The 144179-nt window shown below is 44.5% G+C and overlaps 2 protein-coding genes across 5 annotated transcripts; both read right to left on the minus strand.

Annotated features, from left to right (window-relative positions):
* Positions 1-10789: 10789 nt before the first annotated feature.
* CABLES2 (Cdk5 and Abl enzyme substrate 2) lies at positions 10790-34320 on the minus strand. The gene is made up of 10 exons (XM_044298154.1): positions 33900-34320; positions 23647-23718; positions 22295-22387; positions 22137-22214; positions 19927-20035; positions 19312-19468; positions 18456-18556; positions 16873-16979; positions 16551-16755; positions 10790-14281 (listed from the first exon to the last, which is right to left on the minus strand). Exons 1-10 carry the CDS (start codon positions 34280-34282, stop codon positions 14141-14143), a joined length of 1446 nt encoding a protein of 481 aa, XP_044154089.1. The 5' UTR covers positions 34283-34320; the 3' UTR covers positions 10790-14140.
* Positions 34321-50153: 15833 nt separating this feature from the next.
* Positions 50154-93588, minus strand: RBBP8NL (RBBP8 N-terminal like). 4 transcript variants are annotated; one of them, XM_044298153.1, is made up of 14 exons: positions 93452-93588; positions 79139-79270; positions 68691-68733; positions 67382-67477; positions 66792-66904; positions 65013-65091; positions 62333-62490; positions 60253-60332; positions 59708-59871; positions 57349-58156; positions 55523-55607; positions 54914-54993; positions 52176-52281; positions 50154-51362 (listed from the first exon to the last, which is right to left on the minus strand). In XM_044298153.1, exons 2-14 carry the CDS (start codon positions 79224-79226, stop codon positions 51265-51267), a joined length of 1998 nt encoding a protein of 665 aa, XP_044154088.1. In that variant the 5' UTR covers positions 79227-79270; positions 93452-93588; the 3' UTR covers positions 50154-51264. The 4 variants fall into 4 exon arrangements, with proteins under 4 accessions (XP_044154088.1, XP_044154085.1, XP_044154086.1 ...); XM_044298150.1 differs by having other exon boundaries at positions 60253-60335; XM_044298151.1 differs by having other exon boundaries at positions 60253-60335; positions 93351-93477.
* Between the last annotated feature and the right edge of the window lie 50591 nt (positions 93589-144179).

Genomic DNA, 144179 nt, shown 5'->3' on the forward strand with positions numbered 1-144179 from the left:
GTCCCCCCAAAAATGCCACCTTATCCCCGTAGTTTCCAAAATGGGGTCACTTTTATGCCCCGCTGTGTGGCCGTACAGTAGTTTACGGCCACATATTGGGTGTTTCTGTAAACAGCAGAGTCAGGGCAATAAAGATACTGTCTTGTTTGGCTGTTAACCCTTGCTTTCATCCCCATTTGCCAATAACTCTTGTGCAACACCTAAAGGGTTAACGACGTATGTAAAATCAGTTTTGAATACCTTTAGGGGTGTAGTTTCTTAGATGGGGTCACTTTTAGGGAGTTTCTGCTCTAGGGGTGCATCAGGGGGCTTCAAATGGGACATGGTGTAAATAAACCGGTCCAAAAAATCAGCCCTCCAAAAACCAAACGGCGCACCTTTCACTCTACGCCCCGCTGTGTGGCCGTACAGTAGTTTACGGCCACATATTGGATGTTTCTGTAAACGGCAGAGTCAGGGCAATAAAGATAGTCTTGTTTGACTGTTAACCCTTGCTTTATTAGTGGAAAAAATTGGTTAAAATGAAAAATTAGGCAAAAAAAAAAAAATGACATTCTCAAATTACATCCCCATTTGCCAATAACGCTTGTGCAACGCCTAAAGGGTTAACAACGTATGTAAAATCAGTTTTGAATACCTTGAGGGGTGTAGTTTCTTAGATGGGGTAATTTTTTGGTGGTTTCAATTATGTAAGCCTCGCAAAGTGACTTCAGACCTGAACTGGTCCCTAAAAATTGAGTTTTGCTTCTAAACTTCTAAGCCTTGTAACATCCCCAAAAAATAAAATATCATTCCCAAATAATTCAAACATGAAGTAGACATATGGGGAATGTAAAGTCATCACAATTTTTTGGGGTATTACTATGTATTACAGAAGTAGAGAAACTGAAACTTTGAAATTTGCAAATTTTTCAAAATCTTTGGTAAATTAGGTAATTTTTTTGTGCAAAAATATTTTTTTGACTTCATTTTACCAGTGTCATGAAGTACAATATGTGACGAAAAAACAATCTCAGAATGGCCTGGATAAGTCAAAGCGTTTTAAAGTTATCAGCACTTAATGTGACACTGGTCAGATTTGCAAAAAATGGCCTGGTCCTTAAGGTGAAATAAGGCTGTGTCCCTAAGGGGTTAAAGAGCTTAAAGTGGATTTTACTTAGTCTCTTATTAATGACTTAATTTCCTCCAACATAGATGGTTGTTCCTCTCTTAAGAAATACAATCTTTACATAAAAATTTTTGGGCTGATCGCATACATGTGCTGCAGGTCTCTGCTATTTAAAATAGCAGAAACCCGGCGGCATTGGCGCCCGCTGCACGTGTATGTACGGTGGAGGTCCTTAACCTCCTAAGGACACAGGTACAGATGAATGTTTTAAATTACAAAAAATAAAAAACGGTGCCAAAACTTCTATTTCATGTTAGCTTGCCTCACAAAAAGTGTAATATAGAGCAACCAAAAATCGGATGTACCCTAAAATAGTAACAACAAAACTGCTACCTTATCCCATAGTTTCCAAAACGGGGTCACTTTTTTGGAGTTTCTACTCTAGGGGTGCATCAGGAGGGGCTTCAAATGGGACATGGTATCAAAAAACCAGTCCAGCAAAATCTGCCTTCCAAAAACCGTATGGCGTTCCTTTCCTTCTGCGCCCTGCCGTGTGCCCCGTACAGCAGTTTACGACCACATATGGCGTGTTTCTGTAAACTACAGAATCAGGGCCATAAATATTGAGTTTTGTTGGGCGGTTAACCCTTGCTTTGTAACTGGAAAAAATTGATTCAAATGGAAAATCTGCCAATAAAGTGAAATTTTCTCTATTTCACATTAATTCTTATGGAACACCTAAAAGGGTTAAAGTTTGTAAAATCAGTTTTGAATACCTTAACGGGTGTAGTTTCTAAAATGGGGTAATTTGTCGGCGGTTTCTATTATGTAAGCCTCAAAGTGACTTCAGACCTGAACTGGTCCTGAAAAAGTGGGTTTTAGAAATTTCTAGATTTGCTTCTAAACTTCTAAGCCTTGTAACGTCCCCAAAAAATAAAATGGCATTCACAAAATGATCCAAATATGAAGTAGACATATGGGGAATGTAAAGTAATAACTATTTTTGGAGGTATTACTATTATAAAAGTAGAGAAATTGAAATTTTCTAATTTTTCAAAATTTTGGTTAAATTTGAATTTTTTTTTTTAAATAAAAATTTTTGACTCAATTTTACCACTGTCATGAAGTACAATATGTGATGAGAAAACAATCTCAGAATGGCCTGTATAAGTAAAAGTGTTTTAAAGTTATTCACACATAAAGAGACATGTCAGATTTGCAAAAAATGGTCTGGTCCTTAAGGTGAAAAATGACCCGGTCCTTAACCCCTTAGGGACACAGCCTTTTTACACCTTAGGACCAGGCCATTTTTTGAAAATCTGACCAGTGTCACTTTAAGTGCTGATAACTTTAAAACGCTTTGACTTATCCAGGCCATTCTGAGATTGTTTTTTCGTCACATATTGTACTTCATGACACTGGTAAAATAAAGTTAAAAAAATATTTTTTTTTGCATAAAAAAAAGTCAAATTTACCAAAAATTGGGAAAAATTTGCAAATTTCAAAGTTTCAGTTTCTCTACTTCTGTAATACATAGTAATACCCCCAAAAATTGTGATGACTTAACATTCCCCATATGTCTACTTCATGTTTGAATTATTTTGGGAATGATATTTTATTTTTTGGGGATGTTACAAGGCTTAGAAGTTTAGAAGCAAATCTTGAAATTTTTCAGAAATTTACAAAAACCCAATTTTTAGGGACGAGTTCAGGTCTGAAGTCACTTTGCGAGGCTTACATAATAGAAACCACCCAAAAATGACCCCATTCTATAAACTACACCCCTCAAGGTATTCAAAACTGATTTTACAAACTTTGTTAACCCTTTAGGTGTTGCACAAGAGTTATTGGCAAATGGGGATGAAATTTGAGAATTTCCTTTTATTGCCTAATTTTCCATTTTAACCCATTTTTTCCACTAACAAAGCAAGGGTTAACAGTCAAACAAGACTGTATCTTTATTGCCCTGACTCTGCCGTTTACAGAAACACCCCATATGTGGCCGTAAACTACTGTACGGCCACACAGCGGGGCGTAGAGTGAAAGGTGCGCCGTATGGTTTTTGGAAGCCAGATTTTGCTGGACTGGTTTTTTGACACCATGTCCCATTTGAAGCCCCCTGATGCACCCCTAGAGTAGAAACTCCATAAAAGTGACCCCATCTAAGAAACTACACCCCTCAAGGTATTCAAAACTGATTTTACAAACTTTGTTAACCCTTTAGGTGTTGCACAAGAGTTATTGGCAAATGGGGATGAAATTTGAGAATTTCATTTTTTTGCCTAATTTTCCATTTTAACCCATTTTTTCCACTAACAAAGCAAGGGTTAACAGCCAAACAAGACTGTATCTTTATTGCCCTGACTCTGCCGTTTACAGAAACACGCCATATGTGGCCGTAAACTACTGTACGGCCACACAGCGGGGCGTAGAGTGAAAGGTGCGCCGTTTGGTTTTTGGAAGGCATGTTTTGCTGGACAGTTTCTTTGACACCATGTCCCATTTGAAGCCCCCTGATGCACCCCTAGAGTAGAAACTCCATAAAAGTGACCCCATCTAAGAAACTACACCCCTCAAGGTATTCAAAACTGATTTTACAAACTTTGTTAACCCTTTAGGTGTTGCACAAGATTTAATAGAAAATAGAGATACAATTTCAAAATTTCGCTTTTTTGGCAGATTTTCCATTTTAATATTTTTTTTCCAGTTACAAAGCAAGGGTTAACAGCCAAACAAAGCTCATTATTTCTGGCCCTGATTCTGTAGTTTACAGAAACACCCCATATGTGGTTGTAAACTGCTGTACGGGCACACGGCAGGGCGCAGAAGGAAAGGAATGCCATACGGTTTTTGGAAGGCAGATTTTGCTGGACTGGTTTTTTTGACACCATGTCCCATTTGAAGCCCCCCTGATGCACCCCTAGAGTAGAAACTCCATAAAAGTGACCCCATCTAAGAAACTACACCCCTCAAGGTATTCAAAACTGATTTTACAAACTTTGTTAACCCTTTAGGTGTTGCACAAGATTTAATAGAGATACAATTTCAAAATTTCACTTTTTTGGCAGATTTTCCATTTTAATATTTTTTTTCCAGTTACAAAGCAAGGGTTAACAGCCAAACAAAACTCATTATTTATGGCCCTGATTCTGTAGTTTACAGAAACACCCCATATGTGGTCGTAAACTGCTGTACGGGCACACGGCAGGGCGCAGAAGGAAAGGAATGCCATACGGTTTTTGGAAGGCAGATTTTGCTGGACTGGTTTTTTTGACACCATGTCCCATTTGAAGCCCCCCTGATGCACCCCTAGAGTAGAAACTCCAAAAAAGTGACCCCATTTTAGAAACTACGGGATAGGGTGGCAGTTTTGTTGGTACAAGTTTAGGGTACATATGATTTTTGGTTGCTCTATATTACACTTTGTGCGGCAAGGTAACAAGAAATAGCTTTTTTGGCACCGTTTTTTTTTTTTTTGTTATTTACACCATTCATCTGACAGGTTAGATCATGTGGTAATTTTATAGAGCAGGTTGTCACGGACGCGGTGATACCCAATATGTATACAATTTTTTTTATTTATGTACGTTTTACACAATAATTTCATTTTTAAAACAAAAAAAAGTTTTAGTGTCTCCATAGTCTAAGAGCCATAGTTTTTTAAATTTTTGGGCGATTATCTTAAGTAGGGTCTCATTTTTTGTGGGATGAGATGACGGTTTGATTGGCACTATTTTGGGGTGCACATGACTTTTTGATTGCTTGCTATTACACTTTTTGTGACGGAAGATGACAAAAAATGGCTTTTTTTACACCGTTTTTATTTTTATTTTTTTACGGTGGTCATCTGAGGGGTTAGGTCATGTGATATTTTTATAGAGCCGGTGAATACGGACGCGGCGATACCTAATATGTATACTTTTTTTTTATTTATGTAAGTTTTACACAATGATTTCATTTTTGAAACAAAAGAAATCATGTTTTAGTGTTTCCATAGTGTAAGAGCCATAACTTTTTCAGTTTTTGGGCGATTATCTTGGGTAGGGTATGATTTTTGCGGGATGAGATAATGGTTTGATTGTTACAATTTTGGCATAGATGCGACTTTTTTGATCACTTTTATTACCTTTTTTGGGAAGTAAGGTGGGCAAAATTCCAATTTCATCATAGTTTTTAATTTTTTATTTTTATGGCGTTCACCGTTCGGGTAAAGTAACATTACCGTTTTATAGATCAGGTCGTTACGGACGCGGCGATACCAAACATGTGTAGGGAATTTTATTTCTTTCATTTTTAATCAGTGATAAATGTGTTTTTTGATTTTTACTTTATTTTTCACTTTTTTCACTTTTTTTTGGACCCAGACCCACTTGGTTCTTGAAGATCCAGTGGGTCTGATGTCTACATAATACAGTACAGTACAATATATAGTACTATACTGTATTTTACACTTTGTCTGAACAGATCTATGCCTTTCAGCACAGATCTGTTCAGAACCATGGACAGCAGGACGCCTGAGAAGGCGTCCTGTTGTCATGGGAACCTTCCCCGTCTGCTCAGTTATGGTCAGAACTGCGCAGACGGGGAAGGGTAAGGACGGGGCTTGGGGGGGCTGCCTGGGAGCTCTCTCCCTCTCCATTCGGGGGACTGCAAAGGCACAGCAGCCCCCCGATGGGAGAGGGAGGGAGCTCCCTCTTACTGTTAACCTTTTCCATACAGCGGTCCGTACGGACCGCTGTATGGAAAGGGTTAAACGGCTGACATCGCATCACCGATGTCAGCCGTTTATACCAGGGTGCCAGCAATGTGCTGGCACCCTGGTATACCCACTAGACGCCAACGATTACGCAATGGGAGGCGGGCGGGGGATCGCGATCCCGCCTACCGCACCGCCCGCCTCCCGCACCGCCCGCAACCCTCCCCCTGCACCTCCCACCGTGCCCAAATAACTCAGGGGTGCAGGGGGAGGAATACTGGACAAAGTTTTGAATCCTAAAGTTTCTGACCGCGGGGATCATAAACTGCAGATATCGCAGCAAACCGCAGGTCTGAATTGACCTGCGGTTTGCCGCGATCGCCGACATGGGGGGGTCACGGGACCCCCCCGCGCATTTAGCCTAGGTGCCTGCTCAATGATTTGAGCAGGCACCGGGTTCCGATCACTGCCAGCCGCACGGCAGTGATCGAAAATGCACAGGGCGTACATGTACGCCCTGTGTCCTTAAGTACCAGGGCACAAGGGCGTACCTGTACGCCCTGTGTCCTTAAGGGGTTAAAGGGAACCTGTCATGTGGATATTTGATTATAACCTAACTAATTATATACAATCATTAACTACTAAAAAATACCTTCGATGTATTCACTTACTGGTGTGACAGATGGTTATCTCAAGATATACACACAAAGATGCCGCATGCTAATGAGCTGATTGGAGTCCAGCGTGATGTCATTGAGTCCAGAGTATATTTAATTCAGAGCTAGAGCCACTCCCCTGCTGCTGATTCATATGGAAACAAACTGTCATTCAGCAGCAGGTGGGCGGGGAGAGTCAGGAGCTCATGAATATTCACGACTCATCATTATCAGCTGGAGCTTTTCAATACAAGATGTTGCCAGATTGTCAATTAAAGAAAGTGACCCAGCATTTTGCTCAGAGAATCAGTCACTTATTTATGTTGCCCTTAGTTAGGACACCATAAAACTGGTGACAGGTTCCCTTTAAGGGGCCGTGTCACTTAAGCAAGTGGCATTTATCATGTAAAGAAAGTTAATACAAGGCACTATGTATTGTGATTGTCCATATTGTCTCCTTTGCTAGCTTGATTCATTTTTCCATCACACTATGCACTGCTCGTTTCCATGGTTACAGATCACCCTGCAATCCAGCAGTGGTGCTCATGCTTGCACATAAAAAAAAAAAAAAAAAAAGGTTTTAATTTTTTTTAAAAATTGCTGGCCTCTCTGGTGGCCGGGACTGTGGAAGCATGCATAGGCTAGTGCTTTTTCCTACAGTATACAAGCACAACCACCATTGATGGATTGCAGGGTGGTCATAACCATGGAAACCAGCAGTGTAAAATATGATGGAAAAAGGAGTCCAGCCAGCAAAGGAAGCAATATGGGCAATAACAATGCATTAGTAAGTGGCTTGTATTAACCTACTCTACATAAATGCTGTTTGCAACACAACCCATTTAAGCAAATGTGTTGAAGAATAAATAAGGGGGAAAATGAAATGCATCAAGGGCTTAGATTAGCAGAATATGCAAGTGTCTTTCTGAAAGTCCCCTTTAAACACAAATTCAGTTTGTTGAAGGGGTTGCCCTCTTTGTAGGTAAATCAAGGGGTTCATTCTTCAGGACCCTCCTTCTCTAATACCCCAAGTGTGACATAAATGGGCCATTGATCTCTATGGGTTCTGCGTAATGCTTCAGAGAGTACAGAAAAGGAAGAAAACTTAAATCACTTTATTCACATCAATGTTGTCACAAATGCATCATCCATAGGAACACACTGGAATGAAATTACAAACAAGGTGCTTCGTATTCATTTGCTGGAAAACGCGTACAATTATACGTGAGATACAAAGTCAACAAGGATTTCATTGGCATTATGAAGGACCCGTCGCCTGCCCAGGGAGGAGGTGGCGGAATTATGGGCAAAAGCCATAATGTCTTTGCAATTCTCATAAACACCCCCGATAAGGCCACGGGTCACTCTTCATCAGATTTTCACACACAAAAACAAACAAACAAAAAACAAAAAACAAAAAAAAAAACCACACAGACGCAGCAAATTGGCAACAGGAAAATAAAAATTATACATTTACCTGAATATCAAAAAATATCATCTGTTCCTGGTTTCACCCAGAAGTAACTACACGCGCACAGCCTACATAAATGACAACTATGAAAGGTCTACAGTAATAGGCATCTCCAGCCTCCACCGCCAGAAATTACCTCGTTAGCGCACAGCCGACCAATCAGGAAGAGGAGACGCTCAATGCTTTATTGCTGGGAACAGTGGCTGATACAGTTGTTATTATCCTCACGTTCACCGTGGCACAGTCTGGTCCAGGCAGGAACAACGACACAGCTTATGCCATTTGAAAAGTCAAGTTTGCAAAAAACATTAAAGCTCATCTTTAAAAAAAGAAATCCATGGCTGGTGGAAAAATTTTTATAAATTACTGCTTTATAATACAAACATGAAAATTGTTCCATAAATAACGGGTACGGTCTACATTTGGTCTGGCTGGGTGCAACACACCAATTCTACCACACGATGGCAGTATTCCACCAGTAAACGTTACACCAGACAATGAGAAGAAAGCTGTAATACTTCTGCTGATCTAAGGTAGGATGGAAATCAAAACGGCAACTTGACTGGGTAAGTTTTATACAACTGCCCCTATGTAAGCTGTAGAGATTGTGACAATAATAATAATAAAAAAAAAAAAAATTGACATAAAAAGGTAATATTGCTGCGCTACTATTATGAGCTATGGCAATATACAGAAGGGTAGAGAAGGCGGGCACTACTACTTCTTGTGCTAGTAAATAGCACCTATATATGAATTACATTTAAAAAAAAAAATTTCAAAGAAGTGCATGCTTGCCGCAAGGAGCTGTAATAGACCAGCTGTAAGTGGTGGCCAATTATGTCCCCACAAACACAGATTTTTTTAATTTTATGAATTTAAAGGGAAATAACCTAGCAAAGAAGAGTGTGTGCAAATAAAATGCCATATTGCATGGCAAATAATACTTATCACAGTGATGATAAATATGGACGTTTACCTGCACAAGATCTAGGCACCCATTCTGCACAATGAGAACTAGAACCATTACTGTGCCATGAGCTTGCTGTGTCACTGGGATACACTTCTAACTATCTGGGAGGGTGGGCAGCCAGCGATCATCATCCACACTACTCAATGCATACAGCACACATGTGCTGAAATAATTCTCTAATATAGAGGTTTCCTTTCATACAAACTGTGCAGCAATGCCAGCTTCATCATGAGGGGCCATCACAGTGGTTACAAGGCGGGAGTAACTTCATATGCCTCCCGCTGTGAAAGTATACTTGGAGTTGTAGTCTCCCAACAGCGCAGACCTATAGGTAGATTGTTTATCTGTACGACCTCCAGGGATAATGAAGGGTCACCAGCCAGCAGGCTGTTTGGTAACAGCAGAATGTGGCCACACGCACACGGATCTAATGGTGACGGGTTGTCCAGGAGGTCACCTGCACATCATCATCATCAATGAGAAATGTGGACACGGGGGAGGAGAAGGTGAACAGCAGTCACCTTATGTCCTGCTAATAAAAATGCACACGTCTATAAGGCCTCATGCACACAACCAAATGTATTTTCAAAAAAAAATACAGATGACGTCCATGTTACAGCCAGTTTTTTTTTTTTGCAGACCCATTGCTTCAATAGGTCCGTGGGCTGCATTTTGTGGACAAGAATAGGACATGTTGTATCCTTTGCAGAACGGACATTCAGATCCGTGTGTCCATTCTGCAAGACAGAACATTACCTATTCTCGGCTGAGAAATGCAGACTATGGACCCTTTGAAGATGTCGTCTGCATTTCCCACATCGCAAAATATACAGGATCATGCCCTTGAGGCCTAAATCACATTGGTGTGGATCTACACCAGTCCAGATCCAGTGCTGTGGGCTGAACATGGCCCACTCACTGTGGAAGAGACCACTGCGATGACTTCAGGTCGTAACATCCTTTCTATCACTGCTGCTGATTTATATATAAGAAAAAAAAAGAAAAAAAAAAAAAAAGCATAAAGAACATTCCGTTATAGTGCATCCATCACGTACCGCAAAGGCGGGCAGCCTCAGTTGTGGCCTAGTGTAGACAGCCATGTTTACCATTTGGCACTACACTCACGGCAGCTCTACAAAGTTGTATATATTTTTTTAATATACCTTTACTGTTTCCACAATCTCCGCTTGCAGCCAGTGAATGGGAACATCCTGATCATGCCTAGCTGAAGCAGGGCTTTGCAGAGTTTGTTCCATGTGGATGTCCCTTTAAGCTACTGTAAAATAAGGAGCTAGTTGACACCTTTCTACCCCTGTCTTGCTTCTTTCTTATGAAGGTATGTGACTCCTTCTGCTATCTCCTTTGGCTTCTTATTGTCTGTGTAGGAGGGACCTAAAACAACCCTGTCTTTTCATTCTTCACACTCATACAGCTAAAAGAACTAAAAAAGTGTGCATGGACCTGTACAATGGAGTCTATATTACCTACCCATAAGCACTCCAGGAGCCATGTTGGGTGCCTCTGCAAGACACCGTAATCCCTAAGGCTACTTTCACACTAGCGTTCGTCGGTCCACTCGTGAGCTCCGTTTGAAGGAGCTCACGAGCGGACCCGAACGCAGCCGTCCAGCCCTGATGCAGTCTGAATGGAGCGGATCCGCTCAGACTGCATCAGTCTGGCGGCGTTCAGCCTCCGCTCCGCTTGCCTCCGCACGGACAGGCGGACAGCTGAAGGCGTGCGGATCCGTCCAGACTTACAATGTAAGTCAATGGGGACGGATCCGTTTGAAGATGCCACAATATGGCTCAATCTTCAGGCGGATCCGTCCCCCATTGACTTTACATTAAAAGTCTGGACGGATCCGTACGAGGCTATTTTCACACTTAGCTTTTATATGCCAAAATAATGCAGACGGATCCGTTCTGAACGGGGCCTCCGTCTGCATTATTATGAGCGGATCCGTTCAGAACGGATCCGATCGAACGCTAGTGTGAAAGTAGCCTAAAATTAATGCTTCCAATGACGTACTACAAACCTGCATGCTATGAAAACCTCTGCTGCCTCTGTAAAACACAGACACAGAATTCTAGCTATGAGCGTCATACTATAGATTTGTAGGACACCAATCCACAATACGCCCATGTGTCTGATGTCTGAATGTGACCACTGTTGGATGTAGAGCTCCATGTACTCCAATGGTAGTCACCCAGGCTAAATGTAAAGGGACTGCTAAGCAACTCGCTCTCATGATCAGCAGAGTTAGGCCGAATGAACACGGCTGTGTGCATTCTCTAAATCTGTGCAAGATGAGTTTGTACCTTCACAGTGCGGCTGCTTCCAATGTGAGCAGGTGATGGGTGCACTTTAACAGATTAGAAACCTAATGAAATAAATAAAATAAATCCTGATACCAGATCAGGGTAAATTCAGGCACATCTCTCTAAAAACAAAGTATGCATATTATGTTAAAAAGTTGTTGTTTTTTCCTTTTTGGATTGAGACTACTTGGAAGCTATAGATATGTGCACTTAATCTTAGAAATCCCCGAGCACTGGCTCCACGCAGAAGGACCCGAGGAGCACTGCTCCTTATTGCCTACCACGTCTAAGCTTTAGATTGTATCTTGGCTCATGTACATTGCTATGCACATATTCAGCATCTTTGAGATGAAAAAATCCTCATGGAGAATTTCCACTCAAAACCAGACATCTCCACTTTGTCGTCCATTTGTGACTGAAGTTATGTCTGTTAATGGGAAAGCCAATATGGCTGCCTTTACAGCTCATATAAGCTTCGTCACTCAGCTTTTTCAGACTCTTGAATCCACTTATGTGCACACAAAAGGATACCGCGATGGGGGTGGATCAATGATCCCAGAATAATTTCCATCCGTAAGCGTGACGGATTAGGTCCGGATGCGTTCAGTGAAACTCGCACCATTTTGCAAGCAAGTTCGGTCAGTTTCGTCTGCGATTACATGTTGTTCAGTTTTTTCCGTGCGAGTGCAATGCGTTTTTCACGCGCGTGATTAAAAAAAAACCTGAAGGTTTACAAATAACATCTCCTAGCAACAATCAGTGTAAAATGAATTGCATCCGCACGTGAAAAACGCAGATGATAGAACATGCTGTGTTTTTCGCGCAACGCAGAACTGTTGCCTTGAAAGAAAAAGAAAAAACGCTCATGTACACAGACCTATTGAAATGAATGAGTCAGGATTTAGTGCGGATGCAATGCGTTCTCTTCACGCATTGCACCCGCGCGCGGAAAACGAGCTCGTGTGAAAGAGGCCCAAGTCTGGTCAAGCTGGGTGACAGCACCTACAACTGTAGCAAAGCAGCCATGTTGTAAGAACTAAGAACTGGAGGATCCCACTGCAAAGGCTGGGACCAGACATAGCTCTGATCCCAGATGGTTTCGATGCTGCAATAGATAGATGTGCAATTACTAAGACGGTTGATAGCACGACTGACACCCTTCATCCCAGCAAATGTTGGGTGTTGATAGATTGTAATGACAACCTGAGGCCTAAAAAACAAGCTCAAGACCTGCTATCTATGGAAGCCAATTAGGCCATGAAATGTTTAAAGGGGTTTTATGAGATTTTTACACTGATGACCTATCCTTTGGATGGCTCATCAGTATCCGATTGGCGGGAGTCTGACACCCAGGACCCCTGTCAATCAGCTGTTTGAGAAGGCACCGTTGCGCACAGTAGTGCCGCAGCGTTCTCACAGCTTCCCCTAGGCCATCTGAACGTCACATTCATCTGTCACATGGCCTAGGAGCAGCACTGCCCCATTGAATTGAATGGGGCTGAGCTGCGATACCCTGCACAGCCGCTATATTATGTACGGCACTGTGCTTGGTGAGCTGAGAGAAGCAGGACTTCTGTCTCTGCAGTTGTAGAAGCACCTGCGGAGACAGACAGGGCTGGATATTTAGCCCTGCCACTACAATTTCATGCCTGCCCAATTAACAGAGAAAGGGCAGCAGCTCCGCTTTGGAGCAGTAACTGCACAGACGCCGCTACCCAGAAGTGTAGTTGCTGCTCCACAGCGGAAGCAGAGCTTTTGCCCTCGCTCGACTAATCAGAGCAGTGGTGCAGGCAGGAAATTGTCAAAGCCGGGCTAGGGCTACACAGTGACTGCTGTCGTGGCCAGGAACATCGCTACTCCGCAATCCTGGCTGTGACAGCTGTCACGTGACCAGTGTCACCATGTAGCCCTAGCTCAAATGCTAATTTCTGGAATGTGTTATGGAGGAGAGTGTGAGTAAGAAGGTTACCCCACAATAGGATGCATTCATTTAAAGTGCCATATGGGCATCATGTGCAATGCCACAATGCAATTACGTCAGCACTACTCCTACTAACCCCTTCTGATGCAGGTAGTTGTAGAATGGAAAAATAAATAAATATATGGTTGACAGTAGTGGAGCCCCCCTGTGATGTCCATGCGGATTGAGGTTTCTAGATAGGACAACCTCTTCAACCCCCTTAAAGAATGACAAATACATCATCTATATCATTCTGATTATGCAGCTAGGACCGTGCCATCACCGCGGAACCCGCTGCAATGGCTGGGACCAGACATGGCTCTGATCCCAGATGGTTTAGATGCTGCAATCGATAGCTACTCACGGGTGTATATTCACTGACAAATCCTGGTTATAGGGCGTAATGCTCTGTAACATGGTCACTCGCCTTAACATCCTCAATGCCAGAGTGATTTGTGAGACATTACAAAGGCACTGAAGGGTTAATTGTGCTTGTTTCTGATCTCTCAGAATAATAAAGCCCCTCTTTACTGACACTAAACCTCCCTTCCCTGTCCTTTTGAGGTGTCACAAAACACTTCATGTATAGGAAACCAATCCTATTTATCCAAGTCACCCAGATCATATATATATAAAAAAAAAAAAAAAACACTATCTGAATTTAATATTCAGAATTAAATGGGTTAAAAAAATAAAAAAATCTGGACTGGTATAAAGGAAGAGCGGTTCTACAATGTGCAACTATGCAAAAATCTGACGTATATATCAGATCCGGATCCTTTGCTCTGGTAGCCACTACTCCCGGCTACGGCTGTGCTTTCCATGGTGCAATACATACGCTGTAGTAACGTATTGCCCCGCTTCAGTGGTAAAAGAACGCTGAGCTTCACAGATGCATTTCCGAGATTTAACAAGAGAGGGCAGGAGGTCCCGGACAACGTGTTTGAACCCTGGATTTCATCTACTGCTGCTTGGTCAAGCGCCGGTAATGAGGCAATACTTGGGCCTCGGGGAGGTAGAGTGCTAGCTCCATGGCCACTAGCACAGTCAGCTCAAATGCAACCAGGTCCCGTCTGTTAGATCGAAAGCGTTCTTCTAATTTCTGGAATGTGTTAAAGGAGGAGAGAGTGTGAGTAAGATGGTTACCCCACAATAGGATGCATTCATTTAAAGTGCCATATGGGCATCATGTGCAATTCCACAATGCACTTACATCAGCACTACTCCTACTAACCCCTTCTGCCGAAGGTAGTTGTAGAATGGAAAAAAATAAATAAATGGTTGACAGTAGTGGGGGGGCCCCCTGTGATGTCCATGTGGATTGGGGTTTCTAGAAAAGGACAAACTCTTTAACCCCCTTAAAGAATGACATCCATCATCTATATAATTCTGATTATGCAGCTGGGCCCGTGCTATCACCGCGGAACCTGCTGCAATGGCTGGGACCAGACATGGCTCTGATGGTTTAGATGCTGCAATCGATAGATGTGCAATTACTAAGAAGGCTGATGGCACGATTGACACCCTTCATCCCAGCAAATGTTGGGTGTTGATGGATTGTAATGACAACCTGAGGCCTAAAAAACAAGCTCAAGACCTGCTATCTATGGAAGCCAATTAGGCCATGAAATGTTTAAAGGGGTTTTCTGAGAGTTTTACACTGATGACCTATCCTTTGGATGGTTCATCAGTATCTGATTGGCGGGAGTCTGACACCCAGGACCCCTGTCAATCAGCCGTTTAAGAAGGCACCGGTGCGCACAGTAGTGCCGCAGCGTTCTCACAGCTTCCCCTAGGCCATCTGAACGTCACATTCATCTGTCACATGGCCTAGGAGCAGCACTGCCCCATTGAATTGAATGGGGCTGAGCTGTGATACCCTGCACAGCCGCTATATTACATACGGCACTGTGCTTGGTGAGCTGAGAGAAGCAGGACTTCTGTCTCTGCAGTTGTAGAAGCACCTGCGGAGACAGACAGGGCTGGATATTTAGCCCTGCCACTACAATTTCATGCCTGCAAAATTAACAGAGAAAGGGCAGCAGCTCTGCTTTGGAGCAGTAACTGCACAGACACCGCTACCCAGAAGTGTAGTTGCTGCTCCACAGCGGAAGCAGAGCTTTTGCCCTCGCTCGACTAATCAGAGCAGTGGTGCAGGCAGGAAACGGTCAAAGCCGGGCTAGGGCTACACAGTGACCAGGGGCGTAACTATAGGGGAAGCGGCTGCTTTGGGGCCCTGACCCCGATGGGGCACATCCAGGAGGAGGACTAAAAGATTTTGTCAGGGCCCCCTCAACAGTATTACACAATGCAATTATATACAGTGACAGTATAGACAGTGTATAAAAACGGATGGAACAGCTGCCGGGCCTGGTCTGAGAGAGCGATCTTTACTAGCCACAGGAATGGGGGCTGCATGAAAGAAGGGGGTTGTGAAAAAATTACTGGGGGAGGGGGGCCCTATTCAAAAATATGTTGTGGGGCCCAGTCATTTCTAGCTACACCACTGACAGTGACTGCTGTCGTGGCCAGGAACATCGCAACTCCGCAATCCTGGCTGTGACAGCTGTCACATGACCAGTGTCACCATGTAGCCCTAGCCTAAATCTTGTCAATCCTGCAGGCACTTCTTCACCTGAAACAGCTGCCAACCTGTGAAGTCGTGCTGAGGAGATAAATCAGTTCGTTAAAGGGGTTGTCCCATTTTTAGCAATAGCATTTGTTATGTAGAGGAAGTTAATACAAGACACTTACTAATGTATTGTGATTATCCATATTGCCTCCTTTGCTGGCTGGATTAATTTTTCCATCACATTATAAACTGCTAATTTCCATGGTTACGACAATCCTGCAAACCATCACGAAAAAGTGCTGGCATTTGCGCACTCCCACTGTGCCTTTTCCTATAGTGTGCAAGCATGACCACCACTGATGTGGTCCTAACTATGGCCGTGTATAATGTGTTGGAAAAATGAATCCAGCCGGCAAAGGAGGCAATATGGAAAATCACAATACATTAGTAAGTGCATTGTATTAACTTCCTCTGCATAACAAATGCTATTTGCTGAAGTGAGACAACCCCTTTAAAAATCAATTTGCTGATCTCTTAACTATATATAAAAATAAAAGCATTTTGAGAACTGTGGCTTGTCTTGTTCTCAAAAAAAAAAAGAGCTGGTCCTAGGGATGGGATCTGCACCTATTGGACAGTCATAGCGTATCTTGTGGCTATGCCATAAGCGCCCAGATGGAACAACCCATTTAAGGGAAGCTCTAACAACAGAAGAGTACAAAGGTGACCAATTAAGTCTGAATCAGAGCTAGACACGTCCATCCATCCCGGAGGCCCAATATGACCCCTCTATACTTACGTCTAGAAGATGCTTCAGCTCAGGCTTCTTGAAGTCACTACTGATTTTGGCAGCCAAGAGTACACAGGCTCCTGCACACAGTTTGCGGTTCTGCTTGTTTACCCTCCTTTGCAGGACTAGCTTTTCAAAGTAAGCATAGGACATGGCCACTGTGACTGGCTCCATGTTACACTCCTGTGCCACATTCCTCATTTCACGTTTCAAGCTGGAGACAGAGAAAAGTGGGGGGAAATAAATAAATCTATAAAGTCATGGAATATGTAACGATGGCAGCAGCAGAACTCTGGCAGATAGGAGCTTACAATCTAATGCATCACCTCACCTTCTGATCTTGCTCAGAGTCAGCTTTACATTAGGAAACTTCTCCTTAAACATCTCGTTCATGTCTTTCTTCAAGTCACACGGTTTCACATATTCAATAATTGTTGTCTGAAAAAGAAGACATATTATAATACAGAGAGATAGGACAGGTGTACTATGGGGCATGTAGTAAAGACAAGATTTCATGGAACACAGCCCCTTACACTGCACAAGCATATCCAAGTGTAGTGTTTCTCAATTTGTGGTACCCATACCCAAGGCGGTATGTGCCACTGTTCCAGGAGGTTTGCAGCAGGTCCCCAATGAGGAGTTAGACCTTCAAGGCTTTATCAACCTTTTGCTGCTATTTTGTGGGGGCGGCAGCATTCCTTTTCCACTAAATTGCTGCTTTAATTGTATTGTAGATAGTGGTATAAAGTAAGCATTGAATGGCAGTGTACGGCATTAACTGGACACTGAATGGCGACATTCATTACTCTAATAACCATGTCAGGGCTTAAAGGGCTTTTGTCACCCCACTAAAGTCTTTTTTTGGGCTACTTATAATCCCTATACTGCGATATATCAATACATAATGTTATTAATCATTTTGGTTCACTAGTTAATTTAAAAAAACTGACTTTTATCATATGCAAATTACCTGTCTACCAGCAAGTAGGGCGGCTACTTGCTGGTAGCAGCCGCATCCTCCTTTCATAAAGACGCCCCCTCCTCGTGTTGATTGACAGGGCCAGCGAACGCTCTCGTCCTCTGCTGGCCCTGTCTGCATTCAAAATCTGGCACCTGTCTTCAGTCGGCGCAGGCGCACTGAGAGGACGCCATCGGCGCATTGAGGATGGAGCGGCCGAGCGAGCGTCCTCCTCTCAGTGCGCCTGCGCCAACTGAAGACAGGTACGGCGCAGGCGCCAGATTTTGAATGCAGACAGGGCCAGCAGAGGACAAGAGCGTTTGCTGGCCCTGTCAATCAACATGAGGAGAGGGCGTCTTTATGAAAGGAGGATGCGGCTGCTACCAGCAAGTAGCTGCCCTACTTGCTGGTAGACAGGTAATTTGCATATGATAAAAGTCCGTTTTTTAAATTAACTAGTGAACCAAAATTATTAACAACATTATGTATTGATATATCGCAGTATAGGGATTATAAGTAGCCAAAAAAAAATAAAAAATAAGACTTTAGTGGGGTGACAGAAGCCCTTTAAACAGATCTCTGTATTGGGGGTACTAGGTAGATATTGTGGGGGAAAACTGTTAAGGGTGACATCAACTTTCTCTTGCTTATGTTGATTGATTCATGGCTGCGGTGGAATACTTATGCTCAAGTTCTAGGGGTAATTTGATAAAATTCCTTTGACTAGGTAGTACACAGCTTGGAAAGGCTTCTTGCACCCATCCATCAAAAAGTCTCTGACCAGTAATTGGGAGCGCTGCTACTCATCGGCTCAGTCTCTTACATGCAATCTAATGGGTAGTAGGAAGATGCCAGCTGCCTTTAAGGTGGCAGTGCCCCCCCCCCCCCCCAATCTACTGGTCCCTGCACAGATTGCACATGTGACATGCCCACCCCTGGATATGAAGGAAAATTACCATATAGGAAGCAAAAATGAGAACACGCTTGTGTTTTCCACAGGACCACTGAGGATCATCCAGGATATCAGGATTGTATTCGGTGCTGTCCGTCTCTGTGCCTAAAATAATAAAAAATATAAAGACACTGAGTGCGGGAGGAAAACTAGGACTCACTAAAGTTCATTGTTCATTATTCAGTATATGACACGGGATGTACATAAAAGGAAAAAAAAAAAAAAATAATGAAATCTGAGGAAAGACAGATTTGATATGCCTGGCAAGCAATGGAATTACATAAACAGGAACCTATAGTGATTGGCCAGTATATTAGCTAGGCAACTGTGCTCTTTAATACAAGGGAATTTATATATATATTATATTATATACACACACACACATATATATATAATTTAATCTCAAAACTAGGGTAAAGGGAAACTGGCTTAATTACATGTAGCAACCAGAGCTCCTTTGGAAAATGAAAGGTGGAATCTGATTGGTTGCTATGGGCAACTAAGCCAGTTTTTCTTTATACCAGTTTTGATAAATCTCCCCTATAAATTTTACTTTACAATGGTGGTCAAATTCAGCACTATGCAACTCTCTCAAGCAATATAGTCTGAGCATATATAGGTAAGTGGCTGCTTCTCCTTTAGAAAAATACATAGAAAAGCTAAAAAAAAAGCATAACTAAAAGGACCCCTGGCCCAGGACGTGGCTCTCTAGGAACATGTATGTGCATGGGGTACAGGGTAAGAGTATAGGACTCTAAGACTTGTCCCAAATATAATAACCTTCCTAATAATAGCTGCTTGGGCTGTGAGTCCATGATGGAAAGACTGTAACCTGCACTGCAGGCAGCAGAGGCATTTACCATGGTCGACTCCTGAGGACACTGGAGTAAATCGGGCATTTGCGAAGGTCCGTTTAGAAGGGTCAGGGGGAACCAGCTTGACCTGTGATGGTTGGCTGTCTTCTTTTTGGCTGACAAGGGCGTTTGTTGGGTATAAAAATTTTGCATAAGAAACAACCTAAAAACAAAACAAAAAACAAAACATTAAAGAGCTGAAACAAACAAATCCTGAACAGTGAAATAGCCTATGAACTCTTCCCAAACAGTGGTGGATGCAAAGCGCCCCACGGATAACTGTGCCCACGTACAACGATCTCATCCAGCAAATATCTACAACCAGCTCGAAGCAGGTCCTTTATTATACTGCCAGCAGGTATCTTCCTTCACTTTACACTGGCCATGTTGGAATTCAGCAGTGTATTCTCATCTTAGTCCACTGATGATAAGCAGTGCCATGTATGTATGGCAGCCACTCATCCCTCATGGTTCCATTCAGAGAACATTTTATAGTTGGTCAGATTAGATATGTGAGTTACAAGGGGGAGAGGGATATTAACTTTTGTCTGTAGTTACTTAATAGGTTTTAGGGATGGTACTGCTGAGACTATTGACAGTCCTCAAAAATTCAATCCTTACCTCGCCCTCGACCCCCAGCTCCACACCTTCCATTCCAAACTCTGGGTCTGTGATGGAGGGGGCCCCCCCAGATGGGTGTCGCTGCTTTGTCCCTTCCACTCGCAGATCACTGTAACAAAGCATAAAGCAGCATTAAAACCATCTACATCCCCTACAAGCTGCATACACCAGACTAACCCATTAGCAGGCTGGATCCTGTGCGGTCTGACAGTGCAGCCGTCATCCCCATCTCCTGACAATAGCTTTGTTATGAGGCATAATGCAGTCTCCACTGCCACAAACACCCCCTTCCTTCCTGCCCTTCCACTAATTATGGACAGGAAGTAATACACAAAGGCCAAAGTTTAAATATAAAAGGCTTTCAAGTCCATACACAGTAGGAACATTTCACAAGTGACAGGTAAATGCTGTAAACATACAGGGGGCTGGATCTCGCAGGCTGTCACGGAAGGCAGCCACGATGCCTAAGGCAGGCATTGGGATGCCTTCCCTGCCATCTAGTCCCCGTCACAGCAGCGCGGGGACCCGATGGCCGCTTCCTCCCTGCACGGACACCGCAAGTGCCGCGGTCAGCGCTGACTGCAGCACATCAAGGGTTAATGCACAGCCAGCCATCGGTGATGCCACCGATGCCGGCGCATGCAGCAGGGGTCCGGCTATCAGTGACTGCTGGACCCCTGCCGCGGATCAGGAGGGCGCATCGCCTGCACCCGCCCGATCACCGCGCCGTACAAGTACGGTGTTGGTCCTTAAGTCACGGACATCTGCGCCGTACATGTATGGCGCGGGTCCTTAAGGGGTTAAAAATTTACAATATGAGGACCTTCTCAAGATGGCTCCTCTGCCAGGTCTCTTGAGACCAAAACTACTTTCCCCTCACTTCTCACACACAAACTTGCTGTAGCCAGCAGCTCCCTGACAGCCAATCAGATTGGATTACAGAGAGACACGCCTCCTCACTCTGAAGCCTAATGCAAGCATGCAGTGTGAAGGACCGCCCCTCTGTTTTCTTAGCCAGAGACAGACAGACAGTCTTTTAAGGGAGAAGTGGAAAGGGACAGGGGACATCAATGAAAGATCTTTAGGCAAACATTGACAGACTAACTCAGGTATACATGCCTAGCTCTAATAAACTAGCAAATAAATATGACAGTTACACTTTAAATGAGAGGACCGAAATCCTCTGTTCAGCTAAGATTCTTTTCTTTGTTCGAAGGCTACTTTCAGACTAGAGTTTTTTGCGAATCAGTCATGGATCTGCAAAAACGCTTCAGATACAATAATACAACCGCATGAATCTGTTATGATCCGATTGCATTATGTCTTATATAGTCATGATGGATCCGTCATGGATCTGCAAAAACACTTCAGATACAATAATACAACCGCATGAATCAGTCATGATCCGGTTGTATTATGTCTTATATAGCCATGATGGATCAGTCATGAACTCCATTGAAATCCAAGGGGGGATGGATGCATCCCAATAGACTTACATTGTGTCAGGACAGATCCGTCTTGCTCTGCACCACAACGCAGACAGAAAAATGCTGCTTGCAACCAAACGGAACACATTTTGGTACACTCCGTTTCAGTTCAGTTTCGTTCCCATTGACAATGAATGGGGACAAAACTGAAGTGTTTTCTTCTGCTATTGAGATCCTATGAAAGATGTCAATAGTGGAATTGAAAATGCTAATGTGTAAGTAGCCTTATTTACTTATTATTACTAAGGCTCTGTTCATACTGGTGTCATGGTTTGATGGGCGCCAATTGTTCTTCACGGACTTCACCGACTTATTACGAGGTCAGTCAGGATTTCGTCGGTTTTGATGGAAAGAATAGCAATGCATGCTGAACTGCAGCTTCTGACAGAAGTGTGAACCCAACCTTATAATACAGTTGCATGACCACACAACCCCCATTGCTATCTGGAGGGCATCTGACATTCATTTGTGTAACATGTCAGGATGAAAGCACTGGCTTTCATTTGTAACAACTCCATCTACAAATATAGGTGCCATATATAGTGTGTGTAATATTACTGTAATATAGTGTGTAAAACTATATATAAGATATGTAATAGAAGAACTACTATAGTGTCTGTCACATAACTGTATATAGTGTGTGTAATATATCTGTATATAGCCAATATAATATAACTAATACAATGTGTAATATAACTGCCAATGCACTATAGAAGCCGTTACCTCATCCGCAGGCTCTCCCCATATGGAAGAATGGAGAACGCAGCACACAGGGATCTCTTGGAGCAGATTAGGACAATTCTAGGAAAGATACAGGTCACAGGTAAGATGACAGTGACATCATACAGATCTTCTAAAGGCAGTGCCCGTGTCACAAATACCTGCTGTTGCGGGTGTCATAGTGCCTCATGCTTTTGATGAAGTGTGTCTTCTTTAAGACGGACGGTAGGGGGGACTCCGGGACATGCTTGGACCTGCAAAGACAACACAACCGTGAGCCGCACTGCTTGTATAGGCCGGTTGGGCTACTTTCACACTTGCGGCAGTGTGATCCGGTGGGCAGTTCCGTTGTCGGAACTGCCTGCCAGATCCGCCGATCTGGATGTGAAAAAGCATTTGTGAGACGCATCCGGATGCGGATCAGTCTCACATATGCTTTGCAAGAACGGATCCGTCTCTCAGCTTGTCATGCGGACCGACGGATCCGTCTTGTATCATTTTTCACATGCGCAGACCCGATGGACGGATCCAGCATTGCGGTATTTTGAATGCCGGATCCGGCACTAATACATTCCAATGGGGGAAAATGCCGGATCCAGCATTCAAGCAAGTCTTCAGTTTTTTTTCGCCAGAGATAAAACCGTAGCATGCTACGGTTTTATCTTTTGCCTGATCAGTCAAAAAGACTGAACTGAAGACATCCTGAACAGATTACTCTCCATTCAGAATGCATGGGGATATGCCTGATCAGTTATTTTCCGGGATAGAGCCCCTAGGACGGAACTCTATGCTGGAAAAGAAAACCGCTAGTGTGAAAGTGCCCTTACTGTGATGGTAGATGAGAGAAGAAGGATCCTGCAGATAAGCAGAGCAGCTAATAGCACACAGCGCTGTGCAGGGGGTAAGACACAACATAACCTGAAATGCCAGGCAAAGAAGTCTGCAGCTCGGGAGACTGGACAATAAAATGCAAATGGGGGACCGTTTGCCAGGCAGTTATCACGAGCAGCCTAAAGGCGGCGAACACAGTAGTATAACGTTCATCAAAAAGGACGATTTCAACCAAAACCAGCGCTCATGAGCTGAAATTCAGCAACGAACGATCGTTTAACCGACTGATGATAGACCATTATCGTTAGAAAAGAAGTCGGCCACGTTTAACATGTTCATACGATAGTCGGACAAAAGATCTTTCTTTGAATGAACATTCCCAGGAAGATCTTTTGTCCATCGCCCGATTTCATTGAACATGGATGGGCCGCCTGAACAACTGGAACCGCCAACATGGACTGCCTCCAAAGAAAGCTCCTCGGAGCACTGCCTGGCTGTGATCTAGGGGTAGAATTCTGGAAATCTCCATAGGTTCAGCATTTGAAGGGGGTCATGGAGGGGTTACCCCCTGCACATGTATTAGTCTGGAGTTCCTTAGTAATAAAATATTAGTGAGGTGTTAGCATGCTGAGGAACACATTCATTAGTGGTGTTAGGCTGGAGTCCTGAGACGCAGCACTACCTCTGCACTGGTGTAAACTCTGTAATATCCTGGAGAAGCTCTAGGGAGCAGCGCTGAGACAGGTGACGTCGCCTGCAAGATGGAGGCAGTTATCAGAAGGGCACATTTATCACCACAGCAGCACAAGAACAGATGAGCGCACAGTGTCTCTGAAGCCTGGCAGTAGTGCACCCGTATTAGGCCTTTACCCATTACACATCAATGAGCAGAGGTCCTCAAAACATCCAATGCATCTGTTAGAAATGTAGGGTGACAACCAGTATTGCCGTCACCCGCGATACTAGGAAGGCTCGTCACCGCCTGCCTTTGGCTGAAATCCCCCAACACTGGATGTTTTCATCCATCCACGGGGAGAAGCAGCAGCAGCCGTGCAGGGAGCCAGGTAAGTAGAATCAGTGTGAGGGGCCCGGGCATTTCCAGGCTCGGATAACCCCTTTAAGGCCACTTTCACACTAGCGGCAGGACGGATCCGACAGGCTGTTCACCCCGTCCGTTCCGTCCTGCCACTATTTTGCCATGCCGCCGCTCCATCGCTAAAAGTCCGACTTTTTAGTGCGGCCTCACACGGTACACTGCCATGCTGCGCCGGAGCTCCGCCCCCGTCCCCATTATAGTCCATGGGGATGGAGCGGTGGTCGGACGGCACAGCAAGATAGCGTCAGGACGGATCAGACAGGGTGAACAGCCTGTCGGATCTATCCTGCCGCTAGTGTGAAAGTACCCTAAGCATGTTCCACTCCAGAGCATCTGAAGAGAATGCAAAATAAAACTGGCAGCCATTACCTGTCAATACCATTGCTTGCTGCATGATGGACCACATGGCAAATAATTAAATTCTGCCCAGGATTGGGGGAAAAAGATTTTTTTTTTCCCACCCAGAAATGGTGTCACTTTTTAATGCAATATTTAAGTGAAGTGGAACAAGCCAATTTGCCTTTGCCAGGATTTTCACATACCGTAAGTTGCTAGGGCAGCAACCAAAACTTTGCTCAGGGTGAAGGAAAGCAGCGCTGCGCCCCTGGTAGTGACTCAGAGTTCCTTCTCCCAGAGTTAAAGGTCCCAGACTTTGCATAATAACGTCATAAATTACCGGTAATTTCTACTGTAAAAAAACATTTCCCAAACTTGGGTTCGGTTCTACGGTACCACTTAGAACCAAACCGGAGTTCGGGAAATGTTTTTTTACAGTAGAAATTTATTTCTGAAGTTATTATGCGAAGTCTTGCATTTTGTCTAGGGATCAATCATTAGGAGAAATAAAACGGCTGCCGTCCTAATCACACAGGAGAACAAGTTACTTCACACCACTGAGGTCTCATCGGAGCCAATACATTCTAATACTGTACGGAGCAACCGCTCCGTACAGTATTCAAAAAAGTATTATGCAAATTGACTTCGGATGTTTCATCCAAAGTCGATTCGCTCATCCCTAGTGAAGTGGGATGTGATCAATCTAGCCACCCCACACACTGTGACATTATTGTATATAACCCCGTCAGGACAATGATACGTCGTCTGCCCCGTTTACAAGCGATCATGCAGGTCTATGAAGGAGCAGGTGGCTGGAGATTTATCTAACCCAGATTAATTATCCATTTACTCTGAGCTTATAAAACATGACCCTCGTCAGCTGCTCCCACAGAGCCATTAGCAGCTGCTTTCATGGACTGCCTCGCACTTTGATGAGCTGCAGCTCCACTGGGAATTAGACCTGATCGTTCATCACTTTCATGGCACTGAGAAGGACACAGGGCAGAGGAGCAGCTTGTATACAGCCCCCTTTTCCTCCTCACAGGCACTGTGGTCCGTAGTGTTGGCACAGTTACACCATGGTGGTATATTTTGAGCAGCTTAGAGTAGTATAATTTGGGCACTGTATACTGGTAGTATTACCGTATATGGTTCTGAACAGCGTTAAAATAAATATCTACTGCATAGTGGTATTAGCTAGGACGTCCTTGGTTTTATTTTTGTATTGAACGTCATGCTCTCTCCACTAGAAAAAAAACAAACGTATAGCAGACCACACACAAAAAAAAAAAAAAGTGTAGAAGGATGCAGCGTATCGCCCCCACAAACCCTTCCCTACTGAGGCTCTGTATATACCGTAAGTATTGTATAAGAAGAGAAATTCCTTACAGGCTATGGACACCGTTTACATGGAAGAAAATAAAAATTTTTACAAATATCAGCAGAAGCGCTGAGCAATTTAATCATTAATTAGTTTGCCCTTTTAGCTCTAGGTGATGCTGTTTATTTGAAAACGGAATAATGTACATTTTTTTGGCCTGGAGCAGTATATCAGCGCGGCCGGTGTAGTCTGTCCAGTCCCTGCCATCTGTGCCATTAATCCTGGTGTGCGGGCCAGGGACTGAAGAGACACTGCAATATGCTGGAGCTGGCACTGACAGAAGCCTGGCTGCGTATTTAACAACCAGGATCGAAGATAACCGAGATCCTGGCTCCTCAACCCTCTAGAGTCGCAGTCAGCAGCTTGTAGCTACCCCTGCCACGCTGATATACTGCTCCAAGCCCCAAAAAAGTACATTATTCAGTTTTCAAATAAACAGCATCACCTAGAGCTAAAAGGGCAAACTAATTAATGATTAAATTGCTCAGCGCTTCTGCTGACATTTGTGAAACATTTTATTTTCTTCCATGTAAAAGGTGTCTATAGCCTGTAAGGAATTTCTAGTTAGCAGTTAAAAGTTTAAAAAGTTGTACAAAAGTTATTCCTTCAGTTTTTGTCCCCTGATGTTTAGTTTGCAGCCTGCGCCTAGTTTTAAACTCTTCTCATGTGGATGTCCCCCCCCCCCCCCCCCCCAGTTATACATGCGGAATGTAAGGTCTGTGTGCCCAGGATGCTGCTGTCCTCACCAGCTCTTATGTATCAGGACAGCTTCATCCCTGGGCTGCTTTCTCCATCTACAGCTGATATGTAATGATGGTCACTGATGCTGAGGAGATTGCGATTTCCCTCCCTCTGCAATGGGTGCACCGTTTTTCTCTACACTTAGGGTCCATTCACACGTCCGTTGTTTCTTTCCTGATCGGTTCTGTTTTTTGCGGAACAGATCTGGACCAGATCTGTACCCATTCATTTTCAATGGACCCTTATACATGGCCTATTTGATTCCCCCTTTGCAAACTGTCTTGTGTCATCTGCTGCCCGCCTTGGATACACCCAGCAGGTCACCTACAGGTAGTCATTGGGCCCACCTGCATACACTCAATGTATTACCCCACTGTGCTTTATTGTACTCATCTTTAAAGGGGTTCTCCAGGAATTAAGAAAATTTAAATACTTAAATATTAGTTTATTATAAATATATTCCCAAATACCTTTTGTTAGTTACAATGGCTTATTTTGTCTAGGGAGTAGTCATTAGGAGAAATAAAAACGGCTGCCGTCCTATTGGTACACACACCACTGAGGTAAACAGCCGCCTCATCCTCCTCTCTGCTCTGCTTGTCAAGGATTATAATCCTGAATACAGCTGATAATATCTTCAGATTAATCTCTGTAGGAATGGAGTTTATGAGGAGACATGAAGTGCAGAGAGGAGAGTGAGGATGTGGTAATGAGCAGCAGCACTTGTATGTAGTTTCCATTACCAGTGTGTCCTGTCCATCCTCTCTGTACTTATGTCTCCTCAAAACCTCTTCAGCTGAAGCTATGGAGGTTATCAGCTGTGTTCAGGATCATGATCCCTGACAAGTAGAGCAGAGAGGAAGATGAGGCAGCTCTTTAACTCAGTGTTCTGAAGTAACTTGTCCTCCTGGGTGATGAGGACAGGTTTTTTGTGTACTAATAGTACAGCAGCCATTTTATTTCTCCTGATGATTGCTCCCTACACAAAACAAGCCATTATAACTAATGAAAGGTATTTATTTTAGGGATGAAAAAAGTATTTAAAGGGCTCTGTCACCCAGATCAAGTCTACCCTACCAGGCATATGCAGACAAAAATACAAAACCAAACATAGCATATTTTTTTAAAAAGTGGCTTTTTCTGCCTAACTGGACCACAGACATGAGAAATAAAGGTAACAAGGAATTCGAGCACTCTGAGGTGGGCTTATGCCTTCCAAGCACTGGTTCTACGATGCCTCCATTCATTGCTAATGTTGTCCTTCTGCACCTAATCACGCATGATTGAGATCCCGCACCTGTGCACTTACGCACCCATTTTCCGATCTTCCAGGCTTGTGTGTATGTCTAGTGCGCACGCGCAGTCACACACAAGCCTGGAAGAACGGAAAATATCCAGGAAGCGAGTGCGAAGGATCTCAGTGCTAGACCGATGGGTCTAGCGCTGTCAATCAAAAGACATGGGGGCGCGATTAGGTGCAGAAGGCCAGCATTAGCAATGAACGGGATAGTTGCAGAAGCAGTGCTCGGAAGGCATAAACCCGCCTCCAAAGTGCTCGAATTCCTCGTTAGCTTATTTTTTAAAGTTGCTTTTTCTGCCTAAATGGACTGCTGACATGAGAAAACCATATTACTTACCGGTAATTTCCTTTACATGAATCCTCCATGACAGCATGCCATGAGAGATGACCCATCCAGGAAGAATAAATTAGACCCTCCACCGGATCCTCCTCAGTGTCTTTCTGAACTGACAGCCTAGAGAGGAAGCAACACGCGAAACGCGCGTCGGGGTGTGGACTGGTGGTGCATTTCTGTGGTGGGAATCTCTTCTCGGGTCAGTACAGTGCTTATGATTAGGACTTACTTACACGCTAGTCAGGAATTTCATTTAGTGTTGTGACTTACACATCATCTGTGTACTCAGCTTGGTGAATTTCTGTTTGCCATTTATACAGCCTTTGTGGTGATTCTATTATATGGTATCTATGTGTTTGGTCTTGTTATCTATTAATTGTTCACTGGTGTGATTTATTCTTTTACTATGGATGGATGTAGCTTGGCTATCTATTAGGTACTAAACTTGGCTGCAGATATAGAAAAACAGCATTTTCTGAGCTAGCTATATATTATATTATATTATATTATGAGTAGCTTATTTACCGACCATGATAACTTGCACTAGCACTTTATTATCCTGTCGACAGTCATGTACCATCAGTCATTTTAAATGTTGTGTATTGTCAATCATGTGAACAGATATTATGAAGTGATGTACTAATAAAATATATTTTTTGATATGTATATGGTGTTGATACAGTTCTTTATGTGGAGGCTCGTGTATCTTTGTAGGTTGTATAGCTGAGTGATACAAGTGTCGCTTAATGTATAACTCCTTTTGGGAAATAATCTTTTGGTTGCGACAGCCAGCCCTAGAAAGTCCCTTTTTTTTCTTTTTTTGGGGGAGGGCCCGAGATCCATCCATGACGGAGTGCTTCTGTGGTGTTCCATTCCGCAAAAAGATAGAACATGTCCTTTCTTTTTGCAGAACGGACGAATGCAGACCCATTCAAGTACAGAGGTTGCCTGTGCATTGGGGACCGCAAATTGCAGCATCCCCCCAAGAGAAAGTAACTTACAACAGTAGGCCCCAGAGAGCTCTCCTTCTGGCTTGTCCCCAGTTCAGACATACAGTTAGGCCTCTGTAAAACCTCAGTCCCCTTTAAATACCTCTTACCTGCAGACCTCAGATCAGAGGACGATTTCCGCCTTGATCCGTGCGCCAAACTAAGCTCCGCCCCCTCTACGCGTCACACACACCGAAAGTTCTTGCTGGAACGCATCCAACTTCCTGTGACATCATCGCAAGAGCCAAAAGTATCGGGTTGTGACATGGAAGCGCGCACAAGACCGGAGGAAGACCACATGGACCTCCACGCCCAACGCGCAGAGCGGAAGGTAAGGAGCAGAGTCCCCTACCTGCAGACTCCCCCGCACCTCAGAAACCCAACTAGGGAACGGGTGCTGCCTGCTCCCTCATGTGGTCAAGGCATAAGGTAAAATAAAAAACAGCCTTCACAGAAGCGGACCCAAAGCAACTGCCATGAGGAATAACTCGTCTCCCACCTGGAAGACACAGGAAGACACTGGGGAGGAGCTGGTGGAGCCTGTCCCTACCTGGATGGAGGCGGGTCATCTCTCATGGTATGCCGTCATGGAGGATGAAAGTGAAAATAAAAAGGTATGTTCTTTGTCTCCATCGTCGGCCCTACCCGGCTATATGCCTGGTAGGGTAGACTTGATCTGGGTGACAGAGCCTTTAAGAAAATTAAAATTATTGAAAATACTTAAAGCAATTGTCTCACTTCACCAAATGACATTTATCATGGAGAGAAAGTTACTACAAGGCACTTACTAATGTATTGTGATTGTCCACATTGCTTCCTTAGCTGGCTGGATTAATTTTTCATCACATTATACTGCTTGTTTCCATGGTTACAACCACCCTGAAATTCAGGAAAGGTGGACACGCTTCCACACCACAGGAAAAAGCACCAGCCTAAGGCTGAGTTCACACGAGCGTGACAGATTTGGTCCGGATGCGTTCAGGGTGCGTTCAGTTAAACTCGCACCATTTTGCAAGCAAGTTCAGTCAGTTTTGGCTGCAATTGCGTTTAGTTGTTCAGTTTTTTCCGCACGGGTGCAATGCGTTTTGATGCTTTTTTCACGCGCGTGATAAAAAACTGAAGGTTTACAAACAACATCTCCTAGCAACCATCAGTGAAAAACGCATTGCATCCGCACTTGCTTGCAGATGCAATGCGTTATTAACGCAGCCCCATTCACTTCTATGGAGCCAGGGCTGCGTGAAAAACGCAGAATATAGAACATGCTGCGATTTTAAAGCATTGCAGAAGTGATGCATGAAAAAAAATGCTCATGTGCACAGCCCCATTGAAATGAATGGGTCAGGATTCAGTGCAGGTGCAATGCGTTCACCTACTGCATTGCACCCGCGCGGGAATCTCGCCCGTGTGAACTCAGCCTAAGTGCGCTTCCATAGTCCCAGCTATCAGAGAGGCCAGGGTATTTTTCTATAGTGTGCATGCATGGCCACCGCTAATCGATTGCAAGGTGGTCGTAACTAGGGTTGTTTCAATACCAAAATTTTGATTCAGTTTCGATACCATAAAGTATTGCGATACTAGATACCATGAGAAAAAAATAAGACGCCAAAAAAGCCGCGTGGATTCCGCATTTTATGGAACGTCCGTCCCATAATTGAACAGTCCGATCCTATATTTTTTTTGGGGGGGCAAGGTGAAAAAAAAAAATCGCGTTATCGCGTTCACCGCATAGGAGTTTTTTTTAAAATATATTTTAATACGTGGCGATATGTAATACGTTTATTTATTGTTTATATATTTTACATGTAAAATTGGGAAAAGGGGGTGATTTATACTTAATAATTTTGATAATTTTTTTTTTTACTTTTTTATTTTATAACTATTAGCCCACCTTAGGGGCTAGAACCTGGCATCTTTTAATCCCTTGTCGTATTCACCCTGATAGGTCTCTATTAGGGCTCGTTCACACGAACGTGTGCTGCCCGTTGCCGTATTGCGGCGGATTCGCAATACACGGGCACCGTTCCGTGTGCATTCCGCATCATAGATGTGGACCCATTCACTTTAATGGGTCCGCAAATCTGGAGATGCGGAACGGAACACTACGCAAGCACTATGGAATGCTTTCTGGGGTTCCGTTACGTGCCCCCGCATCGCAAAAGGATAGAACATGCTCTTTTTGCGGAACGGAGGGATTGCGGACCCATTCAAGTGAATGCGTCCACGATCCCCATGCGGCTGTCCCACGGTTCGTGCCCATGCATTGCAGACCGCAATTTGCGGTCCACAGCATGGGCTTCACACGGTCGTGTGAACAAGCCCTTAGGGTTAATAGGACTTCACGCTCTCCCTGCTGCCCTGTACATAGTACACACAGCAGCAGAGAGCTGACCATGGCAGCCAGGGCTTCAGTAGCACCCTGGCTGCCATGGTAACCGATCGGAGCCGCAGGATTACACTGCTAGGGCTCCGATCACAAGCTGCCACTGCCACACCAATGAGAAGGGGGGGGGGGGGGACCCTGTGGCCACTGCCACCAATGATTTTAATACTGGTTAATACCCGCCTCCTGTATTTCCTTTAAAGGTTATCATTGGTGGCACAGGGGCCATGCACCTGCTATGCTCTGACTCTGGGGAGGACACTTAGGAGGAGGAAGCTGCTGCCGTTCGCAGAGCTCACTAGCTCAGACGGCGCAGCAGTATATTCCCTCCCCCGTCCCGCCTCCTACTTTAATTAATAGTGGCACATTCATTGGTGGCAGTGGTGCGGGCAGCTTCAGAGCCCGCTCATTTCATTGAGCTCAGCGCGGCTGCGTCATAGGAGGGAAGGACTCTCTCCCTTCTCCACTGTCTGCGCGCGTGCCGAGCGCCATAAGAGGAGGGTCTAGTATCGAAAAAATAAACATCCTGATACCGAATCGATACTGGCAAAAAAGTATCGATTGGGTATCAAAAGTTTGATACCTGAAACAACCCTCATCGTAACCATGGAAAGGAGCAGTATATAATGCGATGGAAAAATAAATCCAGCCAGCAAAGGAAGCAATATGGACAATCACAATACATTAGTAAGTGCCTTGTATTAACTTTCTTCTACATAATAAATGCCACTTGCTGAAGTGAGACACCCCCTTTAATTCCCAGAGAACCCCTTTAAGCCATGGGCCAGGTTTAGTTACTGGAAGGAAGCAGCACACATACATGGAGAGGACTGAGGGAATCCATGGCACGGCCACCTTCACAGGCTGCAATTTTACTCTGAAAAAAGTCTGATGTGCATCAATATGCACTGGCTTCCCCTGCACACGGAGCCCTCTAACCACAGGATAGAAGATAATTGTCTGACGGCTGGGACCCCCACTGATCACAAGCAGTGATGTTACTCCGGATCCCCCTGTGTGAATGGAGTGATAGTATGTGTGACACCGCTCCATGGGACTGCCAGAGACCGCCGTGATCCTGATCGGTGGGGGTCCTTGTGATCGTATCAGCTATCCTGTGGATAGCTGATAAATGTGCTGGGAAACCCCCCTTAAGGGCTCATGCACACAAACGTATTTTCTTTCCATGTCCATTTTTTTTTTGTGAACAGTATGCGGAACCATTCACTTCAACGGGTCCGTAAAAACAACACAAGGCACTCCGTGTGCTTTCCGTTTCCATATTTCCGTTCCGCAAAAAAGTAGTGCATGTCCTATTATTGTCCGCAAATCACGGTCCAAGGGTCATGTCAATGGGTCCGCAAAAAAATATGGAACAGATCCGTATGTCATCCATATTTTGCGGATCCATACTGTAGAAATGCTATGCCCAGCCCATATTGCTCATGTGTTTGGTGATTAAGTTACTGTTTCCAATCTGCAAAAAACGGATCAAATACAGAAACCATACGGATATGTTTTGTGTAATAACGGAACGGAAGAGGACTTAAATCAGAGGGAAAAAACTAAAACTAAACTCAGATATGGAACAATACGATACCAAGGACAACCACTACACAACATACAGCACTGTGCTTGGGGAGCAGGGAGAATGCGGGGGCTTATCCAGGCTCCAGATACTGATGACCTATCACCAGATCACCTGGCACCCCCACCAACCAGATGTCCTCTGCCAGAACTACCACTCTGAAGAGAGCTGGGCACAGCGGCTGTGCCAGGTTACAGCAGCTACCACTGAAGTGCTGTATTGTGCAATGTGGATGACACAGATCGCTGCACGGATCAGACACGTGACGCCATCCTGCTGACCAGTAATGGGATCCCAAACACAGGAGGACCATGGGGGGGGGGGGGGGGGGGAGCCCCTGATTGGCAGATCCAGTGCCTGATACCCCCTCTTGACTTCAGTCGCCAGGGTGGAGGCAGAGCATGGTCACTTACACACCACCTTCCTGTACATGATCTGTCTATAGTGTACTCCCTCAATAGCGCCCCCTAGCTAGTTTCAGTCATGTCTCCAATGGCAATGAGACCTCAGAGCCACATAAAGGAGACCTCCACAGACAGGACCCAGGGCGACATCTCTATGAAGGGGGTCTGACTCTGCAGTGAATGTCATTAGACCCCATTTACCTCAGGATATGGTGCATGACCTCGGCCTGCCACCAGCAGTGGCCACTATGGGTGCAGATCCCACTAACAGACATGATCAGAGGGTGATGAGTAAAGGTAGAATTCCCCTTTAAATCAGCAGGGGTTCCCCAGGAGGAGTTTGGGCTATTCCGGGGGTGTGTCCCGCTAGAGAAGTTTCTCACCTCTGTTTCTCCACGCTGGGGCCGCCTAGAGAAGAGGGCACCGCGGTAGCAGCCGGGGTGCCGAGGCCGCTCTTCCCCTCCGGCATGGGAGAGTCCCGGGAGAGCAGGAGCCGGGGCCCGTTAGTCGGCAGCAGTCGCGGAGACGGGGAGAGCGGCGTCGGCTCCTGGACATCCCGGGTGCAGGCAGGCTCCCATGTCGGCAGCGGTGCGGGACACAAGGGCCGTCCGTCCAAGGAGATGTTATTGAGGAAGAACAGGGCGGCCTGCCTACGCCTGGAGTCACTTCCGCGCTTCCTTCTTTGTGGTACGTGGCCATGAGACAACTCTCCGGAACGGCCTCCGGTGCCTGTCACACCGGTGGAGCCGCAGGTAGCCGCGGCCATTCTCTAAGTGAGGCCCCCGGCCCGGGGAACGGCCAGTCTGCCGCCGATCCGCTCACTCTCATAGCCCATTGGCTGGTGCCAGGGTAACGACAACAGACTCGTTTACTGATTGGAAGAGAAGCCTGTCAATCATGTTTGTATAGAACTAGGCGGGGAGGTCACATGTCACCGGAAGACAAATGCCTGTGGATGTGGTGTCAGTGTTCCGACCTCATTAGTATACTAGTGGGGCGTGGCTGCAACCAGAAAGTTGGCAATGGCATTGTGAGGGCACTTTCACACTAGTTATTCTTTTCCGGCATAGAGTTCCCTCCTAGGGGCTCAATACCGAAAAAGAACTGATCAGTTTTATCCCCATGCATTCTGAATGGAGCGCAATCCGTTCAGGATGTCTTCAGTTCAGTCACTGAATGGCGTTTTGGACGGAGGAAATAATGGTATTATCTCCGTCCAAAATTCCGGATCATTTGCTGGATCCGGCATTAATTTACATTGAAAAATACATTTAAAATACCGCAATGCCGGAATCTGACCGCAGACCGGTAAAAATGTGAAAAAAAATAAAATATAACGGATCCGTTTCTCCAGATGACATCCGGAGAGACGGATCTGCTTGCCGGATCACTCTGCCGCGAGTGTGAAAGTAGCCTTACAGCGAGGCTGGGTGGGAAAGCAGCCAATCAGAGCACTGCTCTCATCTCTAGGAGGAATAGTGAAAAGAAACCTACAATCTTATTGGCTGCCATGAGCGATTAATTTAGAGGGATAAATCTACATTTGTTGTAGCTGGTAAATTCAGCGCAGAAAAACGGGAGAAAACCAGTGTCGCACAGATGAGATACCGGTAAAGAAAGCCAGGGGGAGACCAGTCCAACCAGTAGGACCTTGTGATGTCACAGGGTCAGCAGGCATGGGATATGTGCCAGCATTAGTAATATAATCTAAAATTAAAGGGGTTCTGCACCTTCATTTAACCGATGATCTATCCTCTGGATAGATTATCAGCTTCTGATCGGCGGGGGTCCGACACCCGGGACCCCCGCCGATCAGCTGTTTGAGAAGGCAGCGGCGCTCCAGCAGCGCCGTGGCCTTCTCACTGTTTACCGCCGGGCCGCCCGCCCACTGACGTCACGACTTGTATCAACTAGAGTGGGCGTGGCTAAGCTCTGTTCACTTGAATGGAGCTTAGGCTACTTTCACACTAGCGTTCGATCGGATCCGTTCTGAACGGATCCGATCATATTAATGCAGACGGAGGCTCCGTTCAGTACGGATCCGTCTGCATTAATAACTTAGAAAAAATTCTAAGTGTGAAAGTAGCCTGAGCGGATCCGTTCAGACTTTCAATGTAAAGTCAATGGGGGACGGATCCGCTTGAAGATTGAGCCATATGGTGACATCTTCAAGCGGATCCGTTCCCATTGACTTACATTGTAAGTCTGAACGGATCCGCTCGCCTCCGCACGGCCAGGCGGACAGCTGAACGCTGCAAGCAGCGTTCAGCTGTCCGCCTGTCCGTGCGGAGGCGAGCGGAGCGGAGGCTGAACGCCGCCAGACTGATGCAGTCTGAGCGGATCCGCTCCATTCAGACTGCATCAGGGCTGGACGGAGGCGTTCGGGTCCGCTCGTGAGCTCCTTCAAACTGAGCTCACGAACGGACCCATGAACGCTAGTGTGTCCGCTTGTGAGTTCCGTTTAAAGGCTCTCACAAGCGGCCCCGAACGGATCCGTCCAGCCCTAATGCATTCTGAGTGGATGCGGATCCGCTCAGAATGCATCAGTATGGCTCCGTCTGTCCTCCGCTCCGCTCAGCAGGCGTTCGGGTGTCCGCCTGGCTGTGCGGAGGCAAACGGATCCGTCTAGACTTACAATGGAAGTCAATGGGGACGGATCCGTTAGAATTTGACACTATATGGCTCAATTTTCAAACGGATCCGTCCCCCATTGATTTTCAATGTAAAGTCAAAACGGATCCGTTTGCATTACCATGAAGAAAAAAAAAATTTTTTTTTTTTTTTTTTTTTTTTTTTTTTTCATGGTAATGCAAACGGATCCGTTCTGAACAGATACAAGCGTTTGCATTATAGGTGCGGATCCGTCTGTGCAGATACCAGACGGATCCGCTCCAAACGCAAGTGTGAAAGTAGCCTTAGCCGCGCCCACTCTAGTTGATACAAGTCGTGACGTCAGTGGGCGGCTGCAGTGAGAAGGCCGCACCGCTGCTGGAGCGCCGCTGCCTTCTCAAACAGCTGATCGGCGGGGGTCCCGGGTGTCGGACCCCCGCCGATCAGAAGCTGATGACCATGGGGGGGGGGGGGGGCACTCCTTTCACATGAGGTCGTCAAGGTTGCCTAGTGGCCCAGTAATTATCCCATAGGTCCCATATGGCGTTGAAGAGTGCCATTTTGTCCTGAAACATAGCAGTGGAATACTCCATTGTTCGGACCTCCATCACCCTAGCATACAAATCGGAGACCCGTGGTGGTTTGGAGCTTTTCCAAGCTCGGGAGATTAGACAACAAGCGTGTTTTTTAACTTGAATGGGGACCACATTGAGCAGGAAGGACATAGGATCAGGTCGGATTTCAATTCCAAAAATATCACTCAGGAGGGCACCTACTCCGGTCCAGTAGGGGCATATCTTGGGGCAGTCCAAGAAAATATGAGGCAAAGTACCCCTATGTAAGCCGCTATCACCCGGGACTACTGGATTCATTATATGGAGGAGGTCAGGAGTGTGGTACCAGTACATTAAGATTTTATATTGGTTCTCCTGATGAAGTACCGACATAGAGGATTTCGCTGCCCTCCTCCATATAAGGTGCCAGAGTGTGTCCGGTAAGGCCCTCCCCAGATACTCCTCCCACCGCACCATATAGGAATGCCTTTGAACCCGATCAGGGAAGGGAGTCAGCAATATGGAGTAAATCTCAGAAATTAGACCTTTCGCATGTACCCCTTCCCTGCAAAGACGTTCAAAGGGAGTTGGAAGGGAAACTGTGATCCCTGAAAAAATGGACTGGGCGAAGTGACTAATCTGGATATAAAAGTAATTGGAGGAGGGGGGGAGATCATAGTTGGTCTGCAGGGTAGAAAACTGCAAAAGGTCCCTAGTGAAGGGGTCCACAATATCAGCAAACCGAAACACCCCTCGCTGAAACCATGGTCTCGTTGTGGACGTGGTAAGACTAGCAGGAAGTGTAGGGTGATACAAAAAGGAGGTCATGGCGCAGTGATTGGAAACCAGAGGGAATTTGCTACTGCACTGCTGCCAGTTGCGTCTGGTACAAGCCATGGGCCCTAGGAGATCCTTGGCTGGTAGAGTCCTGTCAGGTCCGGACCATAACATGGAGTTAGGAAGCACAAGAGCTAGCCAGAGTATGGGTGCAAGGAAGCCCAGGCTGTGACAGAACGTAGCTGGGCCGCCCAGTAATAAAGGAAAGGCCAACCTAAACGGTCAAACGCCTTTTCAGCATCTAAACTAAGAAGTAATGCCTCCTCCTCTGAGCGAGATATGACATCTATCAAGTCAATGTTTCTTCGTGTGTTGTCGGCCCCCTGACGGCCCGGGACAAATACCACCTGGTCTTTGTGAATCAGGGAGGGGAGAAAGACGTTTAGACGGGAAGCTAGGGCTTTGGTGTAAATCTTAAGGTCTGAGTTAAGCAAGGCAATGGGCTTAGTTATGGCATTCGTGAGGATTGGGGCAGGTACTGCGTTGCCTGCTAGAAAATTATTAAAAAGGGTTACTAAGTGAGGGATTAGTTCAGTCTTAAAAGTCTTATAATATTTGTACGAAAAGCCATCAGGCCCTGGGGATTTACCCTCAGGTAGATGGTCCACCACTTCCCCAATCTCTTCCGGCGTGATCAGACTATTAAGAGTGGCAAGGTCGGAAGTCGATAGGGTAGGAAGGTGACAGGATACCAAATAAGACCGGAGTGTACTATCTCTCAGTCCCTCATCTGTGGGGAGGTCAGAGGGTAAATTGTACAGGGAAGAGTAGTAGGTCGAGAACCTCTCTGCTATCACTCTGGGGTCATAGTGGATTGTTCCATCAGCCCCTCTAATAGCACTCGGACCCGTTTGAGAGTTGTGATTCCTGAGTTGTCTGGCCAGCAAAGTGTGGGGCTTGTTCCCCCCAAGCATAATAATGCTGTCATGTGTAAAGTAATAACTTGCTGACACGACCTAAAGCTAGACTCTTCAATTGGGCCCTGGTATCAACAATTCATCAGAGTGTGCACCGTGAGGGGTGAGCAGCCATCTTGTCTTCTAGTGTTTATCCCCACCTCGGAGGCTCCGAAGAGTCCACTCCCTCAACAAAAACCTTGCGGAAGATTCCTTTGAGAAAGCGAATCTGGGACGTGTTTGGTGCATAAATGTTACATAAGGTGATGGGTTTATCCGCTAAACGGCCACGGAGAATAATAGAACGCCCCTGTGGCTCTATAATTGAAGATTCAATCCTGAGGGGACATCGTGCAGACACCAAGATGGCAACCTCCGCCCTCCGACGGCTATGAGTAGCCGAATAAGCGGTAGGATACAGGTGGGAGGCAAAACGGAAGGAGGAGTTGCCATCAAAATGTGTTTCTTGTAAGAACACAATGTTCGCTTTAAGGGATTTCAGTTCTAAGAGCAAGAGTTTCCTCTTGGCGTTGGAGTTGAGCCCCTTGACATTGAAGGTTATGCACTGCATCATGTGAGTATGTGATGATACACAATGTATGTAGAGTACAGCTCATCGAGGGAGTCCGTATACGTCAGTGGGTTCGCACTAGTCGGTCAACGGATCAAAGGCAAAACTGAGGTACACTATCTCCACAGGCAAGGAAGTTCAGGCACCTACAACAAGAGAGAGAACACAAGAGGAGGGGGGTGTAAGAGACAGGACGAGACAACACAAAGACAGACAGATAGCAGTAAACAACTATTCCCAGGGATATAATCCCTGCTAGGGGCAAATAAAAAGCCCCTTTGGGGGTGTAAGTGTCGGAGACCAGCAAATTGAGGCTGGCCAAGGAGCCAACTACAATTATCTGAGAGAAAAGAAAACAAGTAACAACTAGGTGGGCCCTTCAGATAACCCGCACGGTGATGTAACAACAAGAAAGCAATAACTGGCTTAACAGAGGTAATAAACAATCAATATGGGGGCCCATCAGGGACCATCAATCCTGAGGGTGTAAAGGATTAAGGGCAAGTTCTGGACGACCAAGTCCCCCCCATCTGTTGGCGGTCAAGCAGATGGACGATGCCCTGATGACTGAGGAGACCGCGGGGAAGAGGATGCACTTGCACCAGGCCTTCTTTTTCTGGTTACAGGAGACCAAATGTGTGGTGGCGGAAGTGCTAGAGACTCAAACTCCCAATCCGACATGTCGGGGGGAGGAATTCCAAGTGATTCGCAAAAAGGGCGAAGATCCGAGAAGGAACGGAGAGTCTCTGTTCTTCCTTGATGATGGACCGTCAGGGCAAAGGGGAATCCCCAGCGGTAGGCGATCTGGCGGTCCCTGAGTAATGTGAGTAGAGGCTGAAGATGTCTCCTTTTCTGGCGTGAACCAGGATAGGTCAGGAAACAATTGAACTGGAGCGCAGTCAAAGTTGCTTAGAGATCTCGCCTTAGCCATGATGGATTCTTTAATGGTGAAGTCGTGGACACAACAAATTACGTCCCTAGGACGTGCAGCAGAGCCCTTAGGCTTGAGTGCTCTATGAGCTCTGTCCAACTTGATCTTATGCGAGGGTGGTTGTCCCAAGATCATGTTAAAAATGGCTTCCAGTGTAGCAAAGAGATCCTCGTATCCGGTAGCCTCTGGAAGTCCCTGTACCCGGATATTATTCCGGCGGCCTCGGTTATGATTCATGAAGAGTGGATATATATTGCCTGGTGTCATCATGGGCATTTTCAAGGGAGTCAACCCGGTCCACCACATGTTTAATATCAGTGCGAACTGCCGCAATTTCAGCTCTACAGGCCTCTGGAACTTCAGAAATAAGAACCCGGAAGTCCTTTCTTTGTAGGAAAACGGCTAAAATTGCTGTGGAGGTTCAGGCAGGGGTGGGGGGTCCATAACAGCAAGTGATGGAGGGCTTGGAGATCTGGCCCAGATGTCAGAAGGGAGAGGAGAGCTGCTTTCCCCTTGGTCCAGCAATGGTGGGGCTGGGGGCTGCTTATTTTGCCAGGACTCATGCAGGGGGGGTCCCAGCAAGGCTAAATGCAGGGTCCCCTAAGAGGAGCCACAGTACTTTTACGTGATGTCGCCCCCTGAGAGATAAGTCCAGGAGCCATCATGGCGGGATTCCTCCTTCCAGCAGCAGGCCGAAAATCCAGGGCAGCCGGTGAGAGCCCCAGCCCAGGGGATCCGTGCGTGGACACCGCCAGTGGCAATCCGGTCCCTTGAAGAGTTCCAGCAGGGGTATGCAGCACTGTATCTTTTTCCCCGCTCAGAGCGCGGGAATCAGGCGGGGGGAGGGAGGAATGGCGGGAGGCCCTCTGTGCCTTGGTGCTGCGTGGTGGAAGCGCTGGACCCGGAGCGCGATCCGAGCACTGTTCAAGGGTCCTGGCAGGTGAGGGGGGTCGGGGAGGGATAGGGGTCTTCTTGATCCGGAACAGAGGAGTCGCTGGCCAGTAAGCTGATCTTTCAGGCAGCCATCTCCCAGCCAGCGTCCGGACACCCCCCCCCCCCCCCGGCCCCAAATGTTTTAACTTGGCAACGCCCCTGCTGTGCAATCCTGTGACAGGAGCAGAGTTCAGAGCGGGAACACTCACTGCCACAAGCTACAAGTTTCTTGCTTTGAACTCACTCGTCTGTGTTTGGCCTTACAGAATCTGTGAAAATAAGAAACAGTCCTTACAAATTTGGGACTGACTACGTGTTTTTTCATTGTTTGGGAGTCAATGGGCGGTCCTAGTTAATGAGTGTATAAAAAATAATACAGCACATGCTGTCAAAAATAGGGCCCGAATGAAAGACATCAGCACCCAGGTCACACAGATTCAGGCAACCACCGAATACCTGAACCACGGACCGCAGGCTGAGGCATCCACTAGATGTGGTAAGATCAAACCATTTATTTATTTTTTTATCTCAACGTGAAACACATCCGTAGAGGTATTTGTAAATCTTGTTTGTCTGCGGCAGTTCTGTATAATTGTCATTGTAATAATCGTTGTTTTTTCACCCATTTGTAATTTTAAAGGACTCAGTAAGGCTGCTTTCACACTAGCGTTCGGGTTTCCGTTCGTGAGCTCCGTTTGAAGGAGCTCACGAGCGGACCCGAACGCAGCCGTCCAGCCCTGATGCAGTCTGAATGGAGGCGGATCCGCTCAGACTGCATCAGTCTGGCGGCGTTCAGCCTCCGCTCCGCTCGCCTCCGCACGGACAGGCGGACAGCTGAACGCTGCTTGCAGCGTTCGGGTGTCCGCCTGGCCGTGCGGAGGCGTGCGGATCCGTCCAGACTTACAATGTAAGTCAATGGGGACGGATCCGTTTGAAGATGCCACAATGTGGCTCAATCTTCAAGCGGATCCGTCCCCCATTGACTTTACATTGAAAGTCTGGACGGATCCGTCCGAGGCTATTTTCACACTTAGCTTTTTTTAGCTAATATAATGCAGACGGATCCGTTCTGAACGGAGCCTCCGTCTGCATTATTATGGGCGGATCCGTTCAGAACGGATCCGCCCGAACGCTAGTGTGAAAGTAGCCTAAACGTTATATTTTTATAATTCCTATTCACATATATAATTCAGTCAATTTTGGGTGTGATTATATACTGCCACACACTACGTTGTGAGCAGGTATAACCAATCTTTATCCAAAAATAGGGCCCCCCCACTGGACTTCTAAGTCCAGAATGAGCATATACCAGTGAAACCATACTTGGCAATTCCCACCGAACACCTATGAGGCATCTGGAGAAAAAAAAGAGACCTCCTAGAAAAGTTGGCAAATTTTCCTGGAAGCAACCCCCTATGAATTTTTAACTGTGTGTGGGACTGGGATGCTGCGTCATCAGGCTCCGCCCCAATGCTCAAATGTGCATTGTGGGGCTGGGATTATTTATAAAGGGGGCGTGGTTTGTGAAATGGAGTGTGGTTAAGTGCTTGCGCCTGTGCCTCTGCTTCGAATAGCAGCGCAAGTGCAGAGGCGGTGTGTCTGGTGCAGCTGCTGTGCATGCGCCACTACACTTTCGGGTCTTCCATTGCCGACAGAACAGTGCAATCAGATTACCAGTGCAATAATCTGCCTCCCAACCCCACACTGGTCCTCTGATCTGAGGTTTGTGGGAAGGGGGGGGGGGGGTTCTGAGGCTGTGGGTGCCATGAGGTCAGAGTTATGGCTTATGATATTATTTTAAAAAAGTCCAGCGAAATTGATGTCTAAAATGCAAAGCATAGGGGTAATCATGTATATAACAGAACGTCCAGCAATAGACCCTATTGAAAAATATGATACCTATATTTAATGAGAAAACTATAACTCTAACAAAGTCAGATCGGGTGGGCCACAAAAGATAATTAGGACAAGGTGGGTAAGCGGTGGGGAAGATATCCCTGCCACTACTACCCTGATCTAATCCTGTGCCCAGGGACGTCTCCTGGTGGTGGGGACTCCCTGTCCTCGTGCCTAGCCTCAAACTCCTAACAAACCCTGATAAGGTGGAGGAAGGAGGATTGCTGGTACCGAAGAGTGCCCCCCCCCCCCCCCCCGAGAATTGACTGACACAGAAACACATCAATACATACAAAAATACAAAAAAGGTGTCCACAGTATACGACCCTCGTGACCTATTGCCAGGAGGTACCGGGTACACCTAGTGGTTAAAAATTACGTGGACAAAGCATACACACATAGGAACATATATATGATAATTATATTATGTACAAAAGATACAGAATTAACCCCGACGCGTTTCACCCACAGAGTGGGATCCTCAGGGGGTAATACGAGGTAGATATATAAAGTGTAGAAGGCCCAACTAATAGATGCGGTGGGCCCCGTCTAATGATAGTACGTAATTACTGAATAAACAGTCACAATAGTACGTAATTAATGAAAAAACAGTCACCAGACCCAGCCAAATTAATAAGGTTGATGAATCAGCCCCCGTAGGAGAGTACATACAGTTAGTGGGAACTGGAATGAACGGCAGAGGGGCATCAAAAGTGATGACCCCACATCATGGTGGATGAGGCTGCCATGAGCTCCCAAGATGGGGATTGCTCCCTGGAAAAAGCTCTTATGGTATAGAGCTATCCACCCACCAGGACCTACAGATAAAACAAAGGTAAATGTAATAGCCTGAAGCCGGACAGTTCCAAAAACAATTGATCAATAAGATAAGTACTCACATATAATCAGGTCTGATAATATGAGGGTCTGGAGCAGCAAGGATGGAATCCAAACTCCCCCTTATTTATATGGATTAACCGACCCGCCGTCCGTGATAATAGGGCCCTCCCCCTAGTGAGTGGTCACCTCAAAGGCCGCTAGTATGGTGCGTTCCACAGTGGAACGCACGCCCAAGGCCAAAGACTAGGCCGCTCGCAGGCTGAGCATGCGTTCCACAGTGGGACGCACGCCAGACTCACCTAATCGCGGCATGCCCGGGCGGATATCCGGTGTATGAGCCGCACTTCCTGTATGCCGTCATCATGCGTTTCAGCTTGAAACGCAAGCCGTGCGTGATACTTCCGCATTGATTCCGATCAGGTAAACAATGCAGGGAATATATAGATGAACGATAAGTAATACTCCGGAAGCCCTATAAAACACACTGTCGGCCCTATTAAAATACCATAATAGAAGGGATGATATTAATAGTGACCTAAAAAACTGCTAATCATAGCGCCTAATGACAGTCAATATTGAAACAAAATGCTAGAAAAACATTATTTAGAGAAACGGAAGAAGGAGCAGGCGGGGGACCACAGGCGAGCGGGGGGGGGGGGGTTTGATAATGTGCGGTCAATAAAATGCAAAGAGAAATAGAGTACCATACTCAAAATATACGGAAAAAACTGGCTTCCGTACTAATAACCGGATGCCAGATATATGGTGTGCTTGGATAAAAAATAACACCTTCATGGATAATACATTCGGGTACTTCACGTACCCAGGCTACGAAACCGGGGAGAGTAAATAATTCTACGGAAGGCCATACTGGCAAAAGGGATCTATCAGGGCGAGTAGGCCGCTCAGGACCAGGGATGCAGCCAAACAGTGTAAATGCCATATGATGGAGAAATTGTAACGTTAAATATAGTGAAATTGTAACGTTAAATATAGTGAAATTGGAAGAGTTAGAGCCTATGTAAGAGGCGATACAGTAGAAAAGAAAAAAATATATACAAACAGAAACAGGCACTTGAACGCAGGTAGTGCTCATAAAAAGCAAGAGAAAGTTAGACGCTCATTAAGGCCACGAGGAGATTGTGAACGGAATCTGTGTATCCATTCGCTCTCCTTTTGTAAGATTCGCCTATCCCAGGCACCTCCACGTGGGGAGGGGGGTACCAGTTCAAGGACCGTAAACCTAAGTACTGAGGGATCCCCCCCATGACAGTCATTGACGTGAGTGGCCAAAGGTGTTGGCTCCTTTTTGACTACATCGTTAATGTGTTCAAGGATCCTTCTCCTGAACTCGCGTATTGTTTTGCCCACGTAGTCCATGGGACAGGGACACTGGCAGAGATACACCAAACCTTTAGATACGCAGTTGGTAAAATCGCGGATCTGATATGTCTGACCCGTGACCGAGCAGGTGATGGACCTCGCAGTCGAGATGTATTTGCAGGCCTTACATCTCCCGCATTTAAAGACGCCAATAGGTTTACGGTCGAGCCAGCAGCCACCTCTCATAGGTGGTGAGAAGTGGCTGCGTACAAGGCGATCTCTTAGGCTTCTACCTCGTCTATATGAAACCGAGGGATATTTGCTCACGATGTCTGACAGGTCAGAGTCCATCTGTAATATAGACCAATATTTGGTGAGGACTGCTCTAGTTTCGCGATTGGCCGTATCGAAATTCGCAATGATCCGTGCTGGTTGGGGACCATCCTTAGTTCTACATCTCGGAACCAACAGGTCGGTGCGAGGTTTTGCGGCTGCCCATTGGAAGGCCTCACGAAGAACACCTCTGGGATACCCCCTTGTCAAAAGTCTCTGCTGTAAATTGCCAGCCTCATTAAAGAAGGAATCATTGTTAGAACAGTTCCTCCTTACCCTGAGGTACTGACCCCTGGGTATACCTCGTTTGAGGGCAGTGGGATGGTAGCTGCTCCAATGGAGCAGGGAGTTGGTGGCGGTATTCTTACGGTATATATTGGTGGATAAAGAGTCCCCTACCTTAGTAACCCTTACATCAAGGAAGGCTAAAGACACAGGGTCCATCTCATACGTGAATCTGAGACCGATCTGGTTCTGGTTGAGGTCCAGGACAAATTGTTTGAAACTATGAGGATCACCCTTCCAGATGACAAACACGTCATCAATATAGCGTGTCCAAAATTGAATGTTGTCTGCCCACCATGGTCAGGAAACACATGGGTATCTTCCCACCAGCCCAGGAAGAGATTGGCATAGGATGGGGCACAAGGACTGCCCATTGCCGTCCCCCTGAGCTGGTGGTAGAACCGCGCATCAAAAAGAAAAAAATTGTGATTGAGGGTGAACCTCAGTAGTTCAAGAATAAATGCATTATGAGGAAAGCAATGGATACCCCTAGTTCTTAAATAATGGTCAACTGCCCTGAGACCCTGGTCGTGAGGTATAGAGCTATATAGAGCCTCGACGTCAATGCTGCCCAGTACACAGTTGGGATCAAGATTCAGAGTATTAATTTCATTGAGGAAGTCCATCGTGTCCCTCGTGTAAGCCGGGAGGGACACGACGAACTCCCTCAGAATCTGGTCCAGATAGATGCCACAATTCTGGGTCAAACAATTGACGCCTGAGACTATCGGGCGACCCTTGAGGGGAGATGTCCCCTTGTGGACTTTCGGGAGTCCATAAAAGGTGGCTGTAAGTGGATTGACCGGCAGAAGAAAGTCAAATTCAGCTGCACTTATAACTTTGTCCAAAAGCCCCTTATTCAAGATATTCTTGAGTTCCACTAAATACAGTTGGATAGGATTAGTGGATAGGACCTCATAGCACCCTCTGTCCTTCAAGAGGTCCAGACACATATTTCTATACCTATCACAATCAAGGATCACCAAATTACCCCCCTTGTCGGAAGGTTTAATGATGATGGTATCATCGGTCTCAAGTGACTTTAGTGCCTGCATCTCTGAAACAGAGAGGTTAAAGGTCCTGGGTCTCACCTTTTCCATCCGTTCAAGATCTTGAATAACCAGTTGGAGAAATATATCAATATGCTCCGAGCTCGAGGGGGGAGGCATACGCGTACTTCTAGGTCTTAGTGTAGTAAAAGGACCTGTTCCAGGGGTTTTAAAATGCTCACTGCTGAGATCCACGAGGTTTTGGAGGTCATCATAGTCGCCCTCCTCTAGCCCCAGTCTATGGCAGGTGTCACTGTTGGAGTTCTTATAGAACTTGTGCCATTTGAGCCTCCTGCAGAAGAGGTGAAGGTCCTTAGTCCAAGCGAAAAGACTGAAGTCCGTAGTTGGTACGAACGACAGTCCCCGCCTAAGGACCCCCACCTCCTCCGGGCGAAGGACCCGCGTAGATAAATTGATAATTTGAAGGTCGTCACGTCCTATCGATTCCGAAGATCGTAGGGAATCCCCCCCCCTTTCTAAAAAAGAGGAGGAGGAGGAGGAAGAAGAGGAAGAGGCAGCGGCAGCAGCGAGAGGCGGCTGTTGTGTCAGGGCGTTCACAGGTCCAGTTATGATATTATTTCATTCATCTACTGAATGGGTTAGACCACCCACTGGTCTAGCAGTCAACATGTCTAGGGTGGCTGTGCATTTTAAGTACCCCCCCCCCCCCAGGTATTTATTAGGATGCCCATATGGTTTTCAATTAGCAGGCCTGTGCTAAATGGGGGCTTCAGAAATAAGATAATAATGCACTTATTAAAGCAGATGCAAGCACTATATATGGACTAAGTCCTCACTCTGATATGATAATGTCTGAGACACTTAGTCAATATATTTGATCAAAACACATCTAAGCCCGCCTACCGAACGTCAAGGTGGTCTCAGGTCAGGCGGGTCCTACGCTAAACCTACCTAAGCCGTTGGGCTTCTATGTTCAGGAGCGCAGACGCCGCACATGTGGTGTGCTGCTCCTAGTAACCTCCATGTGCATCAAGCAACCAATGGGAGGAGGAGCAAGCACAGCCACATGTACCACCTAATTAAGGCGCTCATTGGTTTAGCGTAGGACCCGCCTGACCTGAGACCACCTTGACGTTTGGTAGGCGGGCTTAGATGTGTTTTGATCAAAATATATTGACTAAGTGTCTCAGACATTATCATATCAGAGTGAGGACTTAGTCCATATATAGTGCTTGCATCTGCTTTAATAAGTGCATTATTATCTTATTTCTGTGGTTTTCTTCAATAATATGGCCAGGGACATCCCCAAATTTGTAACATATCGTGCAGGATGTTTTTATCTTAGTTTTTTCTGTGATTTTTTTGTTTATGTAGTGTTTGCTTGAGGGAGTGGCACCTTCAAGTGTGAATGCGCACCTAGTATCTTGGGAGTAGCATTCCTCTGCACTTTTGCCCCCCTCCCCTATCCAATGAGCGCCTTAATTAGGTGGTACATGTGGCTGTGCTTGCTCCTCCTCCCATTGGTTGCTTGATGCACATGGAGGTTACTAGGAGCAGCACACCACATGTGCGGCGTCTGCGCTCCTGAACATAGAAGCCCAACGGCTTAGGTAGGTTTAGCGTAGGACCCGCCTGACCTGAGACCACCTTGACGTTCGGTAGGCGGGCTTAGATGTGTTTTGATCAAAATATATTGACTAAGTGTCTCAGACATTATCATATCAGAGTGAGGACTTAGTCCATATATAGTGCTTGCATCTGCTTTAATAAGTGCATTATTATCTTATTTCTGTGGTTTTCTTCAATAATATGGCCAGGGACATCCGCAAATTTGTATCATATCGTGCAGGATGTTTTTATCTTAGTTTTTTCTGTTATTTTTTTGTTTATGTAGTGTTTGCTTGAGGGAGTGGCACCTTCAAGTGTGAATGCGCACCTAGTATCTTGGGAGTAGCATTCCTCTGCACTTTTGCCCCCCTCCCCTATCCAATGAGCGCCTTAATTAGGTGGTACATGTGGCTGTGCTTGCTCCTCCTCCCATTGGTTGCTTGAGGCACATGGAGGTTACTAGGAGCAGCACACCACATGTGCGGCGTCTGCGCTCCTGAACATAGAAGCCCAACGGCTTAGGTAGGTTTAGCGTAGGACCCGCCTGACCTGAGACCACCTTGACGTTCGGTAGGCGGGCTTAGATGTGTTTTGATCAAAATATATTGACTAAGTGTCTCAGACATTATCATATCAGAGTGAGGACTTAGTCCATATATAGTGCTTGCATCTGCTTTAATAAGTGCATTATTATCTTATTTCTGTGGTTTTCTTCAATAATATGGCCAGGGACATCCGCAAATTTGTATCATATCGTGCAGGATGTTTTTATCTTAGTTTTTTCTGTGATTTTTTTGTAAATGGGGGCTTCCTCTGAGAATGTGGAGTGTCTCACCTAGTCTTCAGACGGGCTGGCATCTAGAGGCACCATTTGCATTCGCTTAATAGATCAATTAGCCACTGTTATACAATTAGCTATTAATAATGTAAGTTTAGGAGAATATGAGATCTATCTATCTGTCTTTTCACCTCGGATTTCGTTGCACCCCCCCCTGGAAATTTCCCTGTAGAGTCTATGGTCAGTCTGCCCCTGACATCTTACTCAAAGTATATCTTGGCCACTGTGTACATACATTACTTATCTTGCACTGATCCCATAGCTGAAGTCACAATTCTGCAGGCTTCAGAGCTGAAATCTCCCAGCATACTCTGCTCACTGTCTGCACAGAACTTATGGAAAGTGCAGTCTGAACACGGGGATAGGACAAACTTATGGAACATGAATATTTATTTCCAAATATTAAAATCACAACATATTACAAAACAGCAGTCAGAACAATGACATGATCGGAGGATTACTCTAAAAGGCCTCTTTCGACTGTATGGCTTTTTCAGTGTTTTGTGGTCCGTTTTTCACAGATCTGTTGTTCAGTTTTTTGTTTCTGTTCCGTTTTTCCGTATGACATATACAGTATACAGTAATTACATAGAAAAAATTGGGCTGGGCATAAAATTTTCAATAGATGGTTCCACAAAAACGGATACGGAAGACATACGGATGCATTTCCGTATGTGCTTTGTGTTTATTTTTATTTTTTTGCGCACTCATTGACTTGAATGGAGCCACGGAACGTGATTTGCAGGCAATAATAGTACATGTTCTATCTTTCAACGGAACAGAAATACGGAAACGGAATGCATACAGAGTACATTCCGTTTTTTTTGCAGAACCATTTGAATGAATGGTTCCGTATACGGAACGCAAAAAACGGCCTGTAAACGGGAAAAAAATAAACGGTCGTGTGAAAGAGGCCTAACTGCTATGAAAGGATGAAATGAAGATGAGAGTAACGACTTAGACCAAAATATAATTGCACCCATGTCAGACATATTAAGTTAGGGACTCAAATTTGTAGGTTGCAGCAGGGCCCAGTAACTTAAAAAGGTAGAAAGAATCAGGTGTGTTAAAGGTGTCGTCCACAGGACTGGTGGGGCCTTAGGGGGTGAAACGCTTGCTGAGCCAAGATTTCCAAAACTTTGTCCGATGCACAACGAAGTCTTTTTGCACAATTCGGATATGCTGCCATGGATGCCAGATGCATCTGGGTGGAATTCCACATTAATGAAAAAGTGCATATCATGAACTTCATGGGAGCGTGAAAGGTTTACCTTAAATAATGACATTAAAGATGGTATGTACAGAAAATGTAACGAGGGATGTGAGATCTCATTAGTCTGCAGGACATTTGGAGCTGATCTCTTACCACTGGGACTAGGTGCTACATCCCATATTGTAATAAGTGCAAAGGTCATGAGGAACCCGAGATATCGACCATTATACAGATGGGGGCACATGAGCATCGCGTGTTCAGCAGACACCCTGGTGCCTTCCTTCCCAATTATACTACACGAGGACGGACAATGGATTCTTGCTTTGATAGCTGATATAGAGAAGACAGCCATCATTAAGAACATCAGAAAGTATGAATATCGGGTCTGAAGCTGACCTTAAAGGGGTTGTCTATGGATACATTGGTGGCATTTACCAAGAATATGTCATGGATATCTTCATGATGGAGTGATCCCTGGCCATCGCTAGAATGAACTGGCAGCAGTGCGAGGTGCCACTTCTCTGCCTATTCCAGTAGCCGTCCACGTGGATCCCAGCACCAACCACAATCGGGCAGTGGTGATATGCCACCAATGTATCCCAAGACAACCCCTTTAATAATTAATGGAATTGCTCTTTTAATCCATTTGTCTCAACAAATTGCCCACAGCTATGCCAGGGTCCACCACACCTCTCCCACTCATTACCTTGCACAAAATTAGGACTGCCGCAGGAAAAATGGCACTGTCAGCATGTTAGGGCGGGCAACCTAGAAGAGTGGCATATGGTGTCGCTGTGGGTCATCTTATGCAGGACCCGACTACATATCAAGTAAATTCTGTGTCTGACACCTCAATAAATAAATGCTATGTCACAATTACATTGTGTGCAAGCTGAATTTACACCTCATTATTCCTCATCCCCAAATGTGTGGATTATATACAGATAACATGGAGGATTTGTATATGAGAGCGCCAGCCCTGTGTCTCCTTCCGCTTCTCCGGGTGACGGATGCTGCCTGGTACTGGATGCCTATCCTATGTAGGTAATGCCATTATATTCTCCGTCCTGTCACTCTGGCTGGTCGTTGTGGTCGCTTTCCTCTGAGGTCGCGCTCTCTGTAGACTGGGCTCTGACTTTCTTCTTTGTCCTGAGAGATTTCTTGGACGCTGACAAAGAAGAACATTGTCATGTCAGAATGGCTGTGGTTACATTGGGCTATGCAAGCTGCAGTATCAATTCTGTCCAACAGAGGGTGCTATAAAGAGACAAAACATTCATTCATACTTTTCGGATGCCTATGGACATGTGATAGTATCAGCGTGATCGACAGGGACTACACAGATCCTTCTATTCACTCGGTAAGTTTACTTGCCCAAATGTGTACATTATTCCAGTAGTGGAAGATAAACGGCTGTCAGACATGTATGACACCGCTTATCTCTGTGCAATAATAGTATAGATTGTGACCTGTCAGGAGACCTCAGGAAACCATTGACATAACCAATAGACATAAAATTGTAGATTGATCCCGCCTCAAAACAGTCATATCTTTGGCCTGCCTAAGGGCACTTTCACACTTGCGGTTTTCTTTTCCGGCATTGAGTTCCGTCCTCGGGGCTCTATACTGGAAAAGAACTGATCAAGCATATCCCCATGCATTCTGAATGGAGAGCAATCCGTTCAGGATGCCTTCAGTTCAGTCTTTTTAACTTTTCAGGATGGAGATAATACCGCAGCATGCTGCGGTTTTATCTCCGTCCAAAATTCCGGATCAGTTTGTCCGTACGACAAATGGACAGATGGATCCGTTCTTGCAATGGATTTGTGAGACGGATCCGGATCTGTCTACAAATGCTGTCCGTTTGCATGCAGATGGCCTGATCCGGCAGGCAGTTCTGGTGACGGAACTGCTTGCCGGATCACTCTGCCACAAACTCTTCTTGCAGTCAGAGTCCCTGATAAATATCTAAACGAATTACCGTGAGGCAGGCTCTTCTTCCATCTGGCTTTCTCTGGGCTCCTCTCGTTGGGGTAACTGTTTCTCAGCCTATCTGCTGGGGTTGGTTCTGATCTTTCCATTTCTCCCTGTAAAACAGAGATGAATGATATCCTCCTGATCAACAGTACCTCGCCATTGCAAGAATTCAAGCAGGATGTTCTCAGACCGAAGAGGCCACTGAGCTTAGAGTGTCATCAGCAGGTTGCAAGAGAGACTGGAAGAGTCACAGAAAGGCATAGAAGTGGACGTCCTCTGGTGATGCATGTGGCTGCACTGTGTATGGGGCATGGATCGGGAGCTTTGTAGGGTGATGCATGTGGCTGCACTGTGTATGGGGCATGGATCGGGAGCTTTGTAGGGTGATGCATGTGGCTGCACTGTGTATGGGGCATGGATCGGGAGCTTTGTAGGGTGATGCATGTGGCTGCACTGTGTATGGGGCATGGACTGGGAGCTTTGTAGGGTGATGCATGTGGATGCGCTGTGTATGGGGCATGGATCGGGAGCTTTGTAGGGTGATGCATGTGGCTGCACTGTGTATGGGGCATGGACTGGGAGCTTTGTAGGGTGATGCATGTGGCTGCACTGTGTATGGGGCATGGACTGGGAGCTTTGTAGGGTGATGCATGTGGCTGCACTGTGTATGGGGCATGGATCGGGAGCTTTGTAGGGTGATGCATGTGAATGCGCTGTGTATGGGGCATGGATCGGGAGCTTTGTAGGGTGATGCATGTGGCTGCACTGTGTATGGGGCATGGACTGGGAGCTTTGTAGGGTGATGCATGTGGATGCGCTGTGTATGGGGCATGGATCAGGAGCTTTGTAGGGTGATGCATGTGGCTGCACTGTGTATGGGGCATGGACTGGGAGCTTTGTAGGGTGATGCATGTGGCTGCACTGTGTATGGGGCATGGACTGGGAGCTTTGTAGGGTGATGCATGTGGATGCGCTGTGTATGGGGCATGGACCGGGAGCTTTGTAGGGTGATGCATGTGGCTGCACTGTGTATGGGGCATGGACTGGGAGCTTTGTAGGGTGATGCATGTGAATGCGCTGTGTATGGGGCATGGATCGGGAGCTTTGTAGGGTGATGCATGTGGCTGCACTGTGTATGGGGCATGGACTGGGAGCTTTGTAGGGTGATGCATGTGGATGCACTGTGTATGGGGCATGGACCGGGAGCTTTGTAGGGTGATGCATGTGGCTGCACTGTGTATGGGGCATGGACTGGGAGCTTTGTAGGGTGATGCATGTGGATGCACTGTGTATGGGGCATGGATCGGGAGCTTTGTAGGGTGATGCATGTGGATGCACTGTGTATGGGGCATGGACCGGGAGCTTTGTAGGGTGATGCATGTGGCTGCACTGTGTATGGGGCATGGACTGGGAGCTTTGTAGGGTGATGCATGTGGATGCACTGTGTATGGGGCATGGATCGGGAGCTTTGTAGGGTGATGCATGTGGATGCACTGTGTATGGGGCATGGACCGGGAGCTTTGTAGGGTGATGCATGTGGATGCGCTGTGTATGGGGCATGGACCGGGAGCTTTGTAGGGTGATGCATGTGGATGCGCTGTGTATGGGGCATGGACCTGGAGCTTTGTAGGGTGATGCATGTGGATGCGCTGTGTATGGGGCATGGATCGGGAGCTTTGTATGATGTATAAACAAAGAGAGGAATAGGGACAGGTAGCACTGAGTTCAGGAGGCAACTGCTCAGCTTCTGTCTGGGTGGATTCTTGACAAACCTTACCTAATGCTAGCGCACGAAGTAGTAGGAAATAACACTTCACCAAAATGTAGTAATACAAAAGCTTTAGTTACCCATGGCGCACAACAGCAATGTTTCAACTTCACAATGGAGTCATTTTTAAACTCCTAAATGACTCCATTGTGGGTGAATAAAGCCTATTCTTGTTGCAGTATTTTGGTGGAATACCATTCCCTGCTATTTAGCACTGTTGTATGATGTGTATGTGGCTGCATGGTATATGGGAGAAAGTGACAAGCACTGTGTGTGTGGGAGCATGTACTAGGCACTTTGTATTTTATGTGTTGCGCTGTATATGGGGGTATGCAATAGGCACTTTCTATGGTAATGCGTGTGGGTGCATTGTATATGTGATACATGTGGCAGACACCTTCTATGGTCATGGATATGGGGGCATTGTATATGGAATACATGTGGCAGACACCTCCTATGGTCATGCATATGGGGGCATTGTATATGGGATACGTGTGGCAGGCACCTCCTATGGTCATGCATATGGGGGCATTGTATATGGGATACATGTGGCAGACACCTTCTATGGTCATGCATGTTGGTGCATTATATATGGGATACGTGTGGCAGACACCTTCTATGGTCATGCATATGGGGGCATTGTATATGGGATACATGTGGCAGACACCTCCTATGGTCATGCATATGGGGGCATTGTATATGGAATACATGTGGCAGACACCTCCTATTGTCATGCATATGGGGGCATTGTATATGGGATACATGTGGCAGGCACCTTCTATGGTCATGCATGTTGGTGCATTGTATATGGGATACGTGTGGCAGGCACCTTCTTTGGTCATGGATATGGGTGTGTTGTATATGGGATATGTGTGACAAGCACTTTTATAGGGTGTGTCTGTTTATGGTGTATCTGTATGAAGGTTACACACACACACATCACATATACCACATTATATGTCTTGGTTCCAGACCTCGCTGTCTGATGTGTCTGATTCTTCATCCAAGTCTTGTTGTGGGGATTGCACATCTCCGATTTGTTCTTCATCCCCATCTGATGACACAGAACAGGAAGGTCATACAGTTGACTTTGCAGGTAGCACGAGTCTCCAGCAGTGACTAAGTAACCAGTGGATGTTCTGATAATATTACATTATTTGTCATATGGGAAGTAAAAAAGGATATCTATAGAAAACATGAGCAGTCATATGTGACATCCTCAAGGTGCCCATATACATTCTAATAGGTGTTTGCTAAATAGCTATTCCTCCCGACTTCTCCCCACACGCATGCTCAGCTGGGGCCAAGTGTGCATGTCTTTTCAGAGAGGAGTGAACCCTTGTCTCCCCTGAGAAGAAAAGGATCGAGCAGTAAAATTCAGCATGCACGATCCTTCTTTTCCCCAACATCATCTTCAGGGGTAGTGGTCCAGCCCGACCATAATTAGTGGGTTCTGACAACTCAGTTTTTCTTATAGTATGTGTATAAAGGTCTTTTGGTTCAAGAGGGGTGACTTCAGTCCAGCATTGATTGCTTGGTTGGTTTTCAGTGGCGGCTAGTGCATCCCTCTCCTGTTCACCCACCTGAGTTTCGGTGTCTTTTGCGTCCCTTCGTTAATTTCTTTGTAATAGACAATCCCTTGTCTGCTTGTGAAACCACATTGAAGTCCTGAAAAGAGATTCGAAGGAGGCCATTAAAAACGAATTCCGTTTTTTTTCGGGAAGGGGGGGGGGGGGGGTAGTTGTCTGTCTTGTAGTTTCACCAGAAAACGGCTCCTTTAAAAAATGTTCTCTGGTGTTGTAATTTTTGACCTTTTCATGTGATATGGATCCAGGGATCTGTGTGATTACCATTAGGGGGCTAGGCAGATTATAGGCTCCTAAGGTGTTAGATTTGACCTCCTGACGAAGCTGAGGCAAAACGCGCGTCGGGGTTCTTGCCTGCCTTGTGTTCGGTGTCCTAGCCCTTCATCATGTCTGTGGGTATGTTCACGTCCCCAGTGGGTACTTTTGTGTAGGAGTTTGTTATTTTGCAGCCTGTCATTTATGATCTGTTGTATATGGGCATATCTCATCTGGATTTATTAAGTGGATGTTATGTGATTATGTGCTCTATAGTATTACTATTTTTACTATTATTACACATTAACCCTCCACTGGGCTGTGCAGTGAGTTGAACATCACAGTCACTTGTAGCGGATATTTACTTGATACTTTCTACTTGTGAATTACCTCACTGCATATTGCACAGACATGTATTCCATCTGTTTGGCGGGTTTTTGAGGCACCGACGGGGAAGACTACTGCATTCAGGTTGTTTTGCTGATTATTCTCCATAGTAATTCTGTGTAACATGTTTTATGAATTTTTTGATCAATTGATGATTCAATAAAGTATTTATATTTCTATTGGGCATTCCATGGTTGTTTTTCTAGCAACACTTTTAGGTTTATATCCTAAGGTGTTAGAGCCTGATGGTGGCTTCTACAATACATGAGGTTATCTGAGCATGTATTTTAACAATTTGGAGCTGGAAGATAAGCAGCAACAAGTATCACTTATCCATGAAAAAAAAAAAAGATGCTTAGACAAGTTCCATTCCTATGTGATCTGTTTCTCGTGACATCAGACTGGTAGCCACCATAGACACAATAAGATCTTTCATACCTGCAGCCAATGCCTGGAATCGGCCAGACAAAAACTGCTGCAACCGGTAGTGGTAGGATCTCTGCAGGACCCCATTATAGTCTGTGTGGTTCGGCAGGAAGGCGGTAGTATCCTGCCCTGCTGGATTCGGAGAACTTCAGCAGGCTGTTCTCTGACGGAAAGCTTTGCTACAGGTATGAAACTAACCTAACAAATATGTAATGCCTATGGCCATCTTGGGATCAATAGCTGGGGAAACAGATCTGGTTATGATGAAAGGCTGTAGAAATAACATTTATCAATGCTAGTCTAGAGACACCAGTCAGGAACAATCTGCACCTTGTGACGGAAGGGTTTAGGCACCAATTGGGCTGTACAATACAGCTAAAGGAAGACAATAATGCTACTGATACAATGCTGACTGAACAGTCCATCCTCTTAATAGGATGTTTGCTTGCCACCCTAGTTTTAACATATTCCAGACCGAGAAATAGCGCCTCTCTTAGCCATAGGCTGTGTTTGGTATTGCATTCACTTGAATAGGGCTGAAATGCAATACCAGAGACAACCAAAGAAGACTGGTGCCATTTCTGGTGTAAAAGAGGACCTATTTTTCTAATCTCTCTCACTCTCTCTGTCTCCTATCCCATCAGCATTTCCCAAGCCTTGAATGGCCAGTTATGGAAATGGATTGATTTCAGTGGTGCCTTGACTATGTGACCTTCACTCCATTGTAATCAATAGATGGACATGTGAAAACTTACTATCACTTTATCTTTTGCATCTTCTTCTGCATCTTTCACGTGTCCCCCCTTAGCCGCCAATGTGGTATCTTCCAGTCCAGTTCCATATATGTGGTCAGAGCATGATGCCTTGATGGGAGGAGAGGTATTATATTTGGATGTTGGGCTTGGCATTTGACCTTCGGAACTATGCCTTTGTTCTTTCTTAATATCGTTTTGATAGGTGTGGTGATTTCTTCTGGTGTCAGAGAGGTCAAGTGGTCTATCTGGATTCTCCTCTTGTTCCTCAGATCTTGACTTGGCCTCTGCACACTTGGATTCTTGTTCTTCGCAGTCTTGCGCCCCCTCTTGACAATTTATGTGCTTGTTCCTCCAGTGTGCACTTAAAACTTGCATCAGGGACATTTCCTTGTCTTCTTGGCTTTCTCTTCGTGGACATTTTGGGAAATCTCCTCTCGAATTTGGTATCCTAAGTCCTTGGCCATGCTTGGTTAATAGGTAATGAAGTTTCTCTCTTTGGATTGCCTGGTTTATTCTGTTCTTCAGTCCTTGCTCTCTGACATATAACACAGCTCCTTGTAGCTCTGCCATTGCCACCTTTTCTTCCAAATTATCTTCAGGTCGTCTCCTTTCTAGAGGAGTCTCTCGATGTTTGTCCAATAACCTATGAGCTGCCCCCTCGTTGTGCAACACAGTACCACATTGTGCCAGATGCTTTTGGACATAGTGTTGTTTCAAGAGGGTAAATTGTTCTTCTGAGAGGACATGTTTTAAGGGTTCAAGCGGGAAAGGGGGACCACATGCTTCCATAGGGAGCTCCTTGGAATGCCTGTGAATGAGACAAACAAGATACAGTCATCATGGATGAATGATCCTATAAGGAATCTCAATGTATGGGAGCAATCATTAAGTGCTATAGACTAGTAGTCTCCAACCGCAGTAAAAATAGAAATCTCAGCATATTGGGTATTATAGTTTTACAACAGCTGGAGATCACTACTACAGTATATGTATTTAAATGGGGTTCTCTGAGATTTCTATATTGATGGCCTATCATTAGGCTAGGTCACCAATAGCAGATCAGTAGGGATCTGGTTAATACACCCCGCCAATCCGCTGTTCTGAGGTATCTCCGGTGCCCAAAATAGGAGTGAATGGAAACACTCCTGCAGTAACCAGTTGTTTAGTTTCACGGCCTATTTTTGGTACAGAGTGACTGCGAAACAGATGATCATTGGAGGTGCTGGGAGTTAGACCCTCACCGATCTGTTATTTATGACCTTTCCTAAGGACAGGCCATCAATATAAAAAGCCCAGAGAACCACTTTAAGAAATCCATGATATTTAGGCTCATACTTGCACTGTAAAATTTGTTGCACAGTCTTACCTAGTATATGGCTTATACCCCCGACTCAGCACCTATATACTGCCGACAAATAGTTTCACAGGCAAGGGTGTGGAACTACTGTGCAAACTAACCAGTTTGGCTTTGGTCTATCCCTAAGGGAGTTGTCCTGACAACTCCCTGGTTTTCACCCGTTAACCCCTATACAGGGATGTGGACTTCGCTGCAGGTATAAGTTCTTCATAAAAGCCAACAATGGATGGTTGGAAAAAGAGGAATGGGTAAGAAGTTTACTTATCTTCCATTTATTGACATTGAGAGAATACATGCTCAGCTACCTCTCCATTGTGTGCAGGGTTCATCCTTGTTATGGCAGTGGGCATGGACTCACTGTACCAACTAACGGGTTTGACTTTGGGTTAAAAGGGAGCTGTCTTGGTTGTTCCCTGGTTTTTACCGTTTAACCCCTATACAGGGATATGGACTTAACTGCAGGGAACCAACCAGGCTGCTACCTCCTGGAATATTCCCGGTGTAGTTGACAGCTGAACCACAGTGGTCAGAGACACTGTTGCAAGGCTAAAAAGGGACAGGCAGTATTCATAGTCAAAAACAGGCCAAGGTCAGGGCAGGCATGTATACATGAAAAAGGTCAGAGTTGTCGGCAGGCAGCTGAGGATCAGAATTGGTAAACAGGCAAATGTTCGATACACAGGCAGACAATCTGAATAATACACCTTCACTGCATAAATTAGTAAGCCAGGAACCTAAAGCTCAGGCACCCTTCCACTAGTAAAGCAGCCTTATATACTCAGGGGCAGCAATCCACAAAGAAATGCAGGCCTTACTTGGGAGTAAGGTGAGCGGAATCAGAGCGCTGGCTGGACAGAGAGGTCAGCTGGGTGAGTAGCTCAGCACCTATGCCTGCAGGGAGAAGGCGGACCAGCGGTGGGCACAAGACACCAGCGTAACAGTAGTCATGCAATGTCACCCCATAATTTACACCTGCCAGCATATAAGAAGCAGGTAACTTACATTTCATGGTTTGGGCTGCACTTATGGATGGGTGGTGGTGGTGGTGGCACATTGGGTCCATTTTTGGCTTCTGGTCTCAGTACAGCAATGGTTCCATGAAGTTGGTTGGATATTCTTTGTTGTTTGTGTGTGCTTAGGAACAGTTTCTGCACCCCAGACATATTCTGGAAAATAACATACAGCAAAATTAGACCCTTGTCCAGACATGTTGAGTAATAACCAGTAAGGCAACCAGGGAGCAGTGTTTGCATAGCCTATCACTACTGAAGGGGGTGTTACTGACCCGGATGCCTGGGCACCCTGACATATTGCTAGAAGTGTTGTGAACTGAATGACTGTATTATATGACACTATTTTAGTATATTAGTAGAAGTATCAATAGAAAGTACTGTATTATTATCTGCATGATTATGTTCATTCTCTGTCAGTATTCACTGTATGGCATGCTGTTCATAAATCAGTCATTCAAAATAAACAGTTCTGAAACTTTTGGCCATATATTAAAGAATATAATTATTGCTTATTAGCGATCACACGTATCATACCATGTCAGACTGGCGAGCTTCGTAATCCAATCCCTGCAACTGCTTTACTGATGGTGACAGTCTTAGGACGGCTGCACAAGCTTCTGACATAAGAATGTAGAATCAAAGCGTTAGAACGTCATCAAATCTTTACTCTAGTCGACACATATGTCCTGTTTAATGTGAATAACATAGTTGTTGGTGTATTCCACTGACCATCTAATGTCCATGGTGGTAAATCTATTGCAGCAAGCAGACAGACTGTAGATCGACATTGGACTAGTGCGGTTTCAGGGTAGATCCACATGGCACAGAAACGCTGCAGAGTTGCCACAGTGGATTAGCATGGGGCAATTTCACAGAATTTTATACCAGCCGAGTAGATTCAATTTAAAGATATCTCTTTCAGACACGGTATAAATTGACCTGCGGTGTAGGTTTTAAACCAGCCATGTAATGCATCGAGAGGCTCAGGAGTCCTCTCTGTTATGTGCACACGCTCAGGAGTCCTCTCAATACATTAAACAGCTGGTTTTCGGATGCACAGTGGGGGAAGGGGGGTGAGTGCAGAGATACAAAAGACTGATCTGAACTGAGTAAGGCTACTTTGCTGGATCCGTTACTGATAATACAGCTGTCAGCATCCGTTATGAACGGATCTGGTTGTATTATCTTTAACATAGCCAAGACGGATCCGTCATGAACTCCATTGATAGTCAATGGGGGATGGATCCGTTTTCTATTGTGTCAGATAGTGTCAGAGTTAAACGGATCCATCCTCATTGACTTGCATTGTGGGTCATGACGGAGCCGTTTTACTGCGGTTTGCTCTCCGGTATGAGAACGCAACCGAGCGGAATGCATTTTGGAGCATTCCATTCTGTTCAGTTACGATTTGTCCCCATTGACAATGGGGACAAAACGGAAGCGTTTTTTTTTTCCGGTAATGAGACCCTATGATGGATCTCAATACCGGAAAATAGAAACGCTAGTGTGAAAGTAACCTAAGAGAGTTATTTTTCCGTTCTGTTCTGATACGTCAGAAGAACAGATAAACAAAGAAAAAAAATTCTGTAAAAAGAACGGATCCTGCGCATAAGTTATGCACTTTTGGCATCCGCTTGAGACATTTCCGTCTCAGATGCATTTTGTTTTTTTGCATTAAGTACTTTTTTTTCTGTCTAAAAAAAATGGATCTCAGACAGAAATGCCTCAAACAGATGCTAAATGTGCATAACTGATGTACAGTAAATTTTATATATTTTTTTTTACAGGATCCGCTTTTTTTTTTCTTTTCTTCTGGTGGATCAGAAGAACAAAAAAATAACAGTAATGTGAACTCTCCCTTACAGCGGTGCTATTCATGCAGTACTCTAGTTGGGCTGGTCCATGGTGACAGGTTCTCTTTAAAGCCACATTGGGTTGAGTTATGCTACGCAGACGCTGGAAGCCTAGGCAAAATCCACATTTAACAGATTTATTGCAGATCCACAGAAAAATCGGCATGGGATGTTTTATCGGTGGGTGTGTGGAGTGTAGGGCCTCTGCCAATCAGATATTGATGGCTTATCCTGAGGATAGACCATCAATATAAAATGAATGGACAACCCCTGTAATTGTACAGAAATACCAACCCGTGAGCCTCACTTGGTCATGTCACTGAGTAATCGGGTGCGTCTTTAGTATATAGGTATTACCTGATTGTGGTCTGGACCTTCTCTATTAGCAGCTGTCACTCAGTAGGACTTGGTGTGACCATAAACTACATAGTCACCCACTGACTTCATGTAATAAAGGAACAATCCGGGCAAAGCTAATACATTGGGTTATGGAGTTACTTCAATCCCTCTGTCATGCTTCTCCTCCTCAGGATCTACCCTTGACCTGACAGTGTTCCTTGTGTACTCTGTGACCTGAAAATACTTTGAATAGTGATTATTATTATATCACTTCTAGTTAATGGAAATTTGTTTAGATGGGCATAAGAAATTGCGGTAACATATGGTCTGATAGGCTACATACATGTATGGCATGTATACTGGTGTGTATCTATCTTGTGTATTTTATCAGTGCTGTATGGGGTAGGTAATATAGGACTCACCTTCAGGAACTTGACGTTCAGGGATGGTTTCTGGCGTCTCCCTGTCTTTGTTTGTCTTTTCGGTGGCGTTTTTCTGATTTGCCGTGGAGAGACCGGGCTGTTGTGCCTCAGAGGTGACATTATTTTCAGGGGTCTGACTCCTGGATCTGCTCCTCTCACTAATGACACCAGAACAGAAAAAAAAACAATGTTTCATCTTTTAATGTTATATAATATTGCATTTTTATAATGTATAAAATGATATTGTATAATTTATATTATAGGACATTGCAAAAAGTGGATCATGTTGCCCCAATTCCTGTGTTCAGCACTTTGTAGCCCAAGGTGTGACTCTCTATGGGTTGGATTGTTCACAAAGGTTACAAAGTGGCCTACAACTTGTTCTCCCCAAAAGGAAACAGTGAAGTTTTAGGATTTTCAAAATGTTACCATGACTTGTGGGCGATGCCACCTATCAGAAATTTAGGCTGTGTGGATCCCATATTGGAATACTGTGGAATACCCCTTATACAACACAAAGTTTGGTACTATTTACTTGCAGCTCAAAATATAAGAGGTTCCTGGGAATGAACTGAATATGAAATAATACATGTACCTTATTATTAGTGAAAATATCTGTGTTTCTGAAAGCAAAGGGATTACAGATGACAAACGATAGCCCATTACAGACTGGTGGAACCTGTTGAGCGTAACCTGTACACACCCTTTCTTCTTATTATATGTTAGCATATGGATGGATTCCAAGTAAAGTCTGCTGAACTGTGTCCTGGTGCTGTTGCACCACGACTGAGCAGTATACCACCATCACACAGACCCAGGGGGTGGTCTGGCCATAGACCCTACAGGGCAATTTCCCAGGGTGGGCCGATGTCCAGAGGGCCACCTGAGTGCTCCTCATGGCATCTGGCTGGATACATAATGGTCTGATGCTCTCATCATTAATGAATGTAGGAGCATTAGCTACTTACGTACCTAACCAATGACCACGGCTGCCCTTCTGAACTCAAGTATATCACCATCCTCAGGACGGTCATACAGTTACTCTGTGTGTATTGGGGCTACTGGTCAGGGAACTTCCTTGTGGTACTGCTAGAGTTAACTTTTCCCTCTTGCTCACTGTCTAGCTGCTGACTAAAGTGCTGATCAACCCTCCTATTTTTACTGGGCTATTGGTTCCACCCCTTTGCCTGGGCTTTAGGTATTCTAGTGTTTTCTAGCCCTAGTGAAGGTGTGCTTTTTCTGTCTGTCTGCTCATGTACAAACTCTGCCTATTTACCAACTCTGATCTTCTGCTGCCTGCCCTGACCTCAGATTTGTTTTATGGATAAGCCACACAAACTCTGCCTTGATCCCGGTCTGTCTTCCGACTACGAATATTGTCTTCTCCTTTGGTGCTTTGCACCATTGTCTCTGACTCCTGTGGGTCAGCTGCCAACTACACCTGGACTATTCCAGGGGGTACAGAGGCCTGGTTGGGTTCCTGCAGCGAGGTCCACATCCCCGTATAGGGGTTAAAGCGTGAATGCCAGTGAACTGCCAAGACAGCGCCCTGAGGTTTAGCCCAAAGTCAAAATGGTTAGTTGGCACAGTGAGTCCACGCCCACTGCTCGTTGCAAGGATGAGCCTTGTACTGGCCCGCAATGGAGAGATAGCAGAGCATGTATTCCTTCAATGTCAATGAATGAAAGATATGTAAACCGCCTACCCATTCCTCTTTTTTCCAACCATCCATAGTTGGCTTTTATGAAGAACTTATACAGGTGAAACTCGAAAAATTAGAATATCGTGCAAAGTTCATTTATTTCAGTAATGCAACTTAAAGGGTGAAACTAACATAATGAGATAGACTCATTACATGAAAGCGAGATATTTCAAGCCTTTATTTGTTATAATGTGGATGAGTATGGTTTGCAGCTTATGAAAACCCCAAAGTTACAATCTCAGGTTCCCTTTGCTCAGGGGATATGGATTAATTAGCTGACTAGAGTGTGACACTTTGAGCCTAGAATATTCAAATTTTAAGTTGCACTTGAAATAAATGGACTTTTGCATGATATTCTAATTTTTGGAGTTTCACCTATACCAGATAAGGGGACCTTAAAGGGACCGCCAGGACCTTTGATTAATGGCCTAGTCTTAGGATAGGCCATTATTGTATGATTGCTGGGGGTTTGATCTTTAGATCCCATAATCAGCAAGAAAGCCGTGGCCTCCCATGCGTGTGGTCAGACAGCCGTGGTCCCTCTTTGTTTATTCAAGCACAGCCAAATACAGTATATACAAATTTGTCCATGCCTTGAACTGCAGCTCCTTTAAATGGGCTGAGCTGCAGTAGCAGATGCAGCCACAAGGTTATAACAATACCATTAGCAGTTCACTAACAATAATTGCTACATCTTTGGCCACTTTTACTGATGCATTGTTCAAAATACTAGAATGTAAATCAATCCAGCTTTTGCCATATCGGAGACAATTAATGAAGACTGAGGCCCATGTTGCCAGTGGTGTCCACCCTTTGTTTTTCCAATTGTTGTATAAGTACAAGTACAACATTAAAGATACTGGGAGTTGCCAGGCCTTGCTGAGAGTTGGAGTTGTGTAACTGCTGGAGAGCCACAGGTTGGAACCCATTGAGTTGGAGAATCCTTTCAGATGAAAGCTCTGTAAAATGATGTTATACCTTGAATTCATCTCCGCACATTTTTTCAGCTCATCCAGGAGGCTTTTTTTCTCTTCCTTCAACAAATTAATTTCATTGGCTGCAAAAGGAATAAAAAAGTTGGTAAGGCGTTAAATCTGAAGCTGTCCATTCGCATTAGTGTCCTGATGTTTCTATTCCCACAAATGGTACGGCCACACGGTCCAGTTTCCTGATGCAGTTTTAGAAGCCAAAACCAAGAGTGAATAAAAAAAAAGAAGAGAAATTGTATGTGTCCTTATTCATTTCTCTCCTAATCCACTCCTGAGTTTAGCTCCTAGGAAACCTGTGCATGTGGCCAGTGGCGTAGCTAGAAATTACTAGGCCCCACAGCAAATTTTTGAATGGGGGCCCCCCTCCCCCAGTAATTTTGTCGCAACCCCTTCCTTTCATGCTGCCCCCATTCCTGTGGCTAGTAAAGATCACTCTCTCAGACCAGGCCCGGCAGCTGTTCCATCCGTTTTATACACTGTCTATACTGCCACTGTGTATCATTTCATTGTGTAATACTGTTGAGGGGGCCCTGACGAATTCTTTTAGTCCTCCTCCTTCTGGATGGGCCCCTTCTGGGTCAGGGCCCCAAAGCAGCCGCTTCCCCTGCTTCCCCTATAGTTACAGTCCTGCATGTGGCTGTACCCTTAGGCTGCCATAGATCAAATCTAACTTGCACTGAATTCTGTGGAACCCAACCGTCTAGAGGACAGTAGAGACCAGAGAATATGCATTTCTTGAAGCCTGGGGGACTTGGGGACTAATTGACAGCCTCATAGTTAGCAAAAAATGGCTGAGGTCATACATCAGTTCCTGGATGATCTCACCACACAAGGAATGGGCCAGGTGAACAAAAGGCTTGCATAAGATGAAAGCTAAACATGCATTGAGTCCGATATGTAACTCCTTATGACTGGACCTTATCAGAGAATTTACACTGAAAACTGCAGGCATTTATTATTTGCTATTTTGGGTTTATACATAGTGATTATTGGTACAATCAAGGCTGATGTAAAAGGAGTTCCATTAATGCAGCTTAAAATTAGAATATTGTGAAAAGGTTAAAAATTCTAGGCTCAAAGTGTCACACTCTTGTCAACTAATTAATCCATACCCCCTGAGCAAAGGGTACCTCAAAATTGTGACTTTGGGGGTTCATAAGCTGTAAGCCATAATCATCCAAATTATGACAAATAAAGGCTTGAACTATCTTGCTTTGCATGTAATGAGTCTATTGCATATATTAGCTTCACCTTTAATAAATGAACTTTGCACGATATTAAAATTTTTCGAGTTTTACCTGTATATGTCGGGTTGTGATATGCGCATGGGTGGTCATAGATGGATTGAAAATTGGCAAGTTGACCCAACTTAAAGGGGTTGACCCAGGATTAAGAAAATGACCTTTTTTTTCTGTGCCACGCCTGTCCACTATTTACCTCAAGTGATTTAATTTGCCGTACCAGACACACCTCATGCACAGGTGTGGTGCTGTTTCTAGAACAAAACAGCCATGTTTTACTAATCCTGGACAATTCCTTTCAGCTCTAGTCATCTTCTCCCTATATGGCCCGATTTTCTCATTGTCAGCTGAGTTAGAAAATGTGTGCCCTGCCTCAACAGCTCCCATAAAACCAATAAGGATGATTTTCCTATAATGCAACCTCTTGATGGTCCAGAAAATGTTTCTCATGTTTATTCATAAACAGGATTTAGAAAAGAGACAAAAATGAATCTAGTGGAGGGTTCAAGTTCTGATAATGTACTCACTTAGAGACGAGATCTGCTGAAGATTGTGGAAGTGACAGTTTTCGTATTCTTGTTGCTTCTTTTTTGCTAGTTCTTGGGTCACTGTGCATCGGTCACACAGGCCGGCTCTTAGTCTGAATAAACAAACCAGAACATGAAAATCTGATGCTAAGCCTTAGGCTCCATTCACACGTCCGCAAAGTGTTTTGCGGATACACGGAGCCGCGGATCCGCAAAACACGGAAAGCGGCAATGTGTGTTACGCATTTTGCGGACCGCACATTGCCGGCACTAATAGAATATGCCTGTTCTTGTCCGCAATTGCGGACAAGAATAGGACATGTTCTATTTTTTTTGCGGACCCGGAAGTGCGGATCCGCAATTCCGTGTCCGGGCAGCACATCATGCTGCCCCATAGGAATGAATGGGTCCGCAATTCAGTTCTGCAAAATGCAGAACTAAATTGCGGACATGTGAATGGAGCCTTAATAAGTATATTTCTTTGTTTAATTTAAAGATGGATATCTATGCAGAGAGCACAGAGGTGAAGCAACAGGAACAGGCCTAACACTTGGAGTACTGATGAGAAGGCGAATGAATAGCAAACTCACCTGTTTTCAAGAACCTTAATGTTTTCATTCAGCCCTTTTTGCTGTTCCCTTAGTAAGTGGTTCTTAGAAAATAGCTCCTCGATCCTTTGTGAGTCCCTAAAATCAATAAAAAAAAAAAAAAGATAAAACAGTTACACTGTTAGCTAACAGCTCTATACCTATCTAATCTATGTACCTATAACAATAGATGTATGAGATTGAGTTGAGTTTGACAGATTGACAACGTATAAACTACTAGTGGTGCTTGATCAATTATCACATAAACAAGGCTATAACCAACAGATTTGGTTTAGGGCCTATCCTAAGGGTGTTATCCTGGCAGTCCCCTGGAATAGTCTCTAATTGACAGCTGAACCATGGGGGTCATAAACACCAATGCAGGGCACCAAGGGGTCTGGCAAAATAGTAGTCAAGGACAGGACAAAGTCAGGGTTGGCGGAGTACATGCAATACAGAAACCAGTACAAGGTTAGAGCAGACAACATAGGATCGATATGGAGGTCAGGCACAGGTCAGGCAGTGGAGGGTTAGAATACAGCAAACGGGCAGATAGTTGGTACACAGGCAGACAACTGAATACAACACACCTTTGCAGGAACCTAGAAAGCTAAGGAAGCTATTGCTCAGGCACCCTCCCACAGAGGAAGGTGTTTTAAGTACCCCAGGGTTGCTCATGCACTGGCCCTTTAGGAGCCAGAGGGAGCACACTCCCTACGGGAAGAGGAGCAGGGAACTGTGTACAGGGACAGAAGGCAGTGAGAGGTGGGTAAGGGCCACCAGGTGAGTTGTGTCTATGTATGTATATATATATATATATATATATATATATATAAAAATACATACATGTACACTTTAAAGGATAAGGCAGAAGTCTGGATGCACTCTTTTAACTGGTATAAAATTGACTTTATTGCATTATTTGGTGGCACAAACTTTTTCTGCCGCCATTTTGACATCTGCAATGTTGAATTCAGCTCTGGTTTTTCCAATAAGAGGCCCAGCCTGTAGTTGTGTGTGTGTGTGTGTGTGTGTGTGTGTGTGTGTATGTATGTGTATATATATATATATATCCTTTTTTTTGTATCTAAAGTTTTTTTTAGGAACCATAATGGGAGCAAACGATAGGCCTGCAGTGCACTTTTTGTTAGGTAGAGGGAGCAAGAGGGTTGTTTTAAGTCTCTGACTGTACTTCAGTTTTTTATTCAGATAGTAATAGTGTTTCCCCTTTCCCCATGAGAACATTAGTGGGATCTCATAAATGAGTGATGTATAATAGCTTAGAGAAATAGTGGGGTACAGTGTCACTCACCGACACTTCTCCATTGATAATTCTGTGAGCTTTGCTTGCATACCTGAAAGAAAAGAAGACACAGTTATTAACTTCTAGTTAGAAAGTTCAAATGATTGTTTTCAGTAGAGGTAAAAATAGCAAATAAGAACTGACGATAGACATGAAAATTATGATTCAAAAACATACATGCTAGTGTACGCATAATCATTAATCCAAATCAATTACTAGTATGCTAAACGTGTCAGCATATGGTTAGTGAATGCCAAATATACACTTTCTCATAATTACACAATAACTAGAAACGATCAGCATGCCCTAAATTTTTTTAATGGATTTTGATTGATTGGGTCTAATTATCTTCATTGATGGTCATATATAATTTGCTTAGATCATTTCTAAATTGGTTAATTTTAAAGGGATTCTGTCACCTCCCCTCAGCCAAAAAACGATTTAAAAGCAGCCATGCAGCACAGCTTACCTGGATTAGGCTGTGCTCTTTTATCTTGAAATCCGTCCAGCAGTTACTTCAAAAAACGACTTTGATCAATGAGGAAATGCGTCCTGAAGGTGCCCAGAGGGGCGTTTTTTTCTTCCTAGTGAGCCCAGTACCGCCCCTCTTTCAGTGCCCAGCCCGCCTTCCTTGTATTTTCTAACCGCCGCCCCCAGCCTGCCACAGCCTCCCCTCCCTCTCCTCCCCCTCCCTCACGCCGAACGAACTCTCGCACAGGCGCAGTACCCACTGAGGGCTGCGCCTGTGCGATCATCAGGAGACTGAGGGCGGCAGCTTCATCTTCGTCACTGGGCATGCGCCGAGCCCAGTGACGTCCGATGCTCGCTCTTCCCTCAGTCAGCAGGGAAGAGCAAGCATCGGACGTCACTGGGCTCGGCGCATGCCCAGTGACGAAGATGAAGCTGCCGCCCTCAGTCTCCTGATGATCGCACAGGCGCAGCCCTCAGTGGGTACTGCGCCTGTGCGAGACTTCGTTCGGCGTGAGGGAGGGGGAGGAGAGGCAGGAGAGGCTGTGGCAGGCTGGGGGCGGCAGTTAGAAAATACAAGGAAGGCGGGCTGGGCACTGAAAGAGGGGCGGTACTGGGCTCACTAGGAAGAAAAAAACGCCCCTCTGGGCACCTTCAGGACGCATTTCCTCATTGATCAAAGTCGTTTTTTGCAGTAACTGCTGGACGGATTTCAAGATAAAAGAGCACAGCCTAATCCAGGTAAGCTGTGCTGCATGGCTGCTTTTAAATCGTTTTTTGGCTGAGGGGAGGTGACAGAATCCCTTTAAAGGTCATCCATATTAAAATTTCCAACATTTTATGGTTTTCAAAGTCACAGGCGACCAACCTAGATGGCAGTGAGTGATTTTGGATGCCGTATGGCAGGTAAGTAGCCGTTGTAGAAGTCTGTAGCAGATTTTCCTGCATGTTTATCAACATTAACAGTAACATCAACAGTAACAGCATTGAAATTCTCCTCATACTATTCATGAGGAAAGTTATCGGCCATTGTAAGGATCTGTTCCCGTTGGTCTTATGCTCTGTTCATCAGGGGTTATATTTTTTATGGAAAAAGTAAAGTAGTCCTCAGCAATGCCGTCAGGAATACTAGAACTGCGACGAAGCCCCATTATAGGTCAGTAGGATCCATCAGGATTGTTGAGATCCATTTGGGAACATATCCATCATAGATATTGTTGCTCTGTTATGAAAAGAAGCCAAATGGACAAATTTTTCATTCTCAGACAAAACAGTATAGTTCTATGATTGAGTAAGGCTACGAAAGTAGCCTAAGATTTCTATGTCATACTTTTCCTTATGTTTTTTGAATGGGGATCACAGAATGTAACTCATTGATACCTTAGTAAGAAGTCTTGGTGCCCATGGACCCACTAGAGCAGAAAACACTATGGGTGTCATTTATCAAACTGGTGTAAAGTAGAACTGGCTTAGATGCCCTTAGCAACCAATCAGTCTCCACCTTTCATTTTGGACAGCTCCTTTGGAAAATGAAAGGAGGAATCTAATTGGTTGCCATGGGCAACTAAGCCAGTTCTGCTTTACACCAGTTTGATAAATGACCCCCTATGTGAATATAATCCACAGCAACCTTCCTTAGTGTTATCTTCTTCTGTCAAGTTATTAAAAATTCTATTCAAGAATTTGGTGTCTTATTGCCACTCCTTGGGTCCACTAGAAGGTCTCATCTCTAATCCAGAATCTACCAGGGCATAATATTAATAATGTTTAATAGGTTATTTGTGAATCAGCCCATAATAGAAATATCCTAGTAGCAAGGGCTTGGCACCAAAGTCACCTTCAAATGAAGTTATCTTCTACTGGACCTTTTGATGAAGCTTGGACAAACCAGGGTAAGATGTGTGACAGCCAAAGTCCATGGGGTACAGTGTTAATTTCTTTTATAAGCAAGTATATTGTTCTGTGATAATTTTGTAGGATTTGCCCATACCCGTTCATGGGGTAGGTTTTAGAAGACAACTGTTTGTTTTACAAACCTTGCCAACTTTCTATAATGATTACTTTAGCTTCCTTGTTTATAATATGGGCAGTCATGTGTTATCCAGCAACAGCTTGTATTCCTCCGGTGTTTTAAACTCTCTGCCACACACATTGCTAAATGTCTGCTCATTAACGAGAAAATATTCAGTGCCCAACGACTTGTGACATGTGACAAACCTGTCTGTCAGGTTTCGGGCTTTTCACAATCTGAACAGCTATTTGCACTTCAACTTACACTGTGTTTCTGTTGTTTGAAAATGTGACATTGAAAGAAGTCCCAAATACTTGTTAACTTCCATGTACCTTGGTCTGGTTTGAGGTGATGAAACGTCTGGTCACACGTTTTACAGATGACATTGGGTTATAGGGATTAAATTACAGTGTTGTTACCCTGTTATGTTAGACAAAAACTAAAGAAAGACCTATCTATGGTCATCTTCAAACTGCCCTAAGTGGACCCCGGTTAAGCTGGGAAAGATCATTTGACCTGAGAGATGTGTCTGTAGCACATTTGGAGTAATATTCTCACTATTCTCAAGGACATGTGGGTGGAAGTACCACCATACTATGCTAACATCTCAACCAGTGTTCAAATAATTACCTAGAACTTGAAGAGATTTGGTTCTACACTACAAATGAACTCAAACTTTTAGAGGATCTTCATGAAATTAAGTTCATATTGCGCTAGATCAGTGGTGGTGAACAGTTCAGAGACCGAGTGCCCAAACTATTACAAAGTGCTAACACGGCAATTTTACCTGAATTCTACAGTTCAATAGTATATCTTCCATGTACTTTCTCATTTAGCTATAATAGCCTCCATAGACTTTTTTCAGGGTGCGGGTGCCCATAGAGAGGGCTCAGAGTGCCGCCTCTGGCACCCATACCATAGGTTCGCCACCACTGCTCTAGATCCTAGTTAAGTAACCAGTGGGGATTTATTGGCAGATCGCTGACAGGTCCTGAGTAGATTAAAATGCCTAAAGCTGACTATACAATATCCGTTTCAGTTTTCTAAATGACTTGTCTTTTAAAGGGACTATCTGAGATAATGAAAAATCTCTGAATACCTTTACACTGTCTTAAAATGCAAAAAAACATGATATAGTCACCTGTTTCTCCAGCACCGTTCTCTGCAGCGCTGGTCCGGTACTCCTGCCCATCTTTGCTTATAAACAGCAGCAATGATGTGCCTGAGTACGTCATGTGACTTCTGCTGCCAATCACTGTCCTCAGTGGTCTACAGCTGAGGACAGCTACTGGCTGCACCAGTGACTTGCAGAATCCAGGCATGTTAACGCTGGGGCATCTGGCGGAAGTTCTGGACCAGCGCTGCATCGCACACCGCCAGAGAAATGGGTTAGGATACCATGGTTTTTATTTTAAGACATTATAGGGTTGTCCAAAAATTTGTATTACTTCAGTCTACTCCTGCAGTGGTTGGTCTGAAGCTAGTGCAGGATTACAACTCCATAAGTTATAAAGACAAATTGACAAGCTGGTTTTCTATAGAAAGGGTGTGAATCTGTGTTTGGCATAAACAACTTTAAAAGTATTATCAACATCAACATCTGACAAGGACTGGAAAAAAACAGTCCAACACATCAGATGAGATATTTCATAGATCTACCTAGTGGTCAGTGTCTGACGCTGTCTTCTGTCTCACATAAAAAGGGTGATTTACACCAATAAGTGATCAAAATCAGCCATTATGGATGACAAAAATCACTAGTATGTGGACAGCTGGAAGCATCGGTTCTTGTCCAGCCGAATTCTGGCACTAATGCCGGAAACAGGCCGGATCCCCACCAGGTCCCATTACAGTGAATCTGTCCCTTTCCGGATATGCCGGATACGATGAACTCTGGCAAGCTGTTCCTCTTCCCAAACACCCTGTCAGATTATTTTAACGCTAGTGTAAAACTAGCCCAACTGGGGCTGCCTCGTCTTGATTCTGTTATAAAACTGACCTCCTCATCCTTCCCTGATCTGATGAATAAAAGGTAGCCATACAAGGTTAATACAAATTGGTGACTTCAACCAAAACCACAGTTCAGTGGGTGAAATTTTACAATAAACAATTGTTATCGGACAATTGTTGCTGTGTTTAAATTTTTACGCCCGTGAAAGAACATAGGGACGACGATATGAAAAGGCGCCGACATTACATCGCTTCGGCGCATCCAGCACCAGTCTAAATGACTTCTCCCATATACAGTACAGACCAAAAGTTTGGACACACCTTCTCTTTCAAAGAGTTTTCTTTATTTTCATGACTATGAAAATTGTATATTCACACTGAAGGCATCAAAACTATGAATTAACACATGTGGAATTATATACATAACAAAAAAGTGTTAAACAACTGAAAATATGTCATATTCTAGGTTCTTCAAAGTAGCCACCTTTTTCTTTGATTACTGCTTTGCACACTCTTGGCATTCTCTTGATGAGCTTCAAGAGGTAGTCACCTGAAATGGTTTTCACTTCACAGGTGTGCCCTGTCAGGTTTAATAAGTGGGATTTCTTGCCTTATAAATGGGGTTGGGACCATCAGTTGCGTTGTGGAGAAGTCAGGTGGATACACAGCTGATAGTCCTACTGAATAGACTGTTAGAATTTGTATTATGGCAAGAAAAAGCAGCTAAGTAAAGAAAAACGAGTGGCTATCATTACTTTAAGAAATTAAGGTCAGTCAGTCTGAAAAATTGGGAAAATTTTAAAAGTGTCCCCAAGTGCAGTCACAAAAACCATCAAGCGCTACAAAGAAACTGGCTCACATGCGGACCGCCCCAGGAAAGGAAGACCAAGAGTCACCTCTGCTGCGGAGGATAAGTTCATCCGAGTCACCAGCCTCAGAAATCGCAAGTTAACAGCAGCTCAGATTAGAGACCAGGTCAATGCCACACAGAGTTCTAGCAGCAGACACATCTCTAGAACAACTGTTAAGAGGAGACTGTGGGAATCAGGCCTTCATGGTAGAATATCTGCTAGGAAACTACTGCTAAGGACAGGCAACAAGCAGAAGAGACTTGTTTGGGCTAAAGAACACAAGGAATGGACATTAGACCAGTGGAAATCTGTGCTTTGGTCTGATGAGTCCAAATTTGAGATCTTTAGTTGCAACCACCGTGTCTTTGTGCGATGCAGAAAAGGTGAACGGATGGACTCTACATGCCTGGTTCCCACCGTGAAGCATGGAGGAGGAGGTGTGGGGGTACTTTGCTGGTGACACTGTTGGGGATTTATTCAAAATTCAAGGCATACTGAACCAGCATGGCTACCACAGCATCTTGCAGCGGTATGCTATTCCATCCGGTTTGCGTTTAGTTGGACCATCATTTATTTTTCAACAGGACAATGGCCCCAAACACACCTCCAGGCTGTGTAAGGGCTATTTGACCATGAAGGAGAGTGATTGGGTGCTGCCTCAGATGACCTGGCCTCCACAGTCACCGGACCTGAACCCAATTGAGATGGTTTGGGGTGAGCTGGACCGCAGAGTGAAGGCAAAAGGGCCAACAAGTGCTAAGCATCTCTGGGAACTCCTTCAAGACAGTTGGAAGACCATTTCAGATGACTACCTCTTGAAGCTCATTAAGAGAATGCCAAGAGTGTGCAAAGCAGTAATCAAAGCAAAAGGTGGCTACTTTGAAGAACCTAGAATATGACATATTTTCAGTTGTTTCACACTTTTTTGTTATGTATATAATTCCACGTGTTAATTCATAGTTTTGATGCCTTCAGTGTGAATCTACAATTTTCATAGTCATAAAAGTAAAGAAAACTCTTTGAATGAGAAGGTGTGTCCAAACTTTTGGTCTGTACTGTACATACTGTGCATGTTCAGCACAGCCAAACATGTATATGTATTCAATGGGGAAAGGGGAAAAAGCTGCTGCCAGACACTTCGGGGGACAGCTTAGCTCCCAGAAGAACAAAAGGATCGGGTGTAAATATTCGGGCACTCCCCACAAACATTAGACTGTTGGCTGAACCCATTATTTTCTGAAGGTTTGGCTAGCAATACACTAATGTGCATGGGGGCCTTGAGACTAGACAGTCTGTTGCAGATCAATCACAGTGACTGATGCTCGGTAATACATTTGGTGCAAATTTAAACTAGTCTAATTTTACATCACAAATTAATTGGCCCAATTTTGGCGTACATTGTCACATCTTAAGATGCCCCACTCCAACTACCTCTTGTTGGACAAGGTGAAAAAAAATCATCTAATAAATTTCATGCAAGGCATGTACACCAAATTATGGGTGCAAATTATGGCACATTTTGATTTAGTAAATCTCCTCCATTATTTCTGTCAAAATGCTTTTCGAATGTTAAGCACCTTATAAAAGAGGAACCTATGACCTAAATATGGTATTTTCTTCTCTGTCTGAAAACATTTTTAGCAAATCTTACATAACTGCACCATGTATTACTACAGTAGATCTGTAGCTCACCAAGGTTGCCTACCGTTCCCAGCTCTAGATGACACATTCTGAACAAGGAACTGCCTGTTCTAGAGTGGGAGAGCCTTGAAAGGTTTTAGATGAAACATACTGAACATCTGCCAGGTTCTAGAGTAGAAAAGACACTTTGCCTAATCTGGAATAAATTTGTACAGTTCTAGACCAATAGTCTTCAACCAGCTGTTGCGAAACTATACGGGTACGGCCACGCGTTCAGGTCTCTTGATACGTATTTTGAAGGCCTAAATTAAGTATGGATCATAAAAGGAGAGAAAGTATTAGGGGGAGACAATATTTCTCCCTGCATGTCCCGACAGCTGAAGGCTTTGACTGTCAATTTTTCCTTTTTATTTCTTTAAAAGGGCCAGTCTAGTCTAGTACCAGTTTTAGTAAATTTAGCAAAATCATTGTGTATTGAAAAAGTATATAGCGGTAATACATTTGCTGGTTTTCAGTGTATGGGAACATTCTTACATTTTCTGAACAAGCTGGTGAGGGTGCCAACACATGGCAGCAGTATGAAATAGTATTTTAGCAATAGCTCTTGCAACCTGATGGATTCACTGAAATTACTGGCACACATGTAACACTCCCTCATATTTCCATTAATGTTGACCGAAACTGACGGCTTCCATGGGGTCAGCAGACCGTTTGTTGTGTACCAGAGTTTCCCAAATTTCTCCTGACAGGTGAACAAAGAATCAGGTTGCTGGATTCCAACATTGCCGATCCTTTTGTTCTCAGTACGAACTACAATCTGCCATAGGCCATTTCTCTTTCAGAACACTTGTATGCTCGGGCCAAACCAAATGTGTGTGCGTGTGCATGTGCGTGTGTGTGTGCGTGTGGAGGGGTTCAAGATGAGTAGATGTTGGCTGAACAAGTGTATGGTCACCTTCAGTCCATTATACTAAAGATATTGGAAGGCGTGCCTTGGTACTTTACTCTCTATGTAAAATACAGGCAGAAATCACTCCAAGCGGTAACACACACAACATATTAGAACACAACGCGTTTCAGTACAACTTTTCTCTTGTTAGTCTACTGTGCTAAGAATATTGGAAAGATTACTCTACTTCAAGACTTTTTCTATGCAAAATACAGACAGGATTCCCATCATGCAGTAACACAACATGACATATTAGTACTCAATGCGTTTCAGTCCACCTTTCCTTCTTTTAAGGCCTCTTGCACATGATCGTATTTTCATTCTGTTTCCCTTCCGTTTTTTTTTTTTTGCGAACCGTATAGGAAACCATTCATTTCAATAGGTCCGCAAAAAAAAAAAAAAAAAAAGGTACTACATGTGCATGTCGTTTCCGTATTTGTGTTTCACCAAAAAATAGAACATGTCCTATTATTGTCCGCATAAGGGACAAGGATAGTACTGTTCTATCAGGGGCCAGTTGTTCCATTCTGCAAAATAGGGAATGCATCCGTTTTTTTGCGGACCGCAAAATACATACAGTCGTGTGCAAGAGGCCTAAGGGCTCATTCAGACAGCCGTATGCTGTCCGCAAAAATTCGGATCAGTTCAGTATGTCTGCAAAAAACGGATTGCCTTCCGCATTTTTGCGGACCCATAGACTTCAATGGGGCCACGTCCTGATTTTCACTGACAAGTGTAGGACATGTTTTTTGTTTTGTAGAGCCATGGAATGGGAGAAAAGGGCCCGATAGAAGTCTGTCAATATTGTAAAAAAAAATATTTATTTAATGAAAGTCAACGCCTAAACTCTGCTTGCTGGTAGTGAATGGGGAGCAGCAAATCAGTCCAGAACTAATACTTTTTACAGCTGCAGATCCGTTACCGTTGTATTCAGTATGTACAATCTTCTGTGAGCTTAAGTCTGAACTCTAGACTGATATATTTTACCCAAACTATCAGGCCAGGACAGAGATTCTGTGGTGCTGATGAATTTCACTCATAGAGGATTGTCTGCACTGGATACAGTTCTAAGAAATGCTGAGCTGCGAGGCTGTGGGGGCACACTGGGGGTTGTAGTTCCTCTTCAGCTGGAGAGCCACAGGTCAAAGATGACACTTTTTGGAGAAGTAAGAATGTTATAATAAACTTATGAAACAATGTAATAACTGATCATCTGAAGCCACAGAAACCCCAGGCTCCTAACAGCGTGTGACTGAGTGGTGAGACATGTCTATTCATGAGCACTTCTCCTCCGACCTGTCTGAACGCACACGAGAACAATGCAGTCTCACCACCGGCCTTACTCGTCTAACCAACACAGCTCACTGCACTCTCTTTCCCAGGAGATTTTTCTCAAGGTTCTTTAACGTGTCTCATCCTGTCCTTGGAAGACAAGACAGATCACTAATATCGCCCGTGGCCTTGGAGATGATTCTAGAAGTGGTGAATGAGGTTTATACAAAGTTTGTACAAAATAAAGTGTATACAGTATAACAAAAACAAGTATTATGAAAGGGAATTGGAACTGGCTGCTTTCCCTTTAATGGAGCTGTGCTGCATTTCCCCTCCACATTGAGAACCTGGGGCGTCGCTTTGCAGACTAAGGCCTCATGCCAGGTCGTGGCCGTATTTCAGCCCACAAACAGCGGGTCCGCAATATGTGGGCACCGGCCATGTGCTCCCCACATCACGGAGCTGCGGTGTGGAACAGAGGCACGGAACCCTGTGGAAGCACTATGGTGTCTGTCCGTGCCTCCGCACTGCAAAAAAATAGAACATGCTCTATTTTTTTTGCAGTGCGGACGGATCACGGACCCATTCAAGTTGAATGGGTCTCGATCCGTCCCGGCCACCGCACGGACGTTGCCCGTGCATTGGGGACCGTTAATTGCTGTCCCCAATACACGGAACAGCCGCACAACGGCCGTGTGCATGAGGCCTAACACAGTAATGGGTCAGCAGCATTGAATCAGTGCTGTAGCCTCTTCATTCCTAGAGTTGGTTAAGTCCCTAAAAGTCAGACCCCAACTAGTCATAAAGTGATGTCATATCCCAACAGTATGCCATCACTTTACAAGACAGGAATTGCTCTGATGCTTCTAAAATAAATAAAAAATGAAAAAACTTTGAAAATAGTCTTGGTTTAAAAAAAGAAAAAAAACTATACAGTTTTGTGTATACAGCACCCTAGTGACAAATTGTAATGCGGTCATGTGTTACTCTGTCCCATCTGTCCCCCTTCTAGGTATTCTACAGAGAGTAGAAAAGGGGCAGACGGAAGACTTGACTGCAGGATCAGGCTATGATAGGAGATTGCTCATGAAAACTGTTTGCTAGCGCCTCTACATAACTCCGGTGGATCCGCCACCAGCTATAGGGGTCATTAAGACTGGCGTTCAAAACGCCAGTCATAACTTTAAAATAATTTGAAAACATAGAGTGAACATCAGAACTGTTCCATATAGTTGCAGAAGACTGCTAATAGCGTTCTAGAGGACAGCGGGGCTTGTCACAGGAGAGAGATGGGGGATTTCCTGACAGTCCTCACCTAGTACTTCCTTGTCATGGATCTCCTTCAGTCTGTGCAGAGCTTCAGCAAAGCTTTCAGTCGCCATATTGCCACTTGGATACGCCATACTTTTTGTTCACAAATCCTCGTTATAACCATTCCGTTTTTGCCCTTAAAATAAAAGGAGATGAATATAGTAATTAATACTACTGACCTCACAAACTTCACCATTGCTCCCTAACCAGTGGCTTTGGGGCAACCTTTGGCTCCTAAGCCGCCTAGGTGTGAGGTACCCTATAGCCATCATATCTTTTATTTATTTAATTTCTTAAAATGCATCTTAGTACTGAGTTTAAGACATTTCTCAAGTCTTATATGTTATTAGAAAACATTTGCAGCAATCACACCTTCCCGCAGTCTGTACTTCCCTCTTATCTGCATCTCAATGTCCTCAGTCCTCCAGAAATGTAGTTTACAGTAATACCATAAATAGAAGAAACACAGGAGGGGTATGGAGCTGCAGTATTTCTCCCTCCGTGTGCTGTGAGAGGGGAGGAGGAGCAGCAGGAGATGGATAACACAGCACAAATCACAGTTCAGACACCACACCATATAATGACATCTCTCCAAGGTGGGATTGGCCCACAAGAGCAGCAGAGGATCCTCCATGGGCCCAGGCTAATAGGCTCTAAAGATCCAGGAAAACATTTGGCTGCCCTTGGAGCCAATCACTACAGTCTATATATCTGATTCAAAACCTATTAAGCTTTATTGAGGGATTGGACCTGGAGAATAATCTCCTCTGGTGGTCCTCAGAAAACCCAGTCTGACACTGCGATGCGACTGAATATGAATTTATAAAGCTCCATATTACCTCAATATAGTCTTTAATAGGCTTCTGAGCTCCCCCAATGGTGACTGCAGATAGTAAGAATTGTATCATTTAACTTTATAGCTATATGATGAGAAATAGGGGTTTTGAGCTCTGTATCGGAAAAATGGCGCTCCAAATGGATTGTCCAACCCCTAACGCAAATTAATTACCGTATTTTTCGCCGTATAAGACGCACCGGCCTATAAGACGCACCTAGGTTTTTGAGGAGGAAAATAAGAAAAAAAATATTTTGAACCAAAAGGTGTGCTTTTGGTGGGTTTTGAACTAATTGTGGTCTGTGGATGGCACTATTACTGGGGATCTGTGGCTGACGGACACTGTTATGGGGGGATCTGTGGGTGACGCACTGTTATGGGGGATCTGTGGGTGACGCACTGTTATGGGGGATCTGTGGGTGACGCACTGTTATGGGGGATCTGTGGGTGACACTTATGGGGGATCTGTGGGTGACACTTATGGGGGATCTGTGGGTGACACTTATGGGGGATCTGGGGGTGACACTTATGGGGGATCTGGGGGTGGCTCTTATTGGGGTCTCTGTGTATGACAGTTATGGGGGGGATCTGTGGATGACACATATATAGCATCTTATGCTATGTGTCATCCACAGATCCCCTCCATAAGTGTCCCTGCAGTGAATGACCCTCAATACAGGGCTGGGGGCCGGCATCTGGCTTTATAATGACAGCGGGGCCCGTGCAGTGACTATTCTACTACACGGGCCCAGCTCACTGTATAATCGTATGTCTAATAGTAAATAGTTATGTGCATAATCGCATAATGAGCGGAGTACTTACAACTACAAGCGCTCGCCGAGAGGAGGGAGGAGGCAGGAGGCAGGCCGGGAGGACAGGCGCTGGCAGCGTGAGTCATACGTCATGCGCCCACGCCGCCTGCTTCATTCATAAAGTGGGCGGCGCAGGCGCGTGACGCATGACTCACAAACTGCCAGCGCCCGTCCTCCCAGCCTGCCTCCTCCCTCCTCTCGGCGAGCGTTTGTAGTTGTAAGTACTCCGCAAAAAATTTGCACGATAATTCGCAAATCGCAAAATAAGCTGCATTCGCCGTATAAGACGCACTGCTATTTCCCCCCCACTTTTGGGGGGATAAAAGTGCGTCTTATACAGCGAAAAATACGGTAAGTGAAATGTGTTAACAATCGAGAAAAAAAAATACACTCAACTTTTCCCAGCATCCCCATTCTGGTTCAGTCCTCGCCACGTCTGGTTCCCTTGTGGACTGGAAATGTGGCATCCTATCCATCATCCTGTGCACTGCTGCAGCCATTCACTGGTCTCAGATGACACGTGACTGCTGAGGCTGGTGAAAGGCTTCAGAGGTGCATGGGACGATGGGTGGGAATTCATACTTTCTGTCAACAGGGACTGGAAGCACTGGGTATCATAGGTAGCATTCACAGACGAGCCCAGCGTATATGTGTATTGGATAGCTGTGAGGGAGACAGTAGAGATAGCTTTCGTTCGGCTGACGGCTATTGAATGTTTATGGCCGCCTTTTATTTTTACGAAGTCAGGGGGGCAGGGGACACCTTTATTGCCACTTGCATTAGCATTCTGGTGTTTTCTTAAGCATTTCTCATCTTAGTCAATAGATTCTCAGCCCTACTTGCATTTAAAAAAAATTCACTTTGAGCCTGACAATTTGTGGTTTAGTGACTCAGCGATGGCTCCAGGGAATCCTGTTTCAGAGAACGGGTGAAGACCCTACTATGTTGCCAGGAATTTAGTGTTTGAACAAGCTGGTGAGGGTGCCAACGCATGCCAGCAACATTAGACTTTATTTTGGCAATAACAGGGCACTTACAACCTGATGGATATATTCAGTCTAAGCCTTAGCATGCAGATTTACAACGCGTTTCATTCCTTCTTGCTTCCTTTTTATTATTGCTTTCAATGGTGACACCATATCTGCATATTAAAGACTCTCGTTTCCTTATGATCCACACCAGGCAGTAATAAATATATGACTAATTAAAACCCAACGCATTTCACTCCAGCTGTTCTTGTCTTTAGTCTTTATGTACTAAGGACATCAGGGCTACTTTTCAGACATTTTCAACTATGTCAAATACAGACATCATTCACACAAATTACATGTTCCAACGCAATGTGTTACACTCCAGATTTTCTTCTCTTTAGTCTATTATACTCCGGATATTGGAAGGACTACTTCTGAGACATCTTTAAGAGTCTTTTTTTTCTTTAGGGAAACTGAACTCCTGGTTATCATGATGAAATATTATCTGGGTTATGACGATACGCTGTTTGGAGCAGGTGAGCATTTATCCTGTACACCCTGTGTGTCATTTGACCCATTGTAAAGAAATCTGACATAGCAGAGAACTTGTTATTTCACTTTATGTTGACTATCTGGTTGAACTTGTGAGTATTAAAGGTTAACCACGCCTTATATTTACAGTAATTCCACAAAAATTGTAACGCATCATAATTCTCAGAAATACCCCTTTAAAACTTACTGTTCCCCACCTATATCTACAATTATTATAATTAACCCCTTGTTTGTAATGGGTTTCTCCAAAAGATTATCTATGATGTATTCCAATAAATATTTTGATAAGAAATGTACCATCTTAGACGGCATCTAGGGTCGGCGGAGGGGGGGGCTGAGGCTCACGGAATTTTTTTTTCAACCCTTAGCTTATGATCAGGCCTATGGACGCCGTGCTTGCACACTAGGAAAAAGTGCCAGCATCTCTGGTGGCTGAGACCGTGGGAGCTCACATAGACTCGCGCTTTTTTCTATAGTGTGCAGACGAGGCCGCCGCTGCTGGTGGTCATAACCATGGAAATGAACATTGTATAATGTGATGGAAAAATGAATCCAGCCAGCAAAGGAAGCAATATGGATAATAACATTAGTAAGTGGCTTGTATTAACTTTCCCTACATGATAAATGACAATTACTGAAGTGACACAACCCCTTTAATTATAGACCTAAATGTGCATCATATGCACAGACAGCAAACTCACTTAGACTGTGCAAGAAGTGGGAGAAAAAATGCACAGCACCAGTGGTGTACTGCCAATATAGGCAGACCATGCAGCTGCTATGGGGCCCAAGGCACGGGGGGGGGCTCGGAGCGCATGGAAGACCCCGTCCCCTACATCTGCACACTCAGCCAGTTTATGAACTAGTAACTTATGGGGCATTGAGGCAGCCCACTTGTCTTCCGTTCCATCCCAGACCCTGCTTGATTCCCTATGCACAGTCAGGGCAGGGCCCCCATCCCACCCACTGTGTGCTCAAGTAGCACGTGCCGCCGATGTCCCGCGGCAGCGACCCTCCCCTGACCTGTCCATGATCCAGGCTCCATCCCAGGCACTGCTGCACTGACTGCACACTGGCCAATCAGCCTCCATCCCAGGCACTGCTGCACTGACTGCACACTGGCCAATCAGCATTTAGCAGAGCAAAGATCCTGCTGCTGATTGGCCAGTGTATTGCTAGCAGCAGGAGCAGCGCTCAAGAAGACAGGGCGCGGCAGTTGTATACCGCGCTCACGTGCTGCCCGCCGCCTGCCTCATCTGCTACCCGCACTCTGAAGTTCTGAACACAGCCAGGCTCTGCTTGCTGATAGAGGACAGTGTACCCACCGGCACATCTCCACTTGCAGTGGGGGGGAAGGGGGGTGATTGGTGACTATACACACTAAATAAACTAAAACTTTGAACAAAAATTATTATTTTTACATCACCATATTCTGACCCCCATAACTTTTTAATGGTTATATCTACATTGTATTTCTTTATTGGCAAATGGGATGTGACGGGGGAGGAGCCAGGGCAGGAGGTGGGATGGGCCAGGGGTGGGTAGTGGGTGGAGTTAGGGGGCCCAATTCAGATTCTTGCTATGCGGCCCAATAATTTCTATGTACGCCCCTGCACAGCACGCATAGTAAAGTTTGCAGCATTTTATTAACAAGCAGCGTATGATGTAATGAAAAATGAATCCAGACAGCCAATGAATCCATATGGAGTATAACAATACATTAGTAAGTGGCTTTTAGTAACTTTCTCTACATAATAAATGCTATTTGTGGAAGCGACACAACCCCTTTAAGTTATACACTGAAAATTCCTCTTGGTTTACTCCGAAGCAGTGAATGAGTCTTCCTAAATGTCCTCCAGTATGTGGAGGAGGGCTGCACTTTTGTTTGGGGCCCCAATAAATGGACTGCTCAGTACTCCTGGATCCTTTAATCTGACCCTGGACGTGTCCTCAAATGGAATGTGACCCAGCAGTGTTGTCCTGCTTTGGCTAGGGAGCCTGAATGGAGCGACGGGGCGTATCTGAGTATGGATTTTTCCACAGGTACCACAGGCCGGGTGGAAATAAAAAAATATGGTGGAAAACCCCTTTAAGCCATGATTCTAGATATCCAGTAACATTAATGATGTCAGCACCACCACTCAACAAAATTATATGTGACAGACAGTCTTTAAAGGGCCTCTCTCAGGAGATTTGCATGTATGACACTGGCTGGCCTACGTGTGCGCTTGGCAGCTGAAAACATCTGTGTTGGTCCCATGTTCATAGGTGCCCGCATGGCTGAGAAAAATGATGTTTTAATATATGCAAATTAGCCTCTAGGAGCAATGGGGGCGTTGCTGTTACTCCTAGAGGCTGTTACTCCCAGCTGTCTCTGCAGTTGCCATGCCCTCTGCACCTTGATTGACAGGACCAGGCAGTGTAAGGGCTCATTTTTGCTGAATGTGAAGACATACAGTAAAGAAACATATGCAATTTTGTCGTTATCTAACCTTTTTTTTTTACATATACATTTGACCGATGTGCATATGTTTCCATACGTTTGTGTCTGTATTTTAACAAAAAAAAGTATCAGTTTTTCTGAAACCCTTTTTAAAATAAATATTTGAAGCGTATCAAAGGGGGTAGGAAGTATCTGGATCAAAACGGATAAGTTTAACGGATAATAAAGGCTTCGGTTTTGCATTCTATCTTAGAATTCCGTTATAAACGGAACCTATAACTGAATACTGCCCTAAGCGTGGTATGCTACGCTACTCTGTCCTGCAAAAAAAATTAAAACAAGCTTACAGAAACATAAATTACAGAGTCAAAAGTATGCACTTGTGAACTACTTTTGCCCAATTATAGTCTATGGATACGTCAAGCCAAACGTTTCTATACATTTTTTTTTTTAAAAGGCGAGAGCGCAGCAGTTGCAGAGAGAGCAGAGCCTCTGGGAGTAATGACAACGCCCCCGTTGCTCCTAGAGGCTCATTTGCATAGAATAAAACATTTTTCTCAGTAATGCGGCACATATGAACATGGGGCCAACACAGATGCCTTCAGCTGCCAGGCGCACAGGTAACAGGTCAGCCAGTGTCATAGGTACAATCTGCTGACAGGTGCCCTTTCAATCATAACTCTGTACTGACACACTATGTACTGCATAAGGAAAAACCTAGAATGGCTGCCAATATTACTGCCCAGAAATAAACAGATTTGCTGGTTTACAAAACAGGGCTGACTAAATGTTGAAGCTCTGCCTGTCTGAGGAGAATTCTGCTCCACCAGTACAAGGGTGTAGCCCAACCACCAGCACCAGGGCCGGTTTTAGACAAAATGTGGCCCTGGGCAAAATCAAAAGAGGGGGCCCACATCTTGTAATAATGTGCTAAAATCACAGTCCAACATACGACACCCCCGCCGATCGGCTGTTTGAAGAGACGGCGCGTGCTGTTCACTGCTGCTGTCCCATAGACATACAGCAGCAGAGCAGGAAGAGAGAAGGGAGACAGCACGTGCGCACAGCGTCTCCTCAAACAGCTGATCATCGGGAGTGCCGGGTGTCAGACCCCCGCTGATCTAATATTGATGACCTATCCTAAGGATAGGTCATCAATATGAAACAACCTGGAGAACCTCTTGAAGCTACCCCCAATACTGTGCCTGTTGTGCTCCCCTGCCATGTCCACAAACACTATACTATACTATACACCCTAGTACTCTAGTAGTAATAATATAATCATAATGCTCCCAGTGGCTCTAATGTTCCCCTGTAGTGCCCCCCCCCCCCCACACTAGTTCCAATATATGATGCTTCCCCCATAGTGCCAATATATATATATATATAATATTCCACCATAGTGCCAGTATGTATATAATGTTCCTCCATTCCTCCCCAATAGTGCCAAGTATATATAATGATCTCCTTCCCCCCATCCCTGGTGCCCCCAGCAGTGTGGACATTTTGTATATATATAAAAATAAAAAACCTGCCTCCCTCCCGTCCCCCCGCTGCTGTCTGCGATGCAGACCACAGTTTTATCTGTGCCTTGTATTGCTGTGTCCTGATGCATGCGGTCCCAATGTCATCACCACTCCTGCTCCGAGTCTCACATGAGGACGTCATCATGCGAGACCCAGAGCTGGAGGTTGCAGTGATGTCATTGTGGCTTCTTTCTCTAATGCCTCACAAAGTAAATGCCTATAAATTACTACCAGACCGCTTATAAATCAATATCAATTTATTACATGATTGCAAAAACATATATAACATACATAATTAAAAAGGCGTATAAGTGCAGGGAAAAGGCTGCATCATCTGGAGGAAGGACACAGCGGATACAGAGTTCACATACACTGCCTGTCCCAAAAAAAATTGCCACCAAAAAAAAAAGCCTTTAGCTTTGATTACGGCACGCATTCGCTGTGGCATTGCTTCGATAAGCTTCTGCAATGTCACAAGATTTATTTCCATCCAGTGTTTCATACATTTTTCACCAAGATCTTGCATTGATGATGGAAGAGTCTGACTGCTGCGCAAAGCCTTCTCTACCACATCCCAAAGATTCTCAATGGGGTTAAGGTCTGGACTCTGTGGTGACCAATCCATATGTGACAATGATGTCTCCTGCTCCCTGAACCACTCTTTCACAATTTGAGCCCGATGAATCCTGGCATTGTCATCTTGGAATATGCCTGTGCCACCAGGGAAGAAAAAATCCATTGATGGAATAACCTGGTCATTCACTATGTTCAGGTAGTCGCTGACCTCATTCTTGGAGCACATACTGTTCCTGAACCTAGACCTGACCAACTGCAGCCACCCCAGATCATAGCACTGCCCCCACAGGCTGGTACAGTAGGCACTAGGCATGATGGGTGCATCACTTCATCTGCCTCTCTTCTTACCCTGATGCGCCCATCACTCTGGAACAGGGTAAATCTGGGCTCATCAGACCACGTGACCTTCTTCCATTGCTCCAGAGTCCAATCTTCATGCTCCCTAGCAAATTAAAGCCTTTTTTTCTGGTTTGCCCTCACTGATTAGTGGTTTTCTTACGGCTGCACAGCGGTGCAGTCCCAATCCCTTGAGTTCCCTTTGCATTGTGCTACTGTTTTTCTTCGATTTGATTTCACCAAACATTTAATTGATCGCCGATCACGATCATTCAGGATTTTTTCCCCGCCACATTATTCATCGAATACGATAGGTCCCCACTATCCTTCCAGTCTTTAATAATGCGTTGGACAGTTATTGACACAATTTTAGTAGTTTCTGCAATCTCCTTAGATGTTTTCTCTGCTTGATGTATGCCAATGATTTGACCCTTCTCAAACAGACTAACATCTTTTACACGACCACGAGATGTGTCTTTCGACATGGTTGTTTAAGAAATGAGAAGCAACTCCTTGCACCAATTGGGGTTAAATAACTTGTTGCCAGCTAAAAGATAAATCGCCCCTGCAGTAATTATCCAATAGGAGGCTCATAACTATTTGCTTAGTTAAATACAGGTGGCAACTTTTTTTTGGGGGGGGGGGGGGGGGGGGGCAAGCAGTGTATATGTCCATATACACAAAAACATAAATTCACAATAAAGTGCAAGTGCAATTATATCACATAATCAAATGGACAAAGCACAGTTACCCATGCTGTGCTCCCTCCAGGATGGCGCCAGCCCCGAAGCGTGTTTCGGCAAACCTTCGTCCCCCAGACTCCCAGGATATCCAGGGTGTTGTAATGTACCCTGATATTTCCCTGGCACTTACATTGAATCCATACTTCTCCACATGCATGGCTGGACTTTTTCTTCTTCATTACTTTACTTCACTGCTGAGCTCCGCCTCCTGTTCTCATTACATGATGGTGAGGTCATTGCAGGTCCTTCATCCCCTCTTCTCTGCTGAGCTCCGCCTCCTGCATCTGACATTATGGCAGGTCCTGTCAGCACTGTGGTAATGATTTCTTTATATGTGAGGGAGGAGACCGTACACTGCATTGCAAAGTGCAGCTGTTCAGCTGTTCACCCGTTTGCTTCCTCCGACGTTCAGCTGAACAGCAGCACTGAAGCAGGGGGTCTCTTAGACAATGGGGGCCCTGGGCAATAGCCCAGTTTGCCCCCCACTAACGCCGGCCCTGACCAGCACAGCTTCTTACAAGCTCTGGCCATGGTTACTATTTGTAAGATGGAGCACCTATGACATGGGATCAGGACCATGAGCTGTAAATGGAAAAGTTACAGAAAAGGGAACTGCTGGTTTTTCTGGTTTCTGTAACAGCAATTTATTTCGGGGGAGAGTGACTACTACCCATATGTGGCACCTCTACACTCAAAGGGTCAAAATACTGTGCTGATTAATATCTTTATAGGGGTCAGAGCTCTATTCTTGGGATACAGAGCTCCATATCCTCTATACAGACATACTGTAACATTGTGTATACCTGTGGCTACCACTAGAGGGAGCATGCTATTTATACATTGAATAACACAGTCAGCGTAAGCTTCCCTGCTCCCTCTAGTGGTAGCTGCAGGCAGCCAAAGTTTTATATATAGCTTAAAGGGGTTATCCCATGACTAATGTAAAAAATGAAAATCAGACAACATATAGTACATGGCAACCTCTTTCTAACAAAGCTAGAACCAGCCCTGTACCTCACATGGATCCAGAGATCTCCCCATTCATTGCTCTGCTAGATTTATATCCAGCTGACAGCTCAGGGAGAGTGTCTTTTCTGCTGCAGCTCAGGAGGCGTGTCTCCACTCTCCCTATCACAGCTCAGGGGGCGTGTCTCAGCTCTCCCTATCACAGCTCAGGAGGCGTGTCTCCGCGCTCCTGATCACAGCTCAGGAGGCAGTAGAAGGATGAAATTGAGCATTTGCGGCCATCTCAGTGAGAAGGGCAAAGAAAAAAAAAACTGCAGGTGGCGCTATACAGATACATTTTATTCAATAGCTCAATGCCTATGCAAAAATTTTAATAACATGCAATTAGAAAAGCATTCAGATCCAGGTGTGGGTTTGAAAACTGTGCAATATTTTTCGTGGGACAACCCCTTTAATGCCTATGATGGGGATTTGGAGCTTTGTACCTATAGTATAGCTCTGGCTGCTATAAAACTAGATTAAAAAATCAAGGGAGCAAAATCTTGAACCTAAAAACATCATAGTGATAAAAGTGGCGCTCACTTTAAAGGAGTTTTCTCATATTTTGATACAGATGGCCTATCCCCTGCTGATCAGCTGCTCAGGCTTTCTATACTTTATTTAGTTATGACTAAAATGGACAGCTTGGTGCCTGATCTATAAGAATCAAGGTGGTCGTGGGGAAGACAATGCTCAGTATCAATGGCCAGAAATGCTTGTAATCACAAAAGCAGATTTTGCAACATGACATAGAATTGTCATCTAATACACCGCTGCTGGCAAAAACTGAGAATGAAGTACTGTGTATACATGATGCCTGTATGAGAAACAGCGCCACTCTTGTCCTTAGGCTTTGTGCAGTACTGCAGCTTTGCTCCATTCACTTTAATGGAGCTGATATATAATAGCACACACACCTCATGTACAAAAGGGGTTGTGCTTTATTCATGTTTTTCTATTCTTATTCATACCTTTAGTATTAAAGAGGACCTGTCTCCTCTCCTGACATGTCTGTTTTAGTAACTAATTGAATTCCCCTTGTAATAACAATTCTGGAGCATCTATTCTTATGACTCTGTGTTGTGCCATTCCTTTATTATTCCTACTAGATGTTATGAATTAATTTCTTGAAGTTTGCCATGAAGGCCCAGCTGGGTGTTACCAGTTCGGGGGGGGGGGGGGGGGGGGAGGGTGTGTGTGTCCCTGCACAGTCTGACAATAGCAGCACTGACTGGATTATGTCAGACTGTGCAGGGACTCCTCCCAACTGGTAACACCCAGCTGGGCCTTCATGGCAAACTGCAAGCAATTCAACTTATAGCAGGAATAATAAAAGGAGGGATCCACACGGCATTGTGATCAGCCCTGTAGATCCCACTGTGGACATTTTGGCGAGAAATTCCCGCCAAAAGTGCTGATGAGGCCAAAAATAGCATGGTCAGGTGACTTAGGGTTAAGGTGGATTTGATTGGATTAAGTTTTAACCTATTAAAATAGTTGCTGGGGTTGGGAAGAATGTAGAAGGCCCAGCAACAGCGAGTTCATTGGTTGTTAAAGGGGTTGGGCACTTTCTGGTTTCTGTTGACCAATGTGTCTGTAAGATGATTATATGGCACTTACTGATATAGCCTTGGTGAAAATGTTGCACCATTTTCAATATTTCGTAAAGTATGCCCCCTTGTTTGCCAAGTCTTTTATGCTGTCCACCCAGAGGTCTGCTGATGGAGGGTCATGTGGCCAAGCAAATCACCCCCATGTGATGTCTCCTCCGTTTAAATACACCATACCTGCCATCTACACTTCTTCTCTTGGGAGTTTAGTGCAAGCGCAGTGGGCTTGAATGGAGGTGATCAGCGGCCATTTTATGGACAAGACCTCTGTGTGGACGGCACAAAAGACTTGGTAAACAAGTAGGCATACCTTATGAAATATAGAAAATGGAGCAGAATTTCAACAAAGATTATTATCTTATATACACAGAGAGTGTCAAATCCCTTTAAATTCATGTGACTGTGCCATGTGTAAAAAAAAAAGGGTGCTGCGGCAGTGGTAGGCTATCAGCTTCATCACTGCAAGGAGAATTGCTGTCCCTCCCCTAGTTTATTCTTGTAATGGCTCTTTTTTAGAAGGCTGGACAGTCTGGTTTTCTTGCTCCCTGTCCTCCGTCCGGCGCAGAGCCTGGACGGACACAAGGATGTCCACTCTTTCAGTAGCTCACGCTCAGACAGCAGCACTGCGCGGTGTGAGCGTGAGCTGCAGCAACTGACTGAGGCTTCTCTCACCCCCAGTCAGTCACTAGAGCCACGGACATGGCTCCCTGTGACTGACTGAGGGGGAGAGAAGCGACCCGGGCAGCCCCCAGCTCACCTTCCGGTCTGAAAGTTCTACCCTTTCCTCCCGCGTGTTTTTCCGGCCGGCGGTGGGGGTGTGGCTTCATGTGGTTTGGAGGCATGGTCTGTTGTGTTGTGGGCGTGGTTTGGGGCATGGTCTTTGAGGTCTGGCTTTCTAGGGTGAAGCCAGTGGCCACCCTAGCCCTAGTATATGATCAGGTCTAGTTGTCACGACTTGCGGAGCTGAGGGGCCCGGCCTCCGCACACACTACACTGCTTTACAATAGAGGGTAATGATGTGATCCTGCCTATGATAGGTCATCATGGCTGAGCAGCCTGATAGGTACAATTACCAATATGTACCATATGTAAGTTCCAGAGAGTCGTGTGTAGTGAGGACTCGCCCCCTCACCCCCTACAAGTAGTGCAGGCAGTCCTGCTCACATTCTAGGACAGGTTGCTGGCGGCCATTTTTAATCATTCCCAGAGAACTCCTTTAAGCTGGTTTAGGCCGAGCGTATGAATGGTCTACTTTATTGGCTACTCTTTGAATGCAGAATTATTATGTATGTAGTTTAGTTTGAAGATTTATGTTAAGATGTTCTATAATAAAGCTGGCCACAGAATAACTGGTTTCCGTGAGTCTTATTTATGGACCATGGACCACTTTGAGGGTTAGCAGCGCACGTATGTTCTACAATCCCAATCTTTGATTATGTTTTAATGACCTGCAGACAAAGACAGTTTATTCTTTCCCTGCTTTGGTGGCAGGGCATTGCCATTCCTTTAGTGACATTTCACCTGCTCGGAGTACGAGTACAAAGCTCCTCTTATGTGACGGCCTATACTTCTGCATTCCTGTGGGGTAACACTCAAAAAGTCATTGCCAACTTCAGTCTTGTTTAGTCACGTGGCTCCTGCGGCAGCCATAGGCATTTTTTAACCCTTGATTGCTAGTCCTAAAAGGCTTGTGTAGGATTTGAAAAAAACATGGCTGTTTCTTCTAGCAACTCAGCCACGCTGGTCAAGAGGTAAGATGTGGTATCGTGGCTCAGCTACACTTAAGTCAATGGGGTTCAGCTCCAATACCACACAACCTGGCACTGGTTTTGGAAGAAAAAAACCTAAAGCTCATCCGTTACCATGAGTTCTGCTGCTACAGGGACAGAAGTTTTACCATAATCCAAAAGATTTACTTTGAACGTCCTGGACCCTGAAACAAAATGAATGCCCAGCCCTCCATTAAATCACCTCACATATCCCTGGATCTAACCATGCTCTAGAGAACCTGTATGCATTATAAATATAAGTACTTGTATGAGCTCGTTCCAGCATTAATACATTATTGTGCTATATGAATACATGCATGAGTGGACTGTGGGCCCCCAGGGTGTTAGGGCCCGGTGAACTGTGACTGCTACCGTGAGGTCCATATACTACAGTCCATGAGGTGCTGTTACCAGTGGATAGGTTTTATGACTATGGCCAGGATATCCTCGCGTAGTAAGTGCTGGGTGCATCATCCAGACGTAGAGTGGCCTGCTGTGATGTGCTGCTCAGTATCTGGGCTTAGTGTATACTATATCACATATGCCTAGTACTAGGCTTTGTGTGGCCTCTCATTGCCTTTGGATACGGCACAGCACTGCTTCCTCCTATCTGCCCATGTAACATCAATCAAAAAAATGCTTGTGATACACAAAAATAGTACAAAAATTATTGAAGGATATTAATTCAAAATATTATATATATTTTTGTATCTATCTATTTATCTATCTATCTATCTATCTATCTATCTATCATCTTCCAATCAGTTATGACACCATGCAATAATAACTAATGCCCCATTTTCCACTTGTTTCCATACGTCTTATTCCTGAGCAACAATTCCCAATATACCTCTTAGTACATACATAGTACATATTCGCCCGTTGACACCCTCTGCATATGCCGGCTTCTACCAACTCTTCCCATGCTCATGCATTATTTCCAGATCCCCCAGGTCTATCACAGAGCAGTGCTTTCCATCATGACCATCCCATCCTGATTTCAGTGGTCGGGCAGGCGTTTCCCTCTCTAGCTCCTACCTTGCAGTCTTGCTGTCCTCTGTATCTTGCCTTCCCGTCACCTCCAGTGTCAACAGGTAGCTGCGGACTATAACTGTAAATGCACAGCACACGTCACTTACATGTCTCTCCTCACAGACGGCTCCAGTCCTTCAAGCCTTGGTGTCCACCTTCAAGTATGAGAAATTGGAAAAGTCTCCACAGCCTGATATCAGCCGGTAGTCCGACTGCACAGACACCAAACACACAAATAAAATAAATTTGTCTTTTTTTTTTTTTTTTCTTTTTGACAAACCTGTCGAACAGGTTTAAGTTCCTTCATCCCTGCAGCAGCAACGAGGCAAACCATACTGAGAGTGGACAGACCGGTCGTGCTGTTTCTCAACAAAGCTGCAGAACTTGTATAGTGCTGGATGGAATAGAGATACGATTGTACTATGGGAGTCTAGAGGTGGAGGCTTTGTGTAAATGCAGGAACTGGGAAAGTTTGTCAAGAGGTAATGCAATCTATATATTAAAGGGCTTTTCTCCTAAAATAAAAAATATAAAAGTCATCCTCCTCTCTCAAGTTCTACCCAGCTCCTGGTGACAACCCATATGGTCCAGTTTCATCTTTCAGAGGAGTAATAATCCACCTTTCCCAGTGTCCTAGATGGCAAAGACATGAATCCCGCTCCAGCATGACTATGTAACAATACAGATTTGCCTTTCTGGAGTCTTGGAAAATTGAAAGACAACCCCGGTGGCCTCCTAGAAGGGTGGTCCATTTGCCCCTAGTATAGTAGTTAAAGGGCATCTGTCAGCAGATACAGTCTGGTCCATAAATATTGGGACATCGACACAATTCTAACATTTTTGGCTCTATACACCACCACAATGGATTTGAAATGAAACAAACAAGATGTGCTTCAACTGCAGACTGTCAGCTTGAATTTGAGAGTATTTACATCCAAATCAGGTGAACGGTGTAGGAATTACAACAGTTTGCATATGTGCCTCCCATTTGTTAAGGAACCAAAAGTAATGGGACAATTGGCTTCTCAGCTGTTCCGTGGCCAGGTGTGTGTTATTCCCTCATTATCCCAATTACAATGAGCAGATAAAAGGTCCAGAGTTCATTTCAAGTGTGCTATTTGCATTTGGAATCTGTTGCTGTCAACTCTCAAGATGAGATCCAAAGAGCTGTCACTATCAGTGAAGCAAGCCATCATTAGGCTGAAAAAAACAAAACAACCCCATCAGAGAGATAGCAAAAACATTAGACGTGGCCAAAACAACTGTTTGGAACATTCTTAAAAAGAAAGAACGCATCGGTGAGCTCAGCAACACCAAAAGACCCGGAAGACCACAGAAAACAAATTAAAGCTGACAGTCTGCAGTTAAAGCACATCTAGGTTGTTTCATTTCAAAGCCATTGTGGTGGTGTATAGAGCCAAAAATGTTAGAATTGTGTCGATGTCCCAATATTTATGGACCTGACTGTATATCAATAAAGGGGTTGATATATATGTATATCTGTATATTGGCTCCTTATATGGCCACTAGGGATATATATGTTGGCCCTGTATGGCCAGTGGGGACATATGTATGTCCCCTGTATATGATACAGTATGTGCCCCAGGTATATATGGACATCTTGTTTGTTTAATTTCAAATCTATTGTGGTGGTGTATAGAGCCAAAAATGTTAGAATTGTGTCGATGTCCCAATATTTATGGACCTGACTGTATATCAATAAAGGGGTTGATATATATGTATATCTGTATATTGGCTCCTTATATGGCCACTAGGGATATATATGTTGGCCCTGTATGGCCAGTGGGGACATATGTATGTCCCCTGTATATGATACAGTATGTGCCCCAGGTATATATGGACATCTTGTTTGTTTAATTTCAAATCTATTGTGGTGGTGTATAGAGCCAAAAATTTTAGAATTGTGTCGATGTCCCAATATTTATGGACCTGACTGTATGTAGCTATGAAGCTAGGTGACCTGTTGCATGTGCCCTTGGCAGCTGAAGGCATCTGTGTTAGTCCCATATTCATATTTGAAAAAAAGCAAAATGTAAGACCCTTAAAAACATTATACTTTAACCACCTCCCGACCGTCTATTGCACGGATGCGTCCGGAAGGTGGTTGATTTATTCCTCCTGGACGCATCCGTGCGTCATCTCGCGATAGCCGAGATTTCCTGTGAACGCGCGCACACAGGCGCGCACGCTCACCGAAACGGAAGGTAAGCAAGTGGATATCCAGCCTGCCAGCGGCGATCGTTCGCTGGCAGGCTGGAGATGTGATTTTTTTAACCCCTAACAGGTATATTAGACGCTGTTTTGATAACAGCGTCTAATATACCTGCTACCTGGTCCTCTGGTGGTCCCTTTTGTTTGGATCGACCACCAGAGGACACAGGCAGCTCAGTAAAGTAGCACCAAACACCACTACACTACACCCCCCCCCCCCTGTCACTAATTAACCCTTTATGAACCACTGATCACCCCATATAGACTCCCTGATCACCCCCCTGTCATTGATCACCCCCCTGTAAGGCTCCATTCAGACGTCCGTATGATTTTTACGGATACATGGATCGGGTCCGCAAAACGCATACGGACGTCTGAATGGAGCCTTACAGGGGGGTGATCAATGACAAGGGGGTGATCACGCATATAGACTTCCTGATCACTTCCCTGTCATTGATCACCCCCCTGTCATTGATCACCCCCCTGTAAGGCTCCATTCAGACGTCCGTATGATTTTTACGGATCCACTGACACATGGATCGGATCCGCAAAACACATACGGACGTCTGAATGGAGCCTTACAGGGGGGTGATCAATGACAAGGGGGTGATCACGCATATAGACTTCCTGATCACTTCCCTGTCATTGATCACCCCCCTGTAAGGCTCCATTCAGACGTCCGTATGATCTTTACGGATCCACGGATACATGGATCAGATCCGCAAAACGCATACGGATGTCTGAATGGAGCCTTACAGGGGGGTGATCAATGACAGAGGGGTGATCACCCATATAGACTCCCTGATCACCTCCGTCATTGATCACCCCTCTGTAAGGCTCCATTCAGACGTCCGTATGATTTTTACGGATCCACGGATACATGGATCGGATACGCAAAACGCATACGGACGTCTGAATGGAGCCTTACAGGGGGGTGATCACCCATATAGACACCCTGATCACCCCCCTGTCATTGATCACCCCCCTGTAAGGCTCCATTCAGACGTACGTATGATTTTTACGGATCCACGGATCGGATCCGCAAAACACATACGGACGTCTGAATGGAGCATTACAGGGGGTGATCACCTCATATACACTCCCTGATCACCCCCTGTCATTGATCACCCCCCTGTAAGGCTCCATTCAGACGTCCGTATGATCTTTACGGATCCACGGATACATGGATCAGATCCGCAAAACGCATACTGACGTCTGAATGGAGCCTTACAGGGGGGTGATCAATGACAGAGGGGTGATCACCCATATAGACTCCCTGATCACCTCCGTCATTGATCACCCCCCTGTAAGGCTCCATTCAGACGTCCGTATGATTTTTACGGATCCACGGATACATGGATCGGATCAGCAAAACACATACGGACGTCTGAATGGAGCCTTACAGGGGGGTGATCAATGACAAGGGGGTGATCACGCATATAGACTTCCTGATCACTTCCCTGTCATTGATCACCCCCCTGTAAGGCTCCATTCAGACGTCCGTATGATTTTTACGGATCCACTGATACATGGATCGGATCCGCAAAACACATACGGACGTCTGAATGGAGCCTTACAGGGGGGTGATCAATGACAGAAGGGTGATCACCCATATAGACTCCCTGATCACCTCCGTCATTGATCACCCCCCTGTAAGGCTCCATTCAGACGTCCGTATGATCTTTACGGATCCACGGATACATGGATCAGATCCGCAAAACGCATACGGACGTCTGAATGGAGCCTTACAGGGGGGTGATCAATGACAGAGGGGTGATCACTCATATAGACTCCCTGATCACCTCCGTCATTGATCACCCCCCTGTAAGGCTCCATTCAGACGTCCGTATGATTTTTACGGATCCACGGATACATGGATCGGATCCGCAAAACGCATACGGACGTCTGAATGGAGCCTTACAGGGGGGTGATCACCCATATAGACACCCTGATCACCCCCCTGTCATTGATCACCCCCCTGTAAGGCTCCATTCAGACGTCCGTATGATTTTTACGGATCCACTGATACATGGATCAGATCCGCAAAACACATACGGACGTCTGAATGGAGCCTTACAGGGGGGTGATCAATGACAAGGGGGTGATCACGCATATAGACTTCCTGATCACTTCCCTGTTATTGATCACCCCCCTGTCATTGATCACCCCCCTGTAAGGCTCCATTCAGACGTCCGTATGATTTTTACGGATTCACTGATACATGGATCGGATCCGCAAAACACATACGGACGTCTGAATGGAGCCTTACAGGGGGGTGATCAATGACAGAGGGGTGATCACCCATATAGACTCCCTGATCACCTCCGTCATTGATCACCCCCCTGTAAGGCTCCATTCAGACGTCCGTATGATTTTTACGGATCCACGGATACATGGATCGGATCCGCAAAACACATACGGACATCTGAATGGAGCCTTACAGGGGGGTGATCACCCATATAGACACCCTGATCACCCCCCTGTCATTGATTACCCCCCTGTCATTGATCACCCCCCCTGTCATTGATCACCCCCCTGTAAGGCTCCATTCAGACGTCCGTATGATTTTTACGGATCCACGGATCGTATCCGCAAAACACATACGGACGTCTGAATGGAGCCTTACAAGGGGGTGATCAATGACAGGGGGGTGATCACCTCATATACACTCCCTGATCACCCCCTGTTATTGATCACCCCCCTGTAAGGCTCCATTCAGACGTCCGTATGATTTTTACGGATCCACGGATCGGATCCGCAAAACACATACGGACGTCTGAATGGAGCCTTACAAGGGGGTGATCAATGACAGGGGGGTGATCACCTCATATACACTCCCTGATCACCCCCTGTCATTGATCACCCCCCTGTAAGGCTCCATTCAGACGTCCGTATGTGTTTTGCGGATCCGATCCATGTATCTGTGGATCCGTAAAAATCATACAGACGTCTGAATGGAGCCTTACAGGGGGGTGATCAATGACAGGGGGGTGATCAGGGAGTCTATATGGGTGATCACCCCCCTGTCATTGATCACCCCCCCTGTAAGGCTCCATTCAGACATTTTTTTGGCCCAAGTTAGCGGAAATTGTTTTTTTTTTTTTTTTTTTTCCTTACAAAGTCTCATATGCCACTAACTTGTGTCAAAAAATAAAATCTCACATGAACTCACCATACCCCTCACGGAATCCAAATGCGTAACATTTTTTAGACATTTATATTCCAGACTTCTTCTCACGCTTTAGGGCCCCTAAAATGCCAGGGCAGTATAAATACCCCACATGTGACCCCATTTCGGAAAGAAGACACCCCAAGGTATTCCGTGAGGGGCATATTGAGTCCATGAAAGATTTAAATTTTTGTCCCAAGTTAGCAGAAAGGGAGACTTTGTGAGAAAAACCAAAAAAAAATCAATTTCCGCTAACTTGTGCCCCAAAAAAAATTCTATGAACTCGCCATGCCCCTCGTTGAATATATCTTGGGGTGTCTTCTTTCCAAAATGGGGTCACATGTGGGGTATTTATACTGCCCTGGCTTTTTAGGGGCCCTAAAGCGTGAGAAGAAGTCTGGGATCCAAATGTCTAAAAATGCCCTCCTAAAAGGAATTTGGGCCCCTTTGCGCATCTAGGCTGCAAAAAAGTGTCACACATGTGGTATCGCCGTACTCAGGAGAAGTTGGGGAATGTGTTTTGGGGTGTCATTTTACATATACCCATGCTGGGTGAGAGAAATATCTTGGCAAAAGACAACTTTTCCAATTTTTTTATACAAAGTTGGCATTTGACCAAGATATTTATCTCACCCAGCATGGGTATATGTAATGACACCCTAAAACACATTGCCCAACCTCTCCTGAGTTCGGCGATACCAGATGTGTAACACTTTTCTGCAGCCTAGGTGGGCAAAGGGGCAAACATTCCAAAGAGCACCTTTAGGATTTCACCGGCCATTTTTTACAGATTTTGATTTCAAACTACTTCGCACACATTAGGGCCCCTAAATTGCCAGGGCAGTATAACTACCCCACAAGTGACCCCATTTTGGAAAGAAGACACCCCAAGGTATTCCGTGAGGGGCATGGCGAGTTCCTAGAATTTTTTTTTGTCACAAGTTAGCGGAAAATGATGATTTTTTTTTTTTTTTGTTTCTAACAAAGTCTCATATTCCACTAACTTGTGAGAAAAAATAAAAAATTCTAGGAACTCGCCATGCCCCTTACAAAATACCATGGGGTGTCTTCTTTCCAAAATGGGGTCACTTGTGGGGTAGTTATACTGCCCTGGCAATTTAGGGGCCCTAATGTGTGCGAAGTAGTTTGAAATCAAAATCTGTAAAAAATGGCCGGTGAAATCCTAAAGGTGCTCTTTGGAATGTTTGCCCCTTTGCCCACCTAGGCTGCAGAAAAGTGTTACACATCTGGTATCGCCGAACTCAGGAGAGGTTGGGCAATGTGTTTTAGGGTGTCATTACATATACCCATGCTGGGTGAGATAAATATCTTGGTCAAATGCCAACTTTGTATAAAAAAATTGGAAAAGTTGTCTTTTGCCAAGATATTTCTCTCACCCAGCATGGGTATATGTAAAATGACACCCCAAAACACATTCCCCAACTTCTCCTGAGTACGGCGATACCAGATGTGTGACACTTTTTTGCAGCCTAGGTGGGCAAAGGGGCACACATTCCAAAGTGCACCTTTCGGATTTCACCGGTCATTTTTTACACATTTTGATTGCAAACTTCTTCTCATGCATTTGGGCCCCTAGAATGCCAGGGCAGTATAACTACCCCACAAGTGACCCCATTTTGGAAAGAAGACACCCCAAGGTATTTTGTGATGGGCATAGTGAGTTCATGGAACTTTTTATTTTTTGTCACAAGTTAGTGGAATATGAGACTTTGTAAGAAAAAAAAAATATATAAAAATCATCATTTTCCGCTAACTTGTGACAAAAATTAAAAAGTTCTATGAACTTACTATGCCCATCAGTAAATACCTTAGGGTGTCTACTTTCCGAAATGGGGTCATTTGTGGGGTGTTTGTACTGTCTGGGCATTGTAGAGCCTCAGGAAACATGACAGGTGCTCAGAAAGTCAGAGCTGCTTCAAAAAGCGGAAATTCAAATTTTTGTACCATAGTTTGTAAACGCTATAACTTTTACCCAAACCATTTTTTTTAACCCAAACTTTTTTTTTTATCAAAGACATGTAGAACAATAAATTTTGCGAAAAATTTATATATGGATGTCATTTTTTTTGCAAAATTTTACAACTGGAAGTGAAAAATGTCATTTTTTTGCAAAAAAAACGTTAAATTTCGATTAATAACAAAAAAAGTAAAAATGTCAGCAGCAATGAAATACCACCAAATGAAAGCTCTATTAGTGAGAAGAAAAGGAGGTAAAATTAATTTGGGTGGTAAGTTGCATGACCGAGCAATAAACGGTGAAAGTAGTGTAGTGCAGAAGTGTAAAAAGTGGCCTGGTCATTAAGGGGGTTTCAGCTAGCGGGGTTGAAGTGGTTAATTCAGTCAATTAAAAAGTTATATCCCTCTAATGTAAGTGATGATCAGATAATGTAATACCAAGTGCAAGATACGCAATTCCTTACCAAAAGATACAAAAAGACATTTTGTAGTGGGGTGGGGAGACCTTGCCCTAAAGATCACCCTACGATACAACTCAGCCCAGAGACAACCCCTAATGGTGGGGGACTCTGTTCTCGTGCCTGGGCTATAACACCCTCACTGTCCCTCAACGGGTCCTGTTACCCCTAGCGCCCCAACAGGTTTCCCCCATACAATGGGTTCCTCAGGGGTTCAATACAGTAGGTGGATTCTATTCATAGTTTGTAAATCACCAATACATACATAAATGCATAAATGAAAACAAATAATAAGGTGTATCTGCATACGTCACTTGATATATGCAATGATACCGTGTGCTATCTATTATTGGGAACGAGCTATACCAGACTCAACGGGCTCTTATATGCCCTATGATAAAACATTATACCAGTCCTATTGAAGAACTCCACTCTGCGGGCACATCACAGTGGGCCTTGATAAGTACATGGGTGTGTGCAATCTGGACAAAAACGATGCTGCAATATTCAGTGGAGGTTGACATCAACCCAATACTAATGACCAACGTGTTCAGATAAGCGGTCAGTGTGACATAAGACCAGGTTGGATGTCAATGTCACAGCTATTCAAGAAAAGTAAAGGGCGGCCAAGGTTATGCACATGCATGAGATGGTCCTCTCCACTCCTCACCGCTCCTTCAGTGACGATAGGCCTATCGTCACTGCCAAGTGCACATGTAACAGGTCAGCCAGTGTCATAGGTACAAATCTGCTGACAGATGTCCTTTAAAGGTGTTGTCCCATCTGTCTTTCTGTGTAAACGCTGACCTGGGAAGGTGGAGTTACGGAAATGGCCCAGCAGCCTGCACTCCAGTCCCATAGCAGTGAATGTGAGCTACGCAAGCAGCATCGTACAGCAAGTTACGCTGTTTCAGTAACTCCAGACACAGGTATTCAAAGAATACCACTTGCGTTCGCCTAGTGTATTATTTTAGTGTGGAGGAGTACCCCCTTAATGCCTACAACGTAGACAGATTATGGGTGCCTTGACGACAAGCTACAATCTCCAGGGGGAATCATCAGTAAGTCTTTGATCTACGTTCAACTAAATGCAGGGCTCTTTATCCATAGAGCGAATGGCGCACCTGAATTGGCACCCAAAAGTGCCACTATTTTCAACTGTGTCCGCGTCCCTTGGAAAGTTGCCACAGGCCATATTTATTCAAGGTTCTGTATTCAGGCGTCTGATCTCTGCATTCTTTTGAGATAGTTTTTAGGATTTCGTTTTTTCAGTGTTCACTGAGCGCTATAAATGACACCATAACTTTATTCTGTGGGTCAGTATAATTAAAGCAATACCAAATTTATGTATAGTTTTATGTCACTATTTTTACAAAATACCATTTAAAAAAAATACCATAAAAAAAGTTTGTTTCGCCATATTTTTGAGACGCAACTTTTTGTATTTTTCCATCGATGGCGCTTGGAGCTGCGTAAGGACTTTTTTTTCTGTGTGTTGAGCTGTATTTTTATTGGTATCATTTTGGGATACATTTAACTTTATTCCATTGAGCGGTGACGTGACCAAAACCAATTCTGGCATATCGTATTTGTTTCTCACTGTGTGGGATAAGTAACGTCATATTTTAATATTTAGATCTCATGGATGCAGTGATATCAGTTCAGTTTTTTGTTTTTTTTATTGTATACAGTTTTTTACATTAAAAATGGGAAACATTTTTTGGAGCTTTCAATATTTGTGACACACACCTGCTCAGCAATAGGTTAAGGCAGGCATGTCCAAACTGCGGCCCTCCAGCTGTTGCAAAACTACAACTCCCAGCATGCCCTAATAGCTGTAAGCTATCCAGGCATGCTGGGAGTTGTAGTTTTGCAACAGCTGGAGGGCCGCAGTTTGGACATGCCTGGGTTAAGGCCTCTCTGTTTGGATCCTTATTGATTGCAGTGGGGTCCTGTGGTGATCCGGCTGATTTCCATCATAAATGCAAGGTTTGGCCAGACGGTATTTGCGCTGGATCTTTAAAACGGAGATATGAATGCAGCTTTAGGTTGGCCACTTGCTTAACGCCAAAAAGGAAGACACTCACATCCACACCCCCAACTCCACTAAGCCACACTCCCTCTCTCGTTAAGGCTGAGTTCACACGGGCGAGATTTCCGCGCGGGTGCAATGCGTGATGTGAACGCATTGCACCCGCACTGAATCCTGAATCCTGGGGCTGTGCACATGAGCGGTGATTTTCACGCATCACTTGTGCGTTGCGTAAAAATCGCAGCATGTTCTATATTGTGCGTTTTACACGCAACGCAGGCCCCATAGAAGTTAACGGGGCTGCGTGAAAATCGCAAGCAAGTGCAGATGCGGTGCGATTTTCACGCACGGTTGCTAGGAGACGATCGGCATGGGGACCTGATCATTATTATTTCCCCTTATAACATGGTTATAATGAAAAATAATAGCATTCTGAATACAGAATGCATAGTACAATAGGGCTGGAGGGGTTAAAAAAATAAAAAAATAAAATTTAACTCACCTTAATCTACTTGTTCGCGCAGCCGGCATCTCTTCTGTTATCATCTGTGAGGTAAAGGACCTGTGAAGACGTCACTGCGCTCATCACATGGTCCATCACATTATCGGGTCTGGGTACCACATTCAACTTTTTATCACACGCGTGCAAAACACATAAAAACTGAACAACGGAACGCAATCGCAGTCAAACTGACTGCAATTAGGGACCTACTCGCGCGGGTTTGCCGCAATACACCCGGGACGCATCCTGAATAAATCCGTCACGCCCGTGTGAACCCAGCCTAAGTCCTCATGCACACAGCCGCTGTGCGGTAATTGCGGTCCCCAATGCACGGGCAACATCTGTGCAGCAGGCCGGACCCATTCATATTTTTTGGCGGTGCGGAACCACGGAATGAAACACCACCGAAGCACTTCCGTTCCGTGACTTCGTTCCGCATCTCCGGAATTGCGGACCCATTCAAGTGAATGGGTCCGCATCCGTGATGCGGGGTGCAACGGCCGTGTGCATGAGCCGCCTAACAGTGCTGGGGAAGAAAAAAAAAAGTTTAAGCTGAGCTGCGCGCAGACCCTGAGCACTTCTCTCACCGTCAGGGCTCATGCACACAAACGTATTTTCTTTCCGTGTCCGTTTTATTTGTGGAACGTATGTGGAACGTATGTGGAACCATTCATTTCAATGGGTCTGCAAAAAAAAAACAAAAAAAACGGATGTTACTCCGTGTGCATTCCGTTTCCGTATATCTGTTCTGCAAAAAAAAAAGAACATGTCCTATTATGGTCCGCATTACAGACAAGGATAGTACTGTTCTATTAGGGGCCAGCTGTTCTGTTCCGCAAAATACGGAACGCACACGGATGTCATCTGTAGTTTTTGCGGATCCGTTTTTTGCGGACCACAAAATACATACGGTTGTGTACATGAGCCCTCAGTCAGTCACAGAGTGACATGTCGGCCGGCTGTAGTGACTGACTGGGGGTGAGAGAAGCCTCAGTCAGTCTGTAGCTGTAGCGCACGCTCAGTGCAATGCTGCTGTCTGAGCGTGGGGCCACAGAAAAGGAGGACATCCCAGCGTCCGTCCAGGCCTAGGAAACTAGACTGTCCGGCCTAAAGCCGGATGTCTGGCCTCCCTCTCTGTATTCCAGGAGGTTAGTCCTGGGCCCTTGGTAAAGGTTTTGCACTGGGGCCTGGAAGACTGGAGCAGTGTCTTGTGACTATAGATATATAATTAGAACAATTACAGGATTTCCCTTAATAATGGGTAGTCATAGATTTAGCTTTTTTCACATATACGGACACCAGGGGTGTTGGCTGGCTAGGGGTTAAGTCTAGTAGCCTCAGGGTCCCATTGAAATTTGGGGAGCGCTGGAGGTGATACAGCGTTGTAACTTGTGCGAAATGTGTAACACGGTCCCCACCCACTATGTGCCATCTGTGATACCGGTGTCTTTTTATGAGGCTGAGAGGTCTTTGGGCATACATAGGCACCAGCGCCCAGGCAGTACTCCTACCTCTTCACCCCTATGGCCTCTTCCATGCGAACGTTGTGTGCCTGTATTGTGGTCCGCATACGGCGGGTCCACAATACATGGGCACCGGCCCGTGTGCACTCAGCATCATGGATGCGGACGCATTCACTTGAATTGTTCCGCAATCACGGAGATACGGAATGGAAGCACGGATCGGAACCCCAAGCACTACGGAGTGCTTCCGTGGTGTTTCTGTCCGTGCCTCCGCATCGCAAAAAAACGGAACTTGTTCTATTTTTTTTGCGGTGCAGACGGATCACGGACGTTGCCCATGCATTGGGGACCGCAACGGAACGGATGCACAACGTTCGTGTGCAAGAGGCCTATAGCTGTGCTCCTGAGGTTATACAATGTTTCTCAGAGTCACGCCGTGTATTTGAGGCGCCGCTGAGCATTGCCTTGTGTAAGGTGATGCCCGGACACATCTTCATATTCACACCCTGCTTACAGGTCTGACTCGTTTCATAAATATGAGAAACATAACAGCTTCTAAACTGCACCAACCACATGCTGGGGGTGCACGTTTCGTAGTCCGGAACCGGAACTCGTCTCTCAGTTACACAGCAAGGAGGAATTATACTGGGGACAAGAGGTTTAGCTAGGCCTCAATATAAAATCTCTTGCACGCCCCCAACAGGCACATGACATTTATATTATTGCTATTGTCTTATGCGGCAAAGAGAGATTTGGGTGCCGTAATGTATCATGGTGAAACTGTAACCATATAGTTAAACTTCAGTTGTCACTTTATATAAAAGGGTTGTCAATGTTTAGGAATAACGGTTTGTTTTTCTTTCCAGAAACAGCGCCACTTTTGTCTATAGGCTGTATCTGGTATTGCAGCTCAGCTTCACTCATGATTGGAACTAAACCGAAATACCAGATGCAGCCTATGGACAAGAGAGGCGCTGTTTCTGGATAACAAGCAGGCCTTTATTACAAACCTCAGACAACCCCTTGCACTTTATAGGGACTAACCGATTATCAAATGTCATTTTAGGACAAAAAGTTCTGTCTGGACAAATATGTTAATAAATGCATCACAAACAAAATTAGCTGCAGTGTATAGACCCCCAACTTGAGTTATGATACTACAATTGGGGCTAAATCAGGATGACCTAGTTACTATAATACTAGGTGTTGAGGGAAGTGTTGGATTTAAATATATATGGATATATGCCCTTATTTTATGATTTAGGCATAAATAGGCGGAGTCATCACTAGACGATTCACGCCTATTTATGAATATTAATGATTGAAATTTGCATAAATATCCATAATTAATATCCCCTTTAACACTAGGTCCCCTGCATAACGGAAACGGGACGGATCCGTTTTGCAGCCCGTAGACTTCTATTATAACGGAATGCCTCTAAAGGCATTCTGTTATGCATTCCGTCATAGAATTGCGTTATGGTCCGTGGTAACGGAATCCATAACGCAATTCTGCTTTCACCACCAAACGAAGTGCGAACGAATTTCAAAATATGAAATTCGCTAATTTCTAATCATTATAGAAAAAGAGAGATATTTCTGCAGTGGCTCCTAGTGGTCATAACTGGTACTGACATTCTATTTTATTTTATTTATTTGCAGCACATTTACTGTCTTGTTTGACAATGGAATAAATGCATTCTTCCCAACTTTTGAAAAGCCCAAGGAGGGACAACAGCAGTGACACAACCATTTTTTTTTTTTAACACCAAGCCACCCTCTAACTGTGCCTTTCTATACACGGCCAATCCCACCTAGCCCCCCTTGGGTGTCCCCACAAAGTAGTTATGCCTCCTTAGTGCCCGCTTCACAGTAGAATGCCCCTTAGTGCCCTCACACAGTAGTCATGCCCTCTTATTAGCCCTGCACTGTAGTTATGCCCCCTTAGTTCCCCCATTCAGTAGTTATGCCCGCTTAGTTCCCCCCATTCAGTAGTTATGCCCGCTTAAAGGGAATCTGTCACCTAGCATTTTAGTTTGAGCATATTAAGCTGTTACCATTGCAATGTTTAATAAACTACCTTATTTACAGCAAGGGTCTTCTTTCTTTTATTTATGTTGTCATTTAGATAAAAAAGTGATTTTTCGTTTATGCTAATAAACCTTCAAGGTACTCAGAGGGGCGTTATTCCCCCCCCCCCTCCCCCCTGCAGTGCAGAGCTGGCCTTAATTTCAAGCCCAGCACGCCTCCTCATAAATAAATTTCCTCCCACAGCCGAGCTGAATGGCGCCGCCCCCTCCGCTACATCATATAATTTATTCAACATACGAAACTTGCTTCATCCTTCTTGCGCATGAAATCCCGCGCAGCCACAGTATCGCTGACTGCCTGCGCCTGTACGATACTACGGCTCCTGAGGGCAACAGCCTCAATAGTGTCACTGGGCATGCGCCGAGCCCAGTGACGTAATCAGAGCGCTGTTGCCTCAGGAGCCGTAGGATCAGATCAGTTTTTTTTATTCCGTTTTTTTATGACCAGACACAAAACCTCAGGCAGCTTGCAGCGGTTTTGTGTCTGGTCACAAAACGGAAAGATGACGTAACAGAAGACATCCTGAACGGATCTCTTTCCAATCAGAATACATGGGCACTAAACGGAAATGTATTTTTCCAGTATTGAGAAGTGCTGCTAACCCATACATTTTTTGCTTTGTCGTTATTGCAGCATAGGCCTCAGTTGTGGCCTAGTAGGGGACAGCAGGGGATCTCTATAATGGTGCCATTCAGGTAAATGAAACTTTAGCAGCATGTACAGCATCATGACTTTGCCCAAAGGATTAGTTTTTAGTTTTTGCCTGGAGGGACCGCTAAATTGATTTGACCCACTTTTCTGGAATCAATAAAAAAATGTCCCATACGTTTATTGCATGAAAACTTGCAACTACTGATCGCGATATTCAGCCACTTAGCGTAGGCGGTCAGGATAACAAAATGATAGGGATTGAATATTGACTGTCTATCCTCAGGATAGAGCATCAATATCTAATCAGTGGTGATGTCATGTTCATCAGTCACATGGCCTATTTGTAGCTCAGTCTCATTCAAGTGAATGGGCCTGGGCTTCAATACCACGACGCAATGTATGGTGCTGTGCTTTGTGAGCTGTGAGGAGGCTTTACTATTAAAGGGAACCTGTCACCGGGATTTGGGGTATAGAGCTGAGGACATGGGTTGCTAGATGGCCGCTAGCACGTCCGCAATACCCAGTCCCCATAGCTCTGTGCGATACTGCCACCTAGTGGCTACAATATTTATCTCTCCTGAGAAAGGAGAAATAAATACTCCCGGTGGGCCAGTCCGAGCCTTGAAGTATAAAGCATATTATGGATGCATAGAAAAGTAATTGGGTTGCTCAACCGAGGGTAGGATGGTAAAGGTGCAGCTGCTAGTGGCACACCCAGTCCAATAGGTAAATAAAAATTATTAGAATTATTAGCAGGCACACTTGCAATTGGAGTAACGTATCATTTATTAAACTAAATAAAATAAACACACACATATAAAATATATAAATATAGCAAGTTAATATATTATCGCGTACATAAAAGATCTCGCATATATAAGATCTAAAGCAGCATGAGAAATCAAATTAGCAGCATATATAAGTAGAACTAGTTATACTCCTCCAGTTCAACATCAGTATGAGAATTCAGATTAGCAGCATGAATCAATGAGTATCATGAATTGCAATCCTCCAGATCCAGATGAACCAATGATATAAATATCAGGGCGTCAGTCAATCCTCAAATAAGGTATTGTATCAATGGGACCACTATAAACGTAACACTGTATACATCAGCGGTATCAATAATTGCCCAGATTGTCTTTCTTCAATTATTGTTCCTCAAATTAAATGTCAATAGTCCCGCTCTATTTAAGCTCACTATAGTCGATATAACTGCCGCAGTGATAGCTGAAGGGACTACGGGTCCCAAAACACGTATGAGAAGTTTGGGGGACTACAGTATCAGCTTGCAAGCAGGATATAACCATAATTGGACTTTTCATTAAATTACCGAAGAAACCAAAAAAAGCTTATAACAATATCCGCAGAAGCACCAATTCCAATTTATCACAGTGTCTCCGGATTGCTCCACTTCACACCGCTACAGCGCGGGTCACGTGAGATGAGGTAATCGCTGACGTCAACTCTTAGGCCTCTTTCAGACGGGTGTTGCGGAATGGTGCAGGTGTGTTGCGGGAACATGTGCGATTTTTCCGCGCGAGTGCAACACATTGTCATGCGTTTTGCACTCTGCGTGAGAAAAATTGGCATGTTTGGTACCCAAACCCGAACTTCTTCACAGAAGTTCGGGCTTGGGATCGGTGTTCTGTAGATTGTATTATTTTCCCTTATAACATGGTTATAAGGGAAAATAATAGCATTCTGAATACAGAATGCATGGTAAAATAGGGCTGGAGGGGTTAAAAAAAATAAAAAATAATTTAACTCACCTTAATCCACTTGATTGCGCAGCTGTGTGCAGGAAAAGGACCTGTGGTGACGTCACTCCGGTCATCACATGTTCCGTCACATGATTTTTTACCATGGTGATGGATCATGTGATGACCGGAGTGACGTCCCCACAGGTCCTGTTACTGCACACAGCAAAGAAGAAGACAGAAGAGATGCCGGCTGAGCGAGCAAGTGGACTAAGGTGAGTTAAATTATTTTAAAAAAAATTTTAACCCCTCCAGCGCTATTGTACTATGCATTCTGTATTCAGAATGCTATTATTTTCCCTTATAACCATGTTATAAGGGAAAATAATAATGATCGGGTAACCATCCGGATCCTCAGCTACCAACCGTGCGTGAAAATTGCACCGCATCCGCACTTGCTTGCGGATGCTTGCGATTTTCACTCAACCCCATTCATTTCTATGGGGCCTGCGTTACGTGAAAAACGCACAAAGAGGAGCATGCTGCGATTTTCACGCAACGCACAAGTGATGCGCGAAAATCACCGCTCGTGTGCACAGCCCCATAGAAATGAGCGGGTCAGGATTTAGTGCGGGTGCAATGCTTTCAACTCACGCATTGCACCTGCGCGGAATACTCACCCGTGTGAAAGGGGTCTTACATACATAGGCGACGCGCACCTGCATACTCCACGTGGGACGCCAGAGACTCGAACACAGACGCATCCAGCACAGACGACATATACGGGACTGCGAGGGGGGCAAACAAACATATTTAAAAGTAAGAGCCATCAAGTACCAAAGAACACGCGGGATGCCGCGTCTAGGTACATCGGCCAGCAAACCTCTTTCCCCCTGCACGTAAGTCCTACATACTATTTACTTAATTGCTGATGGCGATATTTTAATCTGCAGCAGTTATATCGAATATAATAAGCGGGACTATTGACATTTAATTTGAGGAACAATAATTGAAGAAAGACAATCTGGGCAATTATTGATACCGCTGATGTATACAGTGTTACGTTTATAGTGGTCCCATTGATACAATACCTTATTTGAGGATTGACTGACGCCCTGATATTTATATCATTGGTTCATCTGGATCTGGAGGATTGCAATTCATGATACTCATTGATTCATGCTGCTAATCTGAATTCTCATACTGATGTTGAACTGGAGGAGTATAACTAGTTCTACTTATATATGCTGCTGATTTGATTTCTCATGCTGCTTTAGATCTTATATATACACGAGATCTTTTATGTACGCGATAATATATTAACTTGCTATATTTATATATTTTATATGTGTGTGTTTATTTTAATTAGTTTAGAAAATAATACGTTACTCCAATTGCAAGTGTGCTTGCTAATAATTCAAATAATTTATATAATGGATGCAGTTTCCTAACTTACACCTTGTCCTGATTCTATTTCTGTGCCTCAACCCAGAGGCTTAAAGGGGTTATCCCACTAAGCGTTTTCATACTTACCTGCTGCCACCGCGAGTTCACTTCCTGGATTCTGGCTGGGGGCGGGCTTCATCTTGATTGAAGTCTTCTCCCGGCCGTGCCGCGCGCTGGACTGAATGCGCACGCCGCCGCGCATGCGCAATGGTGACTTATTCCTACAGAGCCGGCGTGCGCGTTCGCAGCTCTGTACTATTCTGGCCGGGAAGAAGTCACCGTCGCGCATGCGCGGCAGCGTGCGCGTTCAGAACAGCGAGCGGACCGGCCGGGAGAAAAGAAGGAGTCTTCTGGGCAAGCGCGACCTTCCGGCTTTTGGAGAAGAGCGGAGGTCGTAACCAGGGGAGACCGAGTCACAACAATCAGGTAAGTGGGGATGAATTTTATCCTAATCGGTGGGGATTTGTTAATAAAGTATATTTACAAAAATGATCACTGTCAAATCATTAACAGATTTAACAGTGATCATTATGATGGGATAACCCCTTTAAGTGCACATACACATTAGAGGAAAGTCATTTGAACTTTCACGAACACCCCATGCACACGTCATATCCGTTTTGCGTTCACACCATGAAGAAAGAAAAAAACAATAGCTCTGTGACAAATTATTAAAAAGTACCAATCGGGCGACACAAGAGCATTGTATGATTTTTATAGGCGCTGTATATTGGCATAGATTCCGCAAAATGGTAACTCTATGACATGAGTCTTTGACGTAAAGACCTATCAAAATAAATGAACTGTCACGTCTTAGGCCTCTTTCAGACAGGGCGTTGCGGGAAAATGTGCGGGTGCGTTGCGGGAACACCTGCGATTTTTCCGCGCGAGTGCAAAACATTGTAATGCGTTTTGCACTCGCGTGAGAAAAATCGCGTGTGTTTTGTACCCAAACGTGAACTTCGGGCTTGGGATCAGTGTTCTGTAGATTGTATTATTTTCCCTTATAACATGGTTATAAGGGAAAATAATAGCATTCTGAATACAGAATGCATAGTAAAATAGCACTGGAGGGGTTAAAAAAAAATAAAAAAAAATTTAACTGACCTTAGTCCACTTGCTCGCGTAGCCGGCATCTCCTTCTGTCTTCATCTTAGCTTTTTGTAGCAACAGGACCTGTGGTGACGTCACTCCGGTCATCACATGATCCATCACCATGGTAAAAGATCATGTGATGGATCATGTGATGACTGTGACATCACCAAAGGTCCTTGTTGCTACACAAAGCTAACATTAAGACAGAAGGAGATGCCGGGCTGCGCGAGCAAGTGGATTAAGGTGAGTTAAATTATTATTATTATTTTTTTTAACCCCTCCAGCGCTATTTGTACTATGTATTCTGTATTCAGAATGCTATTATTTTCCCTTATAACCATGTTATAAGGGAAAATAATAATGATCGGGTCTCCATCCCGATCGTCTCCTAGCAACCGTGTGTTAAAATCGCACTGCATCCGCACTTGCTTGCAGATGCTTGCGATTTTCACGCAACCCCATTTACTTCTATGGGGCCTGCGTTAAGTGAAAAACGCACAAAGAGGAGCATGCTGCGATTTTTCACGCAACGCACAAGTGATGCGTGAAAATCACCGCTCATGTGAACAGCCCCATAGAAATGAATGGGTCCGGATTCAGTGCGGGTGCAATGCGTTCACTTCACGCATTGCACCTGCGCGGAATACTCGCTCGTGTGAAAGGGGCCTTAGGCTACTTTCACACTAGCGGCAGGATGGATCCGACAGGGGACGGAGCGGCAGTCCGGCGGCACGGCGAAATAGTGGCAGGACGGATCTGACAGGGTGAACAGCCTGTCGGATCCGTCCTGCCGCTAGTGTGAAAGTACCCTTATAGTGGCAGCGTCTGACATTTCACCATTTGAAGAAAAATATGCTCTTCTGTAAGTTCTGTACACCAAGTCTCATGGGCTGCATTTGAAGATGCATGCTTGCATCATATATGACCAAGCCCACAAACTGAAAACCGCCAGATAAGTGTACAAAAGGGAACAAAAATTCCAAAATAAGTGTACAAAAGAGAACATGTCCATTATGGTGAGCATCCAAGCTTCATGCTGTGCGCCAATGTTACTCCAGCAGCAATATTTTTATAAATGATTACCTGTGTATCATAGCAATGGTAAAATATTACAGTACAATGCTGCCTTCTGGTGGCTGTAATATGATATCGCACACATCTATATTTTCTTCTTCCCTTGAGTCAGATTTCATTACAGTTAAATGCAAAATATGGCATATGGTTTTATTACCCATTTCTTCTTCTGGAATGTTACAGCAGTATACGGTATATTTACATGTAGCAGAATTGTTGAAGACTTTTCTATGACTTTCTACGACATTATTCAGATGAATCGTCTTGGCAGAAATCCATGTACTTGCTGCGAAAACAACCCTATTCAAATTTACGGAACAGATAACCAGTGGCAGAAATTTCTGCTACAAAGTTGCCACATGTGAATTCCCCCTAATATGGGAACGCTACGGTATGACCTACTGTACGGTAGATTGCTGTCACGTTTGACTTATTTAGTAAATACTTTTCTGCATGGAATAGTGGAACTCCCCTTTAAGAAAGGCCCTGATGCAATGCAAGTTATACGTTCCCACTGTCGCCAAGCTAAATGAACCATCTAAAGTAGATCTTATCAACCTGCGTATATCAAACTGAACATATCGTAGCCACTTACTTCAGAAGTTCCCTTTAGGAGCACTGTCACATTGGAGTGTGGGAGGAAAACACCACACCGAACATAGGAAGGAAAGGGGTGAGGGAATAAGGCCTGGCAACTAGGGAAAGGAGATGGACACCTCCTAGTAAAACCCTAGTCAAAATCCTGACTAACTACCAGTATGAACAGACCCCAGAGGTAGGTGAGTTCATACACAGGAATACCAAGTGTCCTACCTCACCCTGGTACTAATGTCAAGACTGAGACAACCTGTTCCTACAAAAGGAAGGACGAACAGGAGTCTCCCTCAGGCCTTAATACAAATGACAGGGAAATGCAACACACAGAAACCAAACAAAATACAAAAGGGAAAGAAAACACTTAGTTTCAAGTGGCTATGGCAGCACCAGGAACTCAGCCGAGATCCACACACCAGCAATCCACAACTAAAACTGAAGCTATAAACCGCATAGCATAGTGGGAAAAACAAGAATAGAGAAGGTAAAATGACCACAATAGCCACACCTGGGGAAGAAAGGTGTGGAAAACATGTCAGATCAAACCACATGTTGCCAGTCTCACCGATCTCCTGCCACCTGTCACGGGAGCGTCAGTGACAAGTACCCTTTAGAATATTAGGGAATTGCATACTGTACATAACAGTTCTTTAATATACACTTTTTATGCATGGGTGTTTCATTATAAGCTTGCAGGACACCCAAAGTATCCATCAGCAGAACATAAACGGTGATCCCTCAAGATACAATGGCCTCAGGATACAATATTTTCAACATACAATGGTCTTTCCTGACCCATCGTAAGTTGAAACCAGACTCAACATACAATGCCTCAGACTCAGATCTGACCAATCAAGACCACTTCTCTAGTAACATACCTGTATTAGTTACTAGTTCGCAGCTATTCCTGACTATTATATATAAGGACTTGTTTTATCTATCCTAGTTATCTACATATTTTTCTTAAATCCTAATTTTCTTTCATCTTGGATGACATTTTGGGGCTTTGGAACCTACAATGGTTGCAGGGGCGGATTAAGTGCATGATAGGCCCGGGGCTGTCTACCCAACTTGGGCCCCTCCCTCCATTTTAGTTTAGTCTTTTTTTGTATGAAGAGGCTGCGGTGCTTCATGAGCACCACAGTCTCTTCCTAGGCCATATGACATCTTCAGACAAAAAAAAAATACCCCAAATTGGATCCTAAATGGAAAAATTAGGTCGCCAAATTTAAAATACATATAATTATGATAAAAAAAGACATGGAGGAGAATACAGCACCACATACCTCTTACATCCAGTGACATCTCCTGTCATGTAGACCTTCTCTTTCCTCTTCTCCCCCATTTGACCCAGACCACCATGGCAAATTCTTTCAGCCACATCTCATCTCTACAGTTTGTAACACAGACATGTAAGATTTCTCAATTTTTCCATCAACCTTCTCATCCTGGTGATCCCACAGTGTCATCCTGATGCCACCCCCAATACTGTGCCCATTGTGCTTCCCAATGCCCCAGGAACTATACTGCTGAAAAAATAGTGACCCAAATAGACATAATTAGAGTCATTTATCAAACTGGTGTAAAGTAGAACTGGATTTCCAAAAGAGCTGTCAAATATGAAAGGTGGAATCTGATTGCCTGCTATGGGCAACTAAGCCAGTTCTGCTTTACACTAGTTTGATAAATTACCCAAAATGTTCCTATAGTGTCCACAGCAGCTATAATGTCCCCTAGAGTGCCCCGAGCAATAATACCACCCTCTATTGTGCTCCAGGCAAAAATCTCTGTATAGTGTCTCCAAAAATAATAGAATTGCCCCTACAGTGCCTCCCCAATAGCAACACCCCATATAGTAATTTCCACCACACTGCCCCATATAGTAATCCCCCACACAGTAATTTTCCCCCACACAGTAATTTTCCCCCACACAGTAATTTCCCCCCAAATTGCCCCCATATAGTAGTTTGCCCCCACACAGTAATTTCCCCTACATAGTAATTTTCCCCACACTGCCCCTACATAGTAATTTCCACCACACTGCCCCCACATAGTAATTTCCACCACACTGCCCCCACATAGCAATTTCCCCACACTGCCCCCACACCATAGTTTCCCCCACACTGCCCCCACATAGTAATTTGCCACCACATAGCAATTTCCCCACACTGTCCCCACATAGCAATTTCCCCACACTGTGCCCACATAGAAATTACCCCACATAGCAATTTCCCCCACACAATAGTTTTCCCCACACTGTACCCACATAGAAATTACCCCACACTGTCCCCACATAGCAATTTCCCCCACACAATAGTTTTCCCCACACTGTCCCCACATAGCAATTTCCCCCACACAATAGTTTTCCCCACAAAGTCCCCACATAGAAATGACCCCACACTGTCCCCACATAGCAATTTCCCCCACACAATAGTTTCCCCCCACACTGCCCCATATAGTAATCCCCCCACAGTAATTTCCCCCCACACAGTAATTTCCCCCCCCCACAGTAATTTTCCCCCACACAGTAATTTCCCCCCAAATTGCCCCCATATAGTAGTTTTGCCCCCACACAGTAATTTCCCCTACATAGTAATTTTCCCCACACTGCCCCTACATAGTAATTTCCCCACACTGCCCCCACACAATAGTTTTCCCCACACTGCCCCCACATAGTAATTTCCCCTACTTAGTATTTTCCACCACACTGCCCCCACATAGCAATTTCCCCACACTGCCCCCACACAATAGTTTTCCCCACACTGCCCCCACATAGTAATTTGCCCCCACATAGAAATTACCCCACACTGTCCCCACATAGCAATTTCCCCCCACACAATAGTTTCCCCCACACTGCCCCACATAGTAATTTGCCCCCACACTTCCCCCACATAGTAATTTGGCCCCACATATCAATTACCCCACACTGTCCCCACATAGCAATTTCCCCCACACTGCCCCCACACAATAGTTTCCCCCACACTGCCCCCACATAGTAATTTGTCCCCACATAGCAATTTCCCCACACTGTCCCCACATAGAAATTACCCCACACTGTCCCCACATAGCAATTTCCCACACACAATAGTTTCCCCCACACTGCCCCACATAGTAATTTGCCCCCACACTGCCCCATATAGTAATTTGCCCCCACATAGTAGTCCCTCCCATAATAATTTGCCCCCACATAGTAATTTGTCCCCACATATTATTCCCTCCCATAATAATTTGGCCCCACACAGCCCCCACCCCCCCCATGTACTCGATGTCTCTTAATATGTCCTACTGTGTGCCCCCCCCCCCCACATGTCCCCCAAAGTAGGCACATGAAATAAAAAAATATAAAAAAAATGTAAAGCTAAATACTCACCTATGTTCAGGGCCAGGCGCTTGCTCGCAGAGGAAGGCGGGATGAGGCAGGCGTGCACACGTCACAGTGCCTGCTCTGGGATTTCACTACCGCATAGGCCTCAGGCCGCAGTATGTGGGCGTTCGGGTCGGCGTTGGGCCCCCCAGCGGTGATGGGCCCGGGGCTGCTGACCCGAACGTCCCTATTGTAATCCGCCACTGAATGGTTTAATTCATACAGATGTTCCCATAGGCTGATTCAGTTTTACAGCCCCGATGCTGCAGTAGAATAGTATACACCATTGCTGTTTATGGCAGCCTGTCTAATTAAAGGCACTGGAGATACAGGCTGTGATAAAACAGCAAACACTGCTCTCCTGACATGTCTGCTTTAGTAACTACTAGCATTACCAATGTCATAACAGTTCTGAAGCTTTTATGATTATGCCTCTATGTTGTGCCATTCCTGTATTATTCCTGCGAGAAGATATTCATTCTAGCAGTTTACAAAGAAGGTCCAGATGGTTGTTACCAGTTGGAAGAAAGGTTGTCCCTGCACATTCTGACACTGGCAGCACTGATAGTGTCAGATTGTGCAGAGCATAAGGGTCACAGGACATGGGGCACAGAGCATGTGGCACTATGGGGACACAGATCATGATGAGGTACAGTGTGGGTGCACAGAGTATGTGGCATAGTATGGTGAAACAGACTATGTGGCACTATCTACAGTGGGCACTACCATTAAGGGCACTGTGTGTGTTGCATTATTTTCAGGGGGGAAAATATGCGACATGATTGTATTCTGGGGCACAACCTTTGCTCATACTATATTAAGGCACAGCGTGTGGGACGCCCAGAGAATCCAACTATGGTGGTCTGAACTGGATGGAAAGAAAGGGAAAGAGAAGAACTGTAGAGGAGACATCACCTAAATGTAAGTATTTTTGTAAATGATTGCATCTGATCAGTGCTGTACTCGCTCGTATAGCCTACAGCATGATGATGGGTGGTGGCATTCTGTTTTGTGAAAGTCACAACAATAGACAATCACAGTCTGCTTAATCTAATAACACACAAAGAATTAAATGTTACCATGTTTTTATTGAATGCACCATGTAAACATTCACAGTGCAGGTGGAAAAAGTATGTGAGCCCCTAGACTAATGACATCTCCAAGAGCTAATTGGAGTGAGGTGTCAGCCAACTGGAGTCCAATCAATGAGATGAGATTGGAGGTGTTGGTTACAGCTGCCCTGCCCTATAAAAAAAACACACCAGTTCTGGGTTTGCTTTTCACAAGAAGCATTGCCTGATGTGAATGATGCCTCGCACAAAAGAGCTCTTAGAAGACCTACGATTAAGAATTGTTGACTTGTATAAAGCTGGAAAGGGTTATAAAAGTATCTCCAAAAGCCTTGCTGTTCATCAGTCCACGGTAAGACAAATTGCCTATAAATGGAGAAAGTTCAACACTGCTGCTACTCTCCCTAGGAGTGGCCGTCCTGTAAAGATGACTGCAAGAGCACAGCACAGACTTCTCGATGAGGTAAAGAAGAATCCTAGAGTGTCAGCTAAAGACTTACAAAAGTCTCTGGCATATGCTAATATCCCTGTTAGCGAATCTACGATACGTAAAACACTAAACAAGAATGGATTTCATGGGAGGACACCACAGTGGAAGCCACTGCTGTCCAAAAAAACACTGCTGCACGTTTACAGTTTACACAAGAGCACCTGGATGTTCCACAGCAGTACTGGCAAAATATTCTGTGGACAGATGAAACTAAAGTTGAGTTGTTTGGAAGAAACACACAACACTATGTGTGGAGAAAAAGAGGCACAGCACACCAACATCAAAACCTCATCCCAACTGTGAAGTATGGTGGTGGGGGCATCATGGTTTGGGGCTGCTTTGCTGCGTCAGGGCCTGGACGGATGGCTATCATCGAAAGAAAAAATGAATTCCCAAGTTTATCAAGACATTTTGCAGGAGAACTTAAGGCCATCTGTCCACCAGCTGAAGCTCAACAGAAGATGGGTGTTGCAACAGGACAACGACCCAAAGCAAAGAAGTAAATCAACAATAGAATGGCTTAAACAGAAGAAGATACGCCTTCTGGAGTGGCCCAGTCAGAGTCCTGACCTCAACCCGATTGAGATGCTGTGGCATGACCTCAAGAAAGCGATTCACACCAGACATCCCAAGAATATTGCTGAACTGAAACAGTTCTGTAAAGAGGAATGGTCAAGAATTACTCCTGACCGTTGTGCACGTCTGATCTGCAACTACAGGAAACGTTTGGTTGAAGTTATTGCTGCCAAAGGAGGTTCAACCAGTTATTAAATCCAAGGGTTCACATACTTTTTCCACCTGCACTGTGAATGTTTACATGGTGCGTTCAATAAAAACATGGTAACATTTAATTCTTTGTGTGTTATTAGTTTAAGCAGACTGTGATTGTCATTTTTCTTGTAACTGTATGTACTGTGCTTGGTTCCTATGCTATATATATTTACCGTGCTTGGTTCCTTTGCTGTATATATGTACTGTGCTTGGTTCTTGTGCTGTATTTATGTACTGTGCTTGGTTCCTATGCTATATATATTTACCGTGCTTGGTTCCTTTTCTGTATATATGTACTGTGCTTGGTTCTTGTGCTGTATTTATGTATTGTGCTTGGTTCCTATGATATATATATATTTACTGTGCTTGATTCTATGGCTACATTTAATGAGCTTGGTTCTGTTGCTATATTTATGTGATGTGTTTGGTTTTGGTGCTGTATTTATGTGCCATGCTTGGTTATTTAGTATTTATGTAATAAACTTGATTCTTGTGTGGGGGTTTCGCTCTGGTAGGCAGGGTAAGCGGATGCAGTACAGAGGCAAAAACCAGTTGGTAAAGCAAAACTTCAGTGTTTATTCACACATAAGGCAAAAACTAAATGACAGTTCACAGTCTTGGTGTTCGTTCACACAATGGAAAGTCCACAGAACAAAACAATCACCTTGTTAGCAGTTTTTTCACCAGCGGTCCACAACAGGCTTTAGGGGGCCTGTTTCCCCAGCATGCGGCTCTCAGCCCTCCAGCACGGCACATGCCTCAGAACCCAAACACAGACTCTTTGCTGCTGAGCCCAGCTGTCTTTTAAGGACAGCTTGGGGTTGACAAAACCTAGACCGGCATTTAAAATCCATTCCGGTGTTTGACCCCACCTGGCTGCAAATCAGCCCAGCAGCACACACGGGGAGGAAAATACCTGTCCCCCCAGACCATACCCTTCACTGTGTCGCACTTGCTATATTTATATGATGGGCTAGATTGTCATGCTGTATTTATGTACTGAGCTTGGTTCTCGTATTTTATTTATGTAATGTGCTTGGTTCTGGTGCTGTATACACGTATTGTGCTTGGTCCTGGTGCTGTATTTATGTGATGAGCTGGTCCTGGTGCTGTATTTATGTGATGAGCTGGTCCTGGTGCTGTATTTATGTGATGAGCTGGTCCTGGTGCTGTATTTATGTGATGAGCTGGTCCTGGTGCTGTATTTATGTGATGAGCTGGTCCTGGTGCTGTATTTATGTGATGAGCTGGTCCTGGTGCTGTATTTATGTGATGAGCTGGTCCTGGTGCTGTATTTATGTGATGAGCTGGTCCTGGTGCTGTATTTATGTGATGAGCTGGTCCTGGTGCTGTATTTATGTGATGAGCTGGTCCTGGTGCTGTATTTATGTGATGAGCTGGTCCTGGTGCTGTATTTATGTGATGAGCTGGTCCTGGTGCTGTATTTATGTGATGAGCTGGTCCTGGTGCTGTATTTATGTGATGAGCTGGTCCTGGTGCTGTATTTATGTGATGAGCTGGTCCTGTGCTGTATTTATGTGATGAGCTGGTCCTGGTGCTGTATTTATGCTGATGAGCTGGTCCTGGTGCTGTATTTATGTCGATGAGTGGTCTCGGTGGCTGTATTTATGCGATTGAGCTGGTCCTGGTGCTGTATTTATGCGATGAGCTGGTCCTGGTGCTGTATTTATGCGATGAGCTGGTCCTGGTGCTGTATTTATGTGAATGAGCTGGTCTGGTGCTGTATTACGTGATTGAGCTGGTCCGGTGCTGTATTTATGCGATTGAGCTGGTCCTGGTGCTAGTATTTATGCGATGAGCTGGTCCTGGTGCTGTATTTATGTGATGAGCCTGGTCCTGGTGCTGTATTTATGTGATGAGCTGGTCCTGGTGCTGTATTTATGTGATGAGCTGGTCCTGGTGCTGCTATTTATGCGATGAGCTGGTCCTGGTGCTGTATTTATGTGATGAGCTGGTCCTGGTGCTGTATTTATGTGATGAGCTGGTCCTGGTGCTGTATTTATGCGATGAGCTGGTCCTGGTGCTGTATTTATGTGATGAGCTGGTCCTGGTGCTGTATTTATGTGATGAGCTGGTCCTGGTGCTGTATTTATGCGATGAGCTGGTCCTGGTGCTGTATTTATGCGATGAGCTGGTCCTGGTGCTGTATTTATGCGATGAGCTGGTCCTGGTGCTGTATTTATGCGATGAGCTGGTCCTGGTGCTGTATTTATGCGATGAGCTGGTCCTGGTGCTGTATTTATGCGATGAGCTGGTCCTGGTGCTGTATTTATGTGATGAGCTGGTCCTGGTGCTGTATTTATGTGATGAGCTTGGTATCGCACCACTAACACTATCTTAAATAGCACACTGCGCATGCACGGAGTTCTCTATATTCACTGCTGTGAGAATTCAGAAGATAGCTGTAGCCGCTGCTCAGCTGTTTTCAGAAGTCCCATAGTGGTAAATGCAGGGGTGGCCGTACATGTGTGGCTTGCTCTCTATTCACTTTTGGCGGCCGTTCTTGAGATGGGAAAGGGTCCCACAGAGGTGGGACCCACACCTGTTGGACATTTGAGGTATATTATTATCATTTAACTTACTGGCATATTCCACAGCGCTTTACAGACATTGATATGTCCTAAATGTCCCAGATGAGAAAACACCTTTAACCATTAGCTGTAAATCCTTTTATCTATAAAATTGATACTGTCCCACTTAGAATATTTAAAAGAAGAAAAACTGCTACAAGAGGACATAGTTTTAAATTAGAGGGGCAAAGGTTTAAAACTAATATCAGGAAGTATTACTTTACTGAGAGGGTAGTGGATGCATGGAATAGCCTTCCTGCAGAAGTGGCAGCTGCAAATGCAGTGAAGGAGTTTAAGCATGCATGGGATAGGCATAAGGCTATCCTTCATATAAGATAGGGCCAGGGGCTATTCATAGTATTCAGTATATTGGGCAGACTAGATGGGCCAAATGGTTCTTATCTGCCGACACTTTCTATGTTTCTATGTAATTCTATTTCTATTTCTATTAATGGCAGCACTGTTCTGATAACAGGTCTATGTTAGGGAGTTGCTAGTTACGGTATTGTATAAAATACAGGCAGAGGTTAGAGGGGTTATACAGAAAAATGATCTGTGCTTTTTCTTCTTCCAGTAATAACGTTGCTCTTGTCCATAGGATTTGTTTGGTATTGCAGCGGTATGTAACATTACTGCTGCAGTCTACAAGATATGCAATGGGGCAGAATTACTAAAAATCCTGTAGATAGTGTAAACGTAGATAGGCTGTTTAGACCTGCAGGTGTAAAATGTCACGTCTTTGGCCACACCACTTTGACAAACTAGATGCAGTGGGTTTTTCTAAAACTAGATTTGCCAATTTGCAACAAATTTTGGTGCACTATATGACAAGATGCAATGACATTAGTAAATGTGGGCCAGCGGCTTCCTCTCGACTGCAGCTGTCTCTCTCTATAGGTATAAAAAGTCACAGCATAGCCCAGGATTTAAAGAGGACCTGTAACCTCTCCTGACATAGTAACTACTTGCATTCCCTAATCCCCATTATATAATAATTCTGGGGAATCTGTTCTTATGACTCTATGATGTGCTATTGCTTTATTATTCCTGCTAGAACTTATGAATGAATTACTACAAGCCTACAAGAACAATAGTTCCTATGTCCCATAGGCTGCAATGGTAATTCATGGCAGTCTATGGGAAAAGTGATCTAAGATCGCATGTTGAAGTCCTCTAAAGGGGAAAACGTTTTTAAAGATATAAAATTCAAATCACTCCTCTTTCCTCATAATAAAAATAAAAACAAACAGTAAAAAATAAAGATAATTTGCCCCACCACATCCCAAAACGCCTGTACTATTAAAATATAAACATATGGTATTTATCCTGGGAATAAATCAAGATGGACGATTCTCAATTTTTTTCATTGCTTCACCTCCCCTTGAATGAAAAGTGATCAAAAAGGTATACATACTCCAAAATGGTGGCATCACTGTAAAGGTAGCGACCAGTAAAATGAAGGGAACAGGTCAGTTTTAGTGCATAGGGGAAACCGTAAAAACAAGACATATAAAACTGTGACGGAATTGAGCTTTTTTTTTTTTTTTACAATTCCACTACATTTGGAATTCTTTCAGCTTCCTGTCTGCAATATAAAATGGGGCCATTAGAAAGTAGAACTTGTCCTTCTAAAATGAAGTCCTCCTACCATGGCTATGTGAATGGAAAAATTAAAAAAGTTATGGCTTCGGGAAGACAGAGAGTGAAACACAACAGCAGCAAATTGCCGTGTCAGGAAGGGCTAAAGTGAAGAATTTTATACTTCCTAAAACTTCACTATAGTAAAATCTCAGTTCACGTGTGAAGTAAATTCTATAATGAGCCTATTAGGGAGTTGCTATATAAGCAATGCCTTCATATATTAGTTTAGGGAAAAGGATAAGGTTTCTGAATGATTGCTCTCCGAGGTGACGTGAGACCAGTACTTTGGACCCGGCTGCCCGTATTGTCGCAGGTGTGGGAAAGACTTCTAGCTCTGTCTGCCCATTTTTCACATCTGTGTCCGGCTACTCAGTTGCAATCTGTGGTTTTTCGAGTGTTTTTCTTGTTGTCCTTTGAGATCTACCTAAATGATGCTTTATCAGGCCAGAAACACTCCCAGAGATAAGACTTCAAACAAAACACAGCCTAAATACACCTCTTAAAAGCCACAAAAAATGTCGTTTCATAAATGTTTGTTATGTGATTGGCAGATAACGTGGAGGATCATTGTCCAACTGCATTGTATCCCAGAGATCCCCGACCAAAGCACTTCTCCTATCAGATAAATAGATGACTTATTACTTCATATCTGAATCAAATGTCTAATTGTCGACTAATCTTGATCTGTATGCTCAGCAGTCAGAACTGTTAATTAGGCCTGACCCCTAGCTCGTTCTGAAGAAGGACTATTCAATTCGGTGCTCGTAGTTCATACTATGGGAGGGGGTGGGCAATTCCTTTTTCCGCTTTGTCTTTTATTCAATAAGGAGGCTGATGAATTGAAAATGGGAACATGTTCAGGTCCCATTCTGATTTGCTAAAAAATTTTGATTTGCAAATCTAAAAAAAAGAAATTTGTGACCACTAGGTGGCACAATGACACAGTTAAATCCGACTCTTATTTTCTGAGGTTTACCAAACTGTAGAAGTATTGACGGCCATGCACTTCTGATAGTTCAAAATTTAGCTGGAATTCTGCGAGACAATAGTGCATTGTCAGAATGCCAGGGGCATGACTATAGGAGCTGAAGAGGTAGCATTTGCACGTAGGCCCTGATGACAGAGAGCCAAATGACCCCTCTGCCTTATAAGAAAGACACTGGGGAGATTTATTAAACTGGTGTAAAGTAGAACTGGCTTAGTTGCCAGTAGCAACCCATCAGATGTAGGAGCTGTGAAAAATAAAAAGTGGAATCTGATTGGTTGCTATGGCCAACAAAGGGTACTTTCACACTAGCGGCAGGACAGATCAGACAGGCTGTTCACCCTGTCGGATCCGTCATGCCACTATTTTGCTATGCCGCCGGACCGCCGCTCCGTCCCCATTGACTATAATGGGGACGGGAGCGGAGCTCTGGCGCAGCACGGCAGTTCGCGGTGAGAGGCCACTGGACTAAAAAGTCGGACATGCAGTACTTTAAGTACGGCAGCCTTTCGCGTGCACTGCCGTGCTGCGCCGGAGCTCCGCTCCCGTCCCTATTATAGTCAATGGGGACGGAACGGTGGTCCGGCGGCACGGTGAAATAGCGGCAGGACGGATCCGAGAGGGTAAACAGCCTGTCGGATCCGTCCTGCCGCTAGTGTGAAAGTAGCCTTAGCCAGTTCTACTTTACACCAGTTTGATAAATCTCTCCCACTGAATACTAACCAAATCCTGACCTAGGCCTCTCCGTTAAGCCAGTACTCGCTGCTCTGCACTGATGAGGGGCAATCACCCCGAAACAGATGTCTGCAGATGAGATGCTGGCTTAATTATTATCTAATAACATTGACTTATAGGATAGCTATAACATCTATAACATTGACTTATAGGATAGCTGCCTTACATTTAGTAGCTCTTATCAAGCTCTGCCTCTAATGCTCATTTGCATACCTTCTTCCCAGAATTCCCAGAGGAGCATTGCCTGGCCTATAAGACTTCATAAGGAGAAATTGTATCACCTGAAGAAAGACACCAGTGATTGGTGCATGGTAGGTGGTGACCATTTTACAGAGTTTACGAGAGGGTCCTGGTATGAACCTGCTATGAAGAAAATTACATAGACCTCAAAATCAGTACCTATAAATACAGGAAGGGCTTTACACAGGTATTGTCCATATATACCACTGATGCAGAACCTGGGGCTTACTGTCCGTTCTAATACTATAATTCCCACCATGCTCTGGCAGCCTAGGTGAAAATACAATAATGAACACTTACGCCTCTTTCACGCGGGCGAGATTTCCGTGCGGGTGCAATGCGTGAGATGAACGCATTGCACTCGCACTGAATCCGGACCCATTCATTTCTATGGGGCTGTGAACATGAGCGGTGATTTTCACGCATCACATGTGCGTTGCGTGAAAATTGCAGCATGCTCTATACTGTGCGTTTTTCACGCAACGCAGGCCCCATTGAAGTGAATGGGGCTGCATGAAAATCGCAAGCATCCGCAAGCAAGGCGGATGTGGTGCGATTTTCACGCATGGTTGCTAAGATGAAAGTCTATTTACTGTATTATTTTCCCTTATAACATGATTATAAGGGAAAATAATAGCATTCTTACAGAATGCTTAGTAGAAGGTCAATTGAGGGTTAAAAAAAAATATATATATTAACTCACTTCCTCCAATTGATCGGTAGCTGCCGATCTCCTGTTCTTTCTTCAGGACCTGTGGTGACATCACTGTGCTCATCACATGGTACATCACATGATCCATCACCATGGTAATGGACCATGTGATGAGCTCAGTGACATCACCACAGGTCCTTTGAAAGGTCCTGAAGAAAGAACAGGAGACCGGCAGCTACGCGATCAATTGGAGGAGGTGAGTTATTTTTTTTAACCCTCAATTTACCTTCTTCTAAGCATTCTGTATTAAAGAATGCTATTATTTTTCCTTATAACCATGTTATAAGGGAAAATAATTACATCTACACAACCTTGAACCCAAACCTGAACTTCAGTGAAGAAGTTCGGGTCTGGGTACCACATTCAGTTTTTTTCACGCGCGAGCAAAACGCATTGCACCCGCGCGAAAAAAGCTCAACAACGGAACGCAATCGCAGTCAAAACTGACTGAAATTGCATACCTACTTGCGCAGGTTTGCAGCAATGCACCACGGTGATTGACCATGTGATTGGACCATGTGATGTGACGTCACCACAGGTCCTTTAGCCGGCAGCTCATGATTAAAGAAGTAAGAAGAGATTGGCAACTACGGGATCAAGAGGAAGAGGTGAGTTAATATTTTTTTTATTTTTAATCCCTCAATCCACAATACTAAGCATTCTGTATTGAGAATGCTATAATTTTCCCTTATAACAATGTTATAAGGGAAAATAATAAAGATCGGGTCCCATCCTGATCATCACCTAGCAACCATGCGTGAAAATCACACCGCATCCACACTTGCTTGCGGATGCTTGCAATTTTCACACCGCCCCATTTACTTCTATGGGGCCTGCGTTGCATGAAAAACGCACAAAATAGAGCATGCAATGCACAAGTGTTGTGTGAAAATCACCACTCATGTGCACAGCCCCATAGAAATGAATGGGTCCGGATTCAGTGCGGGTGCAATGCGTTCACCTAACGCATTGCACCCGCACGGAATTCTCTAAGGCCTCTTTCACACGGGCGTCATGTTTTTGGGCCGAATAGGATGCGGGTGCGTCCTGGGAAAATGCGTGATTTTTCCGCGCGAGTGCAAAACATTTTAATGCGTTTTGCACGCACGTGAGAAAAATCTGCATGTTTGGTACCCAAACCCGAACTTCTTCACAGAAGTTCGGGTTTGGGTTAGGTGGGGAAAATAAGGGAAAATATTAGCATTCTTAATACAGAATGCATAGTAAAATAGGGCTGGAGGGGATAAAAAAAAATAAAAAATTTTTTAACTCACCTTAATCCACTTGTTCGCACAGCCCGGCTTCTCTTCTTTCTTCAGGATCTGGGTAAAGGACCTTTTTTTGACATCACTGCGCTCCTCACATGGTCCATCACATGATCCATCACAATGGTGATGGATCATGTGATGGACCATGTTATGAGCGCAGTGATGTCATCACAGGTCCTTTTCCTCCTGCACAGCAAAGATGAAGACAGAAGAGAAGCGGATTAAGGTGAGTTAAATTATTTTTTCTTTTTTTTAACCCCTCCAGCCCTATTGTACTATGCAATCTGTATTAAGAATGCTATTTTTTCCCTTATAACCATGTTTTATAAGGGAAAATAATAATGATCGCGTCCCCATCCCGATCTTCTCCTAGCAACCGTGCGTGAAAATCGCACCGCATCCGCACTTGCTTGCGGATGCTTGCGATTTTCACGTAGCCCCATTCACTTCTATGGGGCCTGCGTTGCGTGAAAAACGCACAAAGTAGAGCATGCTGCAATTTTCACGCAACGCACAAGTGATGCATGAAAATCACCGCTCGCGTGCACAGCCCCATAGAAATGAATGGGTCCGGATTTAGTGCGGGTGCAATGCGTTCACCTCAGAGTTATTATATTCTTTCTGAACAGCTACAAATACTACAGATGTAGCGGATCTATGTTATTAATCACATTCTAGTATATTTATCAATGAAGATGTCAAAGATGACAAAACAGGGCTTTAAAAACTAAATGACGACCTCTTTTTGCTCTGGTTGACACAACCACTCCCCCCCCCCCCCCCTTCCAGTACATGATTTTCACCCAACGCTTTCCAGGAAAGTTGACCATCATAAAACTGGCTGATTTGACCCTCTTACTTAGGTTGTCACCCTCTTAGGCTTCATGCACACCAATGTATCCCTATTAAGAATACCTTCCTTGTGCATTGCATATTTTTTGGCTATTCTATAGTCATTCTCGTCTGCAATACATTCCAGAATAGAACCTGTTCTATAATTTATTGAAAGACCCTCAAGGATCCCGATAAAATATGGGTACATGGACCCATAGAAATGAAAAGGTCAGCAGCTATCCACAAAAAATGTTCACTAATGAAAAATACTGTCATGAGGCCTAATGGGAGTATTGACGTTGTGACAACCTGGCATGGGTGCGCCAAGTTCTGATTTCCCTATAGCAGCTGCCTGGTCTGCCTCTACGGTATTGTTTGCATAGTACACAAGGAAGTTATGTGGAGACCAGCCCATGGCATCCACATGGATATTGATGGTACTATTGGTCGCAGCGTCGCCTCTGCTGTATTTATGTGAACTCTGTTCTTCCAGATCATTTATTCCAGGATACATTTCCTGTAAATTACCCTTAATCAGGTCATTCTAAACCCCAGCCGACTCCTCGCATTCACTTCCATTGGACATTTCCCAGTAACAGATTTGTGTCATTCCTGTGGTTTAGAACATAAACAAGAAGTTTTCAACATTTTTCCTCTTTGCCGATTCCCTTATTTCATCTGATCCCGCCTTGCTGTAATGTGTGTGTGTTTTCTTTGAAGCTCTGAGTTTGTCTTTATTTTTGTTGGAAGAAGATCTGAAAGTCGCTCCTCGTTCCAGAATTGGTCTTCCCTATCAGAGATGTCTCTGGATGCCGTGTTGTGTGGTTCTCCTCTCAGATCCGGTGTTCAGGCCTTCATTTCCCCTGGTGGTGCCAATCAGAGATGTTATGCGCCCATCCTACTGCACTGACCCTCTATTCATTCATCAATAGTGTCTGGTAATCATCAGTATATGATCAGTGGGGGTCCAACTCCCAACATCCCCCGATCAGCTATTTGAAGAGCACCATATACTCCAATAGATGCTCCTGAAAGTGTCATCTGAAAAGACCACTTTCTGCTCCACTTGAAGTTCAATGATGAGCTGAAAGAATTAGCATTTTTAGTACATCCCTAAGATCCTTTATTCATTGTGGCCCCAAAGCAGCTTGTTAATATGTTTCAAAGATGGTCATCCCAACCAATCCACTGACAACAGCAGACTTATCTGCCCTGAGGTATATTATGGTGCCATGGTCATTACTTTCAGGATAGCTGGAACGGCAGCTGCTATGAAGTCCAATAGCCAAGGTGGCTCACTTCCTCTTAGGCCGGCTAAACGCGTAAGATAGGTTCTGGTCGAACAATTGTTTGGCCAGATAGCTATTACGCCCGATCCCCTCATACATGCCTATCCACCTTGCAAAAGTTCTCAGTAGGAAGAGGGGGAGAAAGCTGCTGTCAGTATCCTATGGCAGTACCTTTCTCCTAGAATAAAATTTGCAGATACAACCACCGGTAAAAAAGAGGTCAGAGAATATAATTTTTTTTGGGGGGGGGGATTACTTCTTAAAGTTGGCACTCGCCCCCTCTTTATTTTTGAAGTGTTAGGCTGGTACTACACCCATAACCTACCATGGAGAGAACCATACCCATGTATGGTCTCCTCCTCTGGAGTGCTGACTGAAGAAAAAACAGACCCCTCCTAATGATAGATGGGAGTCCTGGGAGTGAATCTGGACCCTATCTTTAGATATTTTTGGCATATACATTAGATATGCTATAAATGTCTCAGAAAGTAATACTCCTTTTAGTGTCACATTTAGGTGTGGCTCAGTATGACAATTTAGACCAGAAAAGATTGTCTACCCCTGCGCTATATGTTGTTCTGGCATACATTAAACAAATAACCATACCAAAAAATGTTCAATGCCATACAGTATACTGTCAATTTGGCCATAGGCTGGCCATAACTTTCATACAATTGCCAAAATCACAATGCTGTACACTGTACATAGCAGTGCCACAAATAAATACCATCTCAATCCAAAAATTGTTCAAATAATATCAAAATACGGTGTCCAAACAGCTCCATAAAGTAATCTCATAAAAGTTCTGTCCAATATCAATATAATTATTATTGTAGATTAAAATTTGAGGTGCCATATTCACCAGGAGCCTATTCCAAGTTCTATCCAAGAACAGAGAAAGTGAACGGCTCTCCAGGCATGATGCAAATTATGAATCCACATTTATTGAAATTCATTAGAGTATGCAATAGCAAAGTTTTGGGCCAACGGTCCACTGAGTGGGATCCCAGAAATGCCAAATGTATATGGCCAACTATGAAGCACCTTGTTCCCTTCACTGATTAAAGGGGTTGTCATGATTTTTTTTTTTTATTCCCCCCCACCCATACTTACCTGCTTCCCATCACTTTTTTACATCTCGGTGTCTCCTAGGCTGTCTTCACTGGACCTCTGGGCCCCATCTGCCACCTTTCACACAGACAGATTCACATTCACTGCTGCTGCCAATGACTGGCCTCAGTGGTTACATATTTCCAAATGTACTGCTTGGGGATACATCACCAATGAGGACAGTTATTGGCTGCAGTGGCGCACATGACCCTGTCTGTGCGGAAGTTGACTGACGGGGACCAAAAGTCCAATGAAGACAGCCTAGGAACCATGGGGCGGAAATAGAGTGATGGGGTGCTGGGGAGGGGGTAAACAGAATCCCAAACAAACTATTTAAAGTGTTTAATACTGATGACCTATCCTCATATATGTCATCATTATCTGATGGGTGGAGGTCAGAAACCTGGCACCCCAAAAACTGTCTGTTTGGATAGTGGCTGTACTTGGTATTGTAACTCAGCCCTATTTGCTTAAAAGGATCTGAGCGAAGACTGTGTGACCTATGAATGTGCCGTCACTGACCTAGCCAGCTTCAAACAGTCGGACCTCCACCGATCAAAAAATAATTACCTATACTGAGGATAGGTCATCAGTATTAAACACAGACAGCAAAAATGATGTTTTAATATATGAAAATGACCATCTAGGACAGTGTTCCTCAACTCCAGTCCTCAGGGCCCATCTGTCAGTCGTGTTTAGAGAAGATCCCAAAGAATGAAAACCTGTGGTAAGTAAGATGCATTGACGCTAATTACCGTATATCACCTGAGGACTGGAGTTGAGGAACACTGGTCGAGGCTTTGCTCTCTCTGCAACTGCTGTGCCCTCTCCATTTTGATTGACAGGGCCAGGCATTATGATGTTTACACTTCCTGTCAAAGCGAGCGTCAGATAGGGTGCAGCAGTTGCAGAAAGAGGTAAGCCTCTAGGTGTAAAGGCAATGCAAAACATTATTTTTCTAAGCAATGCAGGCACATATGAAGGTGGGACCAACACAGATGCCTTCAGCCGCCCAGTGCCAATGCAACAGGACAGGTTGATAGGTACAAATCTGCCAGCAAATGTCCTCCAAACCCCATTGTCTTAAAGTCAGTCCAGTTTGTGTTTTGCCTTCTTTTGTATCTCACAGTTTGTGACTATCCTGTTTAATGTTTCCTTGATTTGTAGGCCTGTCTCCTGAAATCTCTCTTTTCATGTACTAACGGAAGACCGGCCTGTCGGGCACAGAGGAGACTCGGTTTCTGGTTTCATCTCCACATTCAGTCATTTCCTAAGAGTGTGTGACATTGGTAATGATTTAATAGACTTGGCAGCTCTCGTTTTATTGCTTACTTGTTCATACAGATATAAACACAACACAGAAACAGTTGGTGGCAAATCTCCCAGACCGATTAGCTGGGCCTGGAAATAACACACCACAGGGATCCTTGATCCGCTGGAATTTATATGAGTCTTAATGGGGTCTGGAAGGTTTTGTCACTCTGGGTATCTCGATTCATCTTATAAAGCGGAGTGAGAGGCACTGAGCACAGAGTGCTTGCCTGATGCCTGCTGCTCCACCACACCGCAGATCTAAGCCATTTATTGGCACTCAGCGGATTCATGAATTAAGGGCTTGGACTCTGACTATGAAGCGCCAGAATGAAAATGTCTTAACTGATGATGCCGAGGGTGACATACAATGGAAAGAACCTGTACGCCGGGCAGCGACTCATCCTCACGTCGTAAACGACAGATTGATGGTATATTTTGTCTAATGAAATACTAATATTTAATTTTCTGGAGTGGCGGAGCTTTTCTAAAACATGGGAAGGCACAAATTTTATGGTTTTAGGAGAAATAAAAATGTTAACTAGCAATAACAAGACTGAATTATAAGGTTACCGGATACCAAATTACTGCAACTATAGTACAGAAATGGCTCTTAGCCATATCATGCAACCGGACAAGACAATCTGTCACAATAACCTACAAAATCAGGCAAGGGGCACTAAATGAGTAAACAGTTTCATCTTTGAATCTCAAAAAACTGGATACATTTCTTGATGGAGAATATGACAATAGCAAGAAGAATCAAAGATAGTCTAAAGGCTAAGGATGACTCTCCTACCGTATCTGACGTGACTATACTATTCTGAGATTTCAGGAAAAGATGCCAAGATCAAGGTTAAGCCTCATGTCCATCAAGTGCTGGACTGTTTACTGGGCTGTGCAGATCTTGTAATGTCTTACAAAAGAAGTGAAATAAAGGGTAGGTATGTACAGTGAAAAAGAATTGTGGTAGATTTTGATAATAAGTACAAATGCCGTTCCCATGAAGAAGAGTCGTCTCATACTGACCACACACATAGTAAATGCAGTGGCTAATCCATCTACTGAAGTAAACAATGACAGGACTGCTTATCACTGTATTGTCTCCAGAGCTCAGTGACCAAAAGAATTGCACTGGCCTAAAGTTGGAAATACATGCTAAATATATATTGACAGAACACACTGATTTCAGAAGGACTCGCCTAACACCTAATGTTTATGGGGGGCCTCCCGGCTCCCCTTTAACATCATGAATTCAGCTGCCTGAGCATTTGGTTCTCGGGGAGATAAGACCTATCTGACAACAAATCTCTCAACTCTGCCTGTTAAGGACTAATCCATGCTATCCATTGTGTAGGGGTAGTATATGGTTAGCCATACACATTTGATAAGTATGTTGATGGTTATACAAACGTTGACTAAACAGTTCCTGACGCGGTCATACACGTTTTAGTCTATACAGGGCTTTACCTTCATTCATTGGCCATTCTTTGTGGGAATGTTCTGGGAATATTCTTTCTTGGAAAGGTTATTTGTTGGCTATACAAAGAAAACATTCTAAACATGGTCAACTACTTTCTACACGATGACAGTGTTATTAGTTGGCTAACACGATAATTCATCATTTTGGCTAAAATCATCAATTTGGATCAACTTGAAACTAATGTGTATGTCCACCTTAAGATTGTCCATACACATTACATTTAAATTGAAGCCACTGATTTGAGCGAGATCGGCTGTCCATATTCATATAGCATATACAGTACAGACCAAAAGTTTGGACACACCTTCTCATTCAAAGAGTTTTCTTTATTTTCATGACTATGAAAATTGTAGATTCACACTGAAGGCATCAAAACTATGAATTAACACATGTGGAATTATATACATAACAAAAAAGTGTGAAACAACTGAAAATATGTCATATTCTAGGTTCTTCAAAGTAGCCACCTTTTGCTTTGATTACTGCTTTGCACACTCTTGGCATTCTCTTAATGAGCTTCAAGATGTAGTCACCTGAAATGGTTTTCACTTCACAGGTGTGCCCTGTCAGGTTTAATAAGTTGGATTTCTTGCCTTATAAATGGGGTTGGGACCATCAGTTGCGTTGTGGAGAAGTCAGGTGGATACACAGCTGATAGTCCTACTGAATAGACTGTTAGAATTTGTATTATGGCAAGAAAAAAGCAGCTAAGTAAAGAAAAATGAGTGGCCATCATTACTTTAAGAAATGAAGGTCAGTCAGTCGGAAAAATTGGGAAAACTTTGAAAGTGTCCCCAAGTGCAGTCACAAAAACCATCAAGCGCTACAAAGAAACTGGCTCACATGCGGACCACCCCAGGAAAGGAAGACCAAGAGTCACCTCTGCTGCGGAGGATAAGTTCATCCGAGTCACCAGCCTCAGAAATCGCAGGTTAACAGCAGCTCAGATTAGAGACCAGGTCAATGCCACACAGAGTTCTAGCAGTAGACACATCTCTAGAACAACTGTTAAAGGGCTTCTGTCACCCCACAACAGTCATTTTTTTTTTGGGGGCTAGTTACATTCATTATAGCGCGATATATGAGAATATAATGTTGTCACTTACTTTCATGCGGCCGTTTCTTGAGAAAACGAAGTTTTATAATATGCAAATCTGGTCTCTACCAGCAAGTAGGGCATCTACTTGCTGGTAGCCGCCGCAGAAAACCGCCCCCTCGTCGTGTTGATTGACAGGGCCAGCCGTGATCTCCTCCTCCGGCCGGCCCTGTCAGTATTTCAAAAATCGCGCGCCTCTGTTCATTCGGCGCAGGGGCTCTGAGATGAGGAGGATCGTCTCCTCAGAACTCCCTCAGTGCACCTGCGCCGATGACGTCTTCTCTTTCGGTGATGTCATCGGCGCAGGCGCACTGAGGGAGTTCTGAGGAGACGAGCCTCCTCATCTCAGAGCGCCTGCGCCGAATGAACAGAGGCGCGCGATTTTTGAAATACTGACAGGGCCGGCCGGAGGAGGAGATCACGGCTGGCCCTGTCAATCAACACGACGAGGGGGCGGTTTTCTGCGGCGGCTACCAGCAAGTAGACGCCCTACTTGCTGGTAGAGACCGGATTTGCATATTATAAAACTTCGTTTTCTCAAGAAACGGCCGCATGAAAGTAAGTGACAACATTATATTCTCATATATCGCGCTATAATGAATGTAACTAGCCCAAAAAAAAAAAATGACTGTTGTGGGGTGACAGAAGCCCTTTAAGAGGCCTTCATGGTAGAATATCTGCTAGGAAACCACTGCTAAGGACAGGCAACAAGCAGAAGAGACTTGTTTGGGCTAAAGAACACAAGGAATGGACATTAGACCAGTGGAAATCTGTGCTTTGGTCTGATGAGTCCAAATTTGAGATCTTTGGTTCCAACCACCGTGTCTTTGTGCGACGCAGAAAAGGTGAACGGATGGACTCTACATGCCTGGTTCCCACGTGAAGCATGGAGGAGGAGGTGTGATGGTGTGGGAGTGCTTTGCTGGTGACACTGTTGGGGATTCATTCAAAATTGAAGGCATACTGAACCAGCATGGCTACCACAGCATCTTGCAGCGGCATGCTATTCTATCCGGTTTGCGTTTAGTTGGACCATCATTTATTTTTCAACAGGACAATGACCCCAAACACACCTCCAGGCTGTGTAAGGGCTATTTGACCATGAAGGAGAGTGATGGGGTGCTGCGCCAGATGACCTGGCCTCCACAGTCACCGGACCTGAACCCAATCGAGATGGTTTGGGGTGAGCTGGACCGCAGAGTGAAGGCAAAAGGGCCAACAAGTGCTAAGCATCTCTGGGAACTCCTTCAAGACTGTTGGAAGACCATTTCAGGTGACTACCTCTTGAAGCTCATCAAGAGAATGCCAAGCGTGTCCAAAGCAGTCATCAAAGCAAAAGGTGGCTACTTTGAAGAACCTAGAATATGACATATTTTCAGTTGTTTCACACTTTTTTGTTATGTATATAATTTCACATGTGTTAATTCATAGTTTTGATGCCTTCAGTGTGAATCTACAATTTTCATAGTCATGAAAATAAAGAAAACTCTTTGAATGAGAAGGTGTGTCCAAACTTTTGGTCTGTACTGTACATTAATACTGTCTTCTATTTACAGGAATATAACTACTATAATTCTGTCCCTATGTACAATAATAATATAACTACTACAACACTGCCCTCTATGTATTATAAGAATACAACCACTATAATACTCAGGGGCGTAGCTACAGTGGAAGCAGGGGAAGCGGCCGTTAAGGGGCCCGAACTCAGAAGGGGCCCGTCTAGGTTGAAGACTGAAAGCTTATATTGTTAGGCCCCCTCAACAGTATTGTACAATGAAATTATATACAATGACAGTATATAAGTGTAGGAAACAGACGGAAGAGCTGTCTGGCTTGGTCTAAAAGAGAGAGTTCTTGACTAGCTACAGGAATGAGGTTTGCATGGGAGGAGGGGGTTGCTGGTGGGTGGGGTACGGTTAATCAAAAATTTTCTGTGGGGTCCAGCTAGTTCTAGTTATGCCACTGATAATAATGGTCCTATGTACAAGAATATAACTACTATAATACTGTCTCCCTATGTATAAGAATATAACTATTATAATACTGTTCCTATGTACAAAACTATAACTACTATAATACTGCCTCCTATGTTCAAGAATATACCCCCTATATAGAAGAATATAACTACTATAATACTGCCTCCTATGTACAAGAATATAACTACTATAATACTGCTCCCTATGTACAAGACTATAACAATAATAATAATAATAATAATCTTTATTTATATAGCACCACCATGTATATTTTAGTACTGCTCCTATGTACAAGAATATAGCTACTATAATACTATCTCCTATATGCAAAAATATAACTACTATAATACTGCTCCCTATGTACAAGACTATAACTACTATAATACTACTCCTATGTACAAGAATATAACTAGTATAATGCTACCTCCTATATACAAGAATATAACTAGTATAATGCTACCTCCTATATACAAGAATATAACTAGTATAATGCTACCTCCTATATACAGGAATATAACTAGTATAATGCTACCTCCTATATACATGAATATAACTACTATAATACTGCCTTCTATGTAAAAGACGATAACTACTACTATAATACTGCCTCCTATGTACAAGAATATAACTACTATAATAATGTCTCCTACGTACAAGAATATAACTACTATATTACTGCCCCTATGTACAAGAATATAATTACTATAATACTGTCCCCCATGTACAAGAATATAACTACTATAATACTGCCTCCTATGCACAATAACATAGCTGCTACAATAGTGCTCCTATGTGCAAGAATATAACTACATAAAGTAGATCACATCATGGTCCTCAGTTACGTTCATTTATAGTAAAGCTAGTTCCATTTTAAGAAAGCATATATATATATATATATATATATATATATACTGTCTACATGCCGTATTCTGCTATAGGCACCTGCCTACATGTTTAGTGCATGCTCTGCAGTGACTTCAGTCTCCGCTGTCTTTCTGCAGGTGATGTACTGCGATCACTTAGTATAAGTACATACGTACTACATTCGGTGTGTGGTCCACTTCTATATATTTCTCTGTTTCCTGAAGACGCACCGTTCAATAAACCACGATAACACTTAATAAACATTGTTCTATCAGGCTCAGTGTTTGACATGCTCTTGAGTTATACTTTAGCTAACAAACATCTGCCCAGGACATGGAGGATGTATGACAGGCCTGGAATAGTTTTGACTGTACATCAAAGAGTAGGACAGATAGAACTGCTATGGATGTTTTGGGAGAGGGGTGGGGTGGAAACATTCTGTTGCAATGATGAGATTAATACAAACAATAAAAATTTCTCTTTCAACCCTTATAAATATTTTGCAGACTGTTACAGGAGGTCTAGGAGGTGCTCTTTTATCATGACGAGAATATTTGGCATAAAGTGGAAGATTCCTAAGAAAGAGAATGGAAGGCCAGAAGTATCACACGCAATATTCAATGATGAGGGCCCAGAGGAACAGGTATGTTCACTGCTGGTAGCAGGAGCATAACTATAGGGGTACAAAGGTCACATTTGGACCAGGGCCATTGACCCATAACACATTATAGTTGAGGGCCCTGTTGCACATTTTCAGCTGGGGCCCAGGAGGTTCAAGTTAATGATCGGAGTAGTATTTATAGTGATGCCCATTGATGTTATACCCACATGCTTGTGATTAGCTGCATTTTATGTGAGTTGTTCTCTATCATGTGATCTAGTATTACCTCTATGTAAAGAGTGAACCATAGTCTACTACTTACTCCCTTTACGAAGATTAAGGCCCTCCATCCCATATTTACCATGTTTTACAATTGTCACTATGCATGGTAGTGGGAAAAGGTATGCAAATCAGCTCTTAGCAAGCTCTGCCTCTAATGCCAACAGATGTAAGGTAGCCTTCCTATAAGTCAACGTTTGATCTTTTAAACAGACCTTGAGACATGACTTGGAGAATAACTAAGCCAGCACCTCATCTGCAGACAGATGTTTCGGGGTGATTTCTCCTTGTCAGTTCAGAGCAGAGAATACCAGCTTAACTAAGTGAGAGGCCTAAGTCAGGATTCAGGGGACAGTATATCTCCTTAAGGAGAGCTCCTAATTATCATGAGGAGTCTTATAGGCCAGGAAATCCTCCTCTGGAATTCTGGGAAGAGGGTATGCAAATCAGCTCTTAGCAAGTTGTACTTAAACCACTACTCTCTGCTCTGCACTGATGAGGGGGGCAATCTTACCTCGGGGGAAATCTTATTATTCAAGTAAAGTCTCAAGGCCTGTTTAAAAGGTCAAACATTGACTTATAGGATAGCTGCCTTACATCTGGTTGTGTTAGAGGCAGAGCTTGTTAAAAGCTGAATTGCATACCCTCTTCCCAGAATTCCCAGAGAAACATTGCCTGGCCTATAATGAGCATCTAACAAATCTCTCCTGCCAGCTGTCAGACCCCCCAAGCTCATCCCTCCATGTTGCCCTGACTGTCCACATGTATAGGAAGCTGCTGAAGATATCATTTCTGTCTTATCTAATGGACCAGAAATAAGTGATATTGTGAGTTCATACAATGATTAGCTGCATAATTATCAACCCCCACCCCGCAACTGCATTAGAGAGGAGAAAAAAACAATAAAAATGGCAGACAACCCTTTAAGTATTCCCATCTCAGACAATGGGGGCATATCGCTAGGCTATGCCTCCATTGTCTTATAGGTGCAGGTCCCACCTCTGGGACCCGCACCTACACCGAGAACGGAGTGGAGAAGGTGGTGGCCAGAGGACCTGGGGTTTTCCGGGTTCCGGCCACCGCCATGCGTTCTCCCCATAGGATTGAATGAGAGTGCACCGTGCTTGTGTGGCTACTGATCCTAATTATTTCTACGGGGCCAATGGAAATAGCGAGCCAGCACTCGGCTATTTTTGGTGGGCCCATAGCCATGAATGGAGGGTAGCTGAACTTGCGCATTGTGCCCTCTGCAATCTTCAGGGGTCTGTTCTCGATGCAGGTGCGGGTCCCAGATGATTGAATTCTGGCTGCCTCTAGCACCCTGACGGGTAGAAGCCAAGTCGTTTATCGAGATGTCCTACCTTCCAAAAATTCTGAGCAAGCAAGAAACTGTTTTAACCTCTTCCCGCATTTGGACGTAACTGTACGTTCAGATTGCATGTAATTAACACAATCGGACATACATTTATGCCGAAACTGTTAACTGGGGTTGTGACACTTTAAAGTGTCACAGCTCCGGAGTCTTCTCTGCTCTCACCAAGAGCAGAGACATGGAAGATGTTGGCAAGGGACCAATCTGAGTGGTCCTTTGCCAGCGATCGCTCTGATTGGTTAGTCTGTGCAGACTAACAAATCGGGGTGTAGACAGTGTAAAAATGCAGATTTCAGGCTATGATCTTCACTCTGGAGATCAGAGCCTGAATTCAGACATCGCTCCCTTTGTGCCCCTGATGCCCCCTGTGTCCCTGATGCCCCCTGTGCCCCTGATTTCCCCTACTGCCCTCCATGCGGTCCACTGCCTGTGCTGCTGTGATGGTATCGGCTCAGGAATGGAGCCGCCAATATCAGCAGCTGACACTCTGCTGCAACAGCTGAGATCGGTACTGGCACCGGTCCTGGCCATTTAACCCTTAGATGCCACGGTCAGTAGCCACTCTCGGCATCTTTGGGATTAACAGAGGAAGGGGGCACCCTATCTCTTTCACTGGGCCGCTGAGCTGCGATAGCAGCGCCCCGATGGCTACCATGGCAACCGGACTCCTTAAAAAGGCATCCAGGCTTGCCATGTACCTAAGCCTGACAGATCCTGAGGGCCGTTGACGGGCGTGGTCTATATTGTGGCCCGCAAACAGCAGGTCTGCAATATGTGGGCACCGGCCGTGTGCTCACCGCATCACGGATGTGGACCCATGGGTCCGCAATCTGGAAGGTCTGGTGCGGAACGTGCCTCCGCACCGCAAAAAAATAGAACATGTTCTATTTTTCTGCGGTGCAGATGGATCACAGACCAATTCAAGTTGAATGGGTCTGGATCCATCATGGCAACCGCACGGATAGTGCCTGTGCTTTGGGGACTGCAAATTGCGGTCCCCAATGCACTGAACGGTAGAATAACGGCCGTGTGCATGAGGCCTTAGTCTCAGTGTAAAACTACAGTTAAAAAAAATATTATTGCAGTGCACAGTACAGCAATCAGCCCCACTGGATCTTTTAAATCCAAGTAGGACTTGATAAAAAAAAAAGTGTAAAAATAAAAAAAGGTATAAAAAAATATGTTAAAGAATAAAATTCAATAAATTTTATAAATTGCCTTTTCCCATATCTGCTCATTTATAATTGAAAAAATAAACTACAAATAATTAGTATTGCCGAGCCCATAACGACCTGATTTATAAAAGAATCATGTTACAAATCCCGTATGGTGAATGCCATAACAAAAATTTGTTTTTAAAAACAATGACGGAATTGGTTTTGTCACCTTGCCTCCCCAAAAAATTGAAAAAAAAGTGATCAGAAAGTCATATGTATCCTAAAATGATACCAATAACAGCCCGTCCTACAAAAAACAAGCCCTCACGTAGCTACATTGCTGAAAAGAATGAAAATGTTATGGATGTTAGTATATGGCGATGCAAAATATAATATGTATTTGTTACAAAATGTATTTTATGCAGAAAAATTAGTAAAACATAAAATAATATAAATTTGGTACCGTCATAACCGTATCAACCCAAAGAATAAAATTATCTGATCGCACATACCGCATAAGGAACCCCATAAAAATTTTAAATAAAAAACTCTGACATAATTGCAATTTTTGCCCACCTCACCTCCCAAAATGGTATAAAAAGTAATCAAAGAGACATATTAACCCCAAAATGATACCAATAAAAACTACAGCCAATCCCACAAAAAACAAGCCTATATCAATTTGGTATCGCCATAACCATATCACAGAATAAAATTATCATATCATATATACCGCATGAGAAACTCTATAAAAAAAACAACACACTGACAGAACTTTTTGCCCACATCACCTCCTAAAAAATGGTATAAAATGCGATCAAAAAGTCATTTCTACTACAAAATGTCAACAATTTTTTTTTATGTTATGGCCCTTAAAAACAATTGTAGTAAATTCCATATTAGAATGAATGCTGCCGTGCCTCCAAACAGCAGTTTATGACCACAAATGGAGTGTTGCGGTATTCAGGAAAAAATGCATTACCAATTGTGGGGTGCATTTTCTCCTATTAAGCCTTGTGAAAATGAAAAACTGGGGCTAATGCAATATTTTATTAAAAATAAAATGTAATTTTTTATTTTCACGGCCAAGTGTTTCTTTTTATGAAACGCTTGTTGGGTCAAAGCATTAACTTCACCCCTCCATCAATTCCTTGAGGGGTATAGTTTACAAAATGGGGTCACTTTTTGGGTTTCCTTTCTAGGGGTACCTCAGGGTCTCTTCAAATGTGACATGGCACCGGAAAATAATATTGCGCTCCTTTGCTTCTGAACCCTGCCGCGCGCATATTGGATGTTTCTGTAAACTGCAGAATCAGGTTAATACATATTGAGGTTTGTTTTGCTGTTAGCACTTGCTGTGTTACAGGAAAAATGGATTAACCACTTGCCGCCGCGCTAACGCCGAAAGGCGTCATCGCGGCGGCTCTCCCAGGCTACGCTAACGCCAATAGGCGTCATCTCGCGAGAGCCGAGATTTCCTGTGAACGCGCGCACACAGGCGCGCTCACAGGAACGGAAGGTAAGAGAGTGGATCTCCAGCCTGCCAGCGGCGATCGCTCGCTGGCAGGCTGGAGATGTGATTTTTTTAACCCCTAACAGGTATATTAGACGCTGTTTTGATAACAGCATCTAATATACCTGCTACCTGGTCCTCTGGTGGTCCCTTTTGTTTGGATCGACCACCAGAGGACACAAGCAGCTCAGTAAAGTAGCACCAAACACCACTACACTACACCCCCCCTGTCACTTATTAACCCTTTATGAACCACTGATCAGCCCATATAGACTCCCTGATCACCCCCCTGTCATTGATCACCCCCCTGTCATTGATCACCCCCCTGTAAGGCTCCATTCAGAGGTCCGTATGATTTTTACAGATCCACGGATACATGGATCGGATCCGCAAAACGCATACGGACGTCAGAATGGAGCCTTACAGGGGGGTGATCAATGACAAGGGGGTGATCACGCATATAGACTTCCTGATCACTTCCCTTTCATTGATCACCCCCCTGTCATTGATCACCCCCCTGTAAGGCTCCATTCAGACGTCCGTATGATTTTTACGGATCCACTGATACATGGATCGGATCCGCAAAACACATGCGGACGTCTGAATGGAGCCTTACAGGGAGGTGATCAATGACAGAGGAGTGATCACCCATATAGACTCCCTGATCACCTCCGTCATTGATCACCCCCCTGTAAGGCTCCATTCAGACGTCCGTATGATTTTTACGGATCCACGGATACATGGATCGGATCCGCAAAACACATACGGACGTCTGAATGGAGCCTTACAGGGGGGTGATTAATGACTGGGGGGTGATCACCCATATAGACTTCCTGATCACCCCCTGTCATTGATCACCCCCCTGTCATTGATCACCCCCCTGTAAGGCTCCATTCAGATGTCCGTATGTGTTTTACGGATCCACGCATCTATGGATCGGATCCGCAAAACACATACGGACGTCTGAATGGAGCCTTACAGGGGGGTGATCAATGACAAGGGAGTGATCACGCATATAGACTTCCTGATCACCCCCCCTGTCATTGATCACCCCCCTGTCATTGATCACCCCCCTGTAAGGCTCCATTCAGACGCCCGTATGTGTTTTACGGATCCACGCATCCATGGATCGGATCCGTAAAACGCATACGGACGTCTGAATGGAGCCTTACAGGGGGGTGATCAGGGAGTCTATATGGGATGATCACCCCCCTGTAAGGCTCCATTCAGACGTCTGCATGTGTTTTACGGATCCACGCATCCATGGATCGGATCCGCAAAACGCATACGGACGTCTGAATGGAGCCTTACAGGGGGTGATCAATGACATGGGGGTGATCACCCCATATACACTCCCTGATCACCCCCCTGTCATTGATCACCCCCCTGTCATTGATCACCCCCATGTAAGGCTCCATTCAGACGTCCGTATGTGTTTTGCGGTTCCGATCTATGTATCCGTGGATCCGTAAAAAACATGGACGTCTGAATGGAGCCTTTCAGAGGGGTGATCAATGACAGAGGGGTGATCAGTGACAGGGGGGTGATCACCCCATATACACTCCCTGATCACCCCCCTGTCATTGATCACCCCCC

Source organism: Bufo gargarizans, chromosome 6 (genome assembly GCF_014858855.1).
Source record: "Bufo gargarizans isolate SCDJY-AF-19 chromosome 6, ASM1485885v1, whole genome shotgun sequence".
Classification (NCBI taxonomy): Eukaryota; Metazoa; Chordata; class Amphibia; order Anura; family Bufonidae; genus Bufo; species Bufo gargarizans.

Bases quoted from the DNA above. Each gene is read 5' to 3' on its own strand.
- CABLES2 (XM_044298154.1), bottom strand. From the start codon at position 34,282: ATGGCCGCGGCTACCTGCGGCTCCACCGGTGTGACAGGCACCGGAGGC. The intron at 22,388-23,646 runs GTAGTGCTGCGT...TTGTCTTTGCAG, and splicing joins GAGTTTACACCAGTGCAGAG to GTCCAAGCATGTCCCGGAGT. The intron at 20,036-22,136 runs GTAACGGCTTCT...GCTTTGTTACAG, and splicing joins GGGGAGAGCCTGCGGATGAG to TGATCTGCGAGTGGAAGGGA.
- RBBP8NL (XM_044298150.1), bottom strand. From the start codon at position 79,226: ATGGCGTATCCAAGTGGCAATATGGCGACTGAAAGCTTTGCTGAAGCT. The intron at 68,734-79,138 runs GTGAGGACTGTC...CTTTTCTTTCAG, and splicing joins CCATGACAAGGAAGTACTAG to GTATGCAAGCAAAGCTCACA. The intron at 65,092-66,791 runs GTGAGTACATTA...TTCCTTTTGCAG, and splicing joins TCAGCAGATCTCGTCTCTAA to CCAATGAAATTAATTTGTTG.